Source organism: Triticum aestivum, chromosome 3A (assembly GCF_018294505.1).
Source record: "Triticum aestivum cultivar Chinese Spring chromosome 3A, IWGSC CS RefSeq v2.1, whole genome shotgun sequence".
Taxonomy (NCBI): domain Eukaryota; kingdom Viridiplantae; phylum Streptophyta; class Magnoliopsida; order Poales; family Poaceae; genus Triticum; species Triticum aestivum.
Window position 1 is genome coordinate 680,043,508 of NC_057800.1, and position 130,137 is coordinate 680,173,644.

The 130,137-nt window shown below is 44.4% G+C and overlaps 2 long non-coding RNA genes across 14 annotated transcripts; one reads left to right on the forward strand and one right to left on the reverse strand.

Annotated features, from left to right (window-relative positions):
• Positions 1 to 54,633: 54,633 nt before the first annotated feature.
• Positions 54,634 to 86,678, reverse strand: LOC123063149 (uncharacterized). Of its 8 annotated transcripts, XR_006430136.1 has the most exons (16): positions 86,454 to 86,678; positions 85,607 to 86,338; positions 85,352 to 85,505; positions 85,052 to 85,267; positions 84,717 to 84,966; positions 84,549 to 84,647; positions 84,145 to 84,450; positions 83,871 to 84,066; positions 83,701 to 83,799; positions 83,505 to 83,630; positions 83,301 to 83,402; positions 83,072 to 83,215; positions 82,381 to 82,458; positions 55,355 to 55,373; positions 55,019 to 55,270; positions 54,634 to 54,941 (listed from the first exon to the last, which is right to left on the reverse strand). It is a non-coding gene; the product is annotated as an uncharacterized lncRNA (long non-coding RNA). The 8 variants fall into 8 exon arrangements; XR_006430135.1 differs by having other exon boundaries at positions 83,301 to 83,630; positions 83,701 to 83,795; XR_006430139.1 differs by having other exon boundaries at positions 54,634 to 54,916; positions 83,301 to 83,630.
• Positions 60,102 to 64,763, forward strand: LOC123063150 (uncharacterized). 6 transcript variants are annotated; one of them, XR_006430145.1, is made up of 8 exons: positions 60,102 to 61,255; positions 61,364 to 61,684; positions 61,760 to 62,002; positions 62,115 to 62,233; positions 62,670 to 62,782; positions 62,936 to 63,368; positions 63,446 to 63,733; positions 63,812 to 64,763. It is a non-coding gene; the product is annotated as an uncharacterized lncRNA (long non-coding RNA). The 6 variants fall into 6 exon arrangements; XR_006430146.1 differs by having other exon boundaries at positions 62,115 to 62,168; XR_006430141.1 differs by having other exon boundaries at positions 61,412 to 61,684.
• Positions 86,679 to 130,137: the final 43,459 nt, after the last annotated feature.

Consider the following 130,137-nt stretch of genomic DNA (forward strand, 5'->3'; position numbering starts at 1 on the left):
AGCTTTCTGTTTGTGCCCCTATTTATGTATGTTTCTTGTGTGCAAGTGCTCCATTCTGTGTGTGTGTGGCTGTGTGTGGCTTGACTCTGTGTGTGTGGCTTGACTCTCTGTGTGTGTGTGGCTTGACTGTGTGTGTGACTGTGTGTGTGTGTGTGGCTTGACTGTGTGTGTGTGTGACTGTGTGTGGCTTGATTGTGTGTGACTCTGTGTGTGCTTGACTCTGTGTGTGTGGCTTGACTGTGTGTGTGACTGTGTGTGGCTTGACTGTGTGTGTGTGTGGCTTGACTGTGTGTGTGACTGTGTGTGGCTTGACTGTGTGTGGCTAGACTGTGTGTGTGACTCTGTGTGTGCTTGACTCTCTGCGTGTGTGACTCTGTGTGAATGTTGCATTTGCTTGATGGTGTGGCCTGTATGCTTGAATGATGATTGGTGTGGTTTAACACTGCCTTTGCCGGTCCCAAGCCCGGATGTGAAAATGTGGAGGGAGCTGCATTTACCTCCTTTGTATTATATATATATTCACCTTCTAAATTTTGTGGCTGATGGCATTCTAGTTTACTTAGATGGTTAGCTTGTTAATTAGTTTTGTGCATGCAAGACTTGAAATCTAGCTGATGTAGTGTTTAGTTTCTGTGCATGATAAATGGTTTTGTTGTGCACCTTTTTAAAGATGTGGCCCATTTTCCCCTCTATTTTCCTCTTTTGGATGTTAACTAGCATTTGTTGTGTTTCTGAATTGATTATCTGTTGTAAGATATGGTTAGCATATATAGTTCAGAGATAAATGTCTTTGTTTGCAGCAGTACATTTTATTCATTCCAATGGTGATTTTACTACTGGTTTTTGTGTGTTGGAACTCTTGCGGAAGTTATGTGTACCTCAGTACCAATGTATATCTATTTCAGTGTCATTTTGTACTATAACATCACTGAAGCCAGTGGTATATTTGAGATGAGTGATGTGATAGATTGTACTATACATGCGGCTGCAGGAGCTCATTGTATGAGTATGCGCCCCGTGGCCGCAATTATCTAGTTACTTTAACAGGACTAGCTAGTTAATTTTGAACAATCAGGTAGTTTACAATATGCAGTTTTACTTGTATTCAGGAATGGAGCTTCTTCACTTCCTAGATGCAACAGGCTGTCCATGTTGTGTGGTTAGTTTCTTTGATTCACCTTTATTTTCATTTCAGCAGATTGTCCATGTTGTGTGTTCCGTATGGATTAGACGCCGTATGACTACTTTGTCTTCGATGCCGCGGCCCCTCATTGGGTCTTTAGTACTCCTTCTGTGTGTTCAATTTTTAATCCCCATTACGTATGATGCTCTTTGTTTCTGTGTAATTTGAACCTTTGGTTGTGCTCTTGTGAGTTGTGAGCGGTGTCTCTGCTCGTGTGTACACACATGATTTGAACCGTGATTTTGAGCTGTGATTCTGCTAGTGAAGCAAGCATGATTTCAACGGTGTTTCCATGTGATTTTTAACTATGTCTGTGTTATGATCTTATGAAAAACATTGTGTGAATATTTATTGCCAATTGTGTGTCGTGCCAATACTGCCCTTGGTTGATTTTGTGGCTTGTTGCTTAGCTGAATAATTGGTTGTGGTGTTTGCTAATTTTTTTGTGTTTAGTAGTTTTGTAGTTTAACACTGCCTTTGCCGGTCCCAAGCCCGGATAAGAAAATGTGGAGGGGACTGCAGTTAGCTCCTCTGTTTAGAACTTTCATGGTATTCAAATATTTTCAATGAATAGTAGTGAATGAAGTGAGCAGAAGTCACACAATGCGGTGGCAAGCTTTGGAATGCATCCTTTGATAGAAAGGATATAAAAACAATAAAAAACTAAGAATTAAAATATTCTAAAAATAAAAGTCTCAAAAATTTAAAAGATTTTTTTAAAAATAGAATACTAAAAAATAACATACTCAAAATTATAGAAGATTCGAAATAATAGAAAGACTTAAAACAATAAACATACTTGAAATAATAAATGACTCAAAATTATAAAAAGACTCAAAAGTATAAAAGATTCAGAATAATAGAATGCTTAAAAATAAAAAAGAGGCAAAATAAATAAACTAAAAAAAATAAACTCAAAATAATGGAAAGACTCAAAATTATAAAAGTTAAAAAAATGACTCAAAAACATAAAAGAGTCAAAATTATATAAATACTTAAAAACAATAAACAAACTTAAAGTAAAAAACACTCAAAAGACAATAAAAATACTCTAGATTATAAAAGATTCAAAATTATTTATGGCGTACCAGGAATTACCATGCCAACACTAAATTAATTACCTACGACATCGATAGAAATACAGCGCAAGCATTAGATTGTGCCCGGTCAATACAAATAGGCCAATTTGTGGTGTGTTAGAAAAAAGGCAACACCAACACTAACTAAATGGGCCAATTTGTGGTGACGTGCAAAATGCCACCACTATTTGAAAAAAATAGTGTTGGCGTTGGTTGAAAATGGTGTTCCACCAACTAAAGTTGTGGCTACCCATTTTTATACTAGTGAGTGCATGTTCCTGTGGTAGCTCCAGGATTGCCAAATTTTCTCAGATAGTTCGTAATGAATTTGCCAAATCAACATGTTCGCCCTCATGGGTCCATCTATTTCGGGAATGCCAAATAGACCACATGATCAACACTATCTCTGCTCTATCACCATCCGAGAACATTGGGGCGCTGACAATGCCGCGTGACCAAGTAAGCGAGTGAAGTCGTGGTAGGCAAACCACTTCTGAGCTTCATCCCAAAAGTGTTTGGCGTGTGAACAATAAATCAGTGCATATATGCATCAGATGCTCGTCCATTGCCAACCAAAGCTTGCATTGACATCTATCATGAATATGTCATCTATGCAATGAGCATTTGGTAGAATTCCTTTAGTCACTCTCCACTAGAAACACTCTGATTTTTGGCACCACCTTTAGTTTCCACCTGACATTACATAACTGTTCATCTATCCTCCATAGCATTCACTCCTTTTGAGTCATTAGAGCCAGGTATGATGACTTCATAGTGTAGACACCCAACTTCTTAAAAGCCCACGCCCCACCTTGCCGTATTGGAATATTGAAAATTACCATCACATCTAGTGGCAGGCATAGGAAGGAAGTATGCCGACCCGTGGGAGGGGGGGATGAATGTGAGATTTAAAATTTCGTCTGGGAAACTTCAAATCTCTTAGTACACAACAGTGGAAAAGGACTAAATTGATACAAGACCACTATAGAAAACTACCGAAGCAATGCAAGAGCGACTACTGAACATAATCCACATGATCAAAACTTAACCGAGGATAAACAAATGAAGATAAAGTAGGTTAAGAAGAAACCAGTGATGGTAGATGGGGACAGAGAATTTGGTTGACCAGTTCACTCTTCTACAAAAGAGATACATCTGGTTAGAGGGACTTGTGATTGAACACAGAAGATAAGCTCTCTTCGTCCTATTCTCCTCAACAACAAGTTTGTGCAGTTGTGCCGATCATTCATGGTAGATGCTTGAGGCGATCTCCAAACCTTCATAGACTTTGTTTCCGCGAACCACAATTACTCTTGATCACCAAAGAACTTCACACCTAGCCATCTAAAGAGCTGTTAGCTCTCAAGAGTAACATGTGGAGCTACTAAACTTAGATATCTACCATGAGTGGATTTTAAGCTCAAATCTCTTGGAGAGGGGTGCTCTAACAAACTATCAAATTACACGGAGAAGCCAATGATTCATGTTGGAGTGGGTGACTATTTATAGTTGTGGCCTTCCTGAAGGGGAAAATACAATTTTGGACATGAAAACTAGCCAATGACCAACCGGCACGTTTCCAACGATCGTATTTCAAACACACCTGACAACTTTACTTGAGGAACAAGTAAGCTGACTCCTCGGCCTGAAGTAAATCTCTCATAGCCCAGAAGAACGCCGTCTCTTCTCTGGCTGACGAGTATTTGCTCGGAACACAAATAGATTTCTCTCAACTTCTCATAGGTTAGCATCAGAGAAACAAAAAAATTGAACACTATACCCCTCTTAATAGTATGGTGGTCCTATGACTCAAGAAAGATAAAAAAGACCTATGAAAGAAAATACTGCGTCTTTTCTCCATCTTCATTCTTCTTAGTGTAGTAAAAAGACTCGGACCAGGTACCGAAGTATATATATGACTTAAGTTGTATGCATTCGGTGCCCTCAAGTAAAGATAACCCTTACCCCTAACCCCTGGGCAGGCGAAAGATGGAGACAATACTACTGTTGAAGCGCAAGAGTGACAATCCGGTCATCCCTTGCTTTCTCAACTTGAGTAGGAAATTATTGCTTCGTGTCAGCAGTTTCTGGGGGGTTAACTTCGTCAGCATAATCTTCAATGATAATCTTTACTGCAGCACAAGAGATTATCTTTGGAGTTTGTTCGAAACTCCTATCGACTCCAGGGACCTATAATCTCTCTATGCACTTTCCAACACATTAGTCCCTCACTGTTTCTGTCAATAATCTCCAAAATATAAGGAGGCAAATTATTGCACCAACAGCAGGAAAATCTCACGGATGAACTCATTTTTCCACTTCCAGTTATCAATGTCAATCAGATCATTGACCAACTGCACCGTGGTATTGTCCGACTTGAAAATTGGTTTCATAGATATAGTATCCGAGATCCATTTATCCTCCCACACAGATATTCCGGATCCTTCGCCCACGTGAGTAATAAATCCATCCTTCGATGCTTCCCTCCCTGCAATTATTGCTTGCCACGTCATAGAGGAAGTCGAAGTGGTATTAGCATGCATGAAATCTAAGTCTGGGAAATACCTCCCTTTATGCACTCTTGCACAAAATGAATCAGGGCGGTCAAAATCCGTCATCCATGCTTCCCTTGTTGGGGAACGCAGTAATTTCAAAAAAAATTCCTACGCACACGCAAGATCCATCTAGGTGATTCATAGCAACGAGAGAGGAAGAGTATGTCTACGTACCCTTGTAGACCGAAAGCGGAAGTGTTATGAAACGCGGTTGATGTAGTCGAACGTATTGGCGATCCAACCGATCAAGTACCGAACGCACGACACCTCCGCGATCTGCACATGTTCAGCTCGGTGACGTCCCTCATACTCTTGATCTAGTTGAGGCCGAGGGAGAGTTTCGTCAGCATGACAACATGATGACGGTGACGATGAAGTTACGGACGCAGGGCTTCGCCTAAGCACTACAACGATATGACTGAGGTGGAAATCTGTGGAGGGGGGCACCGCACACGGCCAAACAAATCAGCTTGTGTGTCTATGGGGTGCCCCCTCCCCCATATATAAAGGAGTGGAGGAGGGGAGGGCTGACCCTCATAGGGCGCGCCCAAGGGGGGCAGTCCTACTCCCAGTAGGAGTAGGTTTCCCCCCTTCCTAGTAGGAGTAGGAGAAGAAGGAAGAGGGAGAGAGAGGGAAGGAAAGGGGGGCAGCCCCCACCCAATTCGGATTGGGCTTGGGGGGGCCTCCACCTGGCTGCCTCCTCCTCCCTCCCACTAAGGCCCAATAAGGCCCATTGACTCCCCGGGGGGTTCCGGTAACCCCCCGGTACTCCGTAAATGCCCGAACTCATCCGGAACCATTCTGGTGTCCAAACATAGCCTTCCAATATATCGATCTTTATGTATCGACCAATTCGAGACTCCTCGTCATGTCTGTGATCACATCCGGGACTCTGAACTACTTCGGTACATCAAAACACATAAACTCATAATACCGATCGTCATCGAACGTTAAGCGTGCGGACCCTACGGGTTTGAGAACTATGTAGACATGACCGAGACTCATCTCCGGTCAAGAACCAATAGCGGAACCTGGATGCTCATATTGGTTCCTACATATTCTATGAGGATCTTTATCGGTCAAACCGCATAACAACATACATTATTCCTTTTGTCATCGGTATGTTACTTGCCCAAGATTCGATCGTCGGTATCTCAATACCTAGTTCAATCTCATTATCGGCAAGTGTTTTTACTCGTTTTGTAATGCAACATCCCGCAACTAACTCATTAGTCACATTGCTTGCAAGGCTTATAGTTATGTGCATTACCGAGAGGGCCCAAGATACCTCTCCGATACACGGAGTGACAAATCCTAATCTTGATCTATGCCAACTCAACAAACACCATCGGAGACACCTGTAGAGCATCTTTATAGTCACCCAATTATGTTGTGACGTTTGATAGCACACTAAGTGTTCCTCCGGTATTCGGGAGTTGCATAATCGCATAGTCATAGGAACATGTATAAGTTGTGGAGAAAGCAATAGCAATAAACTAAATGATCATAGTGCTAAGCTAACGGATGGGTCAAGTCAATCACATCATTCTCTAATGATGTGATCCCGTTCATCAAATGAAAACTCATGTCTATGGTTAGGAAACTTAACCATCTTTGATTAACGAGCTAGTCAAGTAGAGGCATACTAGTGACACTCTGTTTGTCTATGTATTCACACATGTACTAAGTTTCCGGTTAATACAATTCTAGCATGAATAATAAACATTTATCATGATATAAGGAAATATAAATAACAACTTTATTATTGCCTCTAGGGCATATTTCATTCATCCCTAACAATGCCAAGTTAAAGAATTCCAGGTCACGAGAACTCATTATGTCTTTACATTTAGGTACCGTGAGCTTATCCCAAGCAAGCCAGTGTAATGATCTCTTATCCAAGGAACTGGTCCACCAGTATCTAGCCATGTATGAGGAGTGTTTTGAGCAAATCTGAAAGTACGTTATATCGACTAGAGGGGGGGTGAATAGGCGATTTTTATGAATTCTTCACTTAGGAATTTGCAGGTGAGGAAATTCCTTAGCGAAGAACTACTAGCAGCGGAATACGTACTCAAAAGTAAACATAACAGAGCACAAGCATAGTCATCATGATGAAATGAAGACAAGCACAGAGTACAGGAAACGTAAGCACAGGATAACACAGGATGAAGACAAACAGACTGAAGAAATTGAACTGAGGAATTTGAGAAAGTCTTCAGTCAAAGTCTTCAAGCATAGATATGAACAAGCACTCAACACAGTTATGAGGAAATGAAAGAGTTGAGGAAATAGAACCAGTGAGCTTGGTGAAGACAATGATTTGGTAGACCAGTTCCAACTGCTGTCTCAGTTGTACGTCTGGTTGGGGCGGCTAGGTATTTAAACCTGGGGACACCCAGTCCTCACCATATTCTCCTTGAGCTAAGGTCACACAGACCTCACCCAATCACTCGTGGTAAGTCTTCAGGTGACTTCCGAACCTTCACAAACTTGGTCACTCGGCAATCCACAATTCCTCTTGGATGCTCTAGACCTTGACGCCTAACCGTCTGGAAGAAGCACAATCTTCAAAGATAACAAGCGTCGGATCCATGCAGGATCAATCTCTTCAGTGATGCTCAATCACTTGGGGGTTGTAGGTGTTTGGGTTTGGGTTTTCCTCACTTGATGATTTTCGCTCAAAGTCCTCGGAGGATGGGATGCTCTCAAATGACAAGTATCAGTTTCTCTCGGAGCAGCCAGCCAGCTAGTGGTTGTAGGGGGCGGCTATTTATAGCCTAGGGAGCAGCCCGACATGATAAGACATAAATGCCCTTCAATGATATGACCGTTAGGTGGGTAGATATTTTGGGACAGCTGGCGCATAGCACATCAACAGTCGGAATTTTGAGTAGCAAAATCCTCAGGGCTATCATGTTCCTCACTGTGTAGGCAATCCGCACTGGCGAATTCCTAACTCCTCAGTCAGAACAAATTCCTTAGAGAACAGAAGAACTCCGTCTCTGTCACTGAAGAATATGACTGAACTGTATGAGATTTCCAATGGCTTCACTCGAAGGGATTGGTAGGTGTAGGATTTTGAGTTGAGCATCACATGGAAATTTTTCCTTAGTATTTCCTCGACCCCCTTTAACAGTACGGTGTTTCCTATGACTCAAGAAAGAGAAAATGAAACTACGAAAACAAAAGTCTTCATGCTTCATATTCCTCAAATGAATACCAAGTCTTCAAGGTCACACCAATTTCTTCACTTTCAAAGTCTTCAGAAATCCAAAGTCTTTAGTCGAAGAACTTCACTTTTAGGGGTCGACTTTCTCTGTAAATATCAAACTCCTCATAGACTTATAGACCTGTGTACACTCAAAAACGCATTGTCCCTTAACCTATAAGTCTTCAATACACCAAAATCACTAAGGGGCACTAGATGCACTTACAATCTCCCCCTTTTTGGTGATTGATGACAATATAGGTTAAGTTTTCAACGGGGATAAACATATGAAGTGTAAATACTGATATTGAGGAATTTGATTGCAAGATATAGAAGAACTCCCCCTGAATATGTGCATGGTGAGGAATTTTCTTTTGAAGCATTGCACACTTGAAGAGTAGAATCATGGAGATCTCCCCCTATATCTTGTAATTCATACACGCATTTGACATATCGTAATGAAGAATTTGGAATGCATGATGAAATATGGTGACTGATGTAATTCAACATGCGTGCATTAACATGTATGAAGAATAAGCATGTAGAAAAAGCATCAAGAGTATCAGAGCACCATCGGGTTTAAGTTTACAACTCGATCCAATAAAGTTTCAGAAGAACGAGAGTTGTAACTTAGCAAAAAAACGCCCATATAGACAGACCTGCTTGAAGTCTAACTCAAAATTCTTCCCCTTTGTCATCAAATGACCAAAAGGATCGAAAATGAGGACTAACGCCCCTGAAGAATATCAAGTTGATGAAGGAGCGCCAGTGTTGTTGGGGTCGTTTGTCGTGGAAGGGCCTGCCGTAGTGTTGTCCAAGTCTTCATGCTCGTCGGTGTCGCACGATGAAGAATAGGAGCTGGACACCAAAGGAGGAACCTTGACCTTCTTGTATTTCTTCGGTGGAGGTGCAGACCAGTCAAAATCTTCCTTGAGACCCATGTTCTTGAGATCTTATTCACCATACAGATGTGACAGAATGGCCCAGGTGCGACCGAAAACTTCATGGAGGTAGTAATGGTTTTTCTTCACTGCATTGTGTGTAGCAGTCATGTTGTGAAGAAACGAACCAAACTGACGCTTAACCCATTTATGGTTTCGATCCACCTTCTGGTGAAGACTAAGCAGAAGCTCACGGTCAGTCATCACACGAGGAGCAGTGGCTTGAGGAGTAGACTTGGGTGCATTGGCAGAGTCATGGGTGGCAGAGTCATCATTGGTGGAATAAGATGCAGCTTTGCGAAACTGGCCGTCAAATGGACGAATGCCTTCATCTATAACAGTTGGTGCTTTACCCTTTTCGTCAACTGAGGAATAGGCCCGCTTGAGGACTTCAATCGGGGGCAAGTAGTTGAGGTGATTCTCAAAATCAGCTTTGTAGTTGAGGGAAGTCCTTGTCCAGAGGAATCTCATGATCCAGGGTGCATAAGGCTTCAACTCAAACGGAGAAAGTGCAACATTTGCCAGAGTCCTCATGAAGAAATCGTGATAATTGACAGGAATGCCATGAACGATATTGAATACCAGATTCTTCATGATGCCAACAATTTCCTCATCAGATGAGTCGTGGCCTTTGATGGAACTCATTGTCCTCGTCAGAATGCGATAGACAGTTCTGGGCACATATAGTAATTCCTTCACGAGGATTTTTGTTCGTGGGGCCTGACCTGGCTTCAAAGGCTTCATCAGAACTTGCATGTAGTGGTTTGTAAGCTTAGGTTCACTGTAGGCGCAACGAGCAGCTTCAAGGGGAGGACTGAGTGGTAAGGCACGAAGCAATTCAGTAGCTGGTGCCGTGTAGTGAGTGTTTTCAGACATCCAGTCCATTACCCATGAATTCACATCTTCATAATCTCCTGTGATGTGCAGCGTCGCATAAAATTAAAGAATGAGTCCTTCATTCCAATCACAGATGTCAGTGCAGAAATTTAACAGTCCAGCATCGTGAAGAACACTGAGGACTGGCATGAAGCACGGCAGAGACTCCATATCCACGCGAGGAATATGCTCATGGTAGAAGATTTGTTTTTGTTGAACAACATTGAGGAATAGAAATTAGCCTGGCTGGCAGTCCACAAATGCCTCTTCAGTGGTAGTGTGCGTCTTCAGATGATAGAGAGGAGATGGGCTAGAGAGTGGAGGGAGTACAGATATGTCACTCCCAAATACATGAAAAAATTCGCACTCAATCCTCCATGCCCAAGACCTCCATTGGCACCTGGCCAAATAGCTGATCCCACCAGCCTCAAGCGTGGTGAGGATTATCCTGATGAATGGGCCAAGCGCCAGGCCAAGTTGGCTGGACAAGCCAAAGAAGCTGTGAGGAAATTCAACGAAGATGTTCAGCAGTAGCAATTTCTTCAGCACTAGTGGCTGGAATTTCTTCATGTACAGATGAAGTGGGGTGAGTTTCTTCAGAGCCCATTTGAACAGTTTGGACAGGGGACTGAGGTATTTTCTGTAAAGGTGTGAACATTGGAGAGTTGGGATGCTGACTTTCCCAGAATTCATCATTCATCACTGGTGTGGAGGAGCCAACATCCACATCTTCATCTTCCATTTCTTCAATGCCAGCCTCTTCAGCAGTGAACTGAGGCATAGGCGAGGAAATACCTGGTGTTGAAGGGATCTGATCCGCTTCAATTTCTTCATCCATCTGCTCTGACGAAGCAGCAGAAGGATTTTCTTCATCAGATCCGCTAGGGATCACATATTCTTCATCAAAAGGAATAAGGTCCTTTGATGGCATGGTAGAGATCGGAACATCATCAATGGGATTTTCGAACGAACTTGTCATAGACTTCATTTTCTTCGGAGCTGAAGAATCTGAAGTAGATGATGCTTTCCTTTTCTTCACAACTGCACGCTCTGTAGCCTTGGTCTTCTTCACATCTGATGCAGATGGAAGGATCAGAGTTGGTGTAGGCGCAGGAGGAGCAGAGGAATCTGGTTGATTTTCTTCAGGCACAACTGATGCAGTTGCCCTGACTTCTTCATTTTCTTCACGCACCACTAGTGGATGCCCTGACAATTTCTTCAGCAGCTGGAATGCAGTCATCAGCCCTGGAACTCACATTTTCTTCAGCAGCCTGAAAGTCATCAGCGGTGCTGGCATGTTCTTCAGTTGGCTGGGCAGATGCTTCAGCCCGAGGAATTTCCTATTGCATTGGGGCTGCAACATTTGAGGAAGTTATCAGCAAGTCTCACAAAGCGAACCTTGGCTTCAAGCCAATCAGCGCGGTATGCGTCAAATTCATCACTGAGTTTCTTGATCTCAGTTTGAACAGTGACAAGTTCTTCAGTTGTCATAGAGACATCATTTTTCTTCATATAGCGCTCCTTCTTGTACTGCGCTTTCTTGATCTGCCTGGCCTTCTCATATTTCCATTTTTCTTCTTGTATGAAGTGGGTCAGCATGTGACTTTGGCCAGGAGTCAGCTTGAAGTCAGGCATGGGAGTGTTGGGGTCCTTGTGCCAAACATCAATGTATTCGAGGATCAACTTTGGATCCAAAAGCAGTGGCACATTTGTGCCTTTGGCTCTAGCGGCCCTGACTTGCCTATCTCTGATGATCTCCGCAAGTTCTTCATCATCAGCCTCATCTTCTTCAGACGATACTTGGAAGGCGACCTGCTTCTTCTAAGGACTGGGGCGAGGACCTCGTCCAGCAGTGGCATTTATCTTCAACAGAGAGGGTCCCGTTGAAGAATTGGGTGCAGCTGAGGAACTAGCTGAAGCTCCTGAGGCAATCGAGACGCCTGTGGTCCTTTGGCACGTGGCAAGATGCACAGGTGTAGAGGACTTTGTCGGAGCAGCTGAGGACTTTGGAGGAGCTGCTCAGGACTTTTGAGGAGCTGAGGATTTGGGAGGAGCAAGAGCAGCATGAGGAATTGGCCTTGAGGGCTTTGAAGATTCTGGCCGTGAGGGCATTGCTGAGGAACTTGGCCTTGAGGGCACTGAAGGCAAAGCACTTGGCTTGTGCGCAGGATTCTTTGACATGGCCTTCTTAGGCTTGACAGAGGCCTCAGCGGCAGCAGCAGAGTCTTCGTTCCTTATAGCTTGTTTGGCTTGTCTAGCCAACTTGGCCTGGCGCTTGGACCATTCATCAGGATAATCCTCACCATGCTTGAGGCTGGTGGGATCAGCTATTTGGCCAGATGCCAATGGAGGTCTTGGGCATGGAGGATTGAGTGCGAATTTCTTCATGTATTTGGGAGTGACATATCTGTACTCCCTCCACTCTCTAGCCCATCTCCTCTCTATCCTCTGTATGCGCACCTTGCGCTGATTTTTGTCCTCTTTTCCAAACTTTGCCTCATCAGGAGTGCAGTAATCTTTGTATATGTCATCAGGGATTTCAAACACTATGTTGACCTCAGGCCTCTTTCATCCTTTCTGTGGCTTCTTACCATCAGCCATTTTCTTCAGTTGAGGAATTTGAACAATTGAATTCTCTGAGGAAGTATGCAACTTTTCTTCGAGGAACGCTGCAAATGAGTTAAGTTGATGAGAATCTAGTGATTCAGCAGCAGACATGAGTACCTGTGAATAGAGTATAGTTGCGAGGAATTTGGAGAGGTCATATGCATTCTCAGAAGGTTTTGTAAAAAGAACAAGTTTGAGGAAATTGACCAGACGAGTCTTGAAGAATTTCACTAAGCGTTCTTTGTCTTAGGTTCCAGAGATGTGTAGATCAAAAGTCCACACATTTGAGGAATCTTGAAGAAAAACATAGCTTAGAGAAACGAATTAAGAACAGATGATATGTGATGTGTTTTAGTGTGAGAAGATATGAAGAAAAACACCTTTGAGGATTTTATAGAAATCATTTGAATCAACGAGGGCAGTAAAAGTAACTTTTAATTACACTGGACGAAGAACACGATGAACTGGAGTGTGGAGATGTGAAGTTCGCCAGTGCGGATCTTCCACGCCCTAACTTGGCGGAGGAAGACAGCTACGGCAGCAGCAGAGTGATGATTTCCGCGGCCGGCGCGAGTACAGCGGTGGTGAGGTCGAGGCAGTGAAGCTCTTCCTCACCAGCGATGATGAAGTAGCGTCGGCGCTAGGGTTTGAGAAGCTTGAGCTGGAGAGAGGTTGAGCGGAGTAAAGGAAGTGAGGAAGGGAAGGGGAGTATTTATAGCCACGGTGAAAAACCGTCCGCCTGAAGAATTTGGACGAACGTGCCTGTGACCCTTCTCATTCGCATGACATGTGTCACCCACGTACTCAGAAGTGGAGATCGTGTTAGATCGTGGGTGAGAAGATAAGTATATCGTGGGATGCGGAACAGTTTGAGCGGCAAAGCCGAAAATTTGGATAAGACAAGTTTTAACTTTCCATTCGCAAATTCTTCAGCTGACAAGGACACAGTGAAGATTTTGAACGAGTTTCAAATAGAACGCACATGAAGAATTTATGAACAGATTGGGTTGAGTATAGCATAGAGGGGGAAGGGTCCGATCACATTCACTTAGCAGAAAAACCAACTTGAAGAAGTAGCCATAAGTGAATGCTGTAGAGGACATAAACTCATATATATAGGGTCGCGCTATTCGTCACCCTGGTTGAGGAATAGTTATTCTTCACCCCCTATCTATTTTACCATCAATGCACCGTAATTTTACGTTTCGTAAGTTTTATCTTATTTCCGACGTAAAAAGTTACCGTAAGAAAATATATAATCACCGTAAAAAATATTTTATGTTATGTAAAATTACAAACGTAAAAATATAGTCTAAAATACACATAAACTATAAATTTTCTTGTCTTATGACCTATATTTTTATTTTCTTATGTCAAATTTTACGTAGTGAATCAATAGGAATGTAACTATTTGAATTCTAAACGTAATTTAATTATGAAATGATCGTAAGATTACCTCGGGTAAAGAAATACTTATTCTGCATCCTGGATGATGAATAGTAACACCATATATATATATATATATATATATATATATATACACACACACACACACACACACATCTGGGCTATTCTGTTACGCGTAACACAATATTATTCTATTACCCTACTTGAACTGATGAATTCAAGCGGTTGAACTGATGAAATTCGAGCGGTTGAACTGATGCTTTTTGTTGCCGTTAAAAATCGTCTTCTTTAGTTCAATTTTTTTTACAATTTTTTTTATCGAAACGGGGCGTGTAATATATCGTTGGAAAGCTCTCAACATCCACATTACAATCTTATAATTCGTTTTTGCAAAAAAATTATGATTTAAGAGCAGTTTTGAAAAAACCGTTTTTTCAAAACCGAAAACGCGAATCGTATTTTCGACTTAATTTTTAAACGGTTTGTCGGAATTGAGCAAATGAGATGGTGTTGGAAAGCTTGTGAAAATCCGCATCTTCCATATATCTACTATTTTTTCAAATTTTATATGATTTAAAAGTAATTTGAAAAACGGTGAAATTCTGAGCGAAATGTTTTTTCACTGTTTTTTTGCAAACGGTTTGTCGGATTGACGCAAATGATACGGCGTTGGAAAGCTATGAAAAATGCGCAACTTTTGCGTATAGAAAGTTTTTTCTAATTCTTTACAGTTTAAATACGAATTCAAATACGGTTAAAATTGGTTTTGAACGCGGTTTTTTTAAAAAGTTTGTCGAAATGGGGCAAATAATATACCGTTGGATAGCTATCGAAAATGCAAAGCTTAGTCATGTTGAACGTTTTCTCTACTTCAAAACCGTTTTAAAGTAATTTTGAATAAGGTGAAATCCATTGTGTCTAAAAAATAGAGTACTCGTACTGATCTATGTCTATGTTTGTACTGAGATATTTTTCACAGAGTATTTTTGAATGGTTCTGAAAAAAGAATACTTTGGACGGATGTCTTTATGATTTTGTACTTGCTCCCATCTTTTAAGAGTAATTTTGAAATATGGTGAGACTCATCGTGCTGTTTTTAAGAGTAATTGTGAACTTGCGGTGTTTTTGTAATGCCAATATTGAGGAGAGCAAGGCGAGGACAACGATAGAACAAAGCTGAGTGTGGTGATCGTGGAAGCACTACAGGGCTGAGCCACAACGGTGGTTGATGGCAAGGCGACACGACACGACATGCGGCGGAGAGGCATGGTGACTGGTGGGCGGCGCACTGACATGACACTTGAGATGCGCCTGCTGGACTGACCTCCTTGTCCTATCTGGACGGATCAGTTGCAGAACTTGGATGTTTTCTTGGACGTCAATGTCACAGAATACCAAAACCTAACCATCTTTTATTTTCCAAACTGATCGTTGTTTTTAATTCGTACTGATCAATATTTTTGATTCAAACCATTTTCTTATTCTTGCATGCACATCAAGCTGTCATGTTCTATACCTTCTTTGAAGTAGCAATTGTCTCATCATATATAGAATTTTTTTCACATAAATAATACATGTACATGAATAACATATACACAACACCGACCGCAAATTTTCATACATGAATGACATATACACCACACCGACTGCACATTTTCTTGCTATTAGAAGCCTCTTCAGATTTAATGGTTTGTACTGGGCATAACAAATTAACCAAAAACCGAATTACGAAGGTCAAAGTTCTTGAATTACAGACCAAAAAACAAGCAAAGAAAGGATAGATAGACGATTGACAGGGTCTAAGAGAGATCAATTGCAATACTCTTTCACTCCATTTTTCACTCGGTAATAGCATGACTGAATAAGTAGTTCAAAACTGGAGCAGTTTTTTCTTTTAGTATCGTTGGGCATGAGCTCCTTGAGGAAGCTTGCGTGGTGGTCCTGCAATTGTGTCGGAGCCGCCTCCAGGTCAGCCCGCAACAGGGTAACTTCTCTGCACTACAACAAATCAAAAGTAGTAAATGCACACATTTTGGACATACAAGCATAATGGAAATTTGCAGAAATAACATGGTGTATCCAGATACAAAGTACTGATGCTTTGGGAATTTTCGAATAGAGAAAAGAATTGTAGGCGGCTCAAGCGTCAAGAGCAGAAGAGCATGGGCTCACCGGGGAAGGAGGTAGACAAACGACAGTGGTTGGCCCAGCCCCCGGCTCACCGACATGCTTCAGTTTGGGCTGGATTCATCAAAGATGTCAAGCTTATAAGCACTGCAAGAACAACCAAGATTGAGAGAATACACTGAGCACCATGTCTAATTCTCAAGTTAGTGGTTGGTCCAATAATATTACGAGGTCAGTGCTTCCATAGAAGTAACGAGATGCAAGCTTAGTTCTTAGGTTACAAATTTGTAAATACTAGTACCGCTACCAGCATTTACAAATACTGGTGAACTTGAACTACGCACACCTACTCAACTGCTCCATGCCACCGTTCAGCTGCTCATCAATACACTTGCCGCCTGCTCGTTGTCGTTGGACGTACCCTGCACACACAATAGCCACCAATTAGCATGCACAAGTTCATGTACAGTAACATTACAAATTCGCAACGAAACATAAAAGGTTATGTACTTTGAAATAATTCATTTTACTTTCCAAATACTTCATTTGTTTCGAAATATGAACTTCTATATTTATTTCCTTAGAACTTATTATGATTTCCCTCTGAACTACAAAAACATGATTGGTTTACTTACCCACAAAATACTTGAAGTATGTCAAATGAAAAAACATCCCCAGGCCTGGAAGTGAGAAAACACATTACACTCATCGAGGTAGATATCATTCTGTGCATACCTTGCCAGAGACCACATAGGATTCCAAGATTCTGGATGGACTTTAGCAAAGTGAAATGAAACCTTTTTCTAACCTGAGAACTATAGAAAATTAGCTTGATTTTTTAACCACAGCAAATAAACTCTTAACTACTTCTGGCAAGTATAATTGAACTGATGTGTCCTTTTTCTAGTTACTGAATTGCTAACCACTCCAAATAAACTCTTAACTAAGGCAAGTTTTTTTGAACTGACCTTTTCCCATGTTTTTTTGGTGTGTGTCTTTTCCCAAATCTTTTCCGACCCTCTTCTCTGAACTTCTATATTTATTTTTCATGAACTTTTTAAGTTACCCTAGTTGAACTTCTAGCGTTTTCTTTATTTTACTAATTTTGATTTGTCCAATATCATCTCCGTCTGGTAGTTTCCCATCCATCTCACTATCTTCGAACTTTTGGCAATCTGGAACCTAAACTCTCTGTGAAAACACATGCTCCAGTGTAATCTGAGACACCAACTCAATCAAAACAATCAGTACTACTCACATCTATTAACAACGGCTTGAGATGCTCATGTATAGGCTAGTGCAAGCTACTAGTACTAGGCATCATGTAACGCCCCGGATATAACTTTCCCTATTTGTACTCCAACTCTTGCCGTTTCCGGCGTTAAGTTATATTTATTTTTCTCGGGTTCGGGTCTTTGTCTCCGTGTGTTGTTGTCTTTGTCATGCATCTCATATCATGTCATCATGTGCATTGCATTTGCATACGTGTTCATCTCATGCATTCGAGCATTTTCTCCGTTGTCCATTTTGCATTCCGGCGCTTCATTCTCCTCCGGTGGTCATTTCTAGCTTTCTTTTGTGTGTGGGGTTTAAACATTTCCGGATTGGACCGAGACTTTCCATGCGGCCTTGATTTACTACCGGTAGACCGCCTGTCAAGTTTCGTACCATTTAGACTTCGTTTGATACTCCAACGGTTAACCAAGGGACCGAAAAGGCCTCGTGTCTGTTGCAGCCCAACACCCCTCCAATTTGGTCCAAAACCCACCAAACTCTGCTCCATCATCTAGAGCGTTCGATCATGATCGCGTGGCCGAAAACCGCACCTCATTTGGACTCTCCTAGCTCCACTTATGCCTATAAATAGCCCCCCCCCCCCCCCCCCGTTTTCGGATCTCTCTCCCTCTCCGAAACCCTAAACTTCGGATCCCCGCCGCCGCCGGACAAAGTCCGCCGGGCCGGACATTGTCCGACCCGCACCGCGCCGCCACGTCAGCCGCAAGCCCCACATCGCTGCGCCTCCCCGCCGCCCGGCTCGCAGGCCCATCCGGGGCCCCCGCGGCCCATCTCCAGCCGCGCCGCCTGCCCGATCCCGCCGAGCCGCCCCCGCGGAGCCCGCCGCCGTCCACCAACTCCGGCGCGCCGCCCCGCTGCACAAGTCCGCCATCGCCGCCTCCTCTCCTTGCCGGTGCCGTACCAGGCCGCCGCGCCGACCGCTGCTTCTCGCCGAGCCGCGTCGGCCACCGCGCGCGTCCGCCGGTGAGCGCGGCCACCTCGCCGCGCTCGTCCTCCTCCGGAGAGCCCGTCCTCCTCCGACGCCTCCCCGGTGAACAGTGCTCGGCGGTGAATCTCGGGAACAGTGCCCGATCTAGATCCAACTACAGTAACCCTAATTTTCGCGAGGTGGATTTTTCTCTAAGTCCCGAAATTTTTGATCCAAGTTGCCATGTTCGAGGCTCCGTAACTTTGCATCCATAGCTCCGATTCATGCATATAGCATATCAAAATGTTCGCCTCGATAAGTACATCATTTCATTCCATTTCATCATTTTATTTTGAGTTCATCTTGATGCCCGAAATGCTGTTAGAAGGAGGCTTCGTGAGTTAATTGTCAGATCTGCTAGTTCATCTTAGACTTTTGTCATTTTTGCCATGATTGTTGTGTGCATGATATGCCTGTGAATCCTTCATATGTTTTGTTAAGGATTTTGTTATCTTTCCAGAGGTGCAACCCATGCATTTTTGTGATGTGTGTGGTGACTTGTGCAAGCTTGCAAAGTGAGGCACCCGGTAAATCTGTTTTCAGGGACTTAGTAATTTCACTAAGTCTGGGATTATTTAGTTCATGATGCAATATGTTCATGATGTTTCCTAGTGATCCGTGCCTCTTTTGAGGATGATCAGTAAAGGAGTTTTGTTAATCTTGTTATGCTCTATCCATCCATGCCTTTGTTTGCAATTATGGAGCACCCTAGCTTGAGTCAATCGAGCTCTACTTTTGCTTCGTTGCGAATCTTGGCAGATCGTCAACTTGTTTGCGATTTTGCCGATGTTATTGTAGTTGATCCGTGCATGCTATGCCATTGTTCTTGCCATTTCTAGCTTGTATTTTGTGCGTTCTTTATGGGTGTATACTTGTCTTGCCATGACTTGCACCGTGGTGAGTGCATCGAGCTCGTAAACATGCCTTCGTGAGTTATGTTTCAGCATGTCCCAGTTTTCACTGTGTGAAAACTGATTATGTTTTTGCTATGTTCGTGTGCTTGTTAGTATATTTTGTGATCCCTTTTGGCTCAAGGTCACTAAGGGACTTTTGTTAAGCTTGTTGAGTAGCTCCATGCCATGTCATTCTTTGTCATGTTCAGGTCCTGTAGCATGTAGTTTTGTTGCTCCGAAGAGGGCTATATGATCTGAAATTCCAGACAAGTGTTAATTTCACCAAGTCTGAGATCTGTTTTACCATTTGCGTTTTTGCCATGCTTGTTTGAACCTCCTAATTGATGAATTGGCCGTAGCTCAGTGCTAGACTTTTGTTAAGCATCTTGTGTGCATCCCTGCCATGTATTTTGTTGTCATTTTTGGGTGATGTAGCATGTTCATTTCATTGCATTTAGATGCCTACTTGCTGTAAATCGCAGACCGGTGTCATTTTTGAATCGCTTGCCATTTCCAAACCGTAACTCCGTTTTCGGCGTTCTTTATATTGTTTTCAAGCGATTTCATCTCATCTTTCTAGTGGCACCCTTGTAATTCCAAGTTGAGGCCAGGTTCATGCATTTCCTGTCATATCTTGCATTTTGCATCCCGCATCGCATCCCGCATAGCATATCATCGTTGCATCGTCTTGTTTGATCCTTGCACGTGGTTGATTGTATCCTTATTGCTTGTTTGTCTTGTTTGGGTAGAGCCGGGAGACGAGTTCGCTACCGAGGAGCCCGTTGAGTTTGCTTTTGAGGATCCAGTCAACTCTGACAATTGTGCAGGCAAGATAATCATACCCTCGAAATCACTACTATCTTTGCTATGGTAGTTTGCTCACTCTTTTGCTATGCCATTGCTATGATGCCTACCACTTGCTTGCAAGCCTCCCAAATTGCCATGTCAACCTCTAACCCACCATGTTCTAGCAAACTGTTGATTGACCATGTTACTGCTTTGCTCAGCCCCTCTTATAGCGTTGCTAGTTGCAGGTGAAGATTGGAGGCCATTCCTTGTTGGAACATTTATTTACTTGTTGGGATATCATTATATTGCTATGTTATCTTAATGCTGATGGGGAACATAGTAATTTCAAAATTTTCCTACGCACACGCAAGATCATGGTGATGCATAGCAACGAGAGGGGGAGTGTGATCTACATACCTAGTAGATCGACAACGGAAGCGTTTGGTTGATGTAGTCGTACGTCTCCACGATCCGACCGATCAAGTACCGAAACTACGGCACCTCCGAGTTCTAGCACACGTTCAGCTCGATGACGATCCCCGGACTCCGATCCAGCAAAGTGTCGGGGAAGAGTTATGTCGGCACAACGGCGTGGTGACGATCTTGATGTACTACTGTTGCAGGGCTTCGCCTAAGCACCGCTACAATATTATCGAGGACTATGGTGGCTGGGGGCGCCGCACACCGCTAAGGAATAGATCACGTGGATCAACTTGTGTGTCTCTAGGGTGCCTCTGCCTCAGTATATAAAGGACCAAAGGGGGGAGGCCGGCCGACCACATAGGGCGCGCTAGGAGAGTCCTACTCCCTCTGGGAGTAGGATTCCCCCCCCCCCAATCCTAGTTGGAATAGGACTCGCGGAGGGGGGAAAAGAGAGAGAGGGGCCGGCCCCCTCTCCTTGTCCAATTCGGACCAAGGGAGGGGAGGGGCGCGCAGCCCACTATGGGCTGCCTCTTCTCTTTTCCACCAAGGCCCATTAAGGCCCATCTAGGTCCCCGGGGGGTTCCGGTAACCTCCCGTACTCCGGTAAAATCCCGATTTCACCCGGAACACTTCCGATATCCAAACATAGGCTTCCAATATATCAATCTTTATGTCTCGACCATTTTGAGACTCCTCGTCATGTCCGTGATCACATCCGGGACTCCGAACAACCTTCGGTACATCAAAATGCATAAACTCATAATATAACTGTCATCGTAACCTTAAGCGTGCGGACCCTACGGGTTCGAGAACAATGTAGACATGACCGAGACATGTCTCCGGTCAATAACCAACAGCGGGACTTGGATGCCCATATTGGCTCCTACATATTCTACGAAGATCTTTATCGGTCAGACCGCATAACAACATACGTTGTTCCCTTTGTCATCGGTATGTTACTTGCCCGAGATTCGATCGTCGGTATTCCAAATACCTAGTTCAACCTCGTTACTGGCAAGTCTCTTTACTCGTTCTGTAATACATCATCCCGCAACTAACTCATTAGTTGCAATGCTTGCAAGGCTTAAGTGATGTGCATTACCGAGAGGGCCCAAAGATACCTCTCCGACAATCGGAGTGACAAATCCTAATCTTGAAATACGCCAACCCAACATTTACCTTTGGAGACACCTGTAGAGCTCCTTTATAATCACCCAGTTACGTTGTAATGTTTGGTAGCACACAAAGTGTTCCTCCGGTAAACGGGAGTTGCATAATCTCATAGTTATAGGAACATGTATAAGTCATGAAGAAAGCAATAGCAACATACTAAACGATCGAGTGCTAAGCTAATGGAATGGGTCATGTCAATTAGATCATTCACTTAATGATGTGATCCCGTTAATCAAATAACAACCACTTGTTCATGGTTAGGAAACATAACCATCTTTGATTAACGAGCTAGTCAAGTAGAGGCATACTAGTGACACTTTGTTTGTCTATGTATTCACACATGTATTATCTTTCCGGTTAATACAATTCTAGCATGTATAATAAACATTTATCATGATTATAAGGAAATAAATAATAACTTTATTATTGCCTCTAGGGCATATTTCCTTCAGTCTCCCACTTGCACTAGAGTCAATAATCTAGATTACACAGTAATGATTCTAACACCCATGGAGCCTTGGTGCTGATCATGTTTTGCTCGTGGAAGAGGCTTAGTCAACGGGTCTGCAATATTCAGATCCGTATGTATCTTGCAAATCTCTATGTCTCCCACCTGGACTAGATCCCGGATGGAATTGAAGCATCTCTTGATGTGCTTGGTTCTCTTGTGAAATCTGGATTCCTTTGCCAAGGCAATTGCACCAGTATTGTCACAAAAGATTTTCATTGGACCCGATGCACTAGGTATGACACCTAGATCGGATATGAACTCCTTCATCCAGACTCCTTCGTTTGCTGCTTCCGAAGCAGCTATGTACTCCGCTTCACATGTAGATCCCGCCACAACGCTTTGTTTAGAACTGCACCAACTGACAGCTCCACCGTTTAATGTAAACACGTATCCGGTTTGCGATTTAGAATCGTCCGGATCAGTGTCAAAGCTTGCATCAACGTAACCTTTTACGATGAGCTCTTTGTCACCTCCATATACGAGAAACATATCCTTAGTCCTTTTCAGGTACTTCGGGATGTTCTTGACCGCTGTCCAGTGATCCACTCCTGGATTACTTTGGTACCTCCCTGCTAGACTTATAGCAAGGCACACATCAGGTCTGGTACACAGCATTGCATACATGATAGATCCTATGGCTGAAGCATAGGGAACATCTTTCATTTTCTCTCTATCTTCTGCAGTGGTCGGGCATTGAGTCTGACTCAACTTCACACCTTGTAACACAGGGAAGAACCCTTTCTTTGCTTGATCCATTTTGAATTTCTTCAAAATCTTGTCAAGGTATGTGTTTTGTGAAAGTCCAATTAAGCGTCTTGATCTATCTCTATAGATCTTTATTCCTAATATGTAAGCAGCTTCACCGAGGTCTTTCATTGAAAAACTCTTATTCAAGTATCCCTTTATGCTATCCAGAAATTCTATATCATTTCCAATCAGTAATATGTCATCTACATATAATATTAGAAATGCTACAGAGCTACCATTCACTTTCTTGTAAATACAGGCTTCTCCAAAAGTTTGTATAAAACCAAATGCTTTGATCACATTATCAAAGCGTTTATTCCAACTCCGAGAGGCTTGCACCAGTCCATAAATGGATCGCTGGAGCTTGCACACTTTGTTAGCTCCCTTTGGATCGACAAAACCTTCCGGTTGCATCATATACAACTCTTCTTCCAGAAATCCATTCAGGAATGCAGTTTTGACATCCATCTGCCAAATTTCATAATCATAAAATGCGGCAATTGCTAACATGATTCGGACAGACTTAAGCATCGCTACGGGTGAGAAGGTCTCATCGTAGTCAATCCCTTGAACTTGCCGAAAACCTTTTGCGACAAGTCGAGCTTTATAGACAGTAATATTACCGTCGGCGTCGGTCTTCTTCTTGAAGATCCATTTATTCTCAATTGCTTGCCGATCATCGGGCAAGTCAACCAAAGTCCAGACCTTGTTCTCATACATGGATCCCATCTCAGATTTCATGGCTTCAAGCCATTTTGCGGAATCTGGGCTCACCATCGCTTCTTCATAGTTCGTAGGTTCATCATGATCTAGTAGCATGACTTCCAGAACAGGATTACCGTACCACTCTGGTGCGGATCTTACTCTGGTTGATCTACGAGGTTCAGTAGTATCTTTTTCTGAAGTTTCATGATCATTATCATTAGCTTCCTCACTAATCGGTGTAGGTGTCGTAGAAACAGGTTTCTGTGATGCACTACTTTCCAATAAGGGAGCAGGTACAGTTACCTCGTCAAGTTCTACTTTCCTCCCACTCACTTCTTTCGAGAGAAACTCCTTCTCTAGAAAGGATCCATTCTTAGCAACGAATGTCTTGCCTTCGGATCTGTGATAGAAGGTGTACCCAACAGTCTCCTTTGGGTATCCTATGAAGACACATTTCTCCGATTTGGGTTCGAGCTTATCAGGTTGAAGCTTTTTCACATAAGCATCGCAGCCCCAAACATTAAGAAACGACAACTTTGGTTTCTTGCCAAACCATAGTTCATAAGGCGTCGTCTCAACGGATTTTGATGGTGCCCTATTTAACGTGAATGCGGCCGTCTCTAAAGCATAACCCCAAAACGATAGCGGTAAATCAGTAAGAGACATCATAGATCGCACCATATCTAGTAAAGTACGATTACGACGTTCGGACACACCATTACGCTGTGGTGTTCCGGGTGGCGTGAGTTGCGAAACTATTCTGCATTGTTTCAAATGTATACCAAACTCGTAACTCAAATATTCTCCTCCACGATCAGATCGTAGAAACTTTATTTTCTTGTTACGATGATTTTCAACTTCACTCTGAAATTCTTTGAACTTTTCAAATGTTTTAGACTTGTGTTTCATTAAGTAGATATACCCATATCTGCTTAAGTCATCCGTGAAGGTGAGAAAATAACGATATCCGCCACGAGCCTCAATATTCATCGGACCACATACATCTGTATGTATGATTTCCAACAAATCTGTTTCTCTCTCCATAGTACCGGAGAACAGTGTTTTAGTCATCTTGCCCAAGAGGCACGGTTCGCAAGTACCAAGTGATTCATAATCAAGTGGTTCCAAAGTCCATCAGTATGGAGTTTCTTCATGCACTTTATACCGATATGACCTAAACGGCAGTGCCACAAATAAGTTGCACTATCGTTATCGACTCTGCATCTTTTGGCTTCAACATTATGAATATGTGTGTTACTACTATCGAGATTCATCAAAAATAGACCACTCTTCAAAGGTGCATGACCATAAAAGATATTACTCATATAAATAGAACAACCATTATTCTCTGATTTAAATGAATAATTGTCTCGCATCAAACAAGATCCAGATATAATGTTCATGCTCAACGCTGGCACCAAATAACAATTATTTAGGTCTAATACTAATCCCGAAGGTAGATGTAGAGGTAGCGTGCCGACCGCGATCACATCGACTTTGGAACCATTTCCCACGCGCATCGTCACCTCGTCCTTTGCCAGTGTTCGCTTAATCCATAGTCCCTGTTTCGAGTTGCAAATATTAGCAACAGAACCAGTATCAAATACCCAGGTGCTACTGCGAGCTCTAGTAAGGTACACATCAATAACATGTATATCACATATACCTTTGTTCACCTTGCCATCCTTCTTATCCGCCAAATACTTGGGGCAGTTCCGCTTCCAGTGACCAGTCTGCTTGCAGTAGAAGCACTCAGTTTCAGGCTTAGGTCCAGACTTGGGTTTCTTCTCTTGAGTAGCAACTAGCTTGCCGTTCTTTTTGAAGTTCCCCTTCTTCTTCCCTTTGCCCTTTTTCTTGAAACTAGTGGTCTTGTTGACCATCAACACTTGATGCTCCTTCTTGATTTCTACCTCCGCAGCTTTCAGCATTGCGAAGAGCTTGGGAATAGTCTTATTCATCCCTTGCATATTATAGTTCATCACAAAGCTCTTGTAGCTTGGTGGCAGTGATTGGAGAATTCTGTCAATGACGCAATCATCTGGAAGATTAACTCCCAATTGAATCAAGTGATTATTATACCCAGACATTTTGAGTATATGCTCACTGACAGAACTGTTCTCCTCCATCTTGCAGCTATAGAACTTATTGGAGACTTCATATCTCTCAATCCGGGCATTTGCTTGAAATATTAACTTCAACTCCTGGAACATCTCATATGCTCCATGACGTTCAAAACGTCGTTGAAGTCCCGATTCTAAGCCGTAAAGCATGGCACACTGAACTATCGAGTAGTCATCAGCTTTGCTCTGCCAGACGTTCATAACATCTGGTGTTGCTCCAGCAGCAGGCCTGGCACCCAGCGGTGCTTCCAGGACGTAATTCTTCTGTGCAGCAATGAGGATAATCCTCAAGTTACAGACCCAGTCCGTGTAATTGCTACCATCATCTTTCAACTTTGCTTTCTCAAGGAACGCATTAAAATTCAACGGAACAACAGCACGGGCCATCTATCTACAATCAAACATACATAAGAAAGATACTATCAGGTGCTAAGTTCATGATAAATTTAAGTTCTATTAGTCAAATTACTTAAAGAACTCCCACTTAGACAGACATCCCTCTAATCCTCCAAGTGATCACGTGATCCAAATCAACTAAACCATAACCGATCATCACGTGATATGGAGTAGTTTTCAATGGTGAACATCGTTATGTTGATCATATCTACTATATGATTCACGATCGACCTTTCGGTCTCCGTGTTCCGAGGCCATATCTGCATACGCTAGGCTCGTCAAGTATAACCCGAGTATTCTGCGTGTGCAAAACTGGCTTGCACCCGTTGTAGATGGACGTAGAGCTTATCACACCCGATCATCACGTGGTGTCTGGGCACGACGAACTTTGGCAACGGTGCATACTCAGGGAGAACACTTCTTGATAATTTAGTGAGAGATCATCTTATAATGCTACCGTCAATCAAAGCAAGATAAGATGCATAAAAAGATAAACATCACATGCAATCAATATAAGTGATATGATATGGCCATCATCATCTTGTGCTTGCGATCTCTATCTCCGAAGCACCATCATGATCACCATCGTCACCGGCTCGACACCTTGATCTTCATCATAGCATCGTTGTCGTCTCGCCAATCTTATGCTTCCATGACTATCGCTACCGCTTAGTGATAAAGTAAAGCATTACAGCGCGATTGCATTGCATACAATAAAGCGACAACCATATGGCTCCTGCCAGTTGCCGATAACTCGGTTACAAAACATGATCGTCTCATACAATAAAATTTAGCATCATGTCTTGACCATATCACATCACAACATGCCCTGCAAAAACAAGTTAGACGTCCTCTACTTTGTTGTTGCAAGTTTTACGTGGCTGCTACGGGCTTAAGTAAGAACCAATCTCACCTACGCATCAAAACCACAACGATAGTTTGTCAAGTTGGTGCTGTTTTAACCTTCGCAAGGACCGGGCGTAGCCACACTCGGTTCAACTAAAGTTGGAGAAACTGTCACCCACAAGCCACCTCTGTGCAAAGAACGTCGGGAGAACCGGTCTCCCGTAAGCGTACGCGTAATGTCGGTCTGGGCCGCTTCATCCAACAATACCGCCGAACCAAAGTATGACATGCTGGTAAGCAGTATGACTTATATCGCCCACAACTCACTTGTGTTCTACTCGTGCATATAACATCAACATATAAAACCTAGGCTCGGATGCCACTGATGGGGAACGTAGTAATTTCAAAATTTTCCTATGCACACGCAAGATCATGGTGATGCATAGCAACGAGAGGGGGAGTGTGATCTACATACCTAGTAGATCGACAACGGAAGCGTTTGGTTGATGTAGTCGTACGTCTCCACGATCCGACCGATCAAGTATCGAAACTATGGCACCTCCGAGTTCTAGCACACGTTCTGCTCGATGACGATCCCCGGACTCCGATCCAGCAAAGTGTCGGGGAAGAGTTCCGTCAGCACGACGGCGTGGTGACGATCTTGACGTACTACTGCTGCAGGGCTTCGCCTAAGCACCGCTACAGTATTATCGAGGACTATGGTGGCTGGGGCGCCGCACACGGCTAAGGAATAGATCACGTGGATCAACTTGTGTGTCTCTAGGGTGCCTCTGCCTCAGTATATAAAGGACCAAAGGGGGGAGGCCGGCCGGCCACATAGGGCGCGCCAGGAGAGTCCTACTCCCTCTGGGAGTAGGATTCCCCCCCCCCCCAATCCTAGTTGGAATAGGACTCGCGGAGGGGGGAAAAGAGAGAGAGGGGTCGGCCCCCTCTCCTTGTCCAATTCACACCAAGGGAGGGGAAGGGCGCGCAGCCCACTATGGGCTGCCTCTTCTCTTTTCCACCAAGGCCCATTAAGGCCCATCTAGCTCCCCGGGGGGTTCCGGTAACCTCCCGTACTCCGGTAAAATCCCGATTTCACCCGGAACACTTCCGATATCCAAACATAGGCTTCCAATATATCAATCTTTATGTCTCGACCATTTTGAGACTCCTCGTCATGTCCGTGATCACATCCGGGACTTCGAACAACCTTCGGTACATCAAAATGCATAAACTCATAATATAACTGTCATCATAACCTTAAGCGTGCGGACCCTACGGGTTCGAGAACAATGTAGACATGACCGAGACATGTCTCCGGTCAATAACCAACAGCGGGACTTGGATGCCCATATTGGCTCCTACATATTCTACGAAGATCTTTATCGGTCAGACCGCATAACAACATACGTTGTTCCCTTTGTCATCGGTATGTTACTTGCCCGAGATTCGATCGTTGGTATTCCAAATACCTAGTTCAACCTCGTTACTGGCAAGTCTCTTTACTCGTTCTGTAATACATCATCCCGCAACTAACTCATTAGTTGCAATGCTTGCAAGGCTTAAGTGATGTGCATTACCGAGAGGGCCCAGAGATACCTCTCCGACAATCGGAGTGACAAATCCTAATCTCGAAATACGCCAACCCAACATTTACCTTTGGAGACACCTGTAGAGCTCCTTTATAATCACCCAGTTACGTTGTGATGCTTGGTAGCACACAAAGTGTTCCTCCGGTAAACGGGAGTTGCATAATCTCATAGTTATAGGAACATGTATAAGTCATGAAGAAAGCAATAGCAACATACTAAACGATCGGGTGCTAAGCTAATGGAATGGGTCATGTCAATCAGATCATTCACTTAATGATGTGATACCGTTAATCAAATAACAACCACTTGTTCATGGTTAGGAAACATAACCATCTTTGATTAACGAGCTAGTCAAGTAGAGGCATACTAGTGACACTTTGTTTGTCTATGTATTCACACATGTATTATGTTTCCGGTTAATACAATTCTAGCATGAATAATAAACATTTATCATGATTATAAGGAAATAAATAATAACTTTATTATTGCCTCTAGGGCATATTTCCTTCAAATGCATCTATATACTTGGTAAAGGGTGGAAGGCTCGACCTCTCGCCTAGTGTTTTGTTCCACTCTTGCCGCCCTAGTTTCCGTCATATCGGTGTTATGTTCCCTGATTTTGTGTTCCTTATGCGGTTGGGTTATAATGGGAACCCCTTGATATTTCGCCTTGATTAAAGCTTTTCCAGCAATGCCCAACCTTGGTTTTACCATTTGCCACCTAGCCCTTTTCTTTCCCTTGGGTTCTGCAAACTCAAGGGTCATCTTATTTTAACCCCCCGGGCCAGTGCTCCTCTGAGTGTTGGTCCACCTGTCAGCTACCGGTGGCCACCAGGGGCAACTCTGGGCTGGCCTACCCGTACCTAGGACAATCTGAGTGTGCCCTGAGAAATAGATATGTGTAGCTCCTATCGGGATTTGTTGGCACATTCGGGCGGTGTTGCTGGTCTTGTTTTAACCCGTCGAAGTGTCTTGAATTACCGAGATACCGAGTCTGATCGGAACGTCTTGGGAGGAGGTCTATTCCTTCATTGACCGTGAGAGCTTGTCATGGGCTAAGTTGGGACTCCCCTGCAGGGATTGAATTTTCGAAAGCCGTGCCCGCGGTTATGGGCAGATGGGAATTTGTTAATGTGCGGTTGTAGATAACTTGAACCTTAATTAATTAAAATGAATCAACTGAGTGAGTTACCGTGATGGCCTCTTCTCGGCGGAGTCCGGGAAGTGGACACGGTGTTGGAGTAATGTTTGCGCAGGTTGTTCTCTAGCTTCTCGCTCGTGCTTTGCCTCCTCTTCTCGCTCTCTTTTGCGAATAAGTTAGCCACCATATTTGCTAGTTGCTTGCTGCAGCTCCACTCATATTTTACCTTGCCACACATATAAGCTTGAATAGTCTTGATCGCGAGGGTGCGAGATTGCTGAGTCCCCGTGGCTCACAGATTACTATTACACCAGATGCAGGGCCCGATGATTCTGCTCCAGGAGACGCGTATGAGCTCAAGTGGGAGTTCGACGAAGACTCTCAATGATACTATGTTTCCTTTCCCGATGATCAGTAGTGGTGCCCAGTTGGGGGTGATTGGGACCGTTGTCGCATGTTGGGTTCTCTTTATTTTGGCGCCGTAGTCGGGCCATGAGTGTTTTGGATGATGTAATGTTATTTATGTACTTGATTGACGTGGCGAGTGTAAGCCAACTATGTTATCTCCCCTTTTATTATCATATTACATGGGATGTTGTGAAGATTGCCTAACTTGCGACATATGCCTTCAATGCGATTATGTCTCTAAGTCGTGCCTCGACACGTGGGAGCTATAGTCGCATCGAGGGTGTTATACATCTAGCATGGTTGCAACAAACAAGATGAAACAAGTGATTTAACGGAGCAGCACTACATGCATGAATAGGAACATAACTATGTACCTGGAGACCGGCCACAACAGCAAGCGACACATGGACTGAAAGCTCAAGTTGGACTGAAACTTACTCGATAACTGAAACTCCCAGGGTGGGGGTGGGATCCAGGGTGCTGCTGGCAATGAACGGCCTGGGGTGGTGGCGTTGAACGGCCTGGAGTGGTGGCTGTGAACGGCCAAAGTGCTCCGGCGGCAGAGCCCCACCAGGAGATGGCGATGCAAGAAGGAGGTCGGGAAGCAGTGGTGCCAGTGGTCGGGGTCGTCCAATGCTCATGGCACAACAGTACAGGAAGTTGATTCATCACCCATCCATAGTTTTTTCCTTTTTGGAATCCATTGAACTGGAAAAAGCTACAATGTGAGCTGAAAGTACGAAAACAACATAACATTGACGTCCAGTGCAGGGCGGCTACTTGCTCATGTAGTATTTTTTGTTTTTGTTTTTCAATGAACTTATAGGGTTATACATTTTGAACTTATAGATATTTTTTGTTGAAAGTATGAAAACAACATAATGTTGACGTCCTCAGCCAAAGAACACATCCATTAAAGAAACGCTCCAGTCATCGAACATAGAATAGCACATCCAGTTCAAGATTGACTATTGATGCATGCCTTAATAAGCAAGAGCACCAGTACAACATTAGCATAATAGTAGGTAAAATAATAGTACGGAGTTAGCCATCGATGCAAGCTTTTGACAAAGAAACTCGATAGGCACTGTGATTTTGGATGGGCAATGGCGGTGGCACATCTCTAGCGGCCAGCGGCATGCATTTGTGAACAGGAGAGGCCTATGAACTTTTCCGCTTTCTCAACTCTGAACTTTTTGTATTCTTGCACTTGATCCTCCCCAATATTATTCTTAACTTTTTTAGTGGCTTTTGTTGGTGAGCCCTTCTGTTTCCCTAAACCTTCACAAGGTTTCTTCTCAGTATAAAGAAAGCAAGAAATAAAAGTGTTATGTTCACATATGCATTAGAACAAACACCTAGCAAGCATCATTTTTGCAGACCAGGTAAACATGACTTTTGCTTCTTTTTGCAAAAACTACTTTTTGCAAAAGGAGAAATTTTATGCAAGAGTAGTGTCACTAGTACATATATGTAGGAATAAACTAACTTTTTAAGAGCGCTACCTACTAGCATATGTGTGTGTGTGATTTAAGCATTCAATGACGATGGACAACATCCTGAATGCCTGATATTGTTGTTTATGCGACAGAAGTCCATCTTTAACAAATGTGAGTTGCTTGGGGGTTGATACACGATGCATAATTCTTTTTTCTTATGTAGTGTGATTTCCATTTTGTCACTCATACTAGCCGGGTTTGTAGAAGTAATTCCATGTGTTGTTATGCAAGGGGAAAGACATAATCTTCAGAGATCATTTTTGTTTGGAGGAAATGGAAGCATGATTAACTAATATTTTGACTTTTCTTACACAGTAAATATATTGGAACTAAGACAATTTAACTACATGAACTGAGACAATTTTAACTAGTTGAAATGATACAGTCAAACTGATAATTAGCACATCTAGGTATATATACAGGCAAATGGAGATGGTGCAAAAATAAAATGGAGAAATGCAGAAATGTCTAGATGTAAACTGTTGCAGGCCCCAAAATCCGACCAGGGGCAGCAAAATTAACCTTTCATGATACAGACTAGATTATGCTTCACCCACGTGAATGGTGATATAAGACAAAGAACTAAAGACCTCCTACATACGCACTCCTCCTTAAACTGCACTGGGCTAAATAAAACACCAATTCTCCCCCTACAGAGATCACTAATCGCCCTCGAAATTCAGCAAGCAGCAGCATCGAGACAAGCCTTGAAAGCAAGCAGCCTCTCGCCAGCCAGACCGCTAGCGGAATTTCGACAACAGACAAGAAAGAAATCCTAAGCGGCATAGCAGACGACCAAACTGGGTGGACTGGGTGTGGTGCACGTACCTGAGGAATGGAAGGGAAGTCGGGAGCAGGGGTGAATGGCCGAGGGTGACAGTGGTGAACTGCCCGGGGTAGTGGCGGTGAACGGTCTATGCTGGATGTTGTCCTCCTCGGGGCAGAAGGGGCTAAGGAGGAGGCCAATCTGTAAGCACGGGAAGGAGGCGATGCAGTAGCGCCACTGCGTCCGCGGCGCCGTCGAGCTGAGCACCGAGCCATAGAGAGATGAAATGAGGCGCACCGCCGTCGACAGTGCGCGGCGGCAGGGGAATGGAGGCGCGCGGCGGCCGGGGAAGGGAGGCGCGTGACGGCCAGGAGGTGGGAGGCGTGCGGCGGCCGGGGAAGGGAGGCGCGCGGCGGCCGGGAGGTGGGAGGCGGGGTGGAAGATGGGGTCCTGACTTGCGGTGCCCACCGGCGAACTGACGGACTGACGAACTCGGCATAGTCGGAGGGGCGGCCGCGCTCGGGGTCCAGCGGGGGCGGCTCGTCACCGGAGATGGGACGTGAAGGGCCCCCGGCGCGCTGGGCAGGGGGCTAGCGACGACGCGTGGAAGATGGCGGTGGGGGAGGGCCTGGTGACGCGTTGGGGAAGAGGGCCAGCGGGGGTGGAGGGGCCAGCGCTGGACGCATGGGGCGGCGGCGGATGGAAGCAGGGGGGCGGCGGTGGATCGGGGCTCGGGATGTGGTGCATGGTGTGTGGGCTGAATTCTTCGCGCGTGCGTATATAGGGACCGATGGTAACAGCATAATATTCTGTTACTAGTAACAGAATAGTCCAGCCCTATATATATATACATATATATATATATAGCCAATGAAGAAAAACGACGAAAACAGTGAAGACAATGCAAAGTTGAAGAATATGAACAACTGAGGAATTTCAACTTTTGGTGGTGGCATAACCCACTATATAAGAATGATGATTTCAGACATCGCGTACAATTGTCGTAGGGTTCTGAGAATCAAATTCTTCATTAATTTCTTCACACTTAGAGTGTTATTCTTCATTGATTGAAGAAAAACGTTTCTTCATGTGTTGCACATCTAAGTCATCAATTTTGCATAAGTGTTAGGATGAGTGTCCTTTTCAAAGAACATTCAAAAATTCTAGGATATTTAGCTCACACCACAACTTGCTAAATCTCTTCTCATCCAAGGGCTTTGTGAAGATATCGACTAGCTGTTCTTCAGTCTTCACATGCTCAATAGAAATGTCGCCCTTCAACACTTGATCACGAAGAAAATGATGACGAATCTGAATGTGCTTTGTCTTCGAGTGCTGAACTGGGTTGTGAGCAATCTTGATGGCACTCTCGTTGTCACAGAAGAGAGGCACATTCTTCATGTTGACGCCGTAGTCCTTGAGAGTTTGCTTCATCCATAGAAATTGAGCACAATAAGAGCCAGCGGCAATGTACTCAGCTTCAGCAGTAGATAGTGATACGTAGTTCTGCTTCTTTGAGGACCAACAGACCAAAGATCGTCCGAGAAAATGACATGTACCAGATGTTGACTTGCGGTCCACACGATCACCAGCATAGTCAGAGTCAGAATATCCAATGAGATCAAAGCCGAGCCCTTGGGATACCATAATCCAAGTGTTGGTGTGTGAGCTAGATATCGAAAAATATGCTTCACGGCCTTATGGTGTGATTCCTTCGGTGTAGCTTGAAATTGGGCACACATGCAAACACTAAGCATTATATCTGGCCTAGATGCACATAAGTACAATAAAGAACCAATCATGGAGCGGTATACCTTATGATCGAAGTCAATACCATTTTCATCAGTGCACAGTTGGCCATTTGTGGGCATAGGAATTTTGACGCCTTTGCAATCTTGCATGCCAAATTTCCTCAGTACATCCTTGAGGTATTTCTCCTGAGATATGAATATGCCATTGTGTTGTTGACGAATTTGAAGACCTAAGAAGAATTTCAACTCTCCCATCATAGAAATTTGATATTCTTCACTCATCATATAGGCAAATTCATCACTATAACGTTGGTCAGTATGGCCAAAGATAATATCATCAACATATATTTGGCACACAAACAATTCACCATCATAAGATTTAGTGAAAAGAGTAGGGTCGAGTGAACCGGGTTTGAAGCCTTTCTTCATGAGGAATTCCTTCAAAGTATCATACCACACCCGAGGGGCCTGCTTGAGGCCACAGAGAGCCTTGTTGAGTCTGAAGACTTTGTCAAGATTCTTTGAATCTTCAAAACCTAGGGGTTGAGCAACATATACTTCTTTCTTAAGCTTACCATTGAGGAATGCACTTTTCACATCCATTTGATATAAAGTGATAATCATGATGGTTAGCATAAGCAAGTAATATGCGAATAGCCTCAAGTCTAGCAACAGGTGCAAAAGTTTCATCGAAATCAATTCCTTCAACCCGTGTGTAGCCTTGAGCTACAAGCCGTGCCTTATTACTTACCACAAGGCCATTTTCATCTTGCTTGTTGCGGTAGATCCATTTTGTGCCAATGATATTGTGCTTGCGAGGATCTGGACGTTTGACCAATTCCCAGACGTTGTTGAGCTCGAACTAATGTAATTCTTCTTGCATGGCCTGAATCCACTCAGGCTCCAGAAATGCTTCATCTACCTTAGTGGGCTCTGTGATAGAGACAAAAGCATAGTGCCCACAAAAGTTAGATAAATGTGAAGCTTTTGAGCGTGTGAGAGGACCTGGCGCTTTAATGTCATTGATGATCTTTTCAACTTGCACTTCTTTTACAACGCGAGGATGAGATGGTTGTCGTCGAGGAATTTGATCAACATTTTCTTCACCACCATTTTCTTCAGTATTTTCTTCAGGTGCATTAGCTCGACGTTCTTCATGTTTTGGAATGAATTCTTCAGCAGATTCTTCAGTAGGAATGACATCCTCAATAGCCTTAAACTTGATAGTTTCCTAAGGTGTTGGTTCATCTATCACAGTAGGTAGGTGCTCTCTTTGCGAGCCATTAGTTTCATCGAACCTCACATCTACAATTTCAACAACCTTGTGAAGAACGTTGTTGAAGACTCTGTAGGTGTGCGAGTCCTTTCCGTAACCAAGCATAAAACCTTCATGTGCTTTTGGTGCAAATTTTGAGTTGTGATGAGGATCTATAATCCAACATTTAGCACCGAAGACTTTGAAATAACTTACATTGGGTTTCTTATTTCATAGGCAGTCTTCTTGAAGAATTTGTGAAGATATACTCTGTTGATGATGTGGCATGCAGTATCAATTGCCTCAATCCAGAAACGACGAGGCATTTTGTATTCATCAAGCATAGTGCGAGCCATCTCAGTAAGAGTATAAGGAGCAGATAACTCATGAGTAATACCAAGTTCATCAAGATAGTCACCAAGACCAGAATTCTTGAACTCAGTTCCATTATCACTTCTGATGTGCTTGATCTTCACACCAAAGTTGGTTCAAGCCCTTGAGGAAAATCGTTTGAAGACTTCCTGCACTTCATGTTTGTAAGTAACAATGTGTACCCATGTATATCGAGAGTAATCATCAACAATAACAAAGCCATATTGAGATGCCTCATTTGAGACTGCAGAATAATGGTTAGGACCAAAGAGATCCATGTGAAACAATTCAAATGGACGAGTAGTGGTCATGATAGTCTTTGCTGAATGCTTAGCCTTTGTCATCTTCCCAGCTTCACAGGCTCTGCATAAGTGATCTTTGAGGAATTTGCCATTCTCGATGCCAATGACATGCTTCTTCTTTGCAAGTGTGTGCAAATTCCTCATGCCTGCATGACCAAGTCGTCGATGCCAGAGCCAGCCTTCTGAAGCTTTTGCAAGTAGGCACACGGCTGGTTGTGGTCCTGTGGAGAAATCAACAATATACAGGTCTCCTCTCCTAAAGCCTTCGAAGACTTTGGAATTGTTAGCTTCCAAAACCACAACACAACGGTACTTGCCAAAGACAACAACCATATCAAGATCGCAAAGCATTGAGACAGACATGAGGTTGTATCCTAAGGACTCGACAAGCATGACTTTGTCCATGTGTCGATCCTTTGTGATCGCAACCTGACTTTTGCCTTTGTCAGCAAAGATGATATGCTTCAGATACGACGGAGATAATGGAGCATCCATCAATAGATTCTTGTCACAAGTCATGTGATTTGTACATCCACTATCGAGGATCCACTCAGTGGCTTTGGGTTGATCATCCTGTAGATGAATTAGTGCAACTTACGAACTCATATACTTCATCAGTGAAGAATATGATATCAATTCATCAGATCAGTTTCATCAAGCAATAGAACAAATAAAGCAGTATGAGGACGTGTGAAATGAAAGTTCATTTCTTCATGGTTAGCCTACGTCCTATCAGGCATACTCAAGTCTCCAGCAAATTCTTCAGACGATTACGTACGTCTGGAGACCTGACCCTGCAGAAGAGATTAGTTCTTTTTCTTCACCACCCACATCTGAAGGGGTGGCAAAGAGTTCATCACTCTGCGAGCTCCATACGAGAAAGGTGGCATAGAAGCTAGTCCATTTCGTTTCACATAAGAGGAGTTAGGATAAGCATATGAATAAGCAGAGAAATTCTTCGAGGACTTATGAACATGATGATTAGAAGAATAATGCTCATATTCATAACCCTTAGCTCTTCCCTGCGAAACAGAGTTGTTAGCATGATGATATTCATGTGAGGACTTTAATCCTTTTGAGGAATTTGGTCCATATGAAGAATTTGATCTGGGATTCCTATTCTTCATAGGTGGTGTCCTGAGGACATTCACCTGAAGACTTTCAAGGCACCTTTTGGGAACCCAGATTTTCTTCATAGGGGGACCGTTCCTGCAGTTAGTGCCAACATATCTAGCAAATATTTCACCATTCTGATTTTTGAACAGTTTATAGTTGGAGTCAAATGACTGATCATCAGATCGAGGAGATTCACATGCAAATCCAGATAAGTTAGATGGATCAACTGGAGGTCCCTTTGCAGCAACCCATGAGGTTTTGGGGTACTGCTCAGGCTTCCAATATGTACCATCGGCATTGAGTTTCCTCTCAAAGGTAATACCCTCTTTCCTAGGGTTCCTGTTGAGGATCTGCTTTTTAAGCACATCACAAAGAGTCTGATGCCCTTTGAGGCTTTTGTACATGCATGTCATGTACAATTCTTTCAGCCCTGCATCATCAGTGATACTTCATTAGTGATACTAGCAATGTCCTCAGGTGAGGAATTAGTGATAGCAGAGGCATGTGAAGAATTTGAAACATTAGAAGCATTTGAACATTCAGGTGAAGAATTAGCAGTTTCATGTTCAATGGACTTCAAGCATGGAGGAACAAATTCTTCCTGAGAAGCGCTGATTTGTTGAGCCAGTAATAAATCACGCTCCTTCTGAAGATCTTCATAACTCACTCTTAGCTTTTCAAGATCTTGCTTTCTTTGAAGAAATTCATAAGAAATCTTCTCATGATCAGATAAGAGAGTGTTATGTTGATCTTAAAGGGTGTCATACTTAGTATGAAGTCTCTGAAGACTTTCAGCCAAAGCTTTTGACTGATCCATTTCTTCATCCAACATATCATCGCTCTTATTTAGCATGTATTGAACTTTTTCCAAAGCTCTTTGTTGTTTAGTGGCAAGGGAAGCAAGTTTGACATAGGTGGGTCCAAATTCATCACTAGATTCATCATCACTAGACTCAGATAGGTAGCATTCAGTTACCTTAGCATCTTTTGCCATAAGGCATGATGTAGAAGATGATAATTCTGGTTCGAATGTCATCGCTTTGAGAGATTCCTTGAAGTCCTCAAACCAAGGATTATGACAGGTTCGATGACCTTCATAGACCTCAGAGAGACGGTCCCAGATAAGCTTCGCATGATCGAGATGCATGATATTCCTGAACTGATTTTGAGACAGACAGGAGCAGATGACATCCTTCGCCGTGAGGTTGAGAAGAGTGTACTTGCGAATGTCATCAGCTTCCGCCATCTTGCACAGATCGGTCAGACCAATCTCAGTGACGGTCCACAGCTCGCTATTCATCGCCATGAGGCACTTCTTCATCATGGCCTTCCACTTGGGATACTCGTTACCGTCAAAGATGGGGCATGTCACTTTCTTCATACCTGCGGTCGACATAACTGAAACTCCAGGCGGTTAAACCAAAATCACACAGAACAAGGGAGTACCTTGCTCTGATACCAATTGAAAGTGCGTTATAACGACTAGAGGGGGGTGAATAGGCGATTTTTATGAATTCTTCATAGATGAATTTGCAGGTGAGGAAATTCCTTAGCTAAGAACTACTAGCAGCGGAATACGTACTCAAAAGTAAACATAACAGAGCACAAGCATAGTCATCATGATGAAATGAAGACAAGCACAGAGTACATGAAACGTAAGCACATGATGAAGACAAACAGACTGAAGAAATTGAACTGAGGAATTTGAGAAAGTCTTCAGTCAAAGTCTTCAAGCACAGATATGAACAAGCACTCAACACAGTTATGAGGAAATGAAAGAGTTGTGGAAATAGAACCAGTGAGCTTGGTGAAGACAATGATTTGGTAGACCAGTTCCAACTGCTGTCTCAGTTCTATGTCTGGTTGGAGCGGCTAGGTATTTAAACCTGAGGACACCCAGTCCTGGACACACAGTCCTCACCGTATTCTCCTTGAGCTAAGGTCACACAGACCTCGCCCAATCACTCATGGTAAGTCTTCAGGTGACTTCCGAACCTTCACAAACTTGGTCACTCGGCAATCCACAATTCCTCTTGGATGCTCTAGACCTTGACGCCTAACCGTCTGGAAGAAGCACAATCTTCAAAGGTAACAAGCGTCGGATCCACGCAGGATCAATCTCTTCAGTGATGCTCAATCACTTGGGGTTGGTAGGTGTTTGGGTTTGGGTTTTCCTCACTTGATGATTTTCGCTCAAAGTCCTCGGAGGATGGGATGCTCTCAAATGACAAGTGTTAATTGCTCTCGGAGCAGCCAACCAGCTAGTGGTTGTAGGGGGCGGCTATTTCTAGCCTAGGGAGCAGCCCGATATGATAAGACATAAATGCCCTTCAATGATATGACCGTTAGGTGGGTAGATATTTTGGGACAGCTGGCGCATAGCACAACAACGGTCGGAATTTGAGTAGCAAAATCCTCAGGGCTATCATGTTCCTCACTGTGTAGGCAATCCACACTGGCGAATTCCTAACTCCTCAGTCAGAACAAATTCCTCAGAGAACAGAAGAACTCCGTCTCTGTCACTGAAGAATATGACTGAACTATATGAGATTTCCAATGGCTTCACTCGAAGGGATTGGTAGGTGTAGGATTTTGAGTTGAGCATCACATGGAAATTTTTCCTTAGTATTTCCTCGACCCCCTTTAACAATACGGTGTTTCCTATGACTCAAGAACGAGAAAATGAAACTACGAAAACAAAAGTCTTCACGCTTCATATTCCTCAAATGAATACCAAGTCTTCAAGGTCACACCAATTTCTTCACTTTCAAAGTCTTCAGAAAGTCTTCAGAAATCCAAAGTCTTCAGTCGAAGAACTTCATTTTTAGGGGCTGACTTTCTTTGTAAATATCAAACTCCTCATAGGCTTATAGACCCGTGTACACTCAAAAACGCATTAGTCCCTTAACCTATAAGTCTTCAATACACCAAAATCACTAAGGGGCACTAGATGCACTTACAAAATCTTCCTAGTCAACAAGAAGAAACTCATACTATATGTCGGAATCACTAGGATTACCGATTTGATTAGGGTTTCTCTCGCCGCGCATGACACCTTTGCTCGACATCGTTCATCAGTATGATCAAAAGTCCCGCTGGTGATCCTCCCTACTGCCGTTGGGAGTCCAAGATACCGCTTTGTGAAAGCCTCACTAGGAATGACCAACAACTGCTTGACATGAATTCTCCTATACTTCGGAGTGTTAGGGGTAAAACAAATATCACTTTTGTCGTTACTAACTCTACCAAAGCATTGAGAATATATCATGAGGATCTCATTAAAAGGTGTTTTCCTATCCCTCACAACGGTGACTATCCATACAGATGATTCAACTTTCTTGCCTTCCATCAATGGTGCTTTGCTTCTAGGGGTTTCCACATTCTCAATCCCTTCATGAATAGAAAATCTTTTGATTTAGACCCAACACAGACCTCCGTTTCCATCTGATAATTATCTAATTTATTTCCCGGGAGTTCCACAATCTCCACGCTAATATAACTTCTAATTCAGGCAAGACACATACCTCGGTTCCCTTCTGAAAATTATCTGATAGGGGATAGTCCAGAATCTGCCTGACCTGGTACATAAAATGAATGATAGATTCTTGCAAAGTTTTTTGGGGAAACAAAATCAAGCAACTCATAGGATACGTTGGTTGGGCTTGGATAATCGATTTAACCATGACTTCTCTGCCTGATTTGGACAATCCTTGCTCCTTTCATCCTGTCACTCTTGTGGTTGATCTTGACATTGTATTTTTTAAAATAATTTGGATTGCTTTACCACATGTGTCATGTGTATAATGCTTAAACGTCCCTTCTTTCGAAGAAGACTGGGTTGTCGTCGAGCCAGCTGCCACATCATCCCGACATATAGATTCGTCCGTCTCCTCAGATAGGAAAAAAATGATAATATTGCTAAAAGTGTCAAAGGGAAAATGATAAGCAATCATCCTAGGCGATGAGACAACTGAAAAAGCCTTTACGGCTGATGAATAAATAAAAACTAACTAAAAATGCATCAAGTAAGTTGTGAGAGGGTTAATCCACCATTAGTTGGCACTTTAATATTCGTGCAAGTTATCTTTGCCCAATTTTCCACCAGGCCTCACCGCATCACCCCAAAATTCAGGTCAAACCCTACGATTCGCCGTCGCCGGCGAGCCGCCTATGATAGCTGGCGGCGGTGTTGGATCCGTGGTGAATGAGCCACCGCGCAGGCACGACCATGCCGCCGTCCCTGCCCCCTCCCTGAAGAGATCGTCCAGTGGGAAATCCTCGGCTGTGTGCCGGCGAAGGAGCTCCTACGCTACCGTGCGGCCTGCCGCTCCTGGCGCCGCCTCGCCTCCGATGTTGCGTTCCTGATGGCCCACCACCGCCGCCAGCCATCGCTCCCGCTGGTCTTCTTCCGCACCAGGAGTAACGACTACGCCGCCCACACCATGGTTGATGCCTTGTATATCCGGCGAACCCCCGCCGCTCGCTGGCCTGTCCTCGAGTTCGACGACTACAACAAATCTCGCCGTAGCTTCACCATCCACGCCTCCTGCGACGGGCTCCTCCTCCTTTCCCTCTCCAACCACCGCTTCTACATCTGCAACCCGGCAATGCGCCAGTGGCTCCAGCTCACGGATCTGACCGGCGGCAGTGTCGCGGCCCTGTACCCCCACCGCCCATCGGGCGACTATCGTGTCCTCTTCTGGAAGTATCCAGACAACAGGAGTTGCAGGGTTGTCTTCTACGTCCTCACCGTCAGCTCGTTGCAGGGACAACAGAGATGCATCGGGTTGCCAGTGGCCTTTCCATCCATGAAGAAGGACAAGTCCTGGTGGCACCTTCAAGCCTCCGAGCACCCGCCTCTCCTTCTACATGGATGCCTACATTGGCATGCTTTCAATAGAAAGATTATAATTTTTGACACGGTGGCAGAATCATTCAGCTGGGTGCAATCTCCCACAGCCACCAGGTCGGCACATCACTACCGAAATCGCACCCTATGCCGACGGCTGGCCGTCGGCATAGTCATGAATGGACGTCCGGACAGGCCTATGCCGACGGCACCCGTCGGCATAGGGCCGTCGGCAACATATCCGTCAGTGTAGCCAGGAATGCCGTCGGCATAGAAAGGTCGTCGGCATAGGCCCTATCCCGACGGTGTCCGTACATCTATGTCGACGGCCCCAGCCGTCGGCAACGTTATCGTGTAACGGCGGCCGCCGTCAAGTGCTAACCAATGCTTGCTCGCCACATGGCAGGTCTGTGCCGACGGTCTAGCCATCGGCATAGCTGTCGGCTTAGGTTGAAACTATGCCGACGGCTAGACCGTCGGCATAGACCTGCCACGTGGCAGCCACTGGGAGCTCCTGGAGCAGGCCTATGCTGACGGCTTAGCCGTCGGCTCAGTTTCAAACTATGCCGACGGCTAAGCCGTCGGCATAGACCTGCCACGTGGCAGCTACTGGGAGCTCACGGCAGCTCTATGCCGACGGCCTAGCCGTCGGCATAGTTTCTGTCTGTTTTTTTCTTTCTTTTTTCTGTTTTGTTTCAGCTCAATTCATTTGAATATATACAGCACACAACAAATATATGCATCACATAACAGCTGGCCCAGCAGCATCACAGAACAAATTCATCATCACACATCATAAGAAGCATCGCAAAGCATAAACATATAAGTATCATCACCACCAAGCATAAGAATCTCACAAACAACAATAAGAAACATCACAAGCATATAAGTATCATCACCACCAAGACCACCACAATGTGACCCAAAGGCTTAAGCGCCAGGACGTCGAGCACCACGGAGGTCGTCACCGCCAAGACCGCCGAAGCCCAGGTCGTCACTGCTAGCGGCAGCGCTACCGCCAAGACCGCCTCCTCCTCCGCCTCCGCCTCCGTGGATCGGAGTGGTCGGGCTTCGTGTCTCTGGAGTGCTGCGAAGACCACCGCCAACGGTAGATCCACCTGTTCCCTGGATGTTGAAAAGACATATGCACGGGATATATGACTGTGTTGAAAGGCATGACATGCTTTGGGTGAATAGATTGGGGATGAACTAACCGGCGAGGGGCCTGCGTTCTGTGCCACAAACTCCTCAAAGCTCATCAGCACTGGTTGTGCTGGAGGGCATTGTGCTGGAGGGAACTGAGGACACCTGCCGGCCACCATATCCTGAAAAGCCTGCTGCATCTGGCTATCCCTCTGCACTTGGTGTTCATAAAGCCTCTGATGCCACGCCATGGTCTCCTGGCGTGTGTACTCCATGTAGGCCTATGGTATGACATGATGGAACTCATAAAACTACTAAATGCGGAAAATGAAGTGAGAAATGAAGATAAGAGGGAAAATACTTACAGATTGTTGCTCCTGAAAGAGGTACTGTGTACTAGTCACTGGCTGGCTCGTGCGCTGGCTCGGGCTCGGGTCGATCCGACGAAGCTGTGTGTAGGAGATACTAGGAGTGATCATAGCATCGAGAACCGCCTCCCGACCGTGCTCCTTGGGCCCCATCCTCACCACCGCCATGTCGTCTAGAGGCGCCGCAATGGGGTCAGGTGTGTCAGGATGTAACTCCAGATACGCTTCGGAGTAGGCCTTCTTCCTCCCTGCGGTCTTCTTGCCGTAGTACTTGGGCTCGCCAGGCTTGGGGTCCTTCCGCGTATGGGCGATCTCTCACGCCTGCATGTGTGAGAGCGGCCGCTTCAGTTTCTCCTCCTGCACCACCAAACAGAGGTTAGTCATACATAAGAAAGTGATGGTAAATAGAAGAAGAAGAATGTTTAATGGGGTTAGTCATACATTAACTGCCTTGTGGAGATAGTGGTTTCGGTTTCCCTGAGCATGTACTCCCTCCGTCCCTCGGTTAGCCTTATTTTTGGTTCTCATAGCCGCCCAGGCTCCAGCCTCATCACACCAAAGATCCACCAATGCCGCCCAGGACTAATCTTTTCCATAAAGCTTAGATAGGAGGCCTATGCCGACGGCTATGCCGTAGGCATAGATGGCAACTGCTTTTTTAAAAAAAAATAGTCCCACCTCGCCGAGGGAAAAGCAATTTGACCTGTTTAAATAGTTCACTAATGCATACGTTATAAGCTCCGGTATTCATTAGACTTACATGAAGAAAATGGACAGTTGCTGTGAACTTTTCAGTGCTCGGTATTAGACGTTCTGCAGTAACGATGCCATCGCCGTCCGTGAGGGGGGGGGGCACGCCCCGGAGACGCGTCCCGCCTCTTCGGACATGCCACCACACCACCCCGCATGTATGAGGGCCCGGTGCGACGCTCCGGTGGCATTGCTACCCCCCAGTGCCCCCGTCCCGCCTAACCCTGTAGCGTTTGACCATGGGATCTATCCCTTTGACTTTGCACGGACGGGCTTTGACCAGTGGACCTCCCCACCCGGTTGTGTTAGGTCAGCCCATAGGAACACTTTGAAGCAACATCCGGGCCAGACCCACAGCAAGATCCCCTCCGTGTAGACCCCACGCGTCCGTTTCCCCCTTCCAGGTGCCGGCGGCGGCGCCGTCCGTGAGGGGGGGCACACCCCGGACACGCGTGTCGGGCGTTTGCAACCGCCACACTTCCAGACTTGTGAGAGGCCGCCGGCGCAAGATTTGGCGGCATGCTAGCCCCCGGAGGCCGCCGGCCACAGCCGTAGACGCGCAAAGGGCAATCCGCGTAGAGGGAATTTTTCGGATACTTCTCCATCACCAAAAATTATGAAAAAATACCATCGTTCCTATAGCACATGTGCCCACGTCGTGCAAAAAAAACTCATGATTTTATCGCGCTCCGAGTATTTAGTAATATTGACGCCGCATCGTTACCGCAGAACGTCTACTACCGTGTCATCGCTGTCCGTGAGGGGGGGCCACGCACCGGAGACGCGTCCCGCCTCTTCGGACATGCCACCACACCACCCCACATGTATGAGGGCCCGGTGCGACGCTCCGGTGGCATTGCTACCCCCAGTGCCCCCGTCCCGCCTAACCCTGTAGCGTTTGACCACGGGATCTAGCCCTTTGACTTTGCACGGACGGGCTTTGACCAGTGGACCTCCCCACCCGGTTGTGTTAGGTCAGCCCATAGGAACACTTTGGAGCAACATCCGGGCCAGACCCACAACAAGATCCCCTCCGTGTAGACCCCACGCGTCCGTTTCCTCCTTCCAGGTGCCGGCGGCCGCGCCGTCCATGAGGGGGGCACACCCCGGACACGCGTGTCGGGCGTTTGCATCCGCCACAACACTTCCAGACTTGTGAGAGGCCGCCGGCGCAAGATTTGGCGGCATGCTAGCCCCCGGAGGCCGCCGGCCACAGTCGTAGACGCGCGAAGGGCAATCCGCGTAAAGGGAATTTTTCGGATACTTCTCCATCACCAAAATTTATGAAAAAATACCATCATTCCTATAGCACATGTGCCCACGTCGTGCAAAAAAAAAAATCATGATTTTATCGCGCTCCGAGTATTTAGTAATATTGACGCTGCATTGTTACCGCAGAACGTCTACTACCGTGTCATCGCCGTCCGTGAGGGGGGGCCACGCACCGGAGACGCGTCCCGCATCTTCGGACATGCCACCACACCACCCAACATGTATGAGGGCCCGGTGCGACGCTCCGGTGGCATTGCTACCCCCCCCCCAGTGCCCCCGTCCCGCCTAACCCTGTAGCGTTTGACCACGGGATCTACCCCTTTGACTTTGCATGGACGGGCTTTGACCACTGGACCTCCCCACCCGGTTGTGTTAGGTCAGCCCATAGGAACACTTTGAAGCAACATCCGGGCCAGACCCACAGCAAGATCCCCTCCGTGTAGACCCCACGCGTCCGTTTCCTCCTTCCAGGTGTCGGCGGCGGCGCCGTCTGTGAGGGGGGGCACACCCCGGACACGCGTGCCGGGCGTTTACAACCGCCACAACACTTCCAGACTTGTGAGAGGCCGCCTACGCAAGATTTGGCGGCATGCTAGCCCCCGGAGGCCGCCGGCCACAGCCGTAGACGCGCGAAGGGCAATCCGCGTAGAGGGAATTTTTCGGATACTTTTCCATCACCAAAAAGTGTGAAAAAATACCATCGTTCCTATAGCACATGTGCCCACATCGTGGAAAAAAAATTATGATTTTATCGCGCTCCGAGTATATAGTAATATTGACGCTGCATCGTTACCGCAGAACGTCTACTACCGTGTCATCGCCGTCCGTGAGGGGGGGCCACGCACCGGAGACGCGTCCCGCCTCTTCGGACTTGCCACCACACCACCCCGCATGTATGAGGGCCCGGTGCGACGCTCCGGTGGCATTGCTACCCCCCTAGTGCCCCCGTCCCGCCTAACCCTGTAGCGTTTGACCACGGGATCTACCCCTTTGACTTTGCACGGACGGGCTTTGACCAGTGGACCTCCCCACCCGGTTGTGTTAGGTCAGCCCATAGGAACACTTTGGAGCAACATCCGGGCCAGATGTTGCCGTGGGCCTCTGGGCTGACCTTACACAACCGGGTGGATACGTCTACTGCTCAAAGCCCGTCCGTGCAAAGTCAAAGGGGTAGATCCCGTGGTCAAACGCTACAGGGTTAGGCGGGACGGGGGCCCTAGGGGGGTAGCAATGCCACCGGAGCGTCGCACCGGGACCTCATACAAGCCGCGTGCCGGGTGCCTACGCCTGCCACCATGCTTATATAACCGTAGGAGGGCCACCGCAACACCTGGCGGCATTGCCACCCCCCAGGTATCCCGTCCCGTCTAACCTTGACACAGACGACCGCCGGGTCTATCCCTTTGACTTTCGCTGGACGTAGTTTGACCGGTGGACCTTTTCACCTTGTTGTTATAGCCCAGCCATAGCTACACCCCCCCAACACAGTCCCGGCACAACCCACCCCAAGATTCCCTCTGCGTCGGCCCGACGTGGCCGTTTCCCTCCTCCGGGGCACGGCGGCATCGACGCCCGTGAGGGGGGAGGGGGCACACCCCGGAGCCACGTGCCTGCGCCTGCCACCACGTTTCCACAACCGTAGGAGGGCCCACCGCAACACCTGGCGGCATTGCTACCCCCCACAGGTACCCGGCCCGTCCCGTCTAACCTCTCCGTGACACGACGGAAGAAGGCCCGTGTGGGGGGAAATCGATATATGTTTTCTGTACATTTAAGTTAATGAAATTAGTATTGGAAAAAATAAAAAAATAAGAGAAAATACAAAAAATAAAAAAAATATTATTAGAAATCTATGCCTACGGCAAAGCCGTCGGCATAGCTACGGCTACGGAACGGTAGAGCCCTGGATCGATGATGTGGCGTAGGGCGGGGATCAATGACGTGGCAAAAACCATGGGCCAGGCGTATGCCGACGGCCTAGCCGTCGGCATAGAAATGCCACCCCACGGGACCGGCGAACGACGCGGATCGATGACGTGGTGGCGCGGCGAATCGATGACGTCGGCATAGCTATGCCGACGGCCACCGTTAGCCCGTCGGCGTATCCTGACGCCGTCAAACTGCCGTCGCCGCCCGGGTAGACGGGCCCACACGATATGCCGACGGCCCCCGTCGGTATATTCGGAAAACGCCGACGGCTTATCTATGCCGACGGCCCCCGTCGGCATAGATGGTTATACGCCGACGGCCTTTCTACGCCGACGGCTTTAGTTGTGCCGTCGGGATATGCCCATATATGCCGACGTCAGCCGTCGGCATAGATATGGCCGTCGGCAAAACAAGTTTTTCTGGTAGTGCATCTGCTTCAGATGGATGGTATGCTCGGCATCGGCTGTATAGATACCGCTAGCATGACCACGAAAGCATGGGTGTTGGAGGACTACGAGGCAGAAGTATCATCACCAAAGTACCGGACTGAATTGCCGGAGGAGGAGATGATGGAAGATGGTAAATGTGTTCAGTGTCTATACGGCAAGGTTGTGTCTGAGAACGCAGATATGCTGCGAATCGGTCGCATTTGTTTGTCCCTCTCCCTGTTTCACTGTGATGGCAAGGGCAAGTTGATCCAGAAATTCCTATGGGAGAACGTTGATCCAAAGTTCTCGGGATCTCTTTCAAAGAGAGCCTAGTCAGGCATCCGTTCTTCCAGAGGAAAGATGGCAGCCGTGTGAGGCTGCCGCGTTTTCTCCCAGGGCTATAGGGGAGCTAGCACTGGCGCTTCTTCTTGATGGTCTCCTTTCTTACTATCGCTGTGAGTATCTAGCTAGAAAATACTCCCTTTGTGACCTAAAACATCTTATAAAAGTTTACAGAGGGAGTAATTCCGGACGAAGGGAGTATGATCCAAATGTTAGTGCATGCCTACACTCACCATGCTTGTTCAAAACTTTCCTTTATAGTTTTGCTACTCTATAACATATGCTGAGAATGTGTATAAAACCTTGTGGAAGATGCAAGGATGACACTGATCTATTTTAACCTCGGTAAGAATATGTTCTGTGAATTGCAAATTGTAGTGTTTTGCAAAACTACAATCTGCAAGATGGGGAAAAATGTTTTACCGAGAATTGTGGTAGCTTACAGATAACAAAACTGATGGATATGCTTGCATGAATAGTAGCCATTGTCCTTGGTACTGAAATAGCAGAATACCGGGTGGTTACCGGTAGGTTCTTGTTAAGCATTAAAACTTCTGGAGTTTCACTTATTGATACTTAGGGGTGTGCATTGGACCACTGTTATCAAAATGTGAGTGTACCTATCTACTACTTCAGCCTATTTACCGCTAAAAGTGCTAAGATATTCAATGATTATCTATATGCGGAGTGCTATCGGCACGTGCTTGGTTAGTTGTCTGGCACCCAACATATTAGGTTTGCTTGTATTGGTAGAATCACAGTTACAGTTTGCAGTGACAGTTTGAGAATATGCATGCCAAAACCCTGCAAGTTCCTTCGCAGAGGTCTGATATTTTCTCAAATTGGAAGGAAGTTGTGATAGTTTCCTGTACTTGGCAGTAATGATCTAAATTGCACCGATACGGATATGTGTATCAGTATCAGGGCGATACGGATATGTAAATACGTCATTTCTGAGAAGTGCCAATACGGGGATAGGTTTGACTATTTTTGAAAATAATATAAAACATATGTTATCAATTAAGCACCAAGCCATTTAGCATATATTTAGTCAGTGCAGTCCATTATCTTCTATCTTCTTATATTCCGACAAAAGCAAGAACTAACAGCCAAAGGGAAGACCAAGTGGTCAGCTTGGTAATAAGCTACCTACAAAAATTTGCAATAAAAAACAGCCAAAGGTTAGCAACAATTTACCAACCATAAAAGTTCAGTTAGAGAGAGAGAGAGAGAGAGAGAGAGAGAGAGGAGGAAATCAAAAGGCTTCCATTATATAGAATTCTACAGGATTCTGTTTATCCTTGTTGCCTTTTTTCTACCCTGACTAGCAGGAGAACAGAGAAATAGATGTAACATTATTTTGGAACTGAAAGGAAGCCTCTCCACATTTGAATTTTCCATACGAAATTCCTGCAGACTTCAAGTTTCGAAATGGGGATGGGTAAACTACCAAAGGCTGTGGCTGCACCGTGCATGCGTTTTGTAATACTCTGTACTTGAGGCCCCTCACTGTCCGTTTCTTCACACCTGCTACATTCAGTTTGAGGACATTTCTGAAACACAGGATGTGATCTTTTCTTATTTATGGGGCATTTGTGAATTATTTGTAATATCCCGTCATATGCGTATATTTGCTTCCTTCTTGTTGGGCAGCTGACGTGGCTGTCTACAAATATGTCACGATTTGAACCACAAAAACAGAACGAATTATCTAGAAGTAGCACCACCATCTACGCAGAGCCGAGCTGGATTTTTCATGATGTGATCTCACAGTTACTTCCACAAGAGTTGAGACAGATGGTACGCCTAACATCAATTATATAGACGACGCTATGGCGGTGGTGAACGTCTGAGTACCGATGGAGGACTATGAGACAGATGGTACGCCTAACATCAATTATATAGACGACGCTATGGCGGTGGTGAACGTCTGAGTACCGATGGAGGACTACGAGATGGAGGGTCTGGTCGCTGAAGCACCAGACTGTTGCAGAGAGTATGAGATGACTGTAACACGAGGAACTTCTCCTTGTGCTTATAATTTTCTTATATGTAAGTCTTTGAAAGATGAGTGATGTTGTTTTTCTTCCATGATAAAGCTTGCATTCTAATACGATGTGACTTGCGGTTTGTTCCTCTGTTCTGTTTCGGAAGGAGATTTAAAAAGTAGAAAAGCGTAAACGATTTGGCATGCTGAAGCCAAACAAGGGAACGAAGGTTTGCCTCCTCTGGATGTGCAACAACATAGCCATTGGTTTTTTATTTAGGGGTAAACCAAGCTTTATTACTCAACTGGAAAGTTTACATAGATACTAAAAGGGTCATGGGGAGCCCCCAGGTCACAAATGGCGACACTGGTATAAAGAACTACAAAACTTTGCTACACTGTGAGCATTTCCATTCACCGCCCTGCCTTCAAACACAAACTCACATAGTTCAAACTCCGCAGCTCGAGCTTTAATTTCTTTGATGGTTACTCCATATCTTCCCCCAGTTGTCGGCGTTCTGAGAACGGGGGTCCCCAGACTTGCCTGCCCGCGGCCCGCTGCGTGGCTAAGCCAGCAGGCTGTACGACCCATCATCACCAACAAAGCATCCAAGACCCTCGCGAGGGTCCAAGCCTTGCGAGGCGGACGACACAAGACCTCCTCGGGAGTGGCCTAGCTAGGCAGGCTCACGAGGAGCGGAGATATCAAGGCGGGGCAAACCTCACGAGACCCTCGTGACGTGAGCCATGACGCACGACACCAGGCGGGCGCCAGCGCGTGCAGCGTCCTTGTTTCCTTTTCGGTGAAAAGGAGGCTAGCGCAGGCGAAGAGTACCGAGGCATCAGGCAAAGGTTGCTATATTCGTGCAACGAGACCAAGACCAGGAGGACGGCAAGACGGAGGTCATCATGGAGCCCAAGACGGCGTCACCACAGAGCTTTTCGCAGGCGAAGACCACTTTTGTCAGGATAGCTTGTACTAGCTGCCCCCCTTCGAATTAGCCCGCCATTGTTGGATCCCTTCCCGCTCAATATTTTGGGAAGAGGACCAGGGCCAATATAAATAGGACTAGCCACCACCTTAGTAACGGGCGGATCATTCAGACCATCCATACACACAAGCTCACCGAGCTCAAGAACACCTCAACCTCAGGAGGCTGTTCTTTCCTTGTACTGTTCATCATCAACCCTAGAGGCAATCCACCACCACCACACTGGAGTAGGGTATTACACCACAACGGTGGCCCGAACCAGTATAAACCTCGTGTCTTTCTGTGTTGCGAGTTCGTCGAGTTCGTCCGCAAGATCTTAGCGAGCTAGAGCATAGATCGGTGTGAGGAAAAGACCTCGCGCACACCCCAGTGTTCGAACCTTAAGGGTTTGCCAGAACCCCACATCCGACACCAGTGCCTTCTTTTATCTCTGAGACAATCGATTTGCGGTCGCATGAAACAACAATTTTTTTGCAAAGAAAGATCAAGTGCCAGAGCCAAGGCCTCTCTACAGGTGAGAGCCTCTAGTGTTGCTGGGCCAATAATTCCAGGAAAAACCATGGCGGACGAGCCTAATTTTTTTTCACATATGATCCTTGCACACAGCTGCAGATGCTCCCCTATTGCTGTTCCTTCATAATCCACCATCAACTTGGATTTTTGCTGCTCCCAAGGGGGGTCGAATCCACGCTTTCCTACGGCCTGAATGAACATGACCTCTTGCTATGCTAATTACCTGGTTTCTGCATGGGGCTTTAACCAGGTCCGACTCTGAGATAAAGGTATGTACAAAGGAGTATGTCGCGTGGGGGCTCTGGGTGACTCCTTCATGAATCAACTTTCGTCTAGCTGTCCAAATAGCCCATAATGTCACCACCAGCTTGATTAGACTCGCATGTGGTAGTGTCTCAATCATAACAAATATCCACTGTTTTGTGTTTGGCACGCGAGTTACCTGAAGATGGTGCAAAATTTCTGCATCCCCAGAGCCCATACACACCGAGCCGCTGTGCATTCTAGGAGTGAATGACACCATGAGTCCGGGGCACTGCATAACTGGCAACTATCATCATCAGACATATGTCTCATGTGGCGCACATCTTCTGTTGGGATCGAGCATTTGGCCAATCTCCACAAAAAGGTCTTAACATTCCCTGGTACTTTGAACAGACCATGGCGATGTCCCGGCTTTTGCTTCAGCTTCGTGGTTAGATCCGCCAGTGTTTCCCTCAAGCCAATCTTCTCACCGTTTCTTCGTGTCAACAAACATTCTATATGCAAACCACACCGTAAAACTTCCATTTTGTCTCAAAATTCCATGCTCAAAAGTCACTCTTATTACGTGGGCACAATGGAATAGATTGTATGGGATTAGCATCGACCGCTACAAACACTTGATTTATGAGTTCCTGTTTCCAACTTGCGCTTGTGCTATCAATCAGATCCTTTACCAGTGTTGGTGGATCAACCACCAGGCAAGCTACCGGCCTCATTGTCACACTTCGGGGGATCCAATTATGTGTACAGATCCTCGCGGTAGATACATCTCCAATCCTTTTGATCAGTCCTTCGGCAAGCACATCTCTCCCCTCAAGAACCGCCCGCGAAATTTGGGAGGGATGGCTGCCCAACTCAGCGGTCAAGATATACCTATCTCGAAAGTAACCCACCTTCAACAATCTACCACATAGTGAATCAGGGTTTTGCAATAGTCTCCATGATTGGCGTGCCAACGATGCTAGATTGAACAATTCAAAATCTCGGAAGCCCAATCCGCCCATAAACTTTGGCTGAGTCATTGATTTCCATGAAACCCAGCTGGGCTTCTGTTTACCTTCTTTGCTTCCCCACCAGAACTGCCTTATCAGTTTATTCAATCCACTCTTTTACCTTGTTCCAAAGCCTATCTTTGATATATTTAAACGCCCCAAACTTTGAAGTACCTATGTCAGAAGGCATACCTAGGTACTTGTCATTCAAAGTTTCGGTGGGAACATGCAGAATACCCTTGACTTCCTCTTTGATATTCGTTGGGCACCCTTTGCTAAAAAATATTGATGACTTAGCTGGATTTACTTTCTGTCATGATGCATTGCAGCATTGGTTCAACATTTTTGATACCTCAACCGCCTCCACACCATTAGCTTTGAAGAACAACAAGCTATCATCTACAAACAAAAGGTGATTAACATGCGGTGCCGAAGGCGCCACTTGTACCCCACCAATCTGAGATGACTGGTTTAATTTTTTTAGGAGGCACGAAAGGCCCTCTACTGTCAACAAAAACAGGTAGGGGGAGATCTGATCTACCTGACGAATAACTCTTGGAGGTTTAAATTCATATAACCTTTTCCATTGAATAAAACTGAGTAAGAAATAGAGCCAATAAGATTCATGACAATATCAACCCATCTATGTGAAAATCCCAACTTACTCATAATAGCTCTCAACTAACTCCATTCAACTTTGTCATAGGCCTTCATCATGTCCAGTTCAAAGCACAATGACGGTGTTTCACAAGAGGCGAATGTTTGGTCTATGGGGACATATGTCCCTGTTACCCAATGCGTCCATAAGTGCATCGCGATTGGCATCTAAAGTAGCATTTCAGCATATACGGCTTGAAGGAATAGTTGGAAAGTGGAATATACATCAGACGTACAGTGATGTACCAGGCCACAGACAGGTCGGTACAGGATCTTGTAGCAGCGACGACGCATTTTCAATCGTCCATCGATAAATGTTGTCCTACTGGGACACACCACCTTCTTGGAAGATCGAGGTCCTTGTCAGAGTCCTGGCGTCAACTTAGCTTAGTTGGTGCGCAGGTAATCTGTCTTTGTGTTTAGTAGGAAGTAACTAAATTGCCATGTTTTGCACCAACAGTAAGAAATCAAAAATAAGTAAATATGTATGGTTAATAAATTTAGTAATGTATGGACTTACTTACATGATTTAACTGGAAGATAAGGAAATAAATACGGAGTTACTTGCATGATTTAACAGGGGGAAAGTTAATTCGGATGGTTTGTCCAACGAATAGCATATAATATTTAAAAAAATGTTTAAATAGGTTGCAAAAGAAGTTACTTTGGGCTGATTTTTTATTCACAGTTGCTAACACTAATGTTTTGAAAAAAATGAAAGGTATGTCAATTAAGTGGACATGCATTTGTCTAAAAGAAGCCCCAATGTGGATGATTTTGTAGCAGTGACAGCCTCCAGGGGGCAACATCTTATATGATTACAGGCGTGTTTGTAAAATATGCTTCGAGAAGTAGGCAGTTGGCTAGCAGTGGCAAAATGGTGGGGCAGTAAATATGGGTGGTTGGTTGGTGGTGATACTTTAACTGGAGCATCGATGCAACTGTTGGGGTAAAAGCTACACCCTGCATTCAGTCTATCCATTTATTCTGAAGAAACTCCTCCTCCTGAGTGAAGCGAAGAACAGCTATGTGCGTAACGGAGAGGGAGAAATATCAAGGTGGTGGATGTAATGGACGGACTTCCTTCACGTAAGGTAACATATTCTCCATTTGTATGTTAGATATGCTTAGAAATGTAGCCCGGTCACATGAGTAATCTTTGGAGAAATACTGTTCAGGTTGTGCTAGAAACTGGCAGATCTAAAGAAGAAGACGATAAGAGAGAGTTATTCCGTGGTGATGTATTGAGTAGCAGTAGCCCGATAGATGTTGCTAAGGACTCATATCCAATAGAAGAGTGTGCAAGCACAAAAGGAGCGTTCAGTGGTGTTGGTAACATTTCGAAGGGACGGGGCAGATTCACAGCATCGGATCTGCAAAAAATGTATCTTGAACTATCTACAAAGCAAAAGGGCATAATTAAAAATTTAGGAATTGAAGGAGTAGAGTGGATTAACAAGATGGTGCACACAAACCTTAATCATTCAGCTTGGTTAATGCTTAATGTCATGCTTGATGACCGTGCTATGAGAATTGGCGTAGATGATTGTGACATAGTTCATATTACAGAAACTGCGGTAGCAAACATAACTGGGAAGAGAATGGGTGGTTCAATAACGATTCCAATTTCTGAAGGTGCCCCAAGCCATAGTGAAATCAAAGATGTGCGAAGCATACTGAGACTTCACGATGTAACTGAAGAAATAACAGTCTCTGAACTTGTCACACTGTTGTTGGGAGAAAGTAAGAAGGGATTTGAATTAGATGATGAAGGCCCTTCACGCACACAGAGAGCATTTGCAATGATTTACCTTTCTATTGCGCTTGGTCCTGTGGAGAGAAAATGTTGTGTCAACAGGAGTTCTTATGTGATGGTGATACTTTATCCGAATCTGAAAGATGTCAATTGGGGAAAATATGCAGTTGATGAGATAATAAGCGGCGCAAGGAAACTGAACCGGGACAATCCACTGCTTAGCATAACACTACATGGGTGCCCTGCTCTGCTTGAGGTATTTTAATAATTCAATATTTGCTATCTTAAATTTGTGAATGTACTGACAGGAATATGTACAATAGATTCTTTATTTTGACTCCATGGACATAGGTTTCGTTCAACTAGATCAGAAAGCAGTACCCAGGATAAAGTACTACAACAAACAAATCCTAAGTGCCCTGGTGAAGGCTAACAACAAAGTAGATGGTGGGCGTATTACATTTGGATTAATGAAGGTATATGTTTCAGCATGAATAATTAATTGCTTTTTTAGGTAATTTGTGAAAATGCCATTTTATAAAAATGATAGCTAAATATCACATGTAAGTAATCTCTGACACTAAAACATGTTGACAGCTAAAAGGATCAACCAAGCATGCTGATAACTTAGCTTATGATTTAACTAATGAATCATGCGTGAAGGTAAATATATACAACCAGATTTAAGTTTTATGAAAAGGATGTACTACAATATACCGAATGTTCACAATGTTTATATAGGGGAGGAATTGGATATTTGAAGAACTAGCACAACAGGCCAAAGGTAGGATCGAAAGATTTATGAAGTTACATGCAGATCTCATGAATCAAAATAGTCTGACTAAGGAAAGGAAGAAAAAACTATTTCAGACACATAGATTAGTAGAGAAAATTGATGCTGATAGTTGGCACAGTGAAAATTCTGCGTTATATTCAGAAAAATGAGGTAGAGGGGGGTGGATTGGTAAAAGAAACAATTTCTTGTCTGGACAATGTTTTGGCTGCTAAGTAATTATCTAATTCCATGTAATGTAAATTTCAAATATCATACTTTGCGACGGTGATAACACAATTAATTGGGAATTAGGTGTCTGTGAAAACTTTGCCAAGGGTACCAAGAGGAAGGCAAGTCCAAGTTTAGATGAGGGGGCACATAAAGAGAAAGGTATAGCAAATCGTTTATGTTTTCCTTTGTACGGAAGATGAATGCACTAAGTTATTTTTGCAGGGCCTATGGTCCCAGACTTGAACATGTTGTTGATGGGTAGCACAGAATGTGTTAAAGGGAAGGAAGTTGTCTCAGAAGGGGGGGGCATGTTCAATCAAGGGATGCTGGTGCATTATAATCCAAATGATGAGCTGCATTGTGAAGCTGAAGAGTTATGGAAAAAAGATTCATGTAGAAACCAATTTGAAGAAGGTGGCATTACCAATAATCAGAGCATCATGTCCTTTCCAGTTCCAATCAATGTATCCTACTGTGAGTAATGGTGTATTGGAAAAAGGGTTCAGAAACATGATGATATGCTTCAAGAAGACATTGAAATCGTATGTTTTGAAAGAACAAAACTCGTCATTAAATATATGTTGGTGGAAGCTGATTTTTTTAATAGCAATGCTTGGCTGATACATGAGGTGCCTACAAGGATATGCCTAACAGGACAGCAAGTAGTTGCCCAATTCAACAACCCAGGTAGCTTGGAGAAGGATAGGTTCGAAATAGTCACACGGATGATGGTAGCTGTAGAGATAAAATGGATTAGAGGACTATATCGTGGAAGGTGGAGGCACATCTTGCTTCCAATATGGGCTGTAAGTTATGTTAAGTTACGTACTAAAGTGATTTCGAAAAATATGTATGATTTGACAAAGAAGCTGTTGTAAAACGCAGGAATTGGTATTAAACGCAGAGCAGTACCTACTTGATGAGACAATAAGGATGATGTTTGCATACGCAAACTTGGAATACGACGTTGAATGCTGCAGAGTGGTAATTGAATTTTGTTTAGACATAAGGGGACTATAACAATTTATATGTTTATTGCTTAACTGGATATATGCTATGTAGATTTTTGCTCCATACCGGGACGAAGAACAATTCTGGATTTTATATGCATTTGACATGGAAACCTGTAGAGTGCATGTTTTCGATCCGAAAAGGGGAAACCGTCCAATGTGGGCGCTGGAGAAAAAGCACAAGAAGTTATGCTACAAATTGATCGAGGGTCTTTCTAGATGTTATTTATAGGTTCTTTGATGGATGGAATATCAATGCGGAATCATTCCAGTTTATATATCACAGTTTCCTTGAGAAGGCCAGCAACATGTCATACCTTATCTTGCATTCTAATCGTGTGAGCTATTTTTATGTGGTAATCACTCTGATAACCTTTCCTATGGCAGATTTGACAGTTCATTCTACATGGTGCATTGCATTATGAATTACATGGGAACTGGTCTGGCACATGGATGTACTGAGGTATGAAACATTTCCATACTTTCGTAATTTTTTAAAATTTAATAATACTAACTGTTGTCAAAAAAACATAGGATGGGTTGAAGAAGATAAGGGAGTACATCGTACACATGGTGCTGACAATGGATGGTAATATTGGAGTCCCGCCGAAATGCATAGTGAGTCCAATGCTGCTGGAATAAAGTACTGATGGCCCAAGTTGTTGGAAAAAAATTTGTAATATATAACGTAGATGATGGATGTTTTATGTAGCTTTATGTAATGTACTACTATGTTAAATGCAGCTGAATTCTGAGGGATGCATCCCTTCTAATGTAGTATATTTGCGTAAAAATGGTAGATGGCGTGGACGACAACAAAATATGTAGTTCTGGTAGTTTCATTAGACCTAATAATAAATCTGAACATTATCAATGTTTGGTGCGAGAGCGCTGATGACAACATACAATGCCAAAAATGTATGTACTGGAGCTGATGTCAATTTTATTAATAAAATGATTAATGGACTAATGAAACTTCCGATCACATTCATTTTTGTAAAGGTAAAAATTATTTAAATGAATGCATTTCGCGTAATGAAAAAAATTTGGTATATGTTTTTTGGATAAATGACGGTTCAATTTGTGGTTCTCGTATAAAACAGAAATGCCCCCAGGTGGCTTTAAGTAGATTTTGTAATAATACGGTACAGAGGAAAATACATCCAAGGTTGAAGTTTCACCCCATATGGGTGCATAAATAATAAACAAAAAAAGGTTGAAAAAGTTAAGAACTTGGTTGACAGGATAACTGACTTGCTTTGGATTTAGTATGTAATTGTTAATGAATAAAATTATAAAGCTTGACTTGAAAGTGGAAAAAGTCAAAAATTGGTTGGCACTATAGCTAACTATTCATACTGTTTTATTGGGATAACATAAGTATTTCTTGACCGTAGATGTGAGAATGAGATATCTTTTTGTTTATTAACTGTAACGAGTACAATAAAATAGAGATTTATTTGAAAAACTATTACAGAAACTTTTGACTTGTCGTGGAATTACTGAATTTTTTTGTACATATGGTCTAGATGTCCACATACACAATTGTAACTAGTACAAGAAATCTGCGTCCACGGTTTTTTTGGTCAGCTAAACTACCGAGGAAACTAGGGTGATTCATGCTGTAGTTCTCAATACCCGGCATGAGTAATGATAAAAGATTAGATTTGGCTGAAGGATGTCTTTTAGTACACAAATTTTCATTAATAAACATTTTGCATGTGGTCTTTGTTACTTTTGTAAGTTCCAAATTGTAATGAAATAATTGAGTTAATAGAAAAAATGTACTAGTAAGAATAAAGGACGATGCAATTAATAAATTATTTAAGGAGTGAAGGTTGCTTGTTTAAACGGAGGAAGAATACTACAGTAAAATTATATTATAAATTTTTGTGTTGTGATGTATTATTATTAATAATTCGGTACGTTGACAGTACAAAATGAAGCGCGGAGTTCTGAGGACTTAATTTAATAAATATATGTAAAATCTGTGAAAAAAATAAAAGTTAAACTAAGTCACCGTCTAAAAAACGCGGTAACTCAATGAGTATGATTGGTTTGGCTGAAAGAAACTTGTACTAATTACAGAAAAGCTGTTTAGCATTTTGTCTATGCATTTGCTAGGAGCAGTGGTGAAAAATTGCAACGTGGATGAAGGAATGAAGGCCTTGAGGTACTGGTGCATGAGATATATTTTGATGAACTTATTGAGGATGTATTTGATTGGAAGCTTGACGACAGGATGCGCTGGATTATTTTTATGAATGGGATTGTGTACGATATATGGAAAACCCGGTTTTGTGGTAACACGCGCGAGGATTGCTGTAATTTATGTCGCAAAAAAATGTTCAAATACATCCTACAAATTAATAGTAACAAAGAAAAAAAAGGATAACAAGTTTTTAGTGTCATGGGGCCGTTAATAGAAATGAAACTGGTGTGTAAATTATTATTAGTAGTAATCATTGGCAGCTGGATACAAAACCAAAAGTACACAGGCAGCCAACGCATGTTTAGGGGAAAGACCTTGTTTATGTAGGGCAGGGGAAGGAAAGCATTAAAAAATTGTTGTGGTAGATGGGCAGCGTGCCATTTAAGTGGTAGGCAGTGAACGACGCAAGGGGTGTTGGCTTCTTCCTCCACTCCCGACTCCGCCTCGCGCCGCCTCCCCGGGCGGCGGCCGGGGCGGCTCCTCCGCGCCTTCTCCTCGCCCCCACCCCTCCGTCCTCCCTCCCCCGCCGCCGCCGGACAGCGCCCCCGGATCTGGCCGGGTGGCTCGGCGGCGGCGGGCCTTCTTTTCCCCCGCGCGCAGCGCCCTTCCCGGGGCAGGGCTCGGCGGCGGGTGCAGCTCGGCTGGCGGTGGTCCGGCGTCCTGGTGGCGGGGGCCGGCGGCTGGCGCGGTGGTGGCGCTGCCTCTTGGTGGCGTGGTGGCCTGGTGGCGCTGGTGGCCGGCGATGCGCCCCCGGCCCAGATCTGGGCCCTTAGGGCCCCATCTGGGTCCTAGCGGGCCGGCGCCGGCGTGGCCTTGCTGTCTACGGCTCGGTGTGGAGGAGGAGCGGCTCGGATGTGGGCGGCGGCGCCGATGGCGTGCCGGCAGCAACGCGAGGGCGGGAGCTTTACGGGCCCACGAGGGCTCGGCCGGGCCTGTGGGCTTACGGGCCTGGTGTGCTCCTGCTATTGCGTCCGGACGGCTACCGTCGCTGACGGTGGAGGTGGGGCCCTCCCGCGTGCCGACGGTGCTGCTGCCCTAGTCCCGGCTCTGATTCTTCGCCTTGTTGTCCTCACTTCGCGGTGTCGTGGTGAGACGGCGTGGGGGCCTCTTGACCGTGTTGGCGCTGGGTGGTGGTTGGTTTGGTGGCTGGCTCCGGAGCGCCCGAGGTGCGGGTTGGGATCGGGGGAAACCCCTGTCGGCTTGGCCGACACCGGCGCGGTGGCGCCTGTGGGTGCTGCCTGACCTTCCGGGAGGGCGTCGGCGGCTACCCTTCCTCTCGCCTCGTCGTGTACCGGGGGAAACCCTTGGCAGCAGCGTCGTCATCGTCGCGATCCTTCTTGGAGGTGTTGATAGGTGCCGGCGCTTCGGAGTCTTGGAGCCTAGTGGAAGATCCCGGTGGGCGCAGCGTTCGCGAGGCTTCTTCGTTTTCGTTGATCCGCCGTTGTTCTTTTGCTCTTTCTCTGTCGTTTCTTTTGGGCGTGACTGTGCTGCTTCCGCCCCAGCACCTATCTTCGTACGGCTTGGTTGGTTGCTTTGTATACAAAGCGGGGGGAAACCCTTTTTCGGCAAGTGGTAGGCAGTGTGAGCAGATATACTGTTGACTAGCAAAACCACCTGCCGCTTGGAGGAGGATAGGGTTTCCAGGTTAGATCTGTGCTCGGGAGGGAAGTGCGCCGCCATGGCGATGGAGCAGAAGCTGATGAATACTGGGCAATACAGGCAAGAAAGGTAACACGTCCGGCTGTCCCCCCCTCATCTTTGCCTATTTGTGTGCCAACTGTTTTTTGACTATTTAGTACATGGCGCTGCCGGGTCTATGGGGATTTCCGCATTTAGGTTCCTTGCTTTATTAGAAAGTGCGAATAATGGGGAGCTATTCTACAGCGATGAGCCGAGTGCTCTAGAAACCGTCAATGAAGGAAGCGAGTCAGATATATATTCAGGTTCAGAGAACATGCTGTCAAATGTTCATGCATGGCAAACAAATGGTAGTGGCATTGTTAAAGCGACAGATTTGGCTGGGCCTGAGGGTCTGCGGCTTATCAGTGGGTTGATTGAGCCTATTGAACCAGACAAGGCCGACAAAGGATGCCTACAAATTTCAGAGACCGCGGGAGCAGAGCAGAGTTCTGAAAGTGATACTACTTGCGTTAGAAGGTAATTTGAACCTTTGTTATAATTTATATTCAACTTTGTGAAGAAAAATGTGTGACATTTGAACTTTGTTAACAGGCATCGGCGAGGAGCAATGCCTGATGAGAGAACTATACAAGCAAAGAGGGTTACAACACTTGAAACTGCAATCAGGGGTTTTGCTGAAAGGAAAACAGCTTCTGTCATTACACCAACACTAGGATTGAGTTATGATTCATTGACAGAAGCTTACGACTTTTACAACCTGTATTCTTGGGAATGTGGTTTCGGCATACGTTACGGAAGAGCAAAAATAATGTGAAAGGAGCCAGGTGTATGCAGGTTTGTTTGCTGTTGTTCGATAAGTAACTTTTTTTTATACTTGATTACACAAAGCATTGTGTGGATTACATGTTGCTATCGAAAATTGACATGTGCATTTCTTTTGCAACAGGGGAAACCGAATAAGGAGAACAACAGTTCATGCAGAGCAAAATGTCGTGCAACGGTGAGGCTACTAAGAACTGATGACGGGGGTGGTATATATCCGAGAACAGGACAGAGCACAATCATGTACTACTTGATACTTGTGCTTCTAAGCTCCACTTCCCGTCGCATAGGCACATAGATAAGTACACTAGATAATTGGTTGCGCACCTTAGGCAGAATAATGTTAATCTTAGTAAGGTTTACAACATCATTGGAACTTATTTTGGGAGGATCGAGAATGGTCCATTCACCAAAAGGTTCTTACGTACATTGTGTGGGAAAATTATTAGAGAACAAGCTGATGATGATGTGCGTAAAACAATAGAAATTTTCTTGGAGATGAAAGAGAAAGATAGTGATTTATCTTACACAGTTCAAGTGGATGATGAAAGCCGGATTAGGACATTGTTGTGGTCTAATGGTAGAAGCAAATTGCAATACCACTATTTCGGAGATGCAGTGACATTTGACACTACTTACAAGACAAACCTGTATGACATGCCGTTTGGGCTGTTTGTAGGTGTTAACAATCATTTCCAGAGCACTATTTTTGCTGGTGTTCTTATGAGGGACGAGCAGTCAGAAAGTTTTGAACAGGTTTTCCGTGAGTTTGTGAAGATGATGGGAGGAAAGGTTCCAGTGACTATTCTTACTGATAATTTTTTTGTTTGTTTTCAATCTGAAAAGTTAATAAAAGATGTCATTTGTGCTATAGGAATGATTTTGATTAGTACTATATATGTAATTTATGGTAATATAAATAATTTTTAATCAAATGTTGAACAGACCAAGCTAGGGCGATGGAGATTGCTATTGAGAATGTTTGGCCGGAAACAACACACCGTTGGTGCAAGAGAGTTTGGGTTATCATCATACAAAGAAGAGTGACTTCCGAGCAGAATTCCATAGATTGGTGAACGACATGCTAACTATCGAAGAGTTTGAGAAGGGGTGGGTGGAGATTATGAAGAAATACAGTTTGCAGAGCAATACATTCCTCATACAAATATTTGAGGTGAGGCGGAAGTGGGCAAAGCCATATTTTTCTGGAAAATTTTGTGCGAAAATGACGAGCACACAAAGGAGTGAGAGCGCAAATCACATGCTGAAGAATTATGTTCCTCCAGCATGCCCAATGAATCTTTTTGTCAAGTAGTATGCAAAAGTACCGTTTGATAGAGAGCAAGAAGAAGGTTTCCAAGAAAAGAGGACCAAATTGGTAAGATAAGCAACATTCTTTTAATATATTGTAGTTTGTTTAAGCAAGCCTGAATTATGTTTCTAATCGGTACACAGGCAGGGGTAGTTCTAAAAGTTAACATACCAATTGAACGCCATGCAACCACGGTGTATACTCAGGCCATGTTTGAGCTGTTTGGAAAAAGTCTTTACTACTCATGTTCTTATTACATCGAAGAATTAGTTCCAGGGAGTGAGTACCTGGCAACACACGTGAAGGCGGGGTCGAGGGAGAAATGGTACAAGAGCAGATACAAGGTGGTGGTTTCAGAATTCAACGATTTTTTCAGTTGTGAGTGTTGACTCTTTGAGCATATGGGGATGATTTGTTTCCATGCACTAAAGGTGTGTACATATGAATTTTTAGTAGCTAATTCCTTTTATTTGTTAATTGCTGACTTTGCACATGACTTGGAATAACAGGTGATGATAGTGTTGGGATTGAATGAGATACCAAGGAAGCACATACTGAAAAGATGGACAGTAGATGCGTGTGATACCCTTCCAGAACATCTGAAGCATTATCAAAAAGATGTAGGCCTACCTGATTGCACAACTTTCAGACACAATGCTATGTACATCTCTGCTCTGGAATTGGTTATGATGGGTGATAGCAATCCCAAGGATTTTGACTATGTCATGAGCGGGCTAGCAGAATTGAAGAAGGGTGCTTTGCCACTAAGTAATCTTAAAGATGGAATGAGTCTAATTGAAAAAAAGAAGGCATGTAAGTCTTCTTTGTTGCTAAATCTATTGCTTCAAAGGTAGTCAGAAGCAGATTATTGATGAGGAAGCTGCATCAAGTGCTGGGAAAATTGAATGGAGAAATGCAAAAGCAAGAACGATAGTAGGGGAGGGGCAATCTTCAGTTCATGCTAATGGTACAATTCAAGCAATTTCGGGTTCGTCTACTATCCAGGGGGCGACCTGAGCACGGCTGATTCAAACATTGTTGTAACTTCAAGAAGCATGGATATAGAAAGCGACATGTCCATGTTACCCCCTAAGAAGAAACCAAGGATGAGAGGTCATCCGAAAACTGCAAGAGACAAGCCAAATTACGAAATAAATGACAAGCGATCGGGGTTTTGCACCATTTGCCGTGGGAAGGGGTACAAAAGAACTATATGCCCTCAAAGGGGCAACGAACCGCAGAAGCCCAGGAAGATTCCGACATGTACAAATTGTGGCATAGCCGGTCATCATAGGAATACGTGTTCAGAAGTGTTGTACTCTACATTGGATGGGGTGCACTCTGTAGGATGCATCTGAAGTAATTATGTACTTCTAATTGAATCTTTTTTAAACATTTGGACAAGTTTGTGTTGTAAAACATCTGGAGACAAAAAATGTTGAAGTTATGTTACTTTTTTTATTATGTTTTGTAAGAATATGTCATAGGGGTAAGAAATAATTTATTTGGATATAGGCGATACATTAGCAAGAGCAGCTGCAAGGATGGATATCTATGATTGCTGAAAAAGAAAACAAAAAAATTACAGATATATATGGAGCATGATAGGCACAAGGTATTTTTTTGGGAAAATAAACAAGTAGAAGAAAAGAACAAATATTAATGCAGTGTGTTTATAAGAGTGGTAGAGGCCGCAAGAAAATGCCAGGAAAAAGCACATGGTGTCTGGTTGGCAGAGGAGTAATAAATATGTGGTTTCTGTGTGAGAGGCGGCAATGCTGTGGACATACTTGTCCATCTAAGGACATGCCGAGACCTACATACTTGTCCATCTAAGGACATGCCGAGACCTGAGGAAGCTTCAGTACTCACCAAGGCAACATAAGTTCATCATATTGTACAGAGAGAGAGAGAGAGAGAGAGAGAGAGAGAGAGAGAGAGAGAGAGAGAGAGAGAGAGAGAGAGAGAGAGAGAGAGAGAGAGAGAGAGAGAGAGAGAGAGAGAGAGAGAGAGAGAGAGAGAGAGAGAGAGAGAGAACCATTCAGAGCGTCCATGGATATGGTGATGGAATCAAAGAAGCGTCCGAGGAACTTTTCAGTGCATGCAATATACTACTTTGAAATTTCTTCTTCTTCTGTTGTTCATTCTTTTACTAATTTTTTTGTACCAGACAACTGCAAGTGTGGAAGGAGGGGCAGCTTATGCTATAATTGAGACAGGAGATACTTCCTCTGGTTCAGAAGTTGAGCAGGTAAAAATGTAATTAGTGCTTTTAAAATAAGAATGCATGAATTATAAAAATAGTGTAACATCCCAAATTTTCAATTTGGAATGTTATACACTAGATCATCATTGCATATCATATTTATTGCATTTTGGTTGATCCTAGAAATTTTTCGCAACTCAAGGACCCTGGGAGAGAGTTGGGGATTTCGTTATTTTCATATTTGAGTTGTCTCAAATTTTGAAAATAGGATCATTTGATTTTATTTATTTTATCTTCAATTATTTCTATTACAAAAATATGAGAGAGGGAATAAAATGACTTTCCCAAAATAAAGAAATATTGAGGATTTAATAAAAAATCAAATAAGATTTATTTCGAGATTTTTGGAGTCTGTTTAGTAGTCCTTTTGTTTTTTTTCCGAGCGTAAGTTTTTTTTTTAAAAACGTCCGAACCGACCTACGGGCCGTGCTAGGCCCGGACTCCCCCGGACCCAGCCTTTATAAGCCGCCGGCCCACCCCGGGCCAAAACCCTTGTCGCCTCGCCTCGAACCCCGCGCCCGCCGCCACCGCCCGTGCCTGACGCCGCCGCCTGCGCCCGACGCCGCGCGCCGCCTGCGCCCGACGCCGCGCGCCGCCGCCGCCCGCTGCCGCCCCGCCGGACCCCGCCGGACCCCGCCGACGCCGCCGCCTCGCCGGAGCCGCCGTCGTCGTCCCGCCGCTCGAGGTTTACCTCGATCCCACCGCCGGTTTTCCCGGAAAAACCGTTCGGTGTTCGCCGGTTTTTTTGTTTCGTTTTTTCTTTAGATCGGTTTTTTCCCGGTTTAGGCTAATTAGCGAGCGTTCGCTCGTTCGTTCGTTTTATCGAACGCGTTCTTCGTTTAGATTCAGTTAACGAACGAACGTTCGTTAAATTGTTCGTCGTTTTTCTTTTTCTCGGATTAAATCCGCGATTTTCTGATCGCGATTTCTGATCCGATTTTCGTTTTAGTTTATCTTTTCGCTCGTTTATCGGAATCAGGCGATTCAAGCGCCTGGAGTTTCGTCTCGAAACTCTCTTTCTGTTTAACCAACTTAAACAAGTTTTTGCTTCTGTAAAAATTGCCTTAGATCTAGAATAGTAAACGAAGCCTGTTTCTTTTGCCGTTTGTCTTTCGTTGCTTCGTTCGATTCGATTCTTTTTGCCAACCGGAGTTCTTAAGTTGAACTTTCTGGTTAAATCTCTTATTTGAGTTTTACCTATGCATTAGTTGAGTACTTATTGTGTGCTTGTTTGTTTGCGATAGAGTACCCGGAGTGCGCCGCTTGTTACTTCGAATCGCTAGGTTTCCCGGATCATCAGCAAGGCAAGTAACACTTTGATCATACCTCCTACTACCCAGTTTTATTGCATTAGATCAATCCTTACACATTTCATGATTAATGTAATTAAATTGTGGGTTTGGGAAGTAGTTGAGGTAGTACCTATTACCTGTCTAATTATCAAACCTTTGGGAGTTACTTCTACGTTTGCTTATTATTGCTATGCTATGCTAGTAGACGTGGATTGGGTGAGTGTATCCATGACAGATGTGAGCTTTGTTAATTAATGGTTTACTTAAGGTGGCAACCTAAACACACATCTGGGTGGATTGAGGCACCTGGGTATTCCAGGATTGCCTGTTTTCTTTTGGACCGCCACCCAGGCTCAAAGGGATCATGAGATTATTCATGCTAGAAACTTCCGTGTGCAGCCACAAGCTATTATGGGCTCTAGCATAGTTGACTAAGTCGTGCGAACTCTTACAGTGGTAGACTAGCAGATGTAGGGGATGTAGGTGGTACGGTCTACCCATCGTAAGGTGCTAGCGCTTCTGAAAGACTATGTCTCGGTCATCCGTTTCTCAAACACCGTGTAGTGCGAGAAACCAAACGGAGGCGATCGAGTCTTGTGGGGAAAAGTGCGCAAACCTCTGCAGAGTGTATAAACTAATCATGGTTAGCCGTGTCCCCGGTTATGGACATCTTGAGTATCTAGTACCTGGATTATCATGTGAATCTCAACATGTTACTCTAAAGATTAATTTTGTTGGGTTTGTTTAATGATGATGTTTAATTGGGATTGAGAATGCTGTCAACCATTCTCAATGTTTAACAACCACCATAATAGTTAAATAAATTTATTCCTTTGCAGTAGGGAAAAATTGGCTTTACGCAAAACTGTAACCATAGAGCTTTCCACCAGCCAAATATGCATATAGTATAGCTGTTTCATTCCATTATTCTCTATGTGTTACATTGCCAGCATATTCCATGTGCTGACCCGTTTTCGGGCTGCAACGTTAATGTTGCAGACTTTTCAGACGATGATTAAGGAGTTTTAGGTCGTGGTTCTATACTCAGTGATGCCGTTGGAGTTGATGGACTCACTTATCTTCCAAGCCTTCCGCTGTTATCGTTATTAGATGGCCTTAAGCCATTTTTATTGTAATAAGTTATCTTTGGAGACACTCGATGTAATAAGTGTGTGATTGCTACTCTGCTATAAATCCTTCAAGTACTGTGTGGTGTCAGCATTACTGATCCAGGGATGACACCGGAGCACAGAGATTGGACCGTTTGAGGTCTGGTCGCTACAAGATGGTATCAGAGCACACGCTGACTGTAGGACACGACCACTAAGCTAAAGACCTAGATCACTACTCACTCTCTTCTCTTCTGACCTCTCATCTTTTCTACTCTTTTAGGATGGCGGATGCAAGGAACAAGTTCACTCAACCGGATGAAGATACACCCTTTGGACGTCACTTGAAGGAAGTCACTAGATACCTGAACATAGGAGTACCAAGCTTCACCGGAACCTACAACGCCACCTTACCTGAAGAAGAGCGCTGGATGATTCAAGTTCAAGTTCCAGGAAGGACGTTCATGCCAGTCACTGAGCCCATAGAGTTTTCTTTCGATGCACCAACCTGGAGTCTAGGAAAGAGCATGGCAGCTCACATCGCCATGGGACGCATTGGAGAAGTCTACCGCAATGATCTCAAGGATACTATCTACCAGATTTGTGGGCGCCGAGATGAGCACTGGGAGATGATCAGCACCAGAAAGGATAGATCAATTGCAGCTTTTATCCAGGAGTTAAACCAGCACATTCGACGTCAGGAGAACCAGATGTGCGCCGACATGATAGACCTGAAGAAGGCAAGGACAAGAATCAAGGAACTGGAGGAAGAACTCAAGGCTACACGTGAAGATTTTGAAGAAGAAATTGAAGTATTAGTGGAAAAGAATGACGATCTGATCAAGAAGATTGGAATATTCATGGGAGACCCTACATCGGTAGAAGAAGACGAAGAACCCAAGGAGATTCGCCCGGAAGACTACATCATCATCGACGACACCGACTCGGATCCAGATGATAGCGATGATGACTATGTTGATGAAGCTGGAGCAGATATCATGGAGTCTGCAACCGAAGAATATTTCTAGTAGACCACCCCAACAGTAGTAGTAGTCCACCATGTAAATATAGTAGCCCGAGCACTTTTGCGATAGTTAGATCGATTGTATGCCCTTGTTTGGTTGATTGAATGAAGTGAATTGTTTGCTTTTGCCTCATGTGCATATGGGTAGTGTTTTCTCTTTAGGCCCCCTCTATTCTTAAATCTCATCCTTTTCTAAACCCTCAGATGCCTCCGAGACGTGACCCCGGATTTACCTTCCCACCGGAGCTCACTCAGTTGATCCAGCAGCAGAACACATTGATGCAGTTACTAGTCCAGAATCAGAACCAGGGGAACAACAACAACAACAACCCACCACCACCACCACCTGTTGATCACTTAGCCCGTTTTCTTAGGCTGAATCCGCCGGTGTTTTCCAGTAGCACCGAGCCGATAGTAGCAGATGATTGGCTCCGCAAGACAGCTAGAGAGTTGACCACAGCAGGATGCACTGATGCGGAGAAGGTGAAGTTTGCCGCACATCAGCTTGAAGGACCCGCAGCATCATGGTGGGAGAATTTCACAGCCACTTTCCCTGTCGATACTATCACATGGGACCAGTTTCAGTAGGCTTTTCGTACTGCCCATGTTTCAGCAGGAGCTATGGCCATGAAGAAGCGAGAGTTTCACAACTTGCACCAAGGAGGACAGACAGTTGGCTAGTATGTGGAGGACTTTAGTAAGCTAGCACGTTATGCCCCAGATGACGTTGCTACGGATGCAGCTAAGCAGGAGAAGTTTCTGGAAGGACTGAATGATGAGTTGAGCATGCAGTTGATGGTAGCAACCTTCAACAACTACTAGGAGTTGGTAGATCGTGCTCTTATGATTGAAGGGAAGCAGCAGCAAATCGAGAATCGCAAGAGGAAGTATGCACAAGGAAAGTATAGTTCAGGAGCTCAGCAGAAGCCACGATTTACCCCTAGGCCGGGAGGACATTTTCAGCATACCCATGGAGGAGGTAGTTCGCACAATCACAATGGCCCCAGGAATGGTAATGGGAATGGAGGAAGCAACGGCCAGAACCGCACCAACCCATCAACCCCAGCCAAGAAAGACCTGAGCCAAGTCACTTGCTTTAAGTGCCAGAAGACCGGACATTATGCCAATGAATGTCCTGAATCCCAGAATGGAAATGGCAATGGAAGCTCTGGGAAGAAGCCGAACCCTTTCAACAGGGGACAGGTGAACCACGTTAACGTGGAGGAGGTTGAAGAGCAGCCGGATGCAGTAATCGGTAAGTTTTTGGTTAAGTCATTTACTGCACTCGTTCTTTTCGATACTGGTGCATCGCATTCATACATATCAAGGGGATTTGTGGATAAGTATAAACTGCCAACCCAAGCCCTTAGGTCACCCATGTTAGTAACCTCGCCTGGAGCAGAACATATGGCTAGTCTATGGTGTGATCGGTTACCATTAAGGATTGGTAACTATGTTTTTCCCTCGGACCTAATAGTATTGGAATCCCAAGGATTGGATGTGATATTAGGCATGGATTGGTTATCAAAGTATGAAGGGAATATTGAATGTGCCAGTAAGTCAATTTCACTTACCACCCCAGAAGGGAGAAGAATCAAGTATGTATCCCGACATGTGCCAAAGAGGACTCAAGTAAATTGTTTAACCGGAGTAGTGCAGGAGGAAGTACCAGTAGTGAAGGATTTCCCCGAAGTATTTCCAGAAGAGTTGCCAGGCATGCCACCGGATAGAGATATTGAGTTTTTGATTGAGCTTTTGCCAGGCACAGGGCCAATATCAAAGAGACCATATAGGATGCCTGCAAAGGATTTGGTGGAAATTAAGAAGCAGATTAAGGAGTTACTGGATAAAGGATATATTCGCCCAAGTTCATCGCCTTGGGGATCGCCAGTACTTCTAGTGGAGAAGAAGGATGGATCGTTAAGGATGGTTGTCGATTATCGAGGATTGAATGAAGTAACCATCAAAAACAAGTACCCCCTACCGATGATCAATGATCTGTTTGATCGATTGCAAGGAGCTAAGGTATTTTCCAAGATCGATCTGCGATCAGGATACCACCAGTTGAAGATTCGGGAACAGGATATACCCAAGACGGCTTTTACCACCAGGTATGGGCTGTACGAGTATACCGTTATGTCATTTGGTCTGACTAACGCACCTGCATATTTTATGAACATGATGAACAAGGTGTTTATGGAGTTCTTGGATAAGTTCGTCGTAGTGTTCATTGATGATATCCTGGTTTACTCAAAGAATGAAGAGGAGCATAAGGAGCATTTGCGTTTGGTTCTTGGAAAGCTCAGAGAACATCAATTATATGCCAAATTTAGCAAATGTGAGTTTTGGTTGAAGGAAGTTGGATTTCTCGGACACGTTATATCCGGAGAAGGTATAGCAGTAGATCCCACTAAAGTTGATACCGTGACCAAGTGGGAAGCACCAACCACCGTGGGAGAGATCCGGAGTTTTCTTGGACTCGCAGGATACTACCGGAGGTTTATTGAGAATTTCTCAAAGATTGCGAAGCCTATGACTGAGTTGTTGAAGAAGGATACCAAGTTCATATGGACGGAGGAATGTGAGGCTAGTTTTCAGGAGTTGAAGAAACGTTTGGTTACCTCACCCGTGTTGATTTTACCGGACCAGACCAAGGATTATGAGGTGTATTGCGACGCTTCACGACGAGGACTTGGAGCAGTGCTTATGCAGGAAGGCAGAGTTGTTTCATATGCCTCACGACAGCTTAAGCCTCATGAGTTGAATTATGCCACGCATGATTTGGAGTTAGCAGCCGTAGTGCATGCATTGAAGACTTGGAGACATTTTCTGATTGGAAACCATTGCGAGGTGTACACGGATCACAAGAGTTTGAAGTATATTTTCACACAGAAGGAGTTGAACCTCAGACAAAGGAGATGGTTGGAGCTCATCAAGGATTATGATATGAAATTGCATTATCACCCCGGAAAGGCTAACGTAGTAGCTGACGCATTAAGCCGTAAGAGCCATGTCAACACCCTAATGACGGGAGATTTACCAGGGGAGTTAGCCGAAAATCTTCGAGAGCTATGTTTGGAAATAGTTCCAAGAGGCTATGTAGCAGCATTGGAGATTCAGTCTACTTTAATGGATAAGATCAGAGAAGCTCAAAGGACTGACAAGGAAATTGCTTCCATTAAGGAGAAAATGAACAAAGGAAAAGCTAAGGGATTTCGTGAGGATGAGCACGATACCTTATGGTTTGAAGACCGTGTCTATGTACCAAATGATCCGGAGATTAGGAAGCTAATTCTGCAAGAGGCCCATGACTCACCATACTCGATTCACCCAGGAAATACCAAGATGTATTTGGATTTGAAGGATATTTTCTGGTGGACCGGAATGAAGAAGGATATTGCGGAATATGTAGCAGTTTGTGATGTATGTCAGAGAGTGAAGGCAGAGCATCAGAAGCCAGCAGGATTGCTACAACCATTGCCGATACCCGAATGGAAGTGGGATAAGCTAGGCATGGATTTCATCACAGGATTGCCCAGAACACGTTCAGGCTATGACTCGATATGGGTTGTAGTCGATCGTTTGACAAAGGTAGCTCATTTCATTCCAGTGAAGACTACCTATACCAGTGCAAAGTTGGCAAAGATATACATGACCAGGATCGTATGTCTGCATGGAGTTCCAAGGAGCATTGTATCGGATAGAGGAACCCAGTTTACCTCAAAGTTCTGGAATCAGTTGCATGAGACTTTGGGAACCAGACTGGAGTTTAGCACAGCTTTCCACCCGCAGACAGATGGACAGACCGAGAGAGTAAATCAGATTTTGGAGGATATGCTAAGAGCTTGTGCGCTAGATTATGGATCTAGTTGGGATGAGAATTTGCCATATGCAGAGTTCTCTTACAACAACAGCTATCAATCCAGTTTGAAGATGGCCCCTTTCGAAGCCTTGTACGGAAGGAGGTGCAGGACCCCATTGTCCTGGGATGAAGTTGGAGATCGCCAGTTGTTTGGACCGGATCTGATAAAGGAGTCTGAACAGAAAGTGAAATTAATTCGCGACAGGCTGAAGGTAGCTCAATCCAGGCAGAAGAGTTATGCAGATTCTAAACGCAAGGAGACAGTTTACGAAGTCGGAGACCGAGTCTATCTTCGAGTATCACCACTTCGAGGAGTTAAGCGCTTTGGAGTTAAGGGAAAGTTAGCACCACGTTTTGTAGGCCCATACCAAGTTTTGGAGCGTATGGGAGAAGTTGCCTATAAGTTGGAATTGCCCGAAGGATTGTCAGGAGTTCACGACGTGTTCCATGTATCCCAGTTGAAGAAGTGCCACGCAGAGATGGCCGACATACCGCTGAGAGATACGGTACCACTGGAAGCAATTCAGTTGGACAGTGATTTAACCTATGAGGAGAAACCAGTTAAGATTCTAGAGTATGCCAGTCGAGTCACCCGCAACAAGGTTATCAAGTTTTGCAAGGTTCAGTGGAGCCACCACACGGAGGATGAAGCCACCTGGGAACGAGAGGAAGATTTGCTGAAGGACCACCCTCACCTATTTTCTAGCCAACCCGAATCTCGAGGGCGAGATTCTTCTTAAGGGGGGTAGGTTTGTAACATCCCAAATTTTCAATTTGGAATGTTATACACTAGATCATCATTGCATATCATATTTATTGCATTTTGGTTGATCCTAGAAATTTTTCGCAACTCAAGGACCGTAGGAGAGAGTTGGGGATTTCGTTATTTTCATATTTGAGTTGTCTCAAATTTTGAAAATAGGATCATTCGATTTTATTTATTTTATCTTCAATTATTTCTATTACAAAAATATGAGAGAGGGAATAAAATGACTTTCCCAAAATAAAGAAATATTGAGGATTTAATAAAAAATCAAATAAGATTTTATTTGGTTTTATTTGCTATTTTATTTGAATTTAGGAAAAAACACGTTTTTCAAAATTGCATTTAGGCCCCAAATAAATGTTCATCCTGTGCGGCTTGATTTTAGAAGCCGGGGAAAATTTATTTCGGGATTTTTGGAGTCCGTTTAGTAGTCCTTTTGTTTTTTTCCGAGCGTAAGTTTTAAAAAAAAAACGTCTGAACCGATCTACGGGCCGTGCTAGGCCCGGACTCCCCCGGACCCAGCCTTTATAAGCCGCTGGCCCACCCCGGGCTGAAACCCTAGCCGCCCCGCCTCGAACCCCGCGCCCGGCGCTGCCGCCCGCGCCCGGCGCCGCCCGCCGCCGCCCCGTCGGACCCCGCCGCCGCGCCCGACGCCGCCCGCCGCCGCCGCCCCGCCGGACCCCGCCGCCGCCGCCTCGCCCGAGCCGCCGCCGCCGTCCCGCCGCCCGAGGTTTACCTCGATCCCGCCGCCGGTTTTCTCGGAAAAACAGTTCGGTTTTCGTCGGTTTTTTGTTTCGTTTTTTCTTTAGATCGGTTTTTTTCCTGGTTTAGGATAATTAGCGAGCGTTCGTTCGTTCGTTCGTTCGTTTTAACGAACGCGTTCTTCGTTTAGATTCAGTTAACGAACGTTCGTTCGTTAAACTGTTCATCGTTTTTCTTTTTCTCAGATTTAATCCGTGATTTTCTGATCGCGATTTCTGATCCGATTTTCGTTTTAGTTTATCTTTTCGCTCGTTTATCGAAATCAGGCGATTCAAGCGCCTGGAGTTTCGTCTCGATACCCTCTTTCCGTTTAACCAACTTAAACAAGTTTTTGCTTCTGTAAAAATTGCCTTAGATCCAGAATAGTAAACGAAGCCTGTTTCTTTTGCCGTTTGTCTTTTGTTGCTTCGTTCGATTCGATTCTTTTTGCCAACCGGAGTTCTTAAGTTGAACTTTCTGGTTAAATCTCTTATTTGAGTTTTACCTGTGCATTGGTTGAGTACTAATTGTGTGCTTGTTTATTTGCGATAGAATACCCGGAGTGCGCCGCTTGTTACTTCGAATCGCTAGGTTTCCCGGATCATCAGCAAGGCAAGTAACACTTTGATCATACCTCCTACTACCCAGTTTTATTGCATTAGATCAATCCTTACACATTGCATGATTAGGATCTAATTAAATTGTGGGTTTGGGAAGTAGTTGAGGTAGTACCTATTACCTGTCTAATTATCAAACCTTTGGGAGTTACTTCTACGTTTGCTTATTATTGCTATGCTATGCTAGTAGACGTGGATTGGGTGAGTGTATCCATGACAGATGTGAGCTTTGTTAATTAATGGTTTACTTAAGGTGGCAACCTAAACACACATCTGGGTGGATTGAGGCACCTGGGTATTCCAGGATTGCCTGTTTTCTTTTGGACCGCCACCCAGGCTCAAAGGGATCATGAGATTATTCATGCTAGAAACTTCCGTGTGCAGCCACAAGCTATTATGGGCTCTAGCATAGTTGACTAAGTCGTGCGAACTCTTACAGTGGTAGACTAGCAGATGTAGGGGATGTAGGTGGTACGGTCTACCCATCGTAAGGTGCTAGCGCTTCTGAAAGACTATGTCTCGGTCATCCGTTTCTCAAACACCGTGTAGTGCGAGAAACCAAACGGAGGCGATCGAGTCTTGTGGGGAAAAGTGCGCAAACCTCTGCAGAGTGTATAAACTAATCATGGTTAGCCGTGTCCCCGGTTATGGACATCTTGAGTATCTAGTACCTGGATTATCATGTGAATCTCAACATGTTACTCTAAAGATTAATTTTGTTGGGTTTGTTTAATGATGATGTTTAATTGGGATTGAGAATGCTGTCAACCATTCTCAATGTTTAACAACCACCATAATAGTTAAATAAATTTATTCCTTTGCAGTAGGGAAAAATTGGCTTTACGCAAAACTGTAACCATAGAGCTTTCCACCAGCCAAATATGCATATAGTATAGCTGTTTCATTCCATTATTCTCTATGTGTTACATTGCCAGTATATTCCATGTGCTGACCCGTTTTCGGGCTGCAACGTTAATGTTGGAGACTTTTCAGACAACGATTAAGGAGTTTTAGGTCATGGTTCTATACTCAATGATGCCGTTGGAGTTGATGGACTCACTTATCTTCCAAGCCTTCCGCTGTTATCGTTATTAGATGGCCTTAAGCCATTTTTATTGTATTAAGTTATCTTTGGAGACACTCGATGTAATAAGTGTGTGATTGCTACTCTGCTATAAATCCTTCAAGTACTGTGTGGTGTCAGCATTACTGATCCAGGGATGACACCGGAGCACAGAGATTGGACCGTTTGAGGTCTGGTCGCTACAAATAGCTTGACGTCGTGGCCAATGACAAACAGGTTAGGCCAGTGCTGGGGTTGGGTACTAAGGAAGTAGCTGGAGCAACAAAAGGGATGTTAGTCGCGAGTCTGACTGGGTCTAATCTGCAAGGTATATGTATTTGATGTAAACTAATTTCTAATAATGTATTGTTTGAAGGTTGGATGTAACGAAGGATGGGGTGAGGTTGATACTGATGGCAAGGTTGTCACTAAAAAACCTGGTTGCGAGCTATGTACTACTGAAGATGATGCAGTCTCTGGAAGTCCAAAAGGACAAAATGTTGCCTGTTATGAAAGTGAAGATGAGATTGACAACATCTGGAGCAAGAAGATTAAGACCGAGCCAAATGTTTAACTTGCGTGCAATGTATTAGTAGGAAGTGTTACGTTCCTGTCGTTTCAGTTTGTGTATCAGTTTGAATTAATGAGAAAATTTGAAAAAAGTACCTGCAGTTATTTTTAATACTTGTTCGGGAATGGACTGGGCTTGTATGGGTGTCGGTGGCCGGCATGCAGTAACTGGAGCGTATCTATAAAGATACGATACAGAGGTTTCTGAAAGCATCCCTACATGTAAGAGGTGGTGAGGCATGCATGTACAGTACACATGCTGGCGTGGAGTTGATATGAGCCTTGAGTAAGCCTCTCCACACTTGCCAGCTAACCTATGCAGGGGTGAATGCTCCACATTTAGTTATTGGCGTGCACCGGGCTAGAGGCGTGTTTGTACCCACAGGGTAGTGCCAAAGAGAGCTGTAGTAGAGAGAAAGAGATGATGATCTGCATACTATTGATGGTGAGTTGACATGTTGGAAATAAAAAAACCATTTTTACTTGGAAAAAACGCAATGTGAAGCCGGTCCACATTAATACAAAGGTGGCAATTGGGTGGTAGATGAGGGGGGGGGGGGGTGTTAATTCATCTGTGTCACTCTGCTCTCCTCGGCTCTCCTCTAGCTCGTCTCCTATGAAATATGCTGTGAACCAGAGAGAGAGAGAGCAAACCGTGAAGAACAGACGGTCCGTCCATGGAAGTAGAAGACCTAGAGGTAATATCCAATAGATTAAACTTTTAGTAACAATTTTCTGGCTCTGGTTCTATTTGGATTAGGTTCTATCTATACCTAGAAAGCTCTTTGACCGGGCTGGGCCTATGGACTGGTTCCTATAGGTGTTGGTCAAAGCTTTGTTTTATCTTTTAATGGATCTGGGTCTTTGTTTTTCTTCTAGTTGCTGGTTCATATGGTTTGCGTGCTGGATGTACTGGTGGAGTTTGATTTGGTGCTGGTACCTGAACCTAATATGGTGGACTTGAGTATTAAGTTCCTAGGTGTATATGCACTTGGATTCCTCCCAAGTCGACATTTTTGGTTTCTGTACTAGTTGCTTTCGCAAATAAAAATGGGAGATTTCTTCTTTTTGCTTGTACTTTATTTCCATAGATGGTTGGGGGAGGGGGGATGATGTGATTTGATTCAATCTATCATGTACAGTAACTGAAAACTTGGTACTATATTGACTATGAACTTTATTGCAGATGTCATCAGAAAGACGGATTGGTAGTAGTAGTAGGGTGCCTAAGCATAGGTTCTTGTCTGATTGGGAAACTGGATCTAGCAGCATATGTCTAGTTGCAGAGGTTTCTCCTACAAGGAGGTATGAAGATCTAGGGGTGGTTCCAGACTGGAAAATTAACACTTGCTTCACTCCTAAAGTTCTGAAAGTTGCAATGCATGGTTGGGGGGAAGACAAGAAGGCAGCAGGCAGATCTATGGGGCTCGCTGGTGTTCTTGTCATTGATACGTTTCCAAAGAAACATAAAGAGCAGGCCATGCAGCTACTGATGAGTGTGATCCCTGAGCAATCATGTTTATCATTGGACACTTTAGGACTGAGAACAGTTGTTTTGAATGCAGATGTGTGTTGTAGGATACTTGGAACCAGGAAAGGTGGTTCGAATGAAATACAAGGGTGCTCAGAGCCTGCTGAAGTAGATGATATAAAGGCAGTTAGGAGGCTTCTGAAACTTCCTGAAACATCTGTACCAATAAAAGTGGATGAACTTGTAAAGATTCTGATTAAGGAACATACATCAAGAATGGATGCAGAAGAAAGAATCGGGTTTCAGAGGGCGTTTGCAATGCTATACGTGACAACATTTGTAAGTCCTAGGGAACACCTAAATCAAGCTACTCATTCTGCTTGCCAATTGGTGTTGGAGCATGAAGATTTGACAGATTTGAACTGGGGCAAGTACACTGTTGATGAAATACTTGTTGGTGCGACTAAAGCCAGGGCAAGACAATACATGAAAACATCGTGAGTATATGGTTGCCTATTAGTACTCATGGTGAGATTAGCTTATTCCTTATATATTTGAACCAACCAGAATTGCTAGACATTGCATACATTAATGTTTTTTGGTCTGAATGCAGCTATTGTTCTTCGACTCAGTCAACGTAGGTTTCATAAAACTTAATGACCAAGCGAAGCCATGGATCAAATACTACAATGCTAGCTTGCTAGAAGCACTTGTCAATTATAATAGTTCAAAGGTGGATGGTGTAACAACATATGGAACGTTGAAGGTATTTTGAAAATGGGTGATAACTTATATGTAATTGGGATTATGCTATCGTTGTAAAAAAAATGTTTAAAATAGGTGTATATACAACTTAGTCGAGCAATATAGACCTAGATATAGACTCGGCAAAGATTTAAAGTTCCCGTGGAAAGAATGGCTTTGATTTTGACAAGTATATAAGTTCTGTGCAACAGAATACAAATCGGTATACTGCACGACATTGAATAAAAAAGACTTCCTATTGTGATACAATAAAGAAATCTGATTAATTTGGATGATAGAACAACAATTATTCTTTTGTTTATTTCCTTAAAAGTATATTGCTTCCTTTGTAAGAAAATAACACAAAATATGTGGGGTTGCAATTCGTAGGAACTATATTATTCCAGGGGTATATTAACATGTATAAATCCTATTATACAATGTCTAACTGTGAAACTATTTTGTATTCAGCCTAAGAAAAGCATGCCAGACTTCAATTACGAAGGAGAGGCTGATATTCTGGAAATGACAAAAAATGTAAGTAATAAAATAATTGTCTTGAAATAGAATAACGCTAAGTAGAAATGGTCTGATTTTGATGTTTACATCTGTCAGGCGATGCCATTGTTCACTGCACATGCGGAAAGAATGACATTGGAGGGTACAAACCATAGCATGAATTTACACAATATGTTAGTGGCAGCAGGAGGGGCTAACACAAATATGGCCAGGATGATTATGGAAAATTAGTTACATAATGAGAAGAGTAGGGTTGTTGAAGATTTCAGAAAGTTGTTTGAGTGCATCATAAACATCAGACTGGAGAACAAGAAAAATAACATTACTTATTTGAGGGGCAGTGGAAATATGTTGATTGAAGGTAAATAAAAAAATAGAATTACAGCTGCATTAAAACGGACATAAGTAAGTTGCAGAGTGTTTGACAGGTTTGAAGACAGAAATCATGCAGTTATTGAAAGGGATAGGTGCTTCAAAAGACAACAGTGTGGCAGGTATGAAAAACTGCTTTCAACAATTTGTTTACGCAACAACTAATGTATAGGGGGATTATTAGAGGGGTTTTAATTCCTACATCGAAAAAGTGTTGAGATAAATGATAAAACATAGTTTTGTGTTCTGGGACAACATGAATAATTTAACATTCAAACTTATTCATTTTATTTTATTCTATGGCGGAAAGAGTCTGCTACTTTTCTGAAGGAAAGTAAAGGGAAGGAGAAAGTGGATGATGGCACTGGGAAAAGCTTACTTGGTAAGTTATGTGATGATGATAGACAGATGAGTGGAATGTAATTCCATTCAAAAGTTGATGGGTGCAACTGAATTAATTTGAAATACATTGGGGGCGACAAGGGTGGTTTTTCCAATTATTGCATGGGACCTCTAAAAAAATTACCCAGTAACAAGTTGGGACTGGATGAGTGGTATGAAAGAAAAGGGGTATTTGTTCCAATGTCTGTGTTTGCGCAAGCATATTTAACACAAAGAATAAATGGTAAATGTTTGCTAAACCAACACTTGTAGTTTATATGGTAGCACTATGAATTATGCTTCATATATATAATGTACTGACATCTGAATGCAACAGCTGATATACCAGATTTGAACATCCCAACATATGATGAAGGACAGTTTGTAGCCCAGACAAATGAGGTGGCGCTTAATCAGAAGAAAAGGCAGGCTTCTGATATGACTAGAGTGGAGGAAATAGTTTTCGAGCCAGCGAAAAGGAAATGTGTATATGTGAGACAACGTAGGAAGAAAGTTGTTTTTGCAATCTCTCCTTTTGCACTAGGGCAATGCTACGAGGAGATAAGGCACGCAGTGGCAAACGTGGGGTTGAGGAACATGAAGCAATCATTCCTGGGAACGCGTCCTCGGTAAGCTTTCAGGAACTAAGTTTGATTATGTAACATGTATTAGAAATTTGCGTGGGAGTTTGACTGACACTGGTGAAAACTATGGTTGTAGCACTTGGTTCAAGCATGAGGAGCCTGATTTGCTGGAGATGACTGGGGATAAATTTGTAGATCGGTTTACTAGTCCATGTGGACTGACTTATAGAGGATTTGCTGTGGTGATTAGGATGATGTGGATGGTTGAGCTGACTTGGATGACACCTGCACAACGAAACCGTTGGAGGCACATCTTGCTACCTCTTTGGGCGGTGAGTTATTAAAAACTATGGGGCAAAACAAATTAGGAAGAGACGATTCCTTGCTAATAATGACAATTTCATATCTGTTTAGGAGCTTGTGGTGTATGATAAAAATTATCTTGCGCATTCAAAGGTGAAAGAAATGTTCACAAGTGAGGTTTGGGGGTATGATCTGCCGTGCTGCAGGATGGTAAGTAAATTGTTTGTACTTGCAATCCAAAGTTTGTAGTCGTAAGATTTGTTTTGATATGAAGTAAGTTGTGTGACCGGTTATTTCAGATAATAGCGCCTATAAGAGACAAAGAACAATAACTGGACATTGTATGCTATTGACATGAGCGAATGCATTGTGCATGTCCTTGATCCAAGGAGTTCATGCATTGGAGAGGAACAACTGCTGGAAAACACAGTGGCATTTGTGACAAGCTGATTACTGGATTAGCGAAGTGTGCAAGAGAGTTCTATAAGGGCTGGGAAGTGGTCCCCGAGAAGTTAACATACACCCGAAACTTCATGGGCCAGCCAGCATGTAAGTTAATTGTTTACTACTATTTTGTTATGCTTATATGAAAACTTTCTGGTTAATAACAACTAGTTTCGTTTACGCAGTGAAAAATCTGCGTTCGACATGGTGCACCATTTCACATACTTCGACGGGAAATCACTAGTGAAAGGGAGATCAAAAGCAAGTTCTTCCCCTACTTGCCTGTCTTTCAAAAAAATATTTTTTTAGATATGGTTGTTATATCATATTTATAATAATTCCGGCTAGAAATTTAATATATCTAATGTTTACTTCTTGTAGGAGTTGAATAAACAACTGAAGGCCAATGACCTGCAGATGGTTCTAGGAATGAAAGGGAACAAAGGATACCCGCCAAAAGGCGTCCTTGCGCCTGAAGTCTAGATTCCAATGGATTAGAGGAACAAGTATGTAGAAGTGATATGTGTGTATTATTTTGCGTTTGAATATGTATCAGGCTTCATCATGGTACTGAAATATGCTGACATGTGGACAAACTGCAACATGTAGACATGGCTGCATATATGGAGTGCTTATCTGCGAGCTAAGAAAAATTGAGTTGTACCATCTAAGGATGGGGGGTTTTGTTTGTTGGTATGCTTCAGAAATCTAATATTTAACATGTTGCCCCTTGGGGCACGCAAAGTGTTTTATGGTAAGCATTCTTGAACAGAAAATAGTCAATTTTTGAGAGTAAATGAATGAGGAAAAAATGAAGCAATATTGCCAGAAATTTGTTAAATCGTGGACTGGCAATAGTAAGAATTTTGCAAAGACATGAACTGAATAGTACATATATTATTCTGATAATAAACATGATTGACATCTAGGGATAAAGTTAGGGGACTCACAAGGGGCTGGAGGGGGTCTGCAAATCTTAGCAATCTTGAACCGATGGGCAGATCACTAGGCATCTTGGATGAGGAGGCCTGCGATGCAATAGGGGGATTCGTTTAGGAAGGGGAAGATGAGGCTGCTAAGTAACTGTTGTATATTGCAGGGGACAGGGGAAGGGGAGAAGAAATGAAGATCTGAGAGGAGAGGAGAAGTGAGGAGAAGTGCGCAATGCCAGATCTGTAAGGCCGAAGTGGTGGGATGACTAGGGGGTAGGTGGTTTGAGTGGCTGGGAGTAGTAGCATGGTGAGTGAGGTGAGGCTTTGGTGTTGGCTGCTGATTGGTAGAACCAACTTTAGGTGCTATGGTGGGGCAAACAAGGGTGGTTTGCTGCTCGGGGATCTGAAAGGAACTGGTGGAGAGACTTAAGAATAATGTTACAGGGTTAAGTGGTAAAATTGATATTTCGTCACTGGAAAACTTAAATTATTCTAGCTTTGTGGCAGCCTACTAACATCTGTAGGAAAAAGATACATACAATTAGGAGATAACAAATAAGGCATATTGTGAAGATGGGAATAAATACTTGAACAATACTAATAAATCCTTAAAACAGGGGGTAGATTCGAATATCCGTTACATGGTTCGGTAAATATAGTGCTGGAAGATAAAATTAAGATGAAATTTGGATATAGTTAACGTGCGTACATCACGGAATACTTGTTCAAAGAACTATTCTTCCTTATACTATCCATGCAAGATTGTTTTGAGCGTTGCTCGGAGGCTGGCGAGGTTGCCATCTAACTGCAGTAACTCGGCCACCATGAGTTTCTTCTCATGAACAAGTGTTTCCTGAGTTTTGCAATGAGACAGGGGGGATGTGAGCATGATGCTGAAGATATAAATGTATAAAATATAGTAGAGGGAGTTGACTTACATTGTTTAGCTTTGTAGCAAGACCGATGCCGTTGAAGTAACGAGCCATGTGAATCATACAGTCGCCACTCTCATTGCGGTCAAACAATGTGGCGGAAAGAAACTGGAAGTTTTTCTTCCAATTAGCTGATTCAACATGCCATGATTTGAAAAACTTGTTCAAACAGGTGAAGAGGGCATTGTGAAGGTTGTCAGCAATAATTACATGGCTGGCTTTTTGGGCAGTGTAAGAACATGCATCAGCCAGTGGATCGCACATGTGGATGATCTTCCTCTTCATGTCCCAACAATACACACTCCATCCATACTGAAGGTAGGCTGGGATAATGAACTTAAAAATGAAAATGTTAATAATTTTTCTTCCTATGCAGAAGTGGAACGTTTTAAGATGAGATATTTACTAGGCGCGTGTTCGGGAGTTGTTGGCTTATATTTTGTGGGATGAATTGTTTCTGAATAGATACCATGTCCCATACATTATCTCCAGCGAGTACAACTGTCTTTAGCAATAAAAAAATTGGTTATTTAGAATTGAGATTTTGAAGTGAAAAGAACAATAAGTATGTCATACCGAGAAATCAACTTCGATGTAACAACGCCATTTGGGGGTGGATCCAGGGTATAGCGAATGGTTATCAATCTGATTCAAACGGCGAAATATGAGACAACAAGCTTCGTGATCAAGAAGCTTGCATCCATACAACTGGTCAACGATAGTGTTACCAGTAAGAGAGCAATAATGGGGACTGGCATGTGTAATCCACGGGCTGTGACAAAAGAAATAGGATCAGGACAACTGAAATAAACGACAAATTATTGAAACAAAAATAAGGGATATGTCATACCAGCTAAGTTCACTTGCTGGGTAGTTTCCAAGATATGAGTCAATAGCGATTAGAACGTCAGTTGGTGGATGAATGTGTAATCTACCATCAGTCCAATGAGAACCAGCATAAGAGGTGTGCAAGGTAGATATGGGGGTGGGCTTGAATGGTGAGATCTAAGCAAATAGGACAACATCTTCAGGGGGTCTATCTCATCGGTGAACATGAGGATGCCGCCTATTAGGCTGTCAGCCCAACATTTTGACTCTTCAGGTTGTGGTTGCAATTTTGAGTTCTTGGGGGTAACATCGTCATCGGCGTCATATGCTGGAAGCATAACATGGAGAGGGGAGGTTAAAAAATAATAAAATAGTGACGAATTAATGCATACCACTGGATGACAACGAACAAAATTAGTGACTTACAATTTATCTTGCTTTTCTTGTGTGAGGGTGTGACCTCGTTGATAATGTGAGACAAAGTGGCAACCTTATGTTTATCCTTTGGTGCTGCGAAGGTGGCACCTAACATGGAAGAAGGTGTGTTAACATGTGAAACTTGTGATCACTAATGTTTTTTAGTATAATAGGTACCTTCAGACTTAGACTGTTGCTTGGAATGACAGTACAAATTAGATATAAGAGGGGTTTCAGCTGGCTGCAGTTCTTGTGCAATGCATGTTGTACCACGGAGCGTGCAACAGAGGCAACTTTTAGATAAGGTGGACACAAGGATGTGAAGAAATCGAGTGTTCTCTTCATGAACGGATCGCTTCAATTCATTGCAGGCTTTAAAGGAAACAACGTTGTGCTGATTGAGGAGTATGCACAGCTCAGAATGTGCCTGTAAATAAACTTGAATTATATAGGTAGTGGGAATACATTTGTGGTGGTGCGGAGTGGTTTAAAAAACAATGCTAGATGTTTACCAATTGTGGGTAGTTAGACTTGAGGATGCTGCTGAATTTCGAAGGCGTAGGGATGTTAGTCAAGAATGAAGAAGTTCCAGCAAAACCAGGTTGAGGGCTATCTGTAACGGTCGTTTTTTTGGGCGGAATAACTGGTTTCTTTGATGAGGAGGTATTTGCATCAGTCTTTGAATCCCAAACGGAGCGTATGTAGCATATCTGAGAATGGTGACGGATCTGAAAAAAAAGGGAATTAGTGCAGTGCAGTCATTTATCATCGGCTTCAAATGAATGGATTGGCAAATTACTACATAATAATACCTGGCCCAGGAAGAAGTCAGGGGGGCCCAGGGCCAATTTTAGTGCACTGGATGATCATCTTCCCGATTCTTGATTCGTCGAAACAGGATATTCGTGGGTATGAATTGTGAGGGAGGTTTAGCATGCCAAGGTCTAGGTTGTCGAGATAGAAAATCTGCAATTCCATTGAGTTTTAAATTATGGTTGTTTGGAGGAAGCAAAGAAGAATCTTCTATGTATCGCAGAAAACAAAATATGCTTGATAGTAGTGAATACCTGGAAAAAAGATGGCATCCCATCAAGTGAGTAACAGGTCTATTATTTTGAATGTCTTGCTTTACTTTCCAGCAAGCCGCCAGTAAATCAGCAAACACATAATCACACAAGTTGAAGTCCATAATTTTATCCGTGTTTGCAATAGTTTACTAGTAATCAATGATGGCATGATCATGTTTACTGGACGGTGTCAGGATGTGGCCCATGTAAAACATCACGAAAGCCATCTCGAAACAGTCAATCTCTAAATTACTGGAAGTTGATTCATTCAGATCTTTCATTATAACCATTTCAACACATTTCAGCACTTGATTCCCTTTGTCAGGCATACCCAACACGGATCTAAAAAACTGAACTGAACTTTCGGTTTTTTGATATTCAAGGTTGTGTATGTCTAGCTTGCCACATGGGATACCGAAAACTTTGTGTATATCCCCTAGCCAGAACCTAATAGATCTGTCATGAGATAGTTTGATGCATCTGTTTGGCCCATCTACCATTCTCATGAGCCATGTGCTAAATTTCAAATTGAGCTTAGAAATAGCGGGTAGTGGCAACATGCCACCATAACCAATTTCCACTACAAGTCTGCGGTTAAAATCGTTGAATGTATATATAATTGAACAAAAAATTTGAACTGAAGTCCTGGAACTTGGGGTCGGGCAAGCGGGGTCCAAGGAGGAAAGGTCGAGGCCTGGGTGATCCCCATCTTCATCGGGTCCATGAAGGCTGCTGTGAGGGTGAATAAAAAAGAGCACACAATCTTAGAAGCCAGACGGTGTGATAGGGGGAGAGGCACAAAGAAGGAGGGAAGATGGGAGGGGAATAATGGAGATGGGGAGCTGACCTGACGTGCGGACGGCTCGTAGCAGGAGAGGGCAAGCAGGTGATGAACATGTCAGATGCCGAGAATATGGGGCGGCGATAAGAGGGGTAGCGTGGGTGAGCAGAGTTTGATGGATCTAGGGTTCTTACTAGAACAGTATGGTGCAGTGCTGCTTCGGATGGAGGCTCTGTTTTGTTCTGCTCGGTTGGTAAGTGGTGAGAGGATGAGAAGAGGAAGATGGATCTAGAGAGGTACTAGCTGTCTCTCCTATCGTCATGAGCATTACCTGATGTCTACATAAATGTCAGGACCCCGATTCCAAGTCACATCGATCTAGCCGGTAACACCTCATATCACTTTGCGGCCTCACGCACGGTATTTCCACGGGTGTCGGCTTACCATGGCCCGGGACCGTTTGCGCCTTTTGGCTCACGTATATGATAGTGTCGCTAGCATCCATATGACAGAGACCCCGGGCCGCCATGACTAGTCGTGAACCCAAAGTGGCACTAACTTATGGGGACAGGCATACATGAATCAACATCGAGCATGTCGGTCAGCAGCATGTGAATCCGGGCTGTAGCACTGGGCTAACAGGACTTCGGTGAACCGGGCTGTAGCAGGCTAGGCAGGACTCCGAATGTCATCGCGTGAAATTTCCCCGAAGGGACAGAAACAGGAACGAAATGAATCACATGCCGGCCAGTCAAGTGTTCCGGAGCAGTAGTGCTGGGCTAGCAGGACTCCGGTGAACCGGGCTGTAGTGGACTACTATGGCTCATGGAAGCACAAGACTACATTTCCCCATAAGAGAGGCTACCAGGGATAAACACCTAGGTTGTCGGATCCCACACATACCAAGCATTTCAATCATACACACAATATGCTCAATATGTGCAATACAACATGGCATCACAACAAGACTCTACGACTCAGAGTATTTATTCATTAGGCTCCGTGGAGCGAGATATTACAAACATGGGTCTCATGACCCAACAATCATAGAATACAATCAAAGCACATGCGGAAGCTTAACATGTCTGAGTACAGACATCTATAAATGAAAAAGGCTGAGAAGCCTGACTATCTACCAGATCCTGCTGAGGGCACAAGATCGTAGCTGAGGTATCAAGCTAAACGTCGAAGTCCACATGGAACTACTAGCGAGACCGACGTCTCTCTACAAAACATAAAATAGGCAAACGTGAGTACAAATGTACCCAGCAAGACTTACATCAGAACTATCTACATATGCATCGGTATTAACAAAGGGGTGGTGGAGTTTAACTGCAGCAAGCCATCTTTGACTCGGCGGCTATCCTGAACTACGACTGCAAGTAACTCTTTTGAGGTGGCGCACACGAGTCCACATATTCACCACACCATTACACCACTATGGATCCGCTCCCGTCTCCCTACGAGAACGCCATCCATAGCACTCACGCTTATCTTGCGCATTTTAGAGTATCCACTTTCACTTGTCTATGAACTATGCAAGGGGTCCAAGTTTCCATATCCGAGGAATCCGGCTATTCGAATAGATAATGATAACCCTGCAGGGGTGTACTTCTTCACACACGCTCTCACCACTTACCGCCCTGTACACGTCATGTACCTCAACAACCTTCAAGCGGAAGCCGGGCGAGGGAGTCGGCCACGACCCGACTAACCAACAAGTCTCTAGTCCAGGTTTATCGCCTATTCGGGTTCCATCCGCAAGGAGATCCGGCCGGGGTGTCGCTCACGGCCCCAAACGATGTGCGCAGGGTTCCCAAGCCCACCATCCGGGTGCCACTTGGTACACCGTGCCACTGTGCCTAGTCTGTCCCAAGCCCACCTGTACCGGGTGCCACTTGTTAGACTACTAACACTACCTACAAACACCAGAAACTAGTTGCAACTCCTGGGCAGAGATCGAGTTGATTAATAAGCCAAGAGGGGCCGAGTTACCGCAACCCAATGTGTGGTAGTAACTGTTCATGGATCACAAACACAGAACTCAGTTCCTGAGAACGGCTGCAATGAGACAACCCACCATGTACTCCTACATGGCCTCTCACCGCTACCTTTACCAAATCGTGTTCACACACTTAGCTCTCAACGGTAGGACATGTTCACCACGTTCCAATTCATTCCCGATGAATCGGACTTGATTCAACTCTAAGCAGTAGCAAGCATGACAAACAAGCATGAATGAGTAGGCACATCAGGGCTCAAACAACTCCTACTCATACTAGTGGGTTTCATCTATTTACTGTGGCAATGACAGGTCATGCAGAGGAAAGGGGTTCAACTACCGCAGCATGTAACAGTTGAATCGTTGTTGTTCTAATGCAGTAAAAGAGAGCAAGAGCGAGAGAGTGAGATTGTATCGGAATGAACAAGGGGGTTTTTGCTTGCCTGGCACTCCTGAAGATAGTATAGTTCTTCATCGGTGTCATCGAATTCATCGCTGGATCAACGTCTACTTAGGGGGGACAAACACCGGCAACTGAGAAAGAACACAATCGACACATGATGATATGCAACAATACGATGCATGCTATGACATGGCAATATGAATGTGTTTTGGGCTAATGCAAGCTAGAACATATTGAAATGGGTCCATTTGAACCAAAGATTCAAATGCAAACCCATTTTATGAAGTCATATTAGTGCATTAACTTGTTTCACCTAAAAAGCAAGTCTAAACTGTTCTAACATGCATGAAACTAGTACAGATGGAAAGATTGGATTTTTCTGATCATTTTTCATATATAATTTATCTTATTTGGAGTTATAGATAATTTTCTATGATTTTTAGAAGTTTTGGGCATTTTCTAGAATTTCCTGAATAAACTTAAATCTAGAAAATGATTTATAGCGTCAGCATGATGGCTGCACGATGTCAGCAGGTCAACAATGCCAATCCAGGTCAAACCTGACGGCTGGGACCCACACGTCAGTGTCTCAAGGCTACTTTGGGTGGATGATGGGTTGGCCCGGTCAACACTGACTAGGCCATGGTCAGAGCTGACACGTGGGGTCCACGGCATTAGCACTAATCTAACAGAAAAATTAGACTAACCTAATTAGGCTCAGGGGCCCACATGGCAGTGGCTCAAGGGGGTGTTTAGAGTGGTCATTAGCAGTTAATGAGACTGCCACGGCAGCATCGCCGGAGCTCAACACTGGCGACCTGGGAACGCGGCGGTGATGATCGAGACGGCGGCTCCGATGACCAAATCGATGGCCGAGCCCGTCTACGAGGAGCTGGGGCTCGTGCACATCCAACGGTGGCAGGAGGAGGGCACGAGGTGGCCGGAGTTGACGACGGTGAGCACTTGGGCGGCGGCCGGAGATCGGGCGTCGACGGAAACGACGCTACAGCGAACGGCAGGTGCAGTGGGTGGCGGTTTTGGGCTTTTGGCATCACGCTGAGCATGGTGGTATGCTCAGACGCGACGTGCGTGAGCTCTAGCCACAGCGGCAACACGGCCGGTGGCGACGGGCTCTCGGGATCGACAAAGGCGACGGCTGCACGGTGAAATCGAGCACGGGGAGAGAGAGGGGAGGCGTAGGAGCTCATAGTGGAGAGGAAGAGGTGGTCAGTGAGCTCGGAGGCGACCGGAGTTCAACGAATCGGGCAACGGCGACCGGCGGGTCCGAGGTAGGTGACGAGCTCGAAGGCGTCCGGGCTCGTGGGACTGGGCGTAGAGGTGCGCTGCAGCGAGGCGGTGCTCGTGGGCTAGCTGGCTTGGCGTGGGGAGGTCGGTGGCCACAACGAACGGCGACGGTGGCGATGGCTCCGTTCGGTGGTGCTGCGGGAGAGAGTAGAGGAGGGGGAGGGGCTCCAGGGAGAGAGCGAGGGGGTCGAGAGGGAGTGCGTGGCATCGCGGAGGGAGTCCAGGGTGACGAGGGGGCAGCCAGGCAGGCAGCTGTCGGCGTGGCACGCCACGGCGCCGTGGCTGTCTTCTCCTCTGCCTCTGGCAGGAGGAAGAAGACGCCCCTGCCCTCAGTGGGCCGGCCAGATGGCTGGGCTGCCAGGTGGGCCGGGCCTGCAGGTAACACAGGTAGTCTCTCTTGCTCTCTCTCTCTCTCTCTCTCTCTCTCTCTCTCTCTCTCTCTCTTATTTCTGTTTTTTCTATTTTCTGCTGTTGTTTTTGATTTAGTAAAAATACTAAACCACTTGGTAAAATCCTGAAAATAATTTTAGGCACCTTTGAAATATTTCCCAACAGCCCTCAAGTACTTTCAGGATTATTTGGACAATTAAAAATATTTATAAGATTTAAATGTCCAAATTCAAATACTTATGGATTAATTCAAAAATCCAAAGTGTCCTAGAAAAATGTGCACCATTTTTGGCAGAGGTTCTAGACCAATCCAAAGATGATGAACATTTTTGGGAAGGCATTTTGGGTTCATTGAAAATATTTTTATTTGAACCTAGTTGAATTCTTTCTGATGCTTGGTCAATCCCTATTTCAACTTAAATATAATTTAAACATGATGCAACAAGATGCAAAACACCAGGCAGTACCATAAGCTAGGGATGTGACAGCTCACCCCCACTAAACAAGAATCTCGTCCCGAGATTCAAGACGTGAGGTAAGAAGATAGAGGGGATACAAAGCTAGCATGATCTTCAAGATCCATGTGCCCTCATCGAAGATGTTGATTCGTTCTACCACATGATCTTGACGTCTTGTCCTTCGAGATCTTTGTCCAACACGACACGAAGGAGAAAGGGAAACTCTAGAAGGATCGATCTTCTCGAAGATCGAACAACTCAGGATCAACTCACGGAATGAGACGTAGGAATATCTCTTGAGCTAAGACACGAGACACTCATCGGGGTGATAGGAAATAGAAGGTGGTGGCTCGATTTGGTAGGAAACAATTCCACGCTTAAATAGATGGTGAGGGGGTTTCAAGGTAGCAAGGAGTTAAGTTGCCCATGATACCATAACGAGACATCTTAGGGGAGATGACTCATAGAGTTATTCCCTTAAGTGGCAAAAAGAATTACTTTTGATACGGAGATCATTGAAACTCTCTATACCAGCCTAAGGCAATTCACCAACAATCGTTTGGTGAAGTTCAGAGGAATGGCATACCTGGACTAGAATGGATGATGTGGACTACCTTGTTGAAGACAACGCAATGGATGGTTTTTGCTTATCATTAGAAATGGATGGGACTCATGGTAAGTCCACTTTTGAAGATGATATTGGACAACAGCTACCGAGAAGGGCAGCCCATGGGGAATTGGCACAATGGCGGTGCAAGCTGGGAACAAAATGCAACTGTTGGGAATGTTCCAACCATCATATCCGCCTGAGATTCAGATCCGATTGGTGATAGGATACTTCAGACTCAGCATGTCTGAAAAGAAAGTTTGCAACACAAGTCGATGAGATGGCAGTGCAAGATTCTCGGGAAATGAACTACGATAGCAAGCTCCAAAACATGAGCTGGTTCTGCTACAAACCTATGAACACGCTGTCCAAGACAAGCATGATCACATAGTAGTCTTACAATAAAACACTACTGGGTTCAGATGGGGAACCATCATTGAAATAACGAAGTCTTGTGCATGTCCGTCTGGGCCCTTCGGGAATAGCATTTAAACTTCTTATCCTTGAACAAATCAATCAGTGGCTTCGTGTGCTAGGGATACATATAGAATGAAGGTTGCAAGTCTCCAAGCCATAGAATACTTCGCACATGTGCATGACTGACTTGGGATGATTCCAGAGGAAGCAAAACTAACTTTCTAGAATTCACGGCGACAACTTTCACCAAATGCACGTGAATCAAAGGTAGTCATTTCTTTCATCCAAACATATGCTTCATGAACGAAACACGAAGAAATGCTTACACAAGTTTCCAACACTAGCTTGATGTTCGACATGAGCCATGGAGAAGATAAGATGATGCTGATGGGCTCAACAACAAATCATAAAGATTTCCATGAAGATGGAATTCCACAACTATGTGAACAAAGCAATAGCATTGGTCAGAACAAATGATATAATGGTGTATGCTCGAGGATCAACCACGAGTAAGACAACACTACGAACATCATTGGTTCTGATTTGATTTGGTGATAGCCCATGCTCAAATCAAAGTTTTGACAAGACAATAGGTCCTGATCACGAGGACCAATCGATGAAGATATCATCTTTCTTCAACACACACACACACACAAAAGATATCCCTTGACACGAACTAAGTCAGACAAGCTTTTATCTTCCAACTCTCCAAGTTGTTGTTTAGCTTAACCAACTAGCTCAGGGGTATCCAACACAGATTCTTGGAGAAAGGGTGGTTTAATGGAAAACCAACTTGATCACGAACTCAATAGAACAGTCAGGGGACAACCTGGTGATACTTCTGAGAAGACAATCGGTATATCACGAACCACCGATATGTTATTAAGCTCAAGAACAATCTGGATTTTCAAGGCAAGATGATATGATTAAAAGATCGAGGGATTGACATAATCCTAACAAATTGATTGAAGAATGCACCAGGAGATAAAGACTAGGTAGCACAATCAGTCTTAGAATGATGATTTAAGAACCAACGCGCTAAGAATGAAATTATTGTCCTTTAACTACCAAGCAACAAGGCTGCTAGGAGTATTGATTTCACACATCATGATTCACTTGTCGGAATTCCAGTTACAATAACATGGGAACCGAGGAATGAACAATGATGGCAAGAGGTATCACTGCGTCAAGAATTCATTTGAGGGTATGTGCAATTCTCACAATACTCTTGTTATGAAAGAGGGTGATACTCCGTGGTAGAACAGAACAAAAGTTGGATTGGCATTTTGATCTGCGGGATACAACTACTTTGACCCAATCCTAGATGTGGACGAGGTACTGGAGTTTGTTTCTCCTAGTCATTCCGGAATAGAATGGCTTGACGAACCACAAGAATAATAAGCATCGATGAACACGGATGCACAACTATTCCTGACTATCAATTGATAGACTAGGGTCGGAATACAGCCGAGGAGTGTCACTCAAGGAACATATAACTTTCTGAGTTGTGGATGCATAGATTAGTATGTCGAACCAAGTTCAACATGTTACTTCCGGATAACCCATGCAGAGAGGTAGGACTGTCAGAGTCACAATTATGAATGGATAACTCCTCAAGAGTACTCTGATTGTGATCTTTTGGTTCAAATAACTTCTGCCATATTGGCTCATGGTATTGGAAGAACGATATACCACAGACCTCGAGGACTATCACATGGTTACTAATATCTTAAGGGAACTAGCAATTACTAACAACATGAAGTAGGGTGAATCTTGGGTTCAAAACCCAGTAGTAGAATACCTACTAACTAAATAACATCACGGGATGCTTTCAAGAAAGGTGGCCAGAATTTTCACACTGGGGATATAAAGCATTGCTAGATTAGTGGGTGGTTCGCTAGAATGCCTAGGGTCATAATACTAGCTCCAACATATATGTCAAGGCAATGGAGTACCTCAACAGACTGATTAGTGTGCTTAATCTGGCACAAAAGGACATCGGAAACGGGATGAAGAGATTTGCAAATGCATCAGACTGTTTAGAAACCTGGGATGACTCGGACAGCATAACGGCTATAAATGCTCAAAATTATTTGAGACATCCCGCAAAAATGGTGGCATAACCACTCAACATCACAATATCAAGGTTCTGAGGCCAGCTATGAACATATGGAAGTAGTAGGAACTGTACTGAGGCTTGAACTCAACAATCCTAGGCATCTACGGTTTAGTAACACGTCATCCTAAGAGATAGAAGATAAGCCTAGTTCTTAACCCCGTAGAAAAGATAAGATGACTCAGATCAGAAGGTCATGAGGATAAGGAGTAAAAGAGCCTTACGTTCCCATCCACAATCAATTCCCTTATATAACTAAAGCATTTCTAGACACGACTTCGACCAGCTTGGCTTGGTAATCCTATACAGGCTCTGATAGGACCCCGATTCCAAGTCACATCGATCTAGCCGGTAACACCTCATATCACTTTGCGGCCTCACGCACGGTATTCCCACGGGTGTCGCCTTACCATGGCCCGGGACCGTTTGCGCCTTTTGGCTCACGAATATGATAGTGTCGCTAGCATCCATATGACAGAGAACCCGGGCCGACATGACTAGTCGTGAACCCAAAGTGGCACTAACTTATAGGGACAATCATACATGAATCAACATCGAGCATGTCGGTCAACAGCGTGTGAATCCGGGCTGTAGCACTGGGCTAACAGGACTTCGGTGAACCGGGCTGTAGCAGGCTAGGTAGGACTCTGGATGTCACCGCGTGACATTTCCCCGAAGGGACAGACACAGGAACAAAGTGAATCACATGCCGGCCAGTCAAGTGTTCTGGAGCAGTAGTGCTGGGCTAGCAGGACCCCGATGAACCGGGCTGTAGCGGACTACTATGGCTCATGGAAGCACAAGACTACATTTCCCATAAGAGAGGCTACCAGGGATAAACAACTAGGTTGTCGGATCCCACACATACCAAGCATTTCAATCATACACACAATATGCTCAATATGTGCAATACAACATGGCATCACAACAAGACTCTACGACTCATAGTATTTATTCATTAGGCTCCGGGGAGCGAGATATTACAAACATGGGTCTCATGACCCAACAATCATAGCATACAATCAAAGCACATGCGGAAGCTTAACATGTCTGAGTACAGACATCTATAAATGAAAAAGGCTGAGAAGCCTGACTATCTACCAGATCATGCCGAGGGCACAAGATCGTAGCTGAGGTATCAAGCTAAACGTCGAAGTCCACACGGAACTACTAGCGAGACGGACGTCTCTCTGCAAAACATAAAATAGGCAAACGTGAGTACAAATGTACCCAGCAAGACTTACATTAGAACTATCTACATATGCATCGGTATCAACAAAGGGGTGGTGGAGTTTAACTGCAGCAAGCCAGCTTTGACTCGGTGGCTATCCTGAACTACGACTGCAAGTAACTCTTTTGAGGTGGCGCACACGAGTCCACATATTCACCATACCAATACACCACTATGGATCCGCTCCCATCTCCCTACGAGAACGCCATCCATAGCACTCACGCTTATCTTGCGCATATTAGAGTATCCACTTTCACTTGTCTATGAACTATGCAAGGGGTCCAAGTTTCCATATCCGAGGAATCTGGCTATTCGAATAGATAATGATAACCCTGCAGGGGTGTACTTCTTCACACACGCTCTCGCCACTTATCGCCCTGTACACGTCATGTACCTCGGCAACCTTCAAGCGGAAGCCGGGTAAGGGAGTCGGCCACGACCTGACTAACCAACAAGTCTCTAGTCCAGGTTTATCGCCTATTCGGGTTCCATCTGCAAGGAGATCTGGTCGGGGTGTCGCTCACGGCCCCAAACAATGTGTGCAGGGTTCCCAAGCCCACCATCCGGGTGCCACTTGGTACACCGTGCCACTGTGCCTAGTCTGTCCCAAGCCCACCTATATCGGGTGCCACTTGGTAGACTACTAACACTACATACAAACACCAGAAACTAGTTGCAACTCTTGGACAGAGATCGAGTTGATTAATAAGCCGAGAGGGGCCGAGTTACCGGAACCCAATGTGTGGTAGTAACTGTTCATGGATCACAAACACAGAACTCAGTTCCTGAGAATGGCTGCAATGAGACAACCCACCATGTACTCCTACATGGCCTCTCACCGCTACCTTTACCAAATCGTGTTCACACACTTAGCTCTTAATGGTAGGACATGTTCACCATGTTCCAATTCATTCCCGATGAATCAGACCCGACTCAACTCTAAGCAGTAGCAGGCATGACAAACAAGCATGAATGAGTAGGCACATCAGGGCTCAAACAACTCCTACTCATACTAGTGGGTTTCATCTATTTACTGTGGCCATGACAGGTCATGGAGAGGAAAGGGGTTCAACTACCGCAGCATGTAACAGTTGAATCGCTGTTGTTCTAATGCAGTAAAAGAGAGCAAGAGCGAGAGAGTGGGATTGTATAGGAATGAACAAGGCGGGGTTTTGCTTGCCTGGCACTCCTGAAGATAGTATAGTTCTTCATCTGTGTCATTGAATTCATCACTGGATCAACGTCTACTGAGGGGGGACAAACACCGGCAACTGAGAAAGAACACAATCAACACATGATGATATGCAACAATATGATGCATGCTATGACATGGCAATAGGAATGTGTTGTGGGCTAATGCAAGCTAGAACATATTGAAATGAGTCCATTTGGACCGAAGATTCAAATGCAAACCCATTTTATGAAGTCATATTAGTGCATTAACTTGTTTCACCTAAACAGCAAGGTTAAAGTGTTCTAACATGCATGAAACTAGTACATATGGAAAGATTGGATTTTTCTTATCATTTTTCATATATAATTTATCTTATTTGGAGTTATAGATAATTTTCTATGATTTTTAGAAGTTTTGGGCATTTTCTGGAATTTCCTGAATAAACTTAAATCCAGAAAATGATTTATAGCATCAGCATGATGGCTGCACGACGTCAGCAGGTCAACAACGCCAGTCCAGGTCAAACCTGATGGCTGGGACCCACACGTCAGTGTCTCAGGGCTACTTTGGGTGGATGACAGGTGGGCCCGGTCAACGCTGACTAGGCCATGGTCAGAGCTGACACGTGGGGTCCACGGCATTAGCACTAATCTAACAGAAAAAATAGACTAACCTAATTAGGCTCAGGGGCCCACATGGCAGTGGCTCAAGGGGGTGTTTAGAGTGGTCATTAGCAGTTAATGAGACTGCCACGGTAGCATCGCCGGAGCTCAACGCCGGCGACCTAGGAACGCGGCGGTGATGATCGGGACGGTGGCTCCGGCGACCAAATCGATGGCCGAGCCGCAGCGAGGCGGTGCTCGTGGGCTAGCTGGCTTGGCGTGGGGAGGTCGGTGGCCACGACGAACAGCGACGGTGGCGACGGCTCCATTCGGTGGTGCTGTGGGAGAGAGTAGAGGAGGGGGGTCCAGGGAGAGAGCGAGGGGGTCGAGAGGGAGTGTGTGGCATCATGGAGGGAGTCCAGGGCGACGAGGGGGAAGCCAGGCAAGCAGCTGCCGGCGTGGCGCGCCGCGGCGCCGTGGCTGTCTTCTCCTCTGCCTTCTGGCTAGAGGAAGAAGACGCCCCTGCCCTCGATGGGCCGGCCAGGTGGCTGGGCTGCCAGGTGGGCTGGGCCTGCATGTAACACAGGTAGTCTCTCTCTCTATCTCTCTCTCTCTCTCTCTCTCTTTTATTTCTGTTTTTCTATTTTCTGTTGTTGTTTTTGATTTAGTAAAAATACTAAACCACTTGGTAAAATCCTGAAAATAATTTTAGGCACATTTGAAATATTTCCCAACAGCCCTCAAGTACTTTCAGGATTATTTGGACAATTAAAAATATTTATAAGATTTAAATGTCCAAATTCAAATACTTATGGATTAATTCAAAAATCCAAAGTGTACTAGAAAAATGTGCACCATTTTTGGCAGAGGTTCTAGACCAATCCAAAGATGAAGAACATTTTGGGAAGGCATTTTGGGTTCATTGAAAATATTTTTATTTGAACCTAGTTGAATTCTTTCTGATGCTAGGGTTTGGTCAATCCCTATTTCAACTTAAATAGAATTTAAACATGATGCAAAACACTAGGCAGTACCATACGCTAGGGATGTGACAATAAATCATATTGATCAGCGAGTAATCAATCAACTTATCACTAACTGCATAAATTTGTCTCGATGGAGTAGCTGGTTAAATGCGAACCCATTCTGCATTCTGACGCGGTTTGTGTAGTGCTTATGTCAGTGTTCTAGGAACGGGGGTCCCTAGACTTGCCTGCCTGCGGCCTGCGGCGTGGCTCAAAGGGGCCCCAGCATGGCCCATCTTCACCAACACAGACCAAGGACCCTGGCGAGGGGCCAAGCCTCGCGGGGTGGACAACGCGGAGCTTCCTCAGGCACGGCCTCACCAGGCTGGCTCGCGAGGAGGCGGAGAGATCAAGGCGGGGTACTTCACGAGGTGCCCATGAAGCAAGCCATGACGACCAAAGGCGCCAGGCGGGTGCCCGCCCGCGCAGTGTCCTCCTTTCCTCTTTGGTGCAAAGGGAGCAAGCGCAGCCGCGGAGTACCGAGGCGTCAGGCAAAGGTTTCCATTCCGGTGCAACAAGACCAAGACCAGGACGACTGCAAGACGGAGGTCATCGTGGAGCCCAAGATGGCGTCACCACCAGAGCTTTGTGCAGGCGAAGACTACTTTTGTCAGGATAGCTGGTACTAGTTGTCCCCCTTCAAATTAGCCCGCCATTGTTGGCTCCCTTCCCGCTCGATATTTGGAAAGAGGACCAGGGCCTCTATAAATAGGACAAGCCCCCCACGGGATCAAGGGGGACGGAAAAAAGACGAAGAAGAGACAAGAGAAAGACGAGAGAAGGAGAGAGGGAGGAGAGAATCAGAGTCAGAGAGAGAAAGAGAGAAGGTTGACTGAACTCCTCCCAGCAGTTCATCGCCCCAGCCAAGAGCAGACCCTCGCGAGGCTGTTCTTTGTTGTATTGTTCATCATCATCAGCCCAAGAGGCAATCCACCACACCACACACTAGAGTAGGGTATTACACCACAACGGTGGCCCGAACCAGTATAAACCCTGTGTCATTCGTGTTGTTCTTTCCATAGCTTAGATCTTAGCGAGGCGGAGGGGTGCAGGTAGGTAGGAGGCGAAATCTCTGCGCGCACCCCAGTGTTCGAACCTCAAGGGTCTGCCGGAACCCGAAATCCGACATTTGGCGCGCCAGGTAGGGGTGCGCCAGAATTCGTCTTCCACCGCCCCGTTCTCCTCCAACCATCGCGCCCATGCCTCACGATCGTCGGGCCTGCGCCGAGCACCGAGCCGCTCTCGCTTCCCGCGTCGCCCAGACAGCTCCTGTCGGCGGGCGTCCTCGCCGTTCCCCGTCACCTGCCGTCAACGCCGCCACCGGCCCGGCGGGGGACGAGCAGCAAGCATCGTCTCAGCATCTGTCCGTGCGACAAGACGACCGCACCGCTACTCCCTCGCTCACCCCAGCTGGTTACTCGTCCCGCGCGCTCCGCTCACCCATGGAGGCTCGAGCTACGCTCATTGCGGCAAACGAGCTCCTGTGCTACCGTCCCGTCGACGACGTCTACGAAGAATGGCTCGACCGCGTTGTCGAGCTCGTCCGCGCCACAGGGGGCTCTCTTGCGTCGTCCGCTCCACTGCACCGCACCCCGCCCCGCGTGGGCGACGAAGCTCCGGCGGCGCCCCGGCCACCTCCTCCACAAGAAGGCGCCATGGCTCCAAGGCGCGTGGCCCCTGGGCGGAACCCGCTCCGTCAGGTTCCAGCGCGGCAAGAGCAGAGCTGCCAAGAAGTCCCTCGCCCGCAAGAAGCTGCCCGGGCGCTCCCTGCTCCAGCACGTCGCGACCATGCTCCTGCTCCCACACGTCAAGACCTAGCTGCAGCGCGTGGGGACATGCAAGACCAAGCTCTCCGTCACCCAAGGCCTCCCGTGGCCCGAGCAGGCTGTCGCGTGGCCCGGCAAGTTCAAGTCGGACATGCCTCCTCGTTACGACAACACGACTAACCCTGCGGAGTTCCTCCAGCTCTACGAGCTGGGCATCGAAGCTGCCAACGGAGACAAGAAGGTCATGGCAAACTAGTTTCCCATGGCGCTCAAGGACGGGGCCCGCGCCTGGCTCCTGAACCTGGCTCCAGGCACGATCTCCTCCTAGGACGAGATGCGCACCCGCTTCATCGCCAACTTCCAAGGTACTCGCGACCGGCCACCCGCCGTGAGCGACATGCGCCGCATCAAGCAACAACCCGGGGAGACCCTGCAGAAGTACATCCAGCGCTTCAACAACGCACGCCTCAAGATTCCCAAGGTGACTGAGGAGGCCATCATCTCAGCCTTCTCCGACGGTGTGCGCGATGTCAAGATGAAGGAGGAGATGGCGATGCATGAAGACCTGTGCACTTCCTTGGAGCGGTTCAACTTGGCAACCAAGTGCGCCAGGGCTGAGGAAGGGTGTCTCTCCCTCCTCGAGATGCCTGCCGCAGACCCAGAAGAGAAGAAGCCCAAGGCCAAGGATGTGAAGCGCAAGGGGGCTGCCGTGCTCGCGGCAGAACCAGACACCAAGCGGGGAAGAGATCAGCCCGAACCTTCCAAGGGCAGCCGGTACTGTCTGTACCACGACCTCCACACCCACGACACCAACGAATGTCAAGAGCTCCGAGCCTTGCGAGAAGGAAGAATCGGCCGTCGCCCCAACCACGGTGACCGGGGCTATGGTCGAGGAGGAGGAAGGAACGCAGGACGCTGGGAAGACCGTGGCCCACGCCAAGGGTGGCGCGAACAACCTCGCGAGGATCGCTGGCAAGACCCGCCTCGCGAGGAAGACTGGAGGGATCAGCCTCGCGAGGATCGCCCGCATGGCAACGCAGGCCTCCCTCCGCTGCCGCCGCAGCCAAGGAGAAACGAGGACCGCCACCAAGACGAGGGGGCTGGGGGCTTCCAGGAGCCGCGCGCGATCGCCTGCATCCTGGGCGGGGCTCAGGCCCCAGCCTCTCAACGCATCTTCAAGCAGTTCGCCCGCGAAGTGAATGCAGTCCTCCCGAGGCTTGAAGCCACGCGCCCTCTCAGGTGGTCGGCGTGCGCCATCACGTTCAGCTCAGCAGATCAGCTCAAGTGTGCGGCTACAGCCGGAGTCCTCCCGATGCTTTGTTCCCCAATCATCAGCAACATGGTGGTCACCAGGACCCTCATCGATGGCGGGGCAGGGCTCAACGTCCTGTCCATGGAAACATTCAACAATCTCCAAGTGCCCTACAGCTAGCTTCAGCCAACCAAGCCCTTCTCCGGAATCACCGACGGCTCCACGGTCCCGATTGGGCAGGTCCGCCTCCCTGTCACCTTCGGGGCACGCGACAACTACCGCACCGAGCTCATCGACTTCGATGTCGCTCACATTCGCCTGCCATACAACGCCATCCTTGGGTACCCAGCGCTGGCCAAGTTCATGGCCATAACTCACCACGGCTACAACATCCTCAAGATGCCAGGAAGTGGTGGCGTCATCACGGTGCCCTGTGAAGAGAAGGACGCGGTGTGTTCCCTGGAACGAGCCTTTCAGGCCGCGTCACTGGAAGACCCGGATCGCGGAAGCAGGAGGCTTCCCGAGACCGCCCCCAAGAAGAAGAAGACATTATGCGGCCCGGCCCCTTAGGAGGCAGGCCCCTCTGGGCCCGTGCCTGCCCAGGGGAAACCTCCTTCTGTCGCATAGGAAAGCGCGCTCGGCGCCCTCCTCAGGCAGGGCTCGGGGGCTCTCCCCTGGAGGGCCACCGACCTGGCTAGGGTCACGAGGGAGGCGTTTGGGCACCACATGGAGGCGTGTTTTGAAGCACGTTTCCCTCAAGAAGGAGTAAGGCAAGGAGAGCCAGACCCTCAGGAGTTCGTCAGCAAGGCCATTCAGGAGCTACAGGAGTCAAGGGTCATGAAAGGCGGCCGCCGTCTACCAGCAGTGGCTCCCCATCCAGGCGAGGATGGTGAGCTGCGCATCTGCATCAACATACCAGGGCTCAACCGAGTCACCTCTCTGGAGCGCCTCTGGCCCTCGCGAGTGGGGCACTGCGGAGGTCCACCCCATAGCTGCGATCGCATGCCTTATGGCTTGTCGAACGTGGTTGTCACGTACCAGCGCCTCATGAGGGGCATCATGGAGGCACAAGAGGCCAGGCGTTCCGCAGCCCTGGCGGAGATGGAGATGGTCCGCAGGGAGCCACCAGCGCCTCCGGAGCCTCCTAAGGCCCCTGGGCCTGGGGGCTCGTGAGGATCGGCTTCCGCAGCCCAGCGAGTCTGCTACACCAACACCCCTTCGTCCTCAACGTCATCAGGTGACATCTTTCAAGTTTCACTTCCAGCTGGGAGCGCCCCCCAGGGCTGCATTATTCCTAGGCCGCCTGGGTCCGTCGCTGCGGCATGTATCCCTTTTATTTCATGTTGTTAGCTTACCTTGTTGGGGGCACCCCTCGGGCTGCATGATCCCCAATTCGCTCGGGCCAGACCCAGTGATGTCCGCCTTCCCAGCATCTATTTGAATGAACCCACTCCTTCGCGGCTAATGTGTTTGACCTAGCTTCCCGCTCAACTGACGCCAACTGACGGAACTGCTCTCAAACGGCACGACGCTTGCGCATGGGTCCGTCCCTGCAACACCGACAAACCTGAATGGCTGAGCTCTGGCCGCGGCAGCCCCACATGGCGCCACCTCATCAAGCCTTCAGTGCCTCGTACCTCTCGGAAGCAACCAACGGCTGACTGTCAATTGTCATGGCAACCCCTTGTTTTTTATGACGGGTCTACAGGATCTCCTGAAGGAGCTGCGTCAGGCGAGGCCCTTGCGGTGTCTCCTTCGCTCTCATCCGCGCGAACCGCTTGCACGTTAAAGGGGGTGCCTGAGCATCGCGACTCAGGGCTCCTACTGGCTCTCCAGCCCTCACCCTCTGGCCTTGTCCACGACATCGCGACCTGGCATACCAGCGACGGCTGAGACTCGCTCGAGGGCTGGGACCTGAGGACATAGAGCAGAAAGGAGAGCAAAGGCGAGAGGGGAGGGACACGCGAGGACCTCGTCGAGCAACCTTGCACCTGCCGATGCACGGACCCGGCGACACACCAGAGAGCGACCCCTGATTCTCGAGATAAGTCACCACCCGGAAGCACCAGCTACCGTGGCACCACCCCTGCACCTAATGCAATCCCGTGTTAACGACGCCGCTCTCCTTTCTCACCGAACGACGACTGCTTGAGCGCCAAAGGGGACCTCCTGAGCATCGCGACTCAGGGGCTCTTACTGGACTCCGGGTCACTCACCTCCTGGCCTTGACCACGGCATCGTGACCTGGCATACCAGCGACGGCTGAAGCCGCCTTGGGACTGGGACCTGTCGGCGCAGAGCACCAAGCCCTCGTGAGGTTCGAAAGGGAGGACAGAGCTAAGATGGAATGAGCAACTCGCACAGTTCTACGACAAGGGTTTTATTAACAAAATAGGATCTCAGGCACCTTACAAGCCCCCACGGGACGCGTCTTTGATTCCTCGCAGGGAACAGATCCTAAAGGGACACTAACTACGCGCGCCCCTGCAGAAGACGCCATCATCAACAGTGGGCCATCAAGCACCGGCGCCAACCCCATCCAGATCAGAGTCGGCGGCGGCCTGACGAGCCCACCCTGCTCCAGGAGCGGCGCCGGCTCAGGGGCTTGTAGCTGTCGTCGCTCGTCTCCGGAGTCGCGAAGAGCTCGCCGGAGTCGCTGGAACCTCCGACGCCTCCACCGCCTGAGGAGCCGCCAAGGGAGCGGTCGGCGGGCCCAGTCCTCGCCGCAGCAGGGTCCCGGCCAGCTCTCCCGGGGCAGCACTCCAGCCGGCGCCCGTTCGCATCGAAGACCTTGAAGAACATCACCGAAGCACTGTCGTACTCCAAGTGGATCGCGAAGGCGCCTCTTTTCCTGCAAACCCGGGCGATTTCGCTCCAGCCTCGGGTCATGAAGACCTCGCCCGGGGCAACGACCGCGACCTCTGCCTCGGTCGCGAGGGTGCTGCAGCCGGCGTGCTGCAGCCAAAGCTCCAGGGGCTCTCCCTGTGGGACAATGGAGGCGAAGAAGGGAGGAAGGCAAATCCAAGACTGAGGAGGCATGGCGATGTGGAGCACGAGCTCTCGGGAGGAGCCCTCGGTGTGGACCCCAGGGGGACGACCCACACCTTCGTGACCCGTCGGCGCCGACGGCGGCGCCGCCCGTGGCGATCAGCATCAGCTCCTTCAGGGCCCTCGATGTGGGCATACACAGGAAGCGGGAACCCCGGCGGTGCCCACTCGCACCAAGGCCTCAGCACCACCTGATGGGCCCCCTCGTCCGGGCCATGGAGGACAAGCCGTTTCTTCGGCGGGAGCGGGTCAGGTTCCTCTCGGGGAGCCTTTCCCTTCTCTGCCGTCGAGAACCGGCGGATCGGAGCCATCGCAGCAAGACGGAGCAAGGACTGAGAAGAAGAAGAAGCAAGGAGGGATGGACTGGAAGGGCGCACGCTGTTCCATACTTATAGCCGGCGAAGGCCAACCACCGACCTCCATGATCGCAGGTAATCATGACCCACTTTGCATGCAGGGACTTGTCCAATCCGTGCAGTTGCCGAGGCGCCATGGGGAAGTGGAGACGCCCATGTCCAATCAACCGCCACGCGGCGCCCAAGGCCGCAGGCTGTTAGGGCCCGCGGCGCTTCGCCCTCGCCCTTCCGCCTCCCTGCACGGCCAAGTCCGGGCGCGCCTTGGGCCCCGGGGCTACTGTCGGCATTCTGGGAACGGGGCTCCCCAGACTTGCCTGCCTGCGGCCTGCGGCGTGGCTCAAAGGGGGCCCCAGCACGGCCCATCTTCACCAACACAGACCCAAGACCCTTGCGAGGGGCCAAGCCTCGCGGGGCGGACGACGCGGAGCTTCCTCAGGCACGGCCTCACCAGGCTGGCTCGCGAGGAGGCGGAGAGATCAAGGCGGGGTACCTCACGAGGTGCCCGTGACGCAAGCCATGACGACCAAAGGCGCCAGGCAGGTGCCAGCCCGCGCAGTGTCCTCCTTTCCTCTTTGGTGCAAAGGGAGCAAGCGCAGCTGCGGAGTACCGAGGCGTCAGGCAAAGGTTGCCATTCCGGTGCAACAAGACCAAGACCAGGACGACTGCAAGACGGAGGTCATCGTGGAGCCCAAGACGGCGTCACCACCAGAGCTTTGTGCAGGCGAAGACTACTTTTGTCAGGATAGCTGGTACTAGCTGCCCCCCTTCAAATTAGCCCGCCATTGTTGGCTCCCTTCCCGCTCGATATTTGGGAAGAGGACCAAGGCCTCTATAAATAGGACAAGCCCCCCACGGGATCGAGGAGGACGGAAAAAAGATGAAGAAGAGACGAGAGAAAGACGAGAGAAGGAGAGAGGGAGGAGAGAATCAGAGTCAGAGAGAGAAAGAGAGAAGGGTGACTGAACTCCTCCCAGCAGTTCATCGCCCCAGCCAAGAGCAGACCCTCGCGAGGCTGTTCTTCCTTGTATTGTTCATCATCATCAGCCCAAGAGGCAATCCACCACACCACACACTGGAGTAGGGTATTACACCACAACGGTGGCCCGAACCAGTATAAACCCTGTGTCATTCGTGTTGTTCTTTCTATAGCTTAGATCTTAGCGAGGCGGAGGGGTGCAGGTAGGTAGGAGGCGAAATCTCCGCGCGCACCCCAGTGTTCGAACCTCAAGGGTCTGCCGAAACCCGAAATCTGACAGCTTAAATAAAGGATCAATCCGCTTATCAGCGAGTAACCAATCAGTTTAAATAAATAACAACACACATGGAAGGGGCCGAACGCAGTTTGTGTACTGCTGCATTCTGACGTGAACAGTTCGCAAAACAGAGATGGGTGGGGAGGTAGTCGTTGGTTAAATGCGAGTGGGACAACCTCGGAACAGGTCGGAAGGAATCCAATACATGATCTGCTGGTACAGGAAAATTGGTAATACAAAAGAAGACCATGTCATATACTAATAGGCAGGGCTAGATGACCGGTGAGATTCCGGGGACAGATGTCCCCAGGAACATTTGGTCTATGGGGACATATGTCCCCGTTATCCAATGCATCAATAAGTGCATCGCGATTGGCAGCTAAAGTAGCATTTCAGCATATACGACTTGAAGGAATAGTTGGAAAGTGGAATATACAGCAGACGTATAGTGATGTACCAGGCCACGGATAGATCAGTACAGGATCTTGTAGCAGCGACATCGCATTTTGAATCGTCCATCAATAAATGATGTCCTGCTGGGACACGCCACCTTCTTGGAAGATCGAGGTCCTTGTCAGAGTCCTGGCGTCAACTTAGCTTAGTTGGTGCACAGGTAATATGTCTTTGCGTTTAGTAGGAAGTAACTAAATTGCCATGTTTTGCACCGACAGTAAGAAATCAAAAATAAGTAAATATGTATGGTTAATAAATTTAGTAATGTATGGACTTACTTACATGATTTAACTAGAAGATAAGGAAACAAATACGGAGTTACTTGCATGATTTAATAGGGTAAAAGTTAATTCGGATGGTTTGTCCAACGAATAGCATATAATATTTTAAAAAATGTTTAAATGCGTTAGAAAAGAAGTTACTTTGGGCTGATTTTCATTCGCAGTTGCTAACTCTAATGTTTTGAAAAAATTAAAGGTATATCAATTAAGTTGACACACATTTATCTAAAAGAAGCCCCAATGTGGCTGATTTTGTAGCAGTGACAGCCTCCAGGGGGTAACATCTTATATGATTACATGCGTGTTTGTAAAATATGCTTCGAGAAGTAGGCAGTTGGCTAGCAGTGGCAAAATGGTGGGGTAGTAAATATGGGTGGTTGGTTGGTGGTGACACTTTAATTGGAGTATTGGTGCAACTGTTGGGGTAAAAGATACACCCTGCATTCAGTCTATCCATTTGTTCTAAAGAAACTCCTCCTCCCGAGTGAAGCAAAGAACAGCTCTTTGTGTAATGGAGAGGGAGAAATAGCAAGGTGGTGGATGTAATGGAGGTACTGCCTTCATGTAAGGCAACATATTCTCCATCTGTATGTTAGATATGCTTAGAAATGTAGCCCTGAAGAAACTGGCAGATGTTGTGCTACAAACTGGCAGATCTGAAGAAGAAGATGATAAGAGAGAGTTATTCTGTGGTGATGTATTGAGTAGTAGTAGCCCGGTAGATGTTGCTAAGGACTCCTGTCCAATAGAAGAGTGTGCAAGCACAAAAGGAGCATTCGGTGGTGTTGGTAACATTTTGAAGGGACAGGGCAGATTCGCAGCATCAGATCTGCAAAAAATGTATCTTGAACTATCTCCAAAGAAAAAGGGCATAATTAAAAATCTAGGAATTGAAGGAGTAGAGTGGATTAACAAGATGGTGCACACAGACCTTAATCATTCAGCTTGGTTAATGCTTAATGTCATGCCTGATGACCGTGCTCTAAGAATTGGCGTAGATGATTGTGACATAGCTCATATTACAGAAGCTGCGGCAACAAACATAACTAGGAACATAATGGGTTGTTCAATAACGATTCCAGTTTCTGAAGGTGCCCAAAGCCATAGTGAAATCAAAGCTGTGCAAAGCATACTGAGACTTTACGAGGTAACTGAAGAAATAACAGTTTCTAAACTTGTCACACTGTTGTTGGGAGAAAGTAAGAAGGGGTTTGAATTAGATGATGAAGGCGCTTCACGAACAGAGAGAGCATTTGCAATGCTTTACCTTTCTATTGTGCTTGGTCCTGTGGAGAGAAAATGTTGTGTCAATAGGAGTTCTTATATGATGGTGATACTTTATCCGGATCTGAAAGATGTCAATTGGGGAAAATATGCAGTTGATGAGATAATAAGCGACACAAGGAAACTGAACCGGGAGAATCCACTGCTTAACATAACACTACATGGGCGCCTGCTCTGCTTGAGGTATTTTAATAATTCAGTATTTGCTATCTTAAATTTGTGGATGTACTGACCGGAATATGTACAACAGATTCTTTATTTCGACTCCGTGGACACAGGTTTCATTCAACTAGATCAGAAAGAAGTACCCATGATAAAGTACTACAACAAACAGATCCTAAGTGCCCTGGTGAAGGCTAACAACAAAGTAGATGGTGGGCGTATTACATTTGGATTAATGAAGGTGTATGTTTCAACATGAATAATTAATTACTTTTTTAGGTAATTTGTGAAAATGCCATTTTATAAAAATGATAGCAAATATCACATGTAAGCAATCTCTGACACTAAAACAAGTTGCTGGCCTTCTCAAGGAAAGTGGTAATATAAAAGAAGACCAGGTCATATACTAATAGGCAGGGCTTGATGACTGGTGAGATTCCGGGGACAGATGTCCCCAGGAACCATTGGGTATTTCTGGTATTTCACAACTCTATTTCTCTTCATGAAATGAAGGCATTCATATGCCACTATGATGTTATATTTTCATAAAAATGTTGTCTGTTGTCAACCACCCAGGGACAAACGCGGATTGCTTTGAAGATATAATATAAGGGATCACTTGCTTCAACCGATTAGCGGAGCATAGCCATTGGTGGTGCTGACAGGGATATGCACTAGGTGTGGCCCATCAAGAGGACGCGGAGGGAGCCTAGGGCAGGGGCCTGCAAGGTCCAGCAGAACGGCGTTGCATGGAAGAACTGGGATTCAAACTAGGCACGCCTAGCTCAACAACGATGCTACCACAACAACTAGACCAAGCTAACTTGGTTGTTCCACTAGTAGGGAAAACATAACTATTTCACCATTATAAAAAGTTATTCAAAAAATGTCACAAATTGAAAAAAGTTCATAAATTTTGAAAAACTTCATTCATTTTGAAGAAAAAGTTCATTGATTTGAAAAAAAAGTTCATAGAATTTGAAAGAAAGTTCACCAAATTTTTAAAAAGCATCAATTTGAAAAAAGTTCATCGAATATGAAAAAAGTTCATCAAATTTGAAAAATAGTTCATCAATTTTTTAAAAAGTTCATCGATTTTGAAGGAAGTTCATCGATTTTATTTAAAAATTTACAAATATGAAAAAAATCATCAGCTATGAAAAAAGTTCACGAATTTGAATAAAAGTTCACATATTTAGGAAAAGGTTCATTGTTTTTGAAGGAAAATCATCAATTTAAAAAGAATCCGCCCATTGACGGAAAAAGAAAAAAAGGGAAAAGGAAGAAAAAAGAAAAACAAATAAAAATGCCTGGAAAAAGCTTCGTACTAATAAAAAAACAAATATGTCTCAGCTGATGATACGTCCTAGTGGTTAGTGCGGTTCTGTGCCAACAGAGAAGTTGCAAATTCGAAGCCTGTCGTGCACACACTTTTTGCGAGTTTATTGAAATAAAATGGGCGAGCCTACGTAAGAGCGCCTTTAATAGAATACATGTTAACGGGCGCTGAAGGCGCCAAATAAGAAATGCTCATGTTGCCTCCCAAGTCATGAAACTGAAAGTGGCCTAAAAATTATCTAGTAGGCCAAACAACACACGGGCTGGTGTGCCAACCCGATTAGCTAATCGGCCTCCACTAAAAAAAGCTAACCGGCTGTGCCTGGGCTGCTAGGCGCAGCACGCAGACCGACATGTCACAACCCATTTACTAACCGTGCCCCCTGTGGGCTGAAGGCGCCAAATAGAAAATGCTCATGTTGCTTCCCAAATCAGGAAACTGAAAGTGGCCTAAAAACTATCTAGTAGGCCAAACAACACATGGGTTGGTGTGCCAACCCGATTAGCTAACCGGCCTCCACTAAAATAAAGCTAACCGACCGTGCCTGGGCTGCTAGGCGCAACACGCGGGCCAGCACGGCACGATCCATTTACTAATCATGCCCTTGTGGGCTGTATGCGCCAAATAGGAAATGCTCATGTTGCCTCCCAAGTCACGAACAAAACTGGAAGTGGGCTAAAAAACTGTCTAGTAGACCGAACAATGCACGGGCTAGCATTCCCGACCTCCACTAAAAAAAGCTAACCGAACCTCGCGGCGCCAACTTGAGAGAATACTTGTTCTACCTTTAGCTTCTTGTTGGGTTCAACACTCTTACTTATCGAAAGAGGCTACAATTGATCCCCTCTACTTGTGGGTTATCATGCACTTGCCAACATGTTAGTCCCTCACTACTAGCGAAAAGCCTAGCAGTAGCGTGAGTCTGAGGGCTATTAGTAGTGCGGGGTACCGCGCTACTGATACAGCGCTACAGCTAACACTTAGCAGTAGTTCGTTCCCTCTCACGCTACTGTTATAGCTACCTAGCAGTAGCGCTCTCCATACAAGCGCTACTGCTAATCTAACTAGTAGTAGTGTTTTTCCTGCCCAGCGCTACTACTATTCTGTTTTTTTATTTTCTTTATTTGTAGTCTATTTATGCGCCGTTATACAAATTTTGATACAGTACAAATTAAGAGGTTGTTATATCATTATGTCCATGATGAATTAATACATCATTGTGAGTAAGAAACATGGATTAGATTCATTTGGATGAATCAAAAGTTGAATTAGGACGATGATCCTACTAATTTAACTTTTGGTCACTTTTGATCCATCCACATGAATCTAATCCGCGTTCCTTCCACCAATGATATTGATCAATATCGTCATCATATTAATATAAAAACCCTTGCATCATATCATCACCAACAACACTAGCTAATAATCATCATAGTCATTACCACCAACACTATTTAATCATCATAGTTATAGTGTAGCTATCTAATCACCACCAACACTAGCTAATAATAATCATCATAGTCATTACCACCAACACTAGCTATTTAATCATCATAGTCATAGTGTAGCACATCATTATCTTCAAACTCATTCTAGCTAGCTAATCACTCATGCCGCTTTCTCAGGTAAAATAGCATAAAACATGTGTAGCACTCCTGCTTCATCATATTGGAGCATGCAGATGAACCTGTCTTCTAATTGTGGGTTGTGCTTCTAATTGATGCCCCCTAGTACTCTGCTGTGATCCTTCACAATTTTTCTCCAGCCTTTGACTATTAATACTTGCTTGCTTCGCGAAATCTTGAATGCACTCATGTGCAATGTAGGATGTCTTGGCCATAAGCTAATCATTGTCATGCGACCTTTAGGCTCGATCCAACAAGGCACAACACTCATCGGGAGTCCATGTTGAAGAACATCATAGTAACATACTTAGCAATGAAGTTTAGCTTAAAAAATAATGTATGCAAAAGATGCACTAAGGACAAATAGTAAAAATCTTACCATCTTTCCTAAATAGATGTGACCGTAGTTCAATACGCACACTAGTGGTCGCATGTTTTGAGTACTAATATCTCGAAGTCCAGGAAAATAACCTGTCTTGACAGTATCAAGATCCTCAAGCCATGAAACATAATGACCTATCTCCTCGCAGTTTAGTTCAGCCCCGGGACAGTCGTAGGTGCTGTCTACCAAGCACCGGATAGGTTTGTTTGAATGGAAATAAGCTCTCAATAGAAATTAGTTGTCAACTATTTTAAAATAAATAATATAAATTACTTAATTAATATAGTTGAGAAACTCACGTAATGGTAGAACTGAAGGCGTCTGCACATCAACCCAGATGTCAATATTACCTTCAATATCATCTTCCGAATGAATATCAAAGGTGATAAGCATATTAGGCTCAAATGCATAAGCCTTGCATATTGCTCTCCAATTTTTGCATTCAAAATAGGTGTAGGTGTCTGCATTGTATAATTTTACGGCAAAAGTATAATCATGCTCGGTCCTCAAGTGAACTCTCTTTACCTCCATACTTTCAATAATACTGAAACCAATCTTATCCAAGACATAAATTCTTCCATGGCAGGAGATACGCTAGTAGAAAAGTAAAAAATTAAAATTATAAGTTGAAGCAAAAGAAGCAGAAGTCATGCTTAATTATGAAAAAAAAACTTGTCATTGTGACTTGCTATATCCACTTCGAAAGTCTCATTCAGCTTCATGCTGAAGCGCCTACCACCAACTAGGTGAGGCCTGTCGCACAGGCCGCACTCATCTTCGCAGTATTCACACATACCGAATTCCTTTTTGTCGTCAGACATTTCCTATGTTCATAGTTGAAACATTAATTGAAAATCGATCGAAGGAAACTACCAGGAAACTCAACACACAGATCACTATTACTCAATATGCAACGGGTTGACTTTAGGTCTATCGAGTCTTCCTTCCTAAACTCTCATCTCACGTATATGGCGGACACTCCCTCTCTGATACTGCGACTGACGGTGATGGTCGCTACTCCTCCTTTCCATGGTGCATTACAAATATCTAGCACAAGGAAAAGAAGGAGAAGCGACCCCCACGAGAATAGTCGACATTTTTCTTCTCTCATATATGGTGGACACTCCCTCACCGTTTTGACCGTCGATGATGGTCGCTACTCCTTCTTCCCCTAGTGCGTAACAACGGTCTAGCACAAAGGGAAGGAGAAGCGACCCCCACGACAACAGTCGGCATTCTTCCTCTCTGATATATATATATATATATATATATATATATATATATATATATATATATATATATATATATATATATATATATACACCTAGGTGCCTGGGCACCTAGGCCTGTTATGGTAACTCATATTCAATAGTGCATGGCATACAATTGACAATTAATGGTTTTCCATATTTTGTTTGCATGCACTAGTAACCTAAATAGTCAATGATTTCTTTCCAAAACAAAAATAATTTGAACACTCACACTTGAATGCGTATATACACACATGTAACAAAGAGAAAACTATGTGTACATGTTTTTTGACCATGATACCAGTTAGTGGGTATTATACCTAATGAAAATATGTACGTTTAGTTTTATACTCAATAAAAATATACACATAAATGTCATAGATTTTAATAAGTATGTGTTGGTGTTATATTCAATAGAAATATACACATATATATACATACCTTAATGTGAATATACACATGAATATACATACCTCGATGTTAATATACACATGAATATGTACGCGTTGGTGTTATACCCAATGAAAATATTCACATAAATATATATAACTCGATGTAAATTTTATTTGAATATAATCATAAATTTCACACCTTTTAATAAGTGGTAAATGTACCCGAGAAACCCACATATACATTTTATTAGACCGCGATACTAGTTAACGAGTATATACCTAATAAAAATATGCACATGTTGCTGTTATACCCAATAAAAATATGTACGTGTTGATGTTATACCCAACAAGAATAAATATATGTGTTGGTGTTATACTCGATGAAAATGTGTACGTGTTGGTGTACGTGGTAAAAATGTTGCGTAGTATTTTTCTAATTAATTTATCTTGCATCTATCATGCATGCCAAAAACTATGATAAATAAATAATTACAATTTCCTATCAAGAAGGGATAAATAATGATACGTATTAATTAGAAAACCATTATTACTTCCCGCAACAGTAATGCCATGCAAACAAATAGGAAAGTAGTAATGCAGGTATGCATGCAAAATTTAAACACATCTTATCAACAAAAACTAGTGTGATCCAACGGTATCTAAGCGAGGAGCCTGGGCACCTAGGTGTCCCAAACTGTCGTCACTATTGTTACTAGTAACAGAATAATATTCTGTTACCCTCGCACCCTATATAGATCGATCGATGCGAATCTTGTAAACTGACCGAAGCCCCCACACCCCCATCATCTTCCATTAGGACCCCGATCCACCCCAGCATCCCGGTGCCGCCCGAGCCTGCTCCCACCAGCGCGCCGCCGCCCCGGGCCTCCTTCCTCCTCCGGCCAAGCTCGCCGTTGCCCCGGGCCTCCTTCCTCCTCCGGCCAAGCGCGTTGCCGCCCCCGGTCCTCCTTCCACCTCCGACCAAGCGCGTCCCTGCCCCTGCCCCCCTCCTCCGGCCAAGCGCGCCACCGCCCCTGCTCCTCCTTATTCCTTTGGCCAAGCGACGCGCAATCGCCGCCGGCGCGCCTTACCTCGTGTGCGGTCGTGGCCCCTGCAGCACCCCCACCGCTACCCTGTCCACAGATCCCTGCGGCGCAACGTCGAGGTCATGGAGGTCTTCACCTCCCACGGCGATGGCGAACACCTCCACCGCTGGGCTAGCTCTAGCGCCGCCCCTCACCTGCCCTCCCCCTCCAGCAACTCTACTAGCGCGCCCGACGCTCCCTCCGGCGAGCGGCTCCGCGCCACACAATAGTCCCTCCACGCCCATAGTCATCTGCATCCAGCACCGCTGACACGCAACCTCTTCTCCAGTTTCTCTTCATTATGACATTCAGTTGCGGTTCAACAAAAATAACAGCAGCAGTACATACATCTCTTTTCTCTCTATTGCTCTTTTCTCTCACTAATTTGTTTCTCTCTGTACTACAGCACGAGGGAGGTTGGACGGACTACAAGAAAAAAGCTCAGTTCTATAGACAGCCCCTGCCGCCCACACGGATTACTTCCTCCAGTCCTCTTCCAGGTATTGGGCTCACATCAGTCCAACTATTCCTCCCTTATCCATCCGAGCTCGCCTTGCCATGCTCCTTCACGTACGAGCTTTTGTCGGCACTGGTGCATGCCGCCACACGTGCAAAGAGTGTATTGGAAAAAGTTCAGAAGTTTGGTTCCATAAAAAATTGCACTTGTTCATCTCGAAAGATCATGAAAGTTGAGAAGCCAAGGTGCCTAGCACCTGTTTGATGAAATGGCAAGCTAAATAAATATATTAGAGATGCAGATATCAACTTAGCTCAGTTGTGCATGTGACAACATGATCTAACTTTCCCCCCAATCTGATGTGATTTTATTTGTATCAAATGGACTTAGAGAAAAGTTGCATACAAAAGAGCATCTTCTAAAATGGTTTAAGATCAATTTCATAATTTGCCAGAAAAATTAATTATATAGTACTCTTTAATCATTTTGTAGTCCCTCTAGAATGTTTGTTGATGGTTAGCAATAAGCAGACCAAAGCAGGGACAATTCATTCACTTGTATGAGATGAAAATATTTGATTTCTCATGAAACTTCTAAAAATCTAATTTCACAACCTTAAGAAATTACCAAATGGATGAGCAAATTAGTATTACCACTGTACTGAATATTCTGCAGTGGTTAGTATACTAGAGAGTAAAACTGTGCCCTATTGTTTGGTTTAATTTTTGTTTACTTTTGTGTTCTGTTGTTTGTCCTAGTTGATCCATGTGTTATTGCTTCTATGTTGTGAACTTCTAATTCCATCATGAAGGAAAGAAGATAAGCGAGCTAAGTACTTGTTTGGAAAGTTGGTAAGTTCGCACACATAAACCTAAAGAAGTTCATTGAAAAAAGTTGGTTTCGTTTAAAAATATGTGACTGGTTGGAAAGTCATTGAGGAAATAGTTCGCTTTTGCTAACTCCTACAGTTCTCTGGTTGGAGAATTAATGGTTCAATTTGCTGAGTCCTTTGGTCTACAAATTTATTTCTGTTTGTATGTAAGTGGCTTAGGCAACAGAAAAAAGTGAGCAGTTTTGTTCAAGGGAGTTCAAAAATAACATACAGGAAGTTCTTGATTATTTGGGTTATTTTATATGATTTATTTTTTGTAGAATCTTGGTGTCATTTTGCCTTGCAGATAAAATTCTTACTGAGTGTACTGGGTCCCTACTGGCTGTAGCAGCTTACTTTCAAAAACTGAACCTTACTGTCTCCAGATTAGCATAGAAACAAGTTATTACTTTCTTGGTTAAAAGAAGTGTATACACTTTACTATTTATAGATTTAGATTGTCATTTGAGCCCTCACTATTGTCAGAATGTCAAAGCTAGTGTAATCCCTGTTGAGATGCCGCTCTTCTGAATTTTGGTTCCCACACCCAAGTCTGGTGGTTTAGATATTTATTTTCAATAAGTACTGATAATAAAAACTAAAAGGTCATCCATCACAAAAGTTCACATAGCATGATACTTGTTGGCGTAGTATTGTCTAGTAAGTACAAAAGTCATGCTCGTGTAGTAAGTACAGAAGTCATGCTCTTATTTGCACATCATGCAAGTTCAACTATATATCACCCATGGATGTCTCCATCAGTCCGACTATTGCTGCTGCTTGAAAACACTAAAATTTGATTCGGCCAGTAAGTTATTAGCCGATTTCATTTTTATCGTTAATGGGCTCGTTAACAACCTCATTTGTCGAACTGATTAATAGTCGATACTAAATGCTAGATTATTTGGACTGATTGAGAGTACATAAACTGGTTAGCAAAAACTTATTTTGATTATTTAATTACTGCTAGTCAGTCAAGGCATGGATGAAATTCTCTTTTGAACGTTGCATTGTTTTTCCAGTGTGACGTCCCTTGGTATGTTTGGAGTATTGTTATTGTTGCTCTACATGCAAATGACTTAGCTTGTCTTGCTAAGATGAGGATGCTTGTGCGTGAGTCTTGAAATTTAAGAGGTCAGGGGAGATGAATAATTTCTGTCATATGAAAGTACAAAAAGGTTTGAATTAAAAGTATTGATCAGTACGAGTTAAAAACGGGGATCAGTTCAGAATAAAAAGAAATTGCTAAGATGAGGATGTTTGTGCTAATTTCTATCCTTTGAAAGTACAAAAAGGTTTGAATTAAAAATATTGATCAGTACGAGTTAAAAATGGCAATCAGTTTGGAATAAAAAGAAATTGTCAGTTTGAATTAAAAACGAAACACACATAGAAATTCAAGTATACAAATTTGGTGCCAATAAAGTTCGCATCACTTCGAGAGGCACGGAAAAGAAATTTTGGTGCCAATAAAGTTTGAGGAAAAAACTACGCGTGATGAAGCACCGACGCGCGTGGTCTGCCGCCACCAAGCACCGGCGTGCGACCCCGACACCGCCTCCCTCCATGAAGCACCGACGCGCGATCCCGTCACCTACCTCTGGTACGCCGCCGTGCCTCCCCTGGGACCTAGGCTGCCCCCGACAAGTCGCAAAATGAGAGAAGTTCAGAACAACGTTGTCAAAAAAATGTTGAGTTAAAAAAAGGAAACAAAACAAACACATTTTCTTTTTGAATAAAATATCATTCAGTTCGATGATACAAACCATACAAGTACAGGGGTGACGATACAGTAAACCGTTGAAAACATACGAGAAAAATATTACCAAAAAAACAGAGCAAAGTCTAGTTAGTGAAAACACACTTAGTACAAACCCATGCAAGCATCAGTACAAACACCCTTTTTCTGAACCATTCAAAATTACTCTACAAAAAATAGCTCAGTACAAACATACATATATATCAGTACGACTACTCTGTTTTTCATACGAGAAAGCAGCAGGATCCGTCATGCCGTATTCAAAATTACTCTTAAACGGTTGCGAAGTAGAGAAAACATTCAACATGACTAAGTTTCGCATTTTCGATAGCTATCCAACGGTATATTATTTGCCATATTTCAACAAACTTTTTAAAAAAACCGCGTTCAAAATCAAATTTGACCGTATTCGAATTCATTTTAAACCGTAAGGAATTAGAAAAACATTTCTATACGAAAAAGTTGTGCATTTTACATAGCTTTCCAACGCCGTATCATTTGCATCAATCCAACAAACCGTTTGCAAAAAATCGCGAAAATACGTTTCGCCCAGAATTTCACCGTTTTTCAAATTAATTTTAAATTATATAGAATTAGAAAAAACAATACACATATGGAAGATGCGGATTTTCACCAGCTTTCCAACGCCATCTTATTTGCTCAATTCCGACAAACCGTTTGAAAATTGAGTCCAAAATACGATTCACATTTTCAGTTTTGAAAAAAATGGGTTTTTCAAAACTGCTCTTAAACCATAATGATTTTGCAAAAACGTTCAATATACTTGAAATATGGTTGTCAAAAGCTTTCCAACGATATATTACACGCCACGTTCCGACAAAAAAACTACAAAAAGTTTTTGAACTAAAGAAGACGATCTGTTAAACACAACTGAAAGCATCAGTTCAACCGCTTCGAAAACATAAGTACAACCACCTGAAACCGTCAGTTCAAAAAGGGTAACAGAATAATATTCTGTTACGCGTAACAGAATAGCTCAGATGTATATATATATATATATATATATATATATATATATATATATGGTGGACACTCTTCCTCACTAAAAGACAGACAAGGAGCCGAAACAGACCTAAAGTCAACCCGTTCCATATATCGAGCAATGACATAGGAAAAATGCCCTATATATCATTGAATTCCCGTTTTGGCAAATCACAAGCACTCGATATGCCTTACATTGTAGCACAAGTCATGCTAAAATTCATGAATTTTTTTAGCATGACCTTTGCTAAAGACAGGACATATCGAGCGCCTGAAATTTGCCGGGACGGAAATGAATCAACATTCCGGCAAAACATAGGCCACTCGGAGGCACATTGCAAACAAAAACACTAAGACATCCTCTATATTCAGAATGCATCATCATCGACATCAATGACATGTCAACTATATAGCACTAGCATTTTCATCATCGACATTTACAACACATTATCATTTGTCTATTCTCACCTAGAGGTCTTAGGGGGTCGAAGATGGGGACGACTGCGGGGATGAGGCAGGGGCAAACTTGATTTTTGCATAAACAGAATATATTAACCACTTACTATAAATAAACTAATTATATTAAGCACTTACTATAAATAAACTAATTCTATTAAGCACTTACTATAAATAAACTAGTTCTATTAAGCACTTGCTATAAATAAACTAGTTCTATTAAGCACTTACTATAAATAACCTAGTTAGTTAACCTATCTAGTTAACCTAGTTAACCTAGATAATTAACCTAATTAAACTAGTTAACCTAGCAAGCCAACCAAGTTAACCTAGCTAGTTTGAATTTTTACTAATTTACTAAAAAAATCTACTCTATGCAAGAGCAGAGTGATGAGAGATGAGGGAGGGAGGAGGGAGAAGGGGGTGGGGGAGGGAGGAGGATCGAAGGAGGGAGGAGAGAGGAGGAGGGGAAGGAGGGAGTGAGGGAGTCCTGGATTAAGGGGTCCTCGGGTGTTCGGCTCATGTCTTGTGGGCCGGACTGATGGGTCGTGAAGATACAAAGTAGAAAGTCTTCCCCCGTGTCCGGATGGGACTCTCCTTTGCGTGGATGGCAAGTCTGGCGTCCAGATGTATGGTTTCCTTTCTCTGTAAGCCGACTCTGTACAACCCTAGGCCCCTCTGGTGTCTATATAAACCAAAGGGTTTAGTCCGTAGAGGCAATCAGAATTGACATAGGCTAGACATCTAGGGTTTAGCCATTATGATCTTGAGGTAAATCAACTCTTGTAACCCATATACTCATCAAAGTCAATCAAGCGGGAATCCCCTTTGTCTTATATTACCTATGATCCTCAAATGCACAGTTCGGGATCCCCTACCCAAGATCGGTCGGTTTTGACACCAACATTGGTGCTTTCATTGAGAGTTCCACTTTGTCGTCGACAGAAGGTTCGATGGCTCGTTCAACCATCAACAATGATGTTGTTTCCGGGGAAACCTTCCTCCCCGGTCAACTTTTTGTGTTCGGCGGCTTTGCTCTATGCGCCAATTCGATTGGTCACCTCGAACAGATTGACAACTATGCCCCTAGTCATCAGATCAGATTCGGGAGCCTGAATTACATCGCCGATGTCCGAGGAGACTTGATCTTCGAAGGGTTCATGGCTTCGGCCATTGTTCCTCTAGTCCAAGAGGAAAACTCATCGGACCCATCATCAGGCACTGATGACCCACAAGTATAGGGGATCTATCGTAGTCCTTTCGATAAGTAAGAGTGTCGAACCCAACGAGGAGCAGAAGGAAATGATAAGCGGTTTTCAGCAAGGTATTCTCTGCAAGCACTAAAATTATAGGTAACAGATAGTTTTGTGATAAGATAATTTGTAACGAGCAACAAGTAACAAAAGTAAATAAAGTGCAGCAAGGTGGCCCAGTCCTTTTTGTAGCAAAGGACAAGCCTAGACAAACTCTTATATAAAAGAAAGTGCTCCTGAGGACACATGGGAATTATCGTCAAGCTAGTTTTCATCACGTTCATATGATTCGCGTTCGGTACTTTGATAATTTGATATGTGGGTGGACCGGTGCTTGGGTGCTGTCCTTACTTGGACAAGCATCCCACTTACGATTAACTCCTATTGCAAGCATCCGCAGCTACAAAAGAAGTATGAAGGTAAACATAACCATAGCGTGAAACATATGGATCCAAATCAGCCCCTTACGAAGCAACGCATAAACTAGGGTTTAAGCTTCTGTCACTCTAGCAACCCATCATCTAATTATTACTTCCCAATGCCTTCCTCTAGGCCCAAATAATGGTGAAGTGTCATGTAGTCGACGTTCACATAACACCACTAGAGGAGAGACAACATACATCTCATCAAAATATCGAACGAATACCAAATTCACATGACTACTAATAGCAAGACTTCTCCCATGTCCTCAAGAACAAACGTAACTACTCACAAGCATATTCATGTTCATAATCAGAGGGGTATTAGTATGCATATAGGATCTGAACATATGAGCTTCCACCAAATAAACCAGTTAGCATCAACTACGAGGAGTAATCAGCACTACTAGCAACCTATAGGTATCAATCCCAGACTTAGAGACAAGAATTGGATACAAAAGATGAACTAGGGTTTTAGAGGAGATGGTGCTGGTGAAGATGTTGATGGAGATTGGCCCCCTCCCGATGAGAGGAGCATTGGTGATGACGATGGCGATGATTTCCCCCTCCTGGAGGGAAGTGTCCCCGGCAGAACAGCTCTGCCGGAGCCCTAGATTGGTTCCGCCTCGTGGCGGCGGAGTCTCATCCCGAAAGCTTGCTTATGATTTTTCTTCGGACGAAAGACTTCATATAGCAGAAGATGGGCACCGGAGGGCCAACAGGGGGCCCACGAGGCAGGGGGCGCGCCCCCCACCCTCGTGGCCAGGGTGTGGGCCCTCTTTGGTATTTTCTTTGCTCAATATTTTTTTATTATTTCCAAAAATAACTTCCGTGGAGTTTCAGGACTTTTGAAGTTGTGCAGAATAGGTCTCTAATATTTGCTCCTTTTCCAGCCCAGAATTCTAGCTGCCGGCATTCTCCCTCCTTATGTAAACCTTGTAAAATAAGAGAGAATAGGCATAAGTATTGTGACATAATGTGTAATAATAGCCCATAATGCAATAAATATCAATATAAAAGCATGATGCAAAATGGACGTATCAACTCCCCCAAGCTTAGACCTCGCTTGTCCTCAAGCGGAAGCCGATAATGATAAATATGTCCACATGTTTAGAGGTAGAGGTGTCGATAAAATAAAATACAAACATGAGGGCATCATGATCATTCTTAGAACATCAGCTTATATAATTATTGTCAGATGATCTCTTATGCTAGAGTAACAATTCAATCACAATTTCAAGTATGAATCATAAACTTCATTGAAAACTAACAAACTATAATGTCAGTCACTGAAGCAATTGCAATTTATCATAACATAGGAAAGAGTCAATATAAGAGCTTTTCAGCAAGTCCACATACTCAACTATCATATAGTCTTTCATAATTGCTAACACTCACGCAATACTTATGGGTATGGAGTTTTAATCGGACGTAGAGAAAGATAGGGGCTTATAGTTTTGCCTTCCAACGTTTTACCTCAAGGGTAGTGTCAACAATAATAGTTCATGAAAACTCACATCCAATTAGCCATATATACCAGGATCATTCCAACATATTGTGCTTGCCAAAAGATAAAATGCAAAAAGGAAAGGTAAAGATCACCTTGATTCTTATGTAAGGTGGGAGATAAAAGTAAAAGATAGGCCCTTCGTAGAGGGAAGCAGAGGTTGTCATGCGCTTTATGGTTGGATGCACAAAATCTTAATGCGAAAGAACGTCACTTTATATTGCCACTTGTTATATGGACCTTTATTATGCAGTCCATCGCTTTTATTTCTTCCACATCACAAGATCGTATAAAGCTTATTTTCTCCCACACTAATAAGTCATACATATTTAGAGAGCAATTTTTGTTGCTTGCACCGATGACAACTTACTTGAAGGATCTTACTCAATCCATAGGTAGATATGGTGGACTCTCATGGCAAAACTGGGTTTAAGGGTATTTGGAAGCACAAGTAGTATCTCTACTTGGTGCAAAGAATTTGGATAGCATGAGAGGGAAAGGCAAGCTCAAAATGTTGGATGATCCATGACAATATAATTTATCTCAGATGTACGAAAACATAACCCATTACGTTGTCTTCCTTGTCCAACGTCAACTCTTAGCATGTCATACTTTAATGACTGCTCACAATCATAAAAAATGTCCAAGATAGTATATCTATATGTGAACCTCTCTTTGTTTATTACTTCCTATTCATTGCAACGATGACCAAAACTATGTTTGTCAACTCCCAACAACTTTTATTCATCATACTCTTTTATATGTGAGCTCATTACTCTCCGTAAGATCCATATGATCTCTTTATTTCTTTTTATTTCTTCTCTTTTATTTTATTTAATTCCCTCAAGATCATAGCAAAATAATCAAGCCCTTGACTCAACACTAATCTTTATTATATAGCTCATGGACTCGATTACATAGAGGGATCATAAAGCAAAACTCACAACTAGATCATACTAAAACTTTATTCTACTAGATCAAGATATTACTAAAAGGACCGAACTCAGAAAAACGATAAAGATAAAGGTGATGGTGATACGATATCGGGGCACTCCCCCAAGCTTGGCAGTTGCCAAGGGGAGTGCCCATACCCATGTGATTATGTCTCCTTTGTTGGTGAATAAGATGATGGTTTTGTGGATGGCGCAGGTTTCTTCCTTAATTTGCGCTTGAGGACAGAATTTTGATCCCTCAGGTCATCAATCTCCTGCTCCAGGCTTAATATCTTTTTGCATAATTCCTGCTTGTTTTCCTGCAAGAGGCGAAAAGGGATAAACTTGATCTTAAGTTTCTTTGCTCTATCAGGGAGGCTTGACTTTTTGAACTCCACATGCATGTCCCCAGGTTGAGGTAATGGGACTTCATCTTCATCTGAGCTCGTCTCCTCCTTTTCCTTGGGTTCATAGTCCTTTTCTTCTTCCATAGTCCAACCACAATGCTCCACATCCCCATAGACCATAGGATCTGCAAGGTAATCAGCCACATAGCTTTCTCCTTCCGAATCCTGGGACGACATGTTGCTCTAATCTGCAGCAGGACAACTCGAAACAAAGACAGGAGATATTTGCGTGATACGGTTGTGAATTTTTACCGACTAAAAGAAGTATCATGCAAGAAAACGGAGTCCGGAGAGCGCACGAGGTGCCCACGAGGCAGGGGGCGCGCCCAGGGGGGTAGGGTGCACCCTCCACCCTCGTGGAGCCCGGACTGCTTCTTATTTTTCTATTTTTCTAAATATTCCAAAACGGAGAAAATTTGCCATTAGAACTGTTTTGGAGTCGGTTTACTTACCGTACCACATACCTATTCCTTTTTGGAGTCTGAAATGTTCTGGAAAGTGTCCCTTATGTATTCCTCTGGGGTTATGGTTTCAATAACATTGGTTTCAACATTTATAGAATTACCTGAGATATAATGTTTGATTCTTTGACCGTTCACCACCTTCGGATTTGTGCCTTCGAAGTTGTTGATTTTTATGGAACCGGAATGATAGACCTCCTTGATAACGTAAGGACCTTCCCATTCAGAGAGAAGTTTTCCTGCAAAGAATCTTAAAGGAGAGTTGTATAGCAATACATAATCACCTACATTAAACTCACGCTTTTGTATCCTTTTGTCATGCCATCTTTTAACTTTTTCTTTAAACAATTTGGCATTCTCATAGGCTTGGGTTCTCCATTCATCAAGTGAGCTAATGTCAAATAACCTTTTCTCACCGGCAAGTTTGAAATCATAATTGAGCTCTTTAATAGCCCAATAAGCCTTATGTTCTAGTTTGAGAGGTAAATGACATGCTTTCCCATAAACCATTTTATACGGAGACATACCCATAGGATTTTTATATGCAGTTCTATAGGCCCATAATGCATCATCAACTTTCTTGGACCAATTATTTCTAGATCTATTAACAGTCTCTTGAAAAATTAATTTGGGTTCTCTATTACTCAATTCTACTTGACCACTAGACTGTGGGTGATATGGAGATGCAATTCTATGATTAACATCATACTTAGCAAGCATTTTACGGAAAGCACCATGAATAAAATGTGAACCACCATCAGTCATTAAATATCTAGGGACCCCAAACCTCGGAAAAAATAACTTCTTTAAGCATCTTAATAGAGGTGTTATGATCAACACTACTAGTTGGAATAGCTTCTACCCACTTAGTAACATAATCAATAGCAACTAAAATATGTGTATACCCATTAGAGGCAGGAAAAGGTCCCATATAATTAAAGCCCCAAACATCAAACGGTTCAATAACAAGTGAATAATTCATAGGCATTTCTTGACGTATATTAATATTACCAATTCTTTGACATTCATCACAAGACAAGACAAACTTACGGGCATCCTTGAAGAGAGTAGGCCAATAAAAACCAGATTGAAATACCTTATGTGCAGTTCTATCTCTAGCATGGTGTCCTCCATAAGCCTCGGAGTGACACTTGCGTAGGATATGTTCCTGTTCATGCTCAGGTACACAATGTCTAATAATACCATCAACTCCTTTGTAAAGATGTGGGTCATCCCAAAAGTAATGTCTCAAATCATAGAAGAACTTTTTCTTTTGCTGGTATGTGAAACTAGGTGGTATAAATTTAGCAACAATATAATTAGCATAATCAGCATACCATGGAGCAGTTCGAGAAGCATTTATGGCATTTAATTGTTCATCAGGAAAGCTACCATCAATAGGTAGTGGGTCATCAAGAACATTTTCTAACCTAGACAAGTTATCTGCAACGGGGTTCTCAGCTCCCTTTCTATCAATAATATGCAAATCAAATTCTTGTAGCAAGAGAACCCATCTAATAAGTCTAGGTTTAGCATCTTTCTTTTCCATAAGATATTTAATAGCAACATGATCCATGTGAATAGTTACTTTAGAATCAACAATATAAGGTCTGAACTTATCACAAGCAAATACAACTGCTAAGAATTCTTTTTCAGTAGTAGCATAATTTCTCTAGGCATTGTCTAGAGTTTTACTAGCATATTGAATAACATTTAATTTCTTATCAACTCTTTGCCCTAGAACAGCACCTACAACATAATCACTAGCATCACACATAATTTCAAACGGTAAATTCCAATCAGGTGGCTGAACAATAGGTGCAGAGATCAATGCTTTCTTAAGTATTTCAAATGCTTCTACACAATCATCATCAAAGACGAATGGTATATATTTTTGTAATAAATTAGTCAGAGGCCGAGAAATTTTTGAGAAGTCCTTAATGAACCTCCTATAAAAGCCGGCATGACCAAGGAAACTTCTTATACCTTTGATGTCCTTGGGACACGACATCTTTTCAATAGCATCAACTTTAGCTTTATCAAATTCAATGCCCCTTTCAGAAATTTTGTGCCCCAAGACAATGCCTTCATTAACCATAAAGTGGCACTTCTCCCAATTCAAGACATGGTTAGTTTCTTCACATCTCTGCAAAACTCGATCAAGGTTGCTTAAGCAATCATCAAAAGAGGATCCATAAACACAGAAATCGTCCATGAAAACCTCACAAATCTTTTCACAAAAGTCAGAGAATATAGCCATCATGCATCTTTGAAAGGTAGCAGGTGCATTACATAAACCAAAAGGCATACTTCTATAAGCAAAAGTACCGAAAGGGCAAGTAAAAGTGGTCTTAGCTTCATCATCAGCTAACACAGGTATTTGAGAGAAACCAGAATAACCATCTAGAAAGCAAAATTGTGTATGTTTGGATAATCGTTCTAGCATTTGATCAATAAAAGGTAAGGGGTAATGATCTTTTTAGTAGTCTTATTTAATTTGCAGAAATCAATTACCATCCTATAACCTATAATAATTCTTTGCGGAATCAATTCATCTTTATCATTAGGAACGACAGTAATACCTCCCTGCTTAGGAACACAATGGACAGGACTTACCACTGACTATCAGCAACGAGATAAATTATACCCACCTCAAAGAGCTTTAGTATTTCTTTTCTTACCACTTCTTTCATCTTAGGATTCAGCCGTCGTTGATGATCAATAACTGGTTTGGCATCTTTCTCCAAATTTATTTTGTGTTTACATAGAGTGGGACTAATGCCCTTAAGATCATCAAGAGTATATCCAATAGCAGCACGGTGCTTCTTTAGAGTTTTCAATAATTTTTCTTCCTCCTTCTCTGAAAGGTTAGCACTAATAATAACAGGATATATCTTATTTTCATCAAGATAAGCATATTTAAGAGTATCAGGCAATGGTTTAAGCTCAAACACGGGATCACCCTTGGGTGGAGGAGGATCCCCTAAGATTTCAACATGCAAGTTGTGTTTCAGAATAGGTCCATGTTTAAATAACACTTCATTTATTTCCCTTCTTTCATTCATAAACATATCATTTTCATGGTCTAGCAAATATTGTTCTAAATGATCACTAGGAGGTACGGAAATAGAAGCAAGACCAATAATTTCATCTTTACTAGGCAATTCCTCTTCACGGTGTTGTCTATGAAATTTAGAAAAGTTGAACTCATGACACATATCACCTAAACCAATAGTAAGAACATCCTTTTCACAGTCTATCCTAGCATTAACAGTGTTTAAGAAGGGTCTACCAAATATAATGGGACAAAAGCTATCTTGTGGGGAACCAAGAACAAGAAAATCAGCAAGATATTAGTTTTCCCACACAAGACTTCAACATCTCTAACAATCCCAATTGGTGAAATAGTATCTCTATTGGCAAGTTTAATTGTGACATCAATATCTTCTAACTCAGCAGGTGCAATATCATGCATAATTTCTTTGTATAAGTCAATAGGTATTGCACTAGCACTAGCACCCATATCACACAAGCCATGATAACAATGATCTCCTAATTTAACAGAAATAACAGGCATGCCTACCACAGGTATATGTTTATCTTTAGCACAAGGTTTAGCAATTCTAGCAGTTTCACCACAGAAATAAATAACATGCCCATCAATATTATCAGCCAAGATATCCTTAACAATAGCAATATTAGGTTCAACTTTAACTTGCTCAGGAGGTGTATAGGTTCTAATATTGCTTTTAAGAACCACAGTTGAAGCTTTAGAATGATCTTTTATCCTAACAGGAAAACGTGGTTTCTCAACATAAGCAGTAGGAATAATAGGATCATTATAAGTGATAGTCTTTTCTTCAACTTTAATAGGTGCAGCTACTTTTACTTCTATGGGGGGATGATATTTAAACCACTTCTCCTTAGGGAGATCAACATGAGTAGCAAAAGAGTCACAGAAAGAAACTACTATCTCAGAGTCAAGTCCATATTTAGTGCTAAATTTACGGAAAACATCGGTATCCATAAAAGATTTAACACAATCAAACTTAGGTGTCATACCTGACTCCTTACCTTCGTCGAGATTGCAATCTTTAGAGTTGTGTTTAATTCTTTCCAATAAATCCCATTTGAATTCAATAGTCTTCATCATAAAAGAGTCAACACAAGAAGTATCGAGCATGGTGCGATTGTTGTCAGAAAGCCGAGCATACAAATTTTGAATAATCATTTCTCTTGAGAGATCATGATTGGGGCATGAATATAACATTGATTTAAGCCTCCCCCCCAAGCTTGAGAGATGCTTTCTCCTTCGCGAGGCCAAAAATTATATATATAATTACGATTACGATGAACAAGATGCATAGGATAATACTTCTGATGAAATTCCAATTTCAATCGTTTGTAGTTCCATGATCCCATATCATCACATAGCCTATACCATGTCAATGCATCTCCCTTCAAAGATAAAGGGAAGACCTTCTTATTGATAACATCATCGGGCATACCTGCAAGCTTAAATAATCCACAAACTTCATCCACATATATTAGGTGCTCATCAGGATGTAATGTTCCATCTCGTGCAAAAGGATTAGCTAGCAGTTTTTCTATCATACCCGAAGGAATTTCGAAGTGGACATTTTCATTTTCAGTAGGTTCAGTAGGTTGAGGAGCAACTCTTTGCTCCACTGGTTGGGGTGAAGATACCCGAACAAGCCCCTCAGAGGATTAGTTTCCATAGTAACAAGTGACAGTAAATTTCAGCACACTATATAAATTTTTCCTTACCAAATTCCACCTACCAAAGGAGCTTCACTCCCCGGAAACGGTGCCAGAAAAGAGTCTTGATGACCCAAAAGTATAGGGGATCTATCATAGTCCTTTTGATAAGTAAGAGTGTCGAACCCAACGAGGAGCAGAAGGAAATGATAAGCGGTTTTCAGCAAGGTATTCTCTGCAAGCACTGAAATTATAGGATACAACGGGTTGCGGGAGAGTGGACCGCTGTATATAGATGAGGGAAGGTGATGAAGATGTTGGTGAAGATGACGGAGGTGTTGGTGTAGATCGCCGTCACATGATGATGGCCCTGGCGGTGTTTCTGCGCCACTGGGAGAGAGGGGAAAAGGGCCCCCCTTCTTCTTCTTCTTCTTCTTCTTCTTCCTTGACCTTCTCCCTAGATGGGAGAAGGGTTTACCCCCTGGTCCATGGCTTCCATGGTGGCGGAGGGGCGAGAGCCCCTCCGAGATTGGATCTGTCTCTCTGTCTCTCTCTGTTTCTGCGTTCCAGATTCTGGCCTTTCACCGTTTCTTATATTCCTGGAGATCCGTAACTCCGATTGGGCTGAAATTTTAACATGATTTGTATCCGGATATTAGCTTTCTTGTAGCAAAAGAAGGGTACCAACCGCCTTACGGGATGGCCACGAGGGTCAGGGGCGCGCCCACCCCCCTGGGGCGTGCCCCTTGCCTCGTGGTCCCCTCGGGCATCGTCCCACGTTGATTCTTCTTCACAAAAATCACATATATTCCAAAAAAAATCTCTGTAAGTTTTTATCCCATTTGGACTCCATTTGATATGGATTTTCTATGAAACAAAAAACATGCAACAAACAGGAACTGGCACTGGGCACTGGATCAATATGTTAGTCCCAAAATTTGTATAAAAAGTTGCCAAAAGTATATGAAAGTTGTATAATATTGGCATGGAACAGTAAAAAATTATAGATACGACGGAGACATATCAGCATCCCCAAGCTTAATTCCTGCTCGTCCTCGAGTAGGTCAATGATAAAAAAGATAATTTTTGGTGTGGAATGCTACCTAGCATAATCTTGATCATGTAATCTAATCATGGCATGAATATTAAGACACGAGTGATTCAAAGCAATAGTCTATCATTTGACATTAAGACAATAATACTTCAAGCATACTAATAAAGCAATCATGTCTTTTCAAAATAACATGGCCAAAGAAAGTTATCCCTACAAAATCATATGGACTGGCTATGGTCCATCTTCACCACACAAAATATTCAAATCATGCACAACCCCGATGACAAGCCAAGCAACTGTTTCATCCTTTTGATGTTCTCAAACCATTTCAACTTTCACGCAATACATGAGCATGATCCATGGATATAGAACTATAGGTGGAAAGAATATGATGATGGAGGTTGTGTTGAGAAGACAAAAAAGGGAGAAAGTCTCACATCAACGCGGCTAATCAATGGGCTATGGAGATGCCCATCAATTGATGTGAATGTGAGGAGTAGGGATTACCATGCAACAGATGCACTATATCTATAAGTGTATGAAAGCTCAAACTGAAACTAAGTGGGTGTGCATCCAACTTTCTTTCTCATGAAGACCTAGGGCACTTGAGGAAGCCCATCGTTGGAATATACAAGACAAGTTCTATAATGAAAATTCCCACTAGTATATGAAAGTGATAACTCAAGAGACTCTCTATATGAAGAACATGGTGCTAATCTGAAGCACAAGTGTGGTAAAAGGATAGTAACATTGTCCCTTCTCTCTTTTCTCTCATTTTTTTATTTTTTTTTTACT